This window comes from Quercus robur, chromosome 5 (assembly GCF_932294415.1).
Source record: "Quercus robur chromosome 5, dhQueRobu3.1, whole genome shotgun sequence".
NCBI lineage: Eukaryota > Viridiplantae > Streptophyta > Magnoliopsida > Fagales > Fagaceae > Quercus > Quercus robur.
Window position 1 is genome coordinate 56,929,516 of NC_065538.1, and position 144,179 is coordinate 57,073,694.

Consider the following 144,179-nt stretch of genomic DNA (forward strand, 5'->3'; position numbering starts at 1 on the left):
TTTGCTTTTAAGTAGTTGGTTTCCCCATAGGCTTGAGTCCGAGGACCATGCAAGGCCTTGGTTCTGTCCAAAACTTGCAGTTTTGCTTTTAAGTAGTTGGTTTCCCCATAGGCTTGAGTCCGAGGACCATGCAAGGCCTTGATTCTGTCCAAAACTTGTAGTTTTGCTTTTAAGTAGTTGGTTTCCCCATAGGCTTGAGTCCGAGGACCATGCAAGGCCTTGGTTCTGTCCAAAACTTGCAGTTTTGCTTTTAAGTAGTTGGTTTCCCCATAGGCTTGAGTCCGAGGACCATGCAAGGCCTTGGTTCTGTCCAAAACTTGTAGTTTTGCTTTTATGTAGTTGGTTTCCGCATAGGCTTGAGTCCGAGGACCATGCAAGGCCTTGATTCTGTCCAAAACTTGCAGTTTTGCTTTTAAGTAGTTGGTTTCCCCATAGGCTTGAGTTCGAAGACCATGCAAGGCCTTGGTTCTGTCCAAAACTTGTAGTTTTGCTTTTAAGTAGTTGGTTTCCCCATAGGCTTGAGTCCGAGGACCGTGCAAGACCTTGGTTCTGTCCAAAACTTGTAGTTTTGCTTTTAAGTAGTTGGTTTCCCCATAGGCTTGAGTCCGAGGACCATGCAAGGCCTTGGTTCTGTCCAAAACTTGCAGTTTTGCTTTTAAGTAGTTGGTTTCTCCATAGGCTTGAGTCCGAGGACCATGCAAGGCCTTGGTTCTGTCCAAAAATTGGAGTTTTGCTTTTAAGTAGTTGGTTTCCCCATAGGCTTGAGTCCGAGGACCATGCAAGGCCTTGGTTCTGTCCAAAACTTGCAGTTTTGCTTTTAAGTAGTTGGTTTCCCCATAGGCTTGAGTCCGAGGACCATGCAAGGCCTTGATTCTGTCCAAAACTTGTAGTTTTGCTTTTAAGTAGTTGGTTTCCCCATAGGCTTGAGTCCGAGGACCATGCAAGGCCTTGGTTCTGTCCAAAACTTGTAGTTTTGCTTTTAAGTAGTTGGTTTCCCCATAGGCTTAAGTCCGAGGACTATGCAAGGCCTTGGTTCTGTCCAAAACCTGTAATAGAAGAGGTACAGGATGCATTACTTCTTGTAGTAGACAGTCCACTTGATGATTGAGTTTTGGATTCAGGAGCTTCATTTCATACCACTCCACACCGATAAATCATACAGAATTATGTTGCAGGTGATTTTGGTAAGGTATATTTGGCTGATGGTTCAGCCTTGGATGTTGTGGGTATGGGAGATGTTCGGATATTGTTGCCCAATGGGTCTGTTTGGTTACTGGAGAAGGTTCGACATATTCCTGACCTAAGGAGGAATCTGATTTCTGTTGGACAACTTGATGATGAAGGGCATGCAATACTATTTGTTGGTGGTACTTGGAGGTTACAAAGGGAGCTAAGGTATTGGCTCGTGGAAAGAAAATTGGTACTTTGTACATGACCTCAAGTCCAAGAGACACAATTGCAGTTGCTGATGCAAGTACTGATACAAGCCTATGGCACCGCAGACTTGGTCACATGAGTGAGAAAGGGATGAAGATGCTGCTGTCAAAAGGAAAACTATCAGAATTGAAGTCCATTGATTTTGACATGTGTGAAAGTTGCATCTTAGGAAAGCAGAAAAAGGTTAGCTTCTTGAAAACTGGCAGGACACCGAAAGCTGAAAAATTGGAGTTGGTACACACTGATCTGTGGGGGCCTTCTCCGGTTGCATCCCTTGGAGGTTCAAGGTACTACATCACTTTCATTGATGACTCAAGCAGAAAAGTATGGGTTTATTTTCTGAAAAATAAATCCGATGTATTTGAAACCTTTAAGAAGTGGAAGGCCATGGTTGAGACAGAAACAGGTTTGAAAGTAAAATGTTTGAGGTCAGATAATGGAGGAGAGTACATAGATGGAGGGTTCAGTGAGTATTGTGCTGCACAGGGAATTAGGATGGAGAAGACCATTCCTGGGACACCACAGCAGAATGGTGTGGCTGAGCGCATAAACAGAACTCTCAATGAGCGTGCTAGGAGTATGAGGTTGCATGCTGGACTACCAAAATCTTTTTGGGCTGATGCTGTTAGCACTGCAGCTTACCTGATAAACCGAGGACCTTCAGTTCCTATGGAGTTCAGACTTCCTGAGGAGGTTTGGAGTGGTAAAGAGGTAAAGTTTTCACACTTAAAAGTTTTTGGTTGTATTTCTTATGTTCATATTGATTCTTATGCTCGTAGTAAACTTGATGTAAAGTCTAAAATATGTTTTTTCATTGGCTATGGTGATGAGAAATTTGGCTATAGGTTTTGGGATGAACAAAACAGGAAAATCATTAGAAGTAGAAATGTGATATTTAATGAACAGGTTATGTATAAGGACAGGTCAACTGTAGTGTCAGATATTACAAAGATAGATCAGAAGAAATCTGAGTTTGTCAATTTAGATGAATTGACTGAAGGTACTGTCCAGAAAAGGGGTGAAGAAGATAAAGAGAATGTAAATTCACAGGTAGATCTGAGTACACCTGTAGCTAAAGTCCGCAGATCTTCCAGGGACATTAGACCTCCACAGCGTTATTCACCCACTCTAAATTATCTCCTGTTGACTGATGGTGGTGAGCCAGAGTGTTATGATGAAGCCTTGCAAGATGAGAATTCAAGCAAGTGGGAGTTAGCCATGTAATCTAATGGTAGATTTGTCAAAATTTGCATCCAATTAAAAAATACTTAAAGTTACACCAGGTGTAACTTGAACTCAACCCATATATATTTATTTAAAATGTATAGTAAAACTTTTTCAGTGACTATTTATAATAATGTATCAATCAAAAAAAAAAAAATTTAATGAATAAAATGGTATCATTATATCAACTATATATTACCATGAACTGTCTCTTAATAAAAAATCAACTAACTTTTTCAAAAACAAGCTATACATATGGTCTATTTTACGCTAGACTAGTCGACCCTTTTTCTTTTTAAGGTGGTGTGACCAGATCAAAAACTAATATATTTCAACCAAATGATAGGACTAAGTTGTGAATTATTTAGTATTATGGTCACCACTCTTCAGCCAGTTAATTCTTCATATTTGTTGTCACCTTTTTTTTCTTCTTCTTAATACGGCCATTAGATCAGTTATCTCTTTTCTCAAAGTTGTTTCATTTTAACAAGTCTAGTTTTTTGTAATGAGAGATTGGATATTGACCTAACATCATCTAAAATTGTGCATTATCTTTATTTGTTTTGAAGGAAAAAACACTTTTTTGATACAAGATAGAAATTATACTCAAGTCTAATCTAAGTGTATATGTGTGTGAGGCTTCTTTCTGGAGATTTAAGTTCTGACCCTTACCTCCCACACTCCACAAGCACTTATACTTGTGGAGTAACCATTACACCAAAAGTATGCGGTAGGAAAAAACACTTATCTTTATACCTTCGTACTAAAAGTGAAAAACATAAAAGGAAAATTTTGTTACACACATACGTGCATTTATACACAGTCAAAATATATAGAACTGAAAACGTGATTTTAAATCACGTTTTCAATTATATTTTTGACAGTGTATAAATGCACACAATATTTGCAACAGACATTGCTCGAACTCCAATTAAGAGATTAATATATTATATTGGAAGTTAGGGGGTAGTTCTACAGTACTCCCCCCAAAAAAAAATTTTAGGAGTTCCCTTAGTTTTTTATTATTTTATTTTATTTTTAAATTGGGGTGTTTTACTTTTATTTAGATGAAAAAGGAATAAAAAAATGCTAAATTTTAGGGAATAAAATGATGAACGTGAAGGGAAAAATAGACATCGTTTAGGGGAGGGTATTCAAGAGCTTACACTTAACCAATTTGGGACACTAGGATCATAACATATTCTATGTTCTAGAAGTTAATTGTTCATATCTTATTTAAAAAATGCATACATGAAATAAATTTACTACATCACAATAACAAAAATTAAGTTATGAAGTAAAATATTTTTTTTTTCTAAAATAAAATAACAAAGCAAAAAAATTTGCATTTTCTACAAAAAGAATATTCTTACAATGCTTTTTTTAAAAGTTAACAAAATATAATAATGGCCATATTAAGCTTATGCAGGAATTATAAAATGTTTTTAATTAATTGCATATTTTAAAATGTAACAATGCATATGCATGAAGTTATAAGCTAATTATTATAATGTTTAATAACATGTGATTTTTCTGTTTAGGCCTAATTAGATTAATGGTAGTTTATAGCTGTCATAAAAGGAATCCTTCTCCTTTATATAGGTGCATAAACTTTATATCATCTTCAAGATTTATGGTTTTTTATTTATTTATTTTTGGATAATTTGATAATTACAAAAGAAGAGGGAGGAGATGTTTTAGAAAGAACATAAAATATCAATAAGTTAAGTTACAAAATTTTTGGCAATTTATGAATATTTTTTATATAAATGAGTAAACTTTATATCATCCCCAAAGCTTATAAATATTTTTTTATATACATGTACTCGTACAAAATGAGCTCAAAATTATTTCCAAAGGATGGCCAAAACTATAAGTCATTCACTATTGTTTGCTCCATAGAATTCATCGGCCATAATATCTTGTCTAATGTTAATACGTGCCTAATTTATGAGATCTTTTTAGTACAAAAATTAAGTTTTTGAAATTCTCGATTCTGTATTACTCTGTTAATTAAGCTTTATACAACTTTATATGAAAGAATTATATCTAATTAAAACTCATCATGCAAGTTCCTTGTCAAAAAGAAAAAAAAAAGGAAAAAAGAGAGAGAAAAGAATGCAAAACTAAGAAGTTTAAAAGCTATGAATGAAGTGTTAGAGCATCTCCAGCAGCTTCTCCAAACTTTTGTACTGTTTGGAGAATGAACAGTAACATTTAACTTTTACATACCCACTTTTTCAAATACACTTCCAACAGATTCTTTATCTCTTTCTCTATCTCATTTAAATATTATTTTTTCATTCATTGTTTATTATTTTTATAATCATCATTTATTCTTTTTGTAACAACTATATTTTTCAATAAAAAGTGTTATATTCACAACATTTTTCATAATACTTTTACAAGAATCACATCAAAATCTTATGTGGAAAGTTATTACTAGTTCTAATTTGAACCCACAACTAAAATTATATTTTTACTCATCAAAATCTTATGTGGAAAGTTATTATTAGTTCTAATTTGAACCCACAACTAAAATTATATTTTTACTCACCAATATTAACTAATAACAATATACTACTTAAAATTTATTGTGAAAATATTGTAATAGCTAAATTGTATTTTTCCTTTGTTTCTTTCAACCGGCCATACGTTTCCTTCATGTACACCCTTATCTCCACCCTCTCCTTTTTTTTTTTCTCTACTTTCTAGTTTCCACTTCATTCCAGAACATCCCTCCCTCTTTCTTTCTCCAGCTCTCTTTCTCTACTTTTTTTTTTCTTTTTCTACTTGATTCCAAACGGAGAAAGAGAAAGAACAGATGGGTTAGATGGCTCCGCTCTCTGTGCCATCGCGCTTTCCGCTCCGTCACCGCCGCTCGTCTTCCTCCCAACGCAGCCCAAATGGTAGATAGCTTGTGTCTTTTTTTTTTTTTTTATAGCTTTTACTGTTATGGTTTGATTAATTTTAAGATTATGTTTTTGAGTTGTATTTTGATTATGCTTGAGTTTTGAGAGATGTTTGAGAGAAAGAATTGTTATGATTTTTTTTTTTTTCATATTTGCTTGTTCTTATTCAATTTTATTTTAAGAATTGGAATTTTTTTTGTGTTTGGATTATGTGAGAAACGGAGAGAATGAGAGAAAAAAAAAATCCGGAAGAGAGAGAAAGAATTGATATAATAGTAGCTGGATAATTTTTTAAGCAGAAAAATTGGTTTGAAGTTGCTACAGTGTTCTCTAAATTAAGAGAATCACTGTAGCAACTTCAAAAATAAATTTGGAGAATTTGGACGTTTGGAGAATCGACTGGAGCATGAATAGTAGCTTTTGGTGCTCCAAAAATAGCTATACAAAGACTGTTGGAGATGCTCTTAATTTACTCCTTTCTCATAAAGTATAATATAATTTTTAAGGCCAAACTATACCATTATTTCTTGAAATTTTCCTGCTAAGTGCCATTAGTCTTTCAAATTTCAAGTGTGTACTATTGATCTCTCAAGTTTAAAACATCATTCTCAAAAAAAGTTTAAAACATGGGCACAATTAATTCTTCTATTAAATGCCATTAATTTCAGTACCTAAGTGGCTAACAGAGCAATGATATAGTAAATTTTGAGTGACATGACCCATTAGAACTTAGAAACAAACAAGCCATTTTGTGATCCACTAAAAAAAAAAACAAGTATTCCCAAATTAAATGTGAAATTGCTAGCCCTAATCTAAAGAGAGAGAAATCCCTTAACAGTAGTATCACTAGTAGCCGATCACGTCATCTTTGGAGCTCGAAGAAGTATTCTCATCCACAATATTCGTTGGTGCATTGGGATCAATAGACATCATTTAGGTCTCAACACATATCAACACAGAACTCTTCCCCAAGTGTTGTCAATCATCATTCCAAAATAACAACAAAGCAGTAATCTCTACTATGACAACAAATCCATATCTACAATCTTACTCTCCATGATTGCCAAGCATCACATAGGAATATAGGCTCTTCTAAATCCATTATGACTGCAAAATCTTCGCAAACTTTATCATATTCAATTTCCTTAATATAATTCCCAATATTATTTGACAAATGTTCCTAACAAGCAATCTAAAAAAGTGTTAAAGATATTATATAGTATTTGTTTTGAGATTATAGGAAATAAAAATATCTACTATGATTCTTTCTTTCTTTTTCGCAAAATTTTAAATATCTAAATTTAATGGTTTACCTCAATACTCTCTTTCTCTCTGTCCAAATTATAGCTAACAATTTCACATTTGATTTGGGAAAACGGGTCACAAAATGGGCTAGTTGTTTCTAACAAGTCAAGGGTTTTTAATTTTAATAATAAAAAGCTGATGTGATGTTACTTAAAATTTACCATATATTCATCCGTTAGCTATGTAGGCACTGAGATTAACGCCATTAACAAAAGGATTAATTGTGTTTATATTTTAAATTTTAGGGATCAATAGCACTCACTTAAAACTTTAGGGACTACTACCGCTTAATAGGCAGACTTTATGGACCAATGATATAGTCTCACCTAATTTTTACTAACACTTTATAAGCAAAAACATATATATACATCTGCACATGCATGTATATATGTATATATAAATGTGTGTGTATATATATAGACATATTTCGATATTAAAATCTGGCTCCCCAAATAAATTTTTTTTTTTACTCTACCCGTGTAAAGCACTAAAGCCTCATTTCTATTTTGAAAACCATACCATATTAATTGTAAGGCAACAAAATTTGAGGATATAATCTATATCTTAATAATAATATTATAAGTATTCTTCCATTTGTACTGAACTAATTAACCATACTTTTATCACTTTAATTCCTAAAGTCCAAAATCCAGAGAGGGTGTTTGATTTTAGGCCTATTAGCCTGTGTAATGTGATTTACGAGATTGTTAGCAAGGTTATTGCTAATTTGATTTGTAATATAATGCATTCATTAAATTGGAGTAATATTCGACTGAAGATAAATTCATTGTTCATCCATATATATGACAGTCTATGTAATCCAATACCCTCATCTTGGAGTAAGTTCAAGTAGAGTTAAACTTCGTAAACTTACACCATATAATTGAGAACATTTTACTATCTCAGTCTAATCCTAGATTCTGCAACATGCAAGGTTAAATTTGAGCCCAAATATCATAAAAATGCACACAGCAAGATATATAGTTGTTGATTGAATCTTTGCAACAAGGTACAAATAGCAGGTTCAATCTATGAGATGAAAGGATATTGAAGTGGGAGATTCCACTTTGTAACTATAGTTCATTATCACATCTATATCTATGATTCTATATAATCTATATCTATATTTATATAACAACTAATAGCCGAAACGTTTGACTTGTTGTTGACCTCGCCTCATTGCACCACGTAGTTACATAAATTGTAGCCACATTTACATTTTAAGACATCGAACACTTGTGCCTTTTTAATATGTCTATTCACAATTACACCTGTTTTGAACCGATGTCAGTGTGCCTATAAACAGGCATTCCTCATTTGTTTTTAAAAAATTAGTTTTTTTATTCATTCATAAGAGTTTTCAAAGATTATAGTGCTTCTTCTACATGTTGTTCATCATTTTATCTTGATAAGTTTTATATCAACATTGTGCCGTCACCAAATGTTTAAATTTTCCACATTAACATTTTTTATTTATATTTTTTAATTTGAATTAATTATTTCGATTTTAATACCCTGCCATCCCTACCTAAAATGACTTATTCTCTTAATTATTCCACAAGCAGAAAAAAAGAAAAAGTGAGAGAGAGAGAGAGAGAGAGAAGAGGACGAATACGTCGTTGTTTGGAGAAATGGTGTACGTGGAGCACATAAAGGACATCAATGGCTTCCCTAAGGTCATTCTCTGCAAGGTTCGTGGTTGCTCCGCCGACGTACATTACGATCTTTGCTATTTTCTCTTTAAATCTTTTGCTCTGATTGTTTATTGCTGTTAAATCTATCAATGTGTTATGACTCTTCGTTTATTCAATGATCTTCGATGAACTTTCGCCTAAATTATTGTGAACTGAAATTTGCTTGATTAATGCTGTAAGGTTGAATTTATTCAACCATCTAATTGGCTTTATTCCGTGCCAAATTTGCTTGTAATTCAGCATTTAGTAACCCTGTATTTAGGTGGGATTGTTGTAAGGGTAGTGAGTGAGATAGTGTGAAGATTGCTCAAGAGTGTGCAAGAAAACAGAGTGTTGCGGCTGGGACTCGCGACTGGACTCGCGGCTTCAACCCGCCAGAAGATGCACACGTGCCAAGCATGCTGGAAGATGAACAGTCATGCTAGCTGGAGCACTACAGGACAAAACAGGACAACTGGCCATACGGTTAACTCGCGACTCAGTCAAGCCGCGAGGTCAAGCCGCGAGCCACCCCTGTTTTGGAAAAACCTGACGTTTCGCATTCCACTCCTCTTCAGTATAAATACCCTTTTAACCCACGATTGAAAGAGAGCTTCCAGAGAGAATTTTGAGAGAGAAACCCTAAAGAAAAACAAGATTGTTTCACCCACAATCTCTACCTTAGAGTCTCATCAAATTCCCTCACTCTCTTCCTCTCCATTGTCAAATCCTTGAGAGGCCTTTATACCAAACCTGGTTCTCACCATTATCATCTCTATGAGACAGTCGTTTGGAGTTCTGGGAAGCAGTTAGGAAGGAGCCAATATTCATTGGTTGATGCTACGGTGAAGTAGCGGAATCCGGGAAGCTAGAAAAGAAAAAGGTTCGGCGCAACCTCGTTGGAGCAAGAAGCTTGGAGGGCTTAGGTGCACTGGGTAGATTAGGCTTGGAGGGTCTATTGCTGTCCTTGTATCCCAACTGTATTTTCTAGTGGATTGATTACCGCTTGGAGGGCGGCGGAGAGGTTTTTCGCCGAGGTCTTCGGTTTCCTCTTCGATAACATATCTGGTGTTATCGCTGTATTTGCATCTTCCTTCCTCTTTATCTCTGCCTTTACATTATCTGCTGTGGTTTATTTTGTTGTGGCTTAGATAGTTGTTTAATCAATTCCATATTATAGCATATGTTAAGTTTCCGCACACTAGTTGTTTAACATATTGCTGTGTTGATTAAATTGGTTTGTGGGGGTCTAAACGTTCAAAAGTGTTTTTGTACACGTTTTTGAACTTTCAATTGGTATCAGAGCGGGTACACATCTGTTTGGTTTCATTACCATTGTGTGATCCTTGACTCCCTTTCTTTTTGAGATGGATAGGTCTCAATCCCTTAATGCACCTCCATATTTTGATGGAAGTAACTATGCATTTTGGAAGGTTCGTATGAGAGCCTTTTTATGCTCTATTGATGAATCCGTGTGGGATGCTGTTGAGATGGGTTGGACCAAACCTGAAGCAGCCAAATCCACATGGGATAAGGCAGCACTTACTGCATCTAATGCTAACAGTAAAGCACTAAATGCTATTTTCTGTGGTGTGTCTCCAGATGAATTTCACAGGATTTCTCACATTACTATTGCCAAAGATGCATGGGAGATTCTGGAAACAACTTATGAAGGCACGAAGAAGGTGAAAGATACCAAGTTACAAATGCTGACCGCTCGGTTTGAGGAGCTCAAGATGAGTGAGGATGAGTATTTCGACTCTTTCTATGGGAAGTTAAATGAAGTGGTTGTCAGTAAGTTTAACTTGGGAGAGAAGATGGAGGACTCAAAGATTGTCAGGAAGATCCTCCGATCATTACCGGAAAGCTTCCGTGCCAAAGTGACAGCCATTGAAGAGAGCAAGGATCTTGACGACATCAAGGTTCAGGAGCTGGTTGGTTCTCTACAAACCTATGAGATGACTCTGCCAAATCAACGAAAGAGTAAATCCCTTGCTCTAAAGACCACTAATGAGAAGGTGGAAGATCAAGGCACATCGGGAGAAGATATGGTGGACAAGGATGTAGCCTATCTTGTTAAAAATTTCAAGAAGTTTTTGAAATTCAAAAACAATGGAAAATTTGATGATAAGAGAAAATTCCAAAATTCTGGAAGGGAGAAGAGGGATTTCCAAAGGAAAGATGGAAAAGAATCCCAATCCACACAAGGTGTTACTTGTTTTGAATGCAACGGGCATGGACACTTCAAGAGGGAATGTCCTAACTATTTGAAATCAAAAGGCAAGGTGTATGCCACGACCTTGAGTGATTCAGACTCGTCCGACTCAGAATCTGAAGATAGCTGTGATGGAGAAGGGAACTACTCAGCTTTCATGACTATTGCTCATGTTGAGTCTTCGGATGAATTGAATTTGCTTGTTCAAGACCTTGGAGAACATAGTGAGGATGACTCACTAGGAATTGTTGAAGAATCAGAAGCTGAAGAAGAAGAAAGCACAGCTACTCTTCAAGAAAATTACAACTCACTTTTGGAGAAATCTGGCGAATACACAAGGGTAGCCAAGGCTACTGTGAGAAAGATGAAGAAGGCTGAGGAGGACTACAAAAGTCTCCTAATCCGGTATAGGGAGGCCAAATGCGAGATTGAAACTTTGAATGGTGAGCTCTCCGAAGCTTACACTAAAGTGAGATTTCTTGAAAGTGAGGTTGTTCAAGCAAATGCAAAAATAGAGAGGGTCACCACCAAGAAGCTAGACGATGTTATATCTTCTCAAAAGAGCTTCTCAGACAAATCCGGACTGGGTTATAGCGGAGAAAGTAGTTCAACTGGAAATGTCACCAAAGAAGTGAAGTTTGTCAAAGCCAAAGATCCAGTTGTAGCTGACTCTACTGGTGTGAAGCTCAAGGTGGAGGAGAAGAAGAATGTGGTGGACCAACGGATGCTGAATCATCATAATCAGTATGTGGGCAGGTCTGAGTCTCGTGCCAAGTCACGTCCTCAACCACAAAGAGGTCCTAGAGGAATGTATGTGTGCCATTACTGTGGACTTCAAGAGCACACTCGACCAAATTGCCAAAAGCTGAGAGCAAAGAACAGTGCTACTCCTCAAAGGTCAGGAGGACCAAGAGTTGATAGGAGAACGTGGGCAGGGGATCAACCTAGAGAGCAAAACGGAGATCCCGGAATGATGGACGTGATGAAAATGATTGGTGCATTCACCAACTGCTTGGAAAGCTTCTCACGAAGGTTTGAAAGCCCTAACTCCCGTACCCAATCCTCTAAGGAAATCACCCCAAACGCAAGTGTCGTGTGGGTGAAAAGGGGTACTCATGCATAAGCATTACAACATGTCCATGCATTAATACTTCCTATGCTTTGTGACTATGTTTGTTTGGTATGCTTGTTGGTTTTGATTTCGTTTGTTTATTTGTCTTCTTGTGAATATCTCTTAATTGTGTTTTATCAATCCTTTTGTTTCTTGAGTCAAAAATCCAAAAATTACATAAAAATTTGAAAATCAAAAGGCTTGATTGACTTTGTTGAGTTTTGTCTTAAAACTCGTTTTGCCGTGTACCTTTGTGCTAATGGCTTTGTGCATTGTCGAGCATTGCTTGTCTTCATGCACTCATATCACTGTGGGAAAAATCTTGAAATCTATGTGATTGTTGTAAATAGATCTTCAAACTTGTCATGAATGATTAGTGAATGGTTATGTTGATCTTGAAACATGCATAGTCTTGTGTCTATATCTCTTCCCATTTTTTATTTTTTGTTTTGCTAAAAAGAGCTCACTAAATGTAAATCTCCAAATGAAAAGAGATATTGAGCTGCAAAAGCCTGTCGCACATTCTAGTATTTGACTAGGAAAAAGGGTAAGCGACCTTATATCAAAAGTGAAAATTCTTTCAAAAAGGCCAAAGGCCTGTTCTTCAAAGAAAAATGTTGTCTATACCTCTCACAATGAGAGATGATTGCCTCAAAAGATCAAAGGTTATGGCTGAAAGTGGAGTCAAATGAAAGGCTCCAAGTTATGTTATCAAGTTGTGTGGGAAGTCATATATTCATATTTCTATAATTGAGATTGGTCACATGATCTAGTGCTAATTGTGTATGCCTTGGTTGAATTGATCATTGAAGCTTCACAGTAGACAAAGGACTATTTCATTGTTGATATCCACACACAACACACAAGTTTATGTTTGATAAATGCCATATTCATTTGTGTGATTGTACTTGATAAAATGTGTTTTCACATGCTCAATCTTTGTTATTTCAAGCACAAAAAGATTTTTGAGTGTTTTAGGTGTTTTTGGAAAGTATTTTGCTGGAAAAATCTGAAAATTTCAAAAATACAGTTTTGCCCTGTTTTGGCGGCTCAGTCGCGGGTATGTCAAGTCGCGAGCTTCAGTCGCATCTTCGCTGGTCAGTTTTGGCGACTTGTTCGTGAGTGGAAGGTCCAGTCGCGAGATTCACTCAGAGATTTTCGCGGCTCAGCTCGCGACTCACGCGCGGGTAGACCTTCCAGTCGCGAAAAACACTTAGAAAAATTTTTCAAAATTTTCCTCTTGTGTGCTTTGGCGGCTTGAGCTGGCGACTGTGTGGCGACTTGAACCAGTCGCGAAAATCGCGTGTTTTGCAGAAACAGGAGCAGTTTTTAAACCTCTTTCAGTTTTCCCTCGAACTTTTGTAACTGTTCATCTTCTCTTAAAACTGCTGTTTTCTCCCAAAACTCTTCGTGAATCCATTTTTCAAAACCTTTTGGTGCTTCATCTCTTCTCCAAATCATCAAGAAAAGGTATGGGCTTTTGCTTTCTCAATCTCAGTTTCTTTTTCCTGCATATTTCTGTTACTGTTTGGACTGGTATTGTGTTCTTTTTCTTATCTCTATGTGTAATGGGTATGGAGTATCCTGTTTTTGATATTGTTCTCACCCGTTTTCATGCTGAGCAGTCAATGTGTTTTTTTCATTGTTCTGAATTTTTACTGATTATTGAATCTGAGAATCTTTTCTGAAATGGGTTTGGTGTCCATGTGACTTACTCATTACTCTTACCTGAATATTGATGTGTGGTTGTTTGGTTTCTTCATGATTGCAATATTTTCCCCATACTCATGTCTCTGTTGGAGTGTTTTATGTTATATGTTCAACATGTTTCAAATGCTGTTTCCTATTGCATATCATGGTCATGTTAACCTGTCTCATTGACAGTTGTGATGTATTTCTTCGTCTTGGTGCACTTTTACCAAATTTGATGCACGGATTAGTTTGTGTTTCTGTGTATTGTTGGAAGGTTTGGTTGGGTCTATATTTTTTTTGGTTTGGGTTTCTACATTGAAATATTGGTTTTACTGAATCTTGTTGACAATTTTTTGTGGGGTATTGTTGCTTGGTTCTTTTCTGTTGGTCTGTTCTCTTGCAGATGCCTCGTCGATCTTCCAGGGGTAAAGACATTGTTGCTGACGAATCAGCATCCCCAGTTGCTAAAAGGACTCGTCTATCATCTCAAGCATCTCAAGATCCCAATGAGGATAGATTCAGAGTTCCCCTGAACTCACACGCCTACTCAAATGTGTTTGACAAGTCAACAACTATAGTGGAGCGGGTAGTAGAGTTCAACACCTTAGGGACTACATTCATCCCTCGAATCTTTGAGAAACGAGACTGGGCAAACCTGTTCGGAAACTTTGATGATCCAATGGATGAACTGGTCAAAGAATGCTTCTCCAATGCATCTGATCTTGGACCTGTCCTCGTTTTCTGGGTCAGAGGAACAGAGTTTAGTGTTACCCCAGACTCCATCGCAGATCTTCTTCGCATCACCAGACCTCAGAATGTGAATTTAACTCCCTATGATGAACGAAATCCAGAGGTTGGGGAAATTCTACAAATCCTAGGACACGATCATGAGGTGTCTAGTGCAGGAACTTCCATCAGCACCGCAAAGTTTGCACCTGAGTTGACCACATTGAAATTGATCATGTTCACCAATCTCTACCCACTGTCCAACACTACATTCATCAATCTTGGGAGAGCTATATTTCTGTGTGATCTCATTACCGGAGCTCCCATTGATATCTGTGCTCACATCTACTACAACTTGAGGAAGACCGCATGTCGATCTACAGCTCGAGGAATCATTCCATTTTGCAGTCTCGTCATGAAACTCATCCTAAGTGCTGGCATTACTCCTCCTGCAGATGGTAAAATGTTGACTCGTCAACGTCCCATTTCTTTGTTCACTCTTCAAGCGAGCAGAAGTCACTCCTCCAAATCACCAAGACATGCTCACATCTCTCCGGGTCCTTCATTTGCCCCTGACTCAGAGACACCTGCACATACCACATCTGCATCTCGTGATGTTCCTGAAGCTTCACCGGCTGGTATTCCGCAAGCACAAACTGCTTCTCCTACTGACAGAGTTGGCAGTGTTCTTGAGCATATTCAGAAACGGGTTGATGAGCTTGTGGCACTTCTCTACTCCACAAACAACCATGTCCAAATGCGACTCGAGACTATGGAGAATCAGCTAGATGAGATTCAACGAAAGTTGGATGAGAGTCTTTAGCTATTCGTGACAAAAAGGGGGAGAGCATTCAGTAAGGGGGAGAAAAGTTCAAAGGGAAGTGTGCATAGTGATAGGGGGAGTACACACACACACATACGGGGGAGTACACACACACACACATACTTTTGTTTTGTTTTTCGTCCTATCTTCTAAACTTATGGTTCTTAAGTTCTTTTGGTTTTGATACACTATGTTTTGGTGTATAACTGTTTCTAACTCTTTTCATATACTCTTGGTTTATTCTTTAAATATATTTGGATGATGTTATTCAGGTATTTGTTGGTTTGTACCCATATGCTTTTGTAAGCTTTGAGGGTTTATGTTTTATGCATAGTTTGTAGGCCTTGTGGTTTGTACCATGCTTAAGTGCAGCCTTTATGCTATGTTGAAATCAGTATTTTAAATCTAAATGTTCTGCATTGTGGTTTATGTACTGTCACTCTTGTGCCCTTGTAGGATTGTTCCTAGATGCATATGCCTTGTGTGTTATGCATTGGTTGAGTGTTGTACATACAAGTGTCTTGCCTTGTGCTTGTTAACTTGTATGTCCTTGTGTTCATTCCTAGTGTGAATGAACACTGTGATCACTACTTTGTGGTGTTCACTTGGTTGATCAAGCCATGGTTTGTTCATTAACTCCATCTTATGCTTGATCTTATATTGCCTGTTTCATATGCATTTATCATTTTCTGCTTACAATGATCATGGTGTATTGTTGTGTTTCAGGAGTTTATGTTCATATGATTCAAGTGCTTCACAGCTTCTAGAATTAGGTGTGAGTGAGTTTTGATCAACTGTTCCCAACTCACATGTTAAGTCTAGAGTCTGTTTTAGGGTTTTGTCACGGAATAGCCAAAGGGGGAGATTGTAAGGTTGAATTTATTCAACCATCTAATTGGCTTTATTCCGTGCCAAATTTGCTTGTAATTCAGCATTTAGTAACCCTGTATTTAGGTGGGATTGTTGTAAGGGTAGTGAGTGAGATAGTGTGAAGATTGCTCAAGAGTGTGCAAGAAAACAGAGTGTCGCGGCTGGGACTCGCGACTGGACTCGCGGCTTCAACCCGCCAGAAGATGCACACGTGCCAAGCATGCTGGAAGATGAACAGTCATGCTAGCTGGAGCACTACAGGACAAAACAGGACAACTGGCCATACGGTTAACTCGCGACTGGAACTCGCGACTCAGTCAAGCCGCGAGGTCAAGCCGCGAGCCACCCCTGTTTTGGAAAAACCTGACGTTTCGCATTCCACTCCTCTTCAGTATAAATACCCTTTTAACCCACGATTGAAAGAGAGCTTCCAGAGAGAATTTTGAGAGAGAAACCCTAAAGAAAAACCAGATTGTTTCACCCACAATCTCTACCTTAGAGTCTCATCAAATTCCCTCACTCTCTTCCTCTCCATTGTCAAATCCTTGAGAGGCCTTTATACCAAACCTGGTTCTCACCATTATCATCTCTGTGAGACAGTCGTTTGGAGTTCTGGAAAGCAGTTAGGAAGGAGCCAATATTCATTGGTTGATGCTACGGTGAAGTAGCGGAATCCGGGAAGCTAGAAAAGAAAAAGGTTCGGCGCAACTTCGTTGGAGCAAGAAGCTTGGAGGGCTTAGGTGCACTGGGTAGATTAGGCTTGGAGGGTCTATTGCTGTCCTTGTATCCCAACTGTATTTTCTAGTGGATTGATTACCGCTTGGAGGGCGGCGGAGAGGTTTTTCGCCGAGGTCTTCGGTTTCCTCTTCGATAACATATCTGGTGTTATCGCTGTGTTTGCATCTTCCTTCCTCTTTATCTCTGCCTTTACATTATCTGCTGTGGTTTATTTTGTTGTGGCTTAGATAGTTGTTTAATCAATTCCATATTATAGCATATGTTAAGTTTCCGCACACTAGTTGTTTAACATATTGCTGTGTTGATTAAATTGGTTTGTGGGGGTCTAAACGTTCAAAAGTGTTTTTGTACACGTTTTTGAACTTTCAAATGCAATGGTCCACAATTCACATGGATGACAAAACTTGGGTAATCTTGAAGCGAAGTTTGATATGAAGAGATTTTTTTTTTTTTTGATGGTTTGCTTTCTGTGTTTTGCAAGAAAACGAATAGATTGGGAAGTAATTGATGTTATCTTGGTTCTTGGATTATATTTTGACTAATTGAAACCAAAATCCTAAACCTTTATCTTTTAGAACTTTGTTTTGTGTGTAATGCTGCCAAATCTTTCTTTGTTTTGTATGTATAACGTTAATTTACATAGATGAGAAAACTTGGCTAATCTTGAAACGAAGTTTGATATGAAAAAGTTTTTTTTTTTTTTTTTGGACGGTTTGCTCTCTATGTTCTACAAGAAAACGAAGAGATTAGGATGTAATTGATGTTATCTTGGTTCTTGGATTATATTTTGACTAATTGAAACCAAAATCCTAAACCTTTATTTTTAAGAACTTTGTTTTGTGTGTGTAATGCTGCCAAATCTTTCTTTGTTTTGTATGTGTAATGTTTTTATGTACATATATAGTTTCCTTGCCACCGTCAAATTCAAAGAATCTGCAACTGAAGCCAACCTTCTCTGAAGAGCAAAATCCGAACCGCAGGTAAGAATTCTGATTCGCTTTCAATTGAAAACCTACCTACCCTGTTATTATTGACTTTTGGTGTTTTGGGTTGCTATGGCTGAATGGTTGGCCTTTAGTTCGCCGGCCTTAAAAAGTGTTTTCCAAAAAAAATTTAGTTGTGTTTACTTTAGGGGCTATGGTTTCTTCTGCTTTATATCTTATTGTGGTAGAAGTCGAACACTTTAGTGGGTTTTCAAACTTGGGCTTCTTCCTCTAGAGGTGGAAGATTCTTTTTTTAATTTTTGGTTATTGGTTTTGGATTTACATTACTTTGCTATTATTATTATTTTCATACATGATGCGTAGAATTGGATCATGGGTGAATTATAATTGAATTTATAGATTGATGGGTTTAGATAATTCAAATTATTGGACGCATTGAATTTTTATTTTCCCATCTGTGTTGTGATTTGTGATTTAAAAATATTGTATAGTTTATATCATCAGTTGCCCTTTTTAGTTGGTAGATTTTGGATCAAGCTGAATTGCATGGTGTCCTTTCTTCAAAACTCTAAACCTTTACATAAGACTCATTGAGACAAGAGATTTTTGAAGATAGGCCAACCCTATCATAGCATCACCCGATGTGCTCGACAATTGTCTGAGTGAAGTCAAAATAAAAAATGAAAAACTTGGTAAATTTTTTATGTTTATTTTATGAAAATCCTCTATTTTCATTTGGATTATTTATTGTTTTTTTTTTTCATGCCAATACGACATGAAATTTGTTTTGTTTACTACAAGGATTTTCGTAATTATTAGAATATGATGAGTCTTATACCTTGATGTTTTTTTGTTGATTCTTCCCACTGTAGCGGTAATATTGTTCAATATCCCAACCAAAGCACCTAGGTTGTCCACCTATTTCAGACCTTTGTACAGCCCCTTTCAATTTTCAGTTCAAGTCATTGATATCTACACTACTTGCAAGGTCTCTGTCTTTTTCCATGTATATGTGTATGTGTGTAAAGTTTGTCTTTTTTCTCTATTTATATGTGTAAAGTTTGACTCTTTTATGGCTTTTCGATGGGTGATATTTTCATTTTGGTTGGGATTGCTTAGGTGTTTCAAGTTTGAGTGAGTTTTGTAAAGGATGTGCAAAAGCAAGAGGCATGGTGCACAAACTTAGATAAATCTTTGGGTTTGGAACTCTACACTGGTTGTCATTCTGTTCGATATATATATATAAAATAAAATTTTGATATTGTTAATTGTCATAGATGTTTCTTTACCTCCAAAACAAAGACCTACGGCCAAACCCGCTCCTCAAACCTTTGGGTTCTCCACCTTTGAGAAACAAAATGCAGACCCCTTCTCCTTCCTCTACTATTCCCCATCTCCTTCCTCCAAAACAAAGACCCACGGCCAAACCCGCTCCCCAAACCACCATTCTCCACCTTTATGACATGAAATCAATTTTTTTTTAATGATTGGGAAGAGCACCAATCTGTCTATAACCAAAAGAAAAGGAGAATTAAATCGTGTAGATGAGTCCTTGAGTTTATTTCAACCCAAAATCAAATTAAATGGTTTCTGATCTTTGTTTTTTCTTTACTTTATAAATAAATATTATATTTGTATAATTAAAAGTGCTATATTTGAATAGGCACAACAATTGTTTCAAAGTGATGCACAAATGATTACACTAGAAGCACTTGAAAGCATAAAGGCTGCCCTTGCAAGCAGTGAGATTGAGCACAAAGCAGACACCAAGAAGAAAGCAGTTCCTCACAAAGTTGCTGGGCAAGCTTGGGAGGACCCGAAACTAGTGGATTGGCCGAAAAGTATGAATTATTTCGTCCTTCTCTTATTCACTGTGTTGGTACTTAATTTATATGATATTAAGGCCAAATTTGTTGATCTATAATTGGAGCAGGCAAATCTTCATAATTTTCTAACCAAATTGTTTTCACAATTTTTTTATAAAACTTAATTCCTTCAGCATACCAGGTCTTACTCATGTTATCCTTTTATAACATTTGATCTGATTGTCTTATGATGATACTATGATAGTAACTGGGAATTTAATAGTAAATTGTTTTGTCTTGATGCTAAGCAAAAAAATGAAGTTACTATGTTTGATTTTTATTTTATATAAATTGATAGAGTTTATGTGTGATTGAACCTAGATCAGTTGAAGGTTTTTTCACTAATTCAGTTTGCTGTGTATGTTCTATACTCAATTTTCTTTACTGAATTTAATGTGGAAAAAAAATGTTTCCTTACATGGTCTTGACATTGATTTTTTTTTTTTTTTTTTTTTTTGAGAAACCAACCTGGAAGTCCAGGAAGGGGCTTTATTAGACAAACAAAATTAAACAACATCAGAAGCAACCAGGGGGGCAAGGTCTGTAGATATGTCTTCCAGCCAGACCTTAAAAACATTCCCCTCCTTTGCTTTCTTTGCCAAAGCATCGGCAACCTTATTACAAGAACGATTAACGAAACAAAAATCACTTTGATATTCAATTTATTTTCCATTTTTAAATTATTCAATCAAGCTCACAAATTACAATTCAGACCCTGATATTAAATTCAATTACAAATGAGCATGAATTCGCTTTGGTTGTCAACTATGAAGACTTATCAAGAAAAAGAAAAAGTTCAACTATTTATTTAGAATTCTTTTTTATCATTGGTTGTGTAATACTCCATTTTTAGCTTTACATAACTAGCATTGCATATCATGCGTCACAGTAGCTGTTTCTAAACATTCTGTATCAATTTCATATAAGTACCAACTTAGGGGTGTCTCAGTTACATATATTGAATGGAAAAGTTGTTGGCATCTCTACAACACAGTTAATTCAACTTAGAAGGATCTCTCTCATCAACTAGAAGACAAGTTTGAAAAGTTGTGGAAAGAAAGAAAAGGAGTGGTTCCACCAGCTGTTAGGAATAGGAACAGTCTGACAATATGAAATGAGTACATACGATAAAGTTCAACTAAATTGACTGATGAACTTGGATATAGTGTCAAAAAAGCTACTGAAACTTTGAATTGTCATAATATTCCAAGTTTCGTTGTGTTTCTTTAATGTTTTATTAGAATACAAAAGGATATTAATCAAAAACTAGCATTGAAGTGTTGTCATAGTGTCTGGGTTTTTATTCCCATCAAATTACATTTCAAGGTTTGTTGTGGCTTGAGCCACATTTTTTAAGAAATTCAAACACTTTAGTGATTATCCTTAGTATGTTTAATTCTTTGGTTCATTTATTGATTCTTTCCCTTGATGTGCTATATCATAATAGGTTGTTGGTTGTTGCGTCTTCATCAGGATCACAAGGTAAAGATAGAGATTACCCTCATCAATAGATCATATAACTATTAATTTGTAATATATGTTTTTGCTATATAGTTTTATTTATACATATACTATATCCTCCTCCTCTCAGGTTCTCACATAATAATGAGCTGGATCCCTATACATAGAGCCCACCCTTATGTGAAATGAGATAGATATACTACAATGGCAGTTGGATATGACCAGACCAGAATGACTTCAATTGACCATTGATTGGATTGAATTATAACATGTGGAAAACCTTACAGGAAAAAGGAAACACCTGGTGCAACCAGGGTCATACAATAAAGCCTACCATTGGGCTTGCAAAGGTCATAGTTGCCTGATAAAAGGATAACTGATTAGAGTCCATGCATATAAGACCTGATAGGATTGGTTTTTAACACCCATCAAGAAAAAATCTTGGTACTGTCTGGGGTCATGCAATAAGAAAAAGTTTGGGCCTACAAAGGTCATAACTGCTAGCAAATAAGAAGCTTGGTTGGTCAGAGTTTTGAACTGCCACTTGCACACGGTCATAACTGTTGCCAAAGTTTGGGCCTGCAAAGGTCATAACTGAGAAATGTTCTTGGCCAAATCAACAGCTGAGTAAGGCTATTGGCTTGACGGCTTAAGCTCCTTTATGCATATGTGGTGCTGTGTGAGGTAGTGTCTTTGTCCTAGAATCAATTTATTAAAAATGTATTGTATAAAGTTCAACAAAATTAAGCAGACATAGTAAATAAAACTTGGGGACAATGGCTACTCCCTTATTGTTATTGTTCTTTGTAATAATAGCATTTCCTATTAACAAATCTCATGTCACAGCTGGAATACAATTGTGCTGAGGTTATCAACTCAGTAACTTGCATCAAAGTGGCCTATCTAGGATGTTACTTAATACCTAGAAGAGAAAAAGGTGGACTACCTAGGAAGTCTAGAGGTTGTTTATGAGGTGTGTTTGTCAGTTCCACAGTTCCTTTTTGCCATAGATGAGTAGAGGAAAAGGGTGGCAATCTTCAGCCTGAATATCGCTTATCCCTTCTTCTTGACAATCAATTTTATTGGATTGCTTTGCAAACTAATAAAGTTGTATATTGTTGTACCTTTGCACAAGCATAAGTATCATTTGGTTAGCATATATATAAGTTATGTTATTTTTCATAACTTCTATCAACTTCTCTGGAGTCTGGACTACCTTTTAGTTTATGCAATAGTTCATGGTTTTCCCTTTTAGTTTTGGTTGTAGAAAATATGTTTTATACTATTGGTTTAAAGCAGTGGACAAGTATCATTTTGTCATATGCATCGAAGTAATTTACCACATATTTTGTCCAACATTTAATTATTGGGCATTACCAGTGGTGAAGAGGTTACACTTTTATCATGAGTATAGAAATACAAGGATGAACAAAGATGAACACTACAACTAAAACATGCACAAAGATGAACTCATTTCTCATGGCATCTTATACACGAGGCTCACTCAATTCTTCTTTTCATTCACCAATTACTTATACTTGGGCAATCTTATAGGTCATTTGACTGATGTCATATTCAATGTCAGCTTCAATACCTCAAGCTGAATTAACCGCACGACCAATAGAAATAGGGAAATATATTGTTTTTTCTCCTTTTTTAGATTAAAGTTCGTTTTGCTTTTAACTGACCAAAGGTCGTTGTTGACACATTAGGTGGTTATGTTCAAACCAAGAAATTAAAACAAGATGAACAATTATATTTGAAACTGTACAGCCTTAGTTGAGTCTATAATTTAATTGTACTTTTTTTTTAATGAATCTCCTGCATTGCAGGAGAATATAACTTATCATCAACAAGTGGAACAAGAGTTTATATTGATTTAGAAATTCCTGAGAGTGCTAATTTCAAAGTTCAGAAAAACTCGTGCAAATATCATGAACCAAGTGGCATCAAGATGAAATACTAAATAGACAAATATTAACAATTAGATATTTAACTTGTATATGTTATAATACATTCCTTAACCTGTTCTATTGCCAGGCTTACATCAGTGATACTTCAAATGAATGTAGCAGCAACTTATCAAGTGAACAAGGTGGTGATTCTACAAAATTTCAAAAAGTTGATGTTCAATGCAATGTGCAACTCACACCAACGTCAGTACTCAAGGAAAACAAAAGGACATATTCAGTGACTACTATGAAGCAACAAAGAAAGAAGATACAAAAGACACTTTAAATTTGTCTTTCAATTTATTTGAAATATTGATTAAGTAGTTCTTTAAATTTGTATTTTATACATTTTATGGATAGTTGAGGATGTTAAAAGATTTAATTCTTCATTTTATTTTAAACTTAAGTTTGATTTCTATTGTTCATTATGTAATTTAATGTTTCATATCAAGGTTCATATTTCATATTTAGGATAGGAAACTATAAGATTCAAATCCTAATGTACAATCAAAGAGAAAGAGAATAGAATAGTTTACATCTTTATACACAATAGTTTTCCCATGCATCGCACGGGTTAACGACTAGTCTATATATTATTAAAAGCTGAAGTGTAGCATTTATTGTTGCTACGCTTCCGTTAAGTCACATTAGCAGCCATGTCATTTCCCTTCTTTTTTCTAAATATTTCCCATAATTTAAAAATACTTTTTCTAAATATTTCTCATAATTTTAAAATACTATTAAAAAGAAATGATTTCCAACTCTGCACCATAAAGCCCAATCTTACGTTAATGTTGTTAATGTTGTCTTTAATGCTAACCCCTTTGTCTTCCCTCCTCCTTTTGCTCTTCTTGTCTTTCACACTTTCTAAACTTCAGAATTTCTCCTTTCTAACGCCAAACTCTCTCTCTCTCTCTCTTCCCTCCTCAATCTCTTCATCTCCTCTGAATCACTTCTTCGTACCTTTTCAATTGCCACTTTGCTAAAAAAATCACTTCTTCATACCTATTCATCTCCTAGGTACGCATTATCTCTTCCTTTCGTAATTAACATTTTGCTATTCTTTCAACTAATTGAGCATTAAGTCAGACCTTCTTCAAATATGTCTCTTGATTAATGGTGATTCTTCCTATTCCCGATCAAGAGGTTTTTCGAAACGTTCAATTGTTGCTTATTGGAAATAGAACACCCACTGCTTTATCTCTCTCTCTCTGTCTCTCTCTCTCTCTCTCTCTATATATATATATATATATATATATATATATATCTGCAATCTCTTTGCCTCCATAGATAAAGAGCCTATTAGCCTAACCTATACCAATGCAGAATCCAAACCTTCCCACTAAAAGCTGAAACGTAGCATTTAATGTTGCTACGTTCCCGTTAAGCCACATCAGCAGCCATGTCATTTTCCTTATTTTTTCTAAATTTTTCCCATAATTTAGAAATACTTTTTCTAAATATCTATATATATATATAATAGCAGAAACTGAGAGAAAGTTGATTCCTACAATTAAGGAAGTATTGACAAATAGGAAAATAGACCCCTTAAAATGCTGTCACATACACAGCTTTTAAGTAAAACAATCGCACGTTACAACGTTTGCCCTTTCAAAACTCTGTTATGCTTGCAATTAAAAAAAAATATATATATATATATAAAAATTAATAATCGGTTAAAATTCAGACACGTATACAGATTATTCTTAGAAATACCGTATGGTGCACCGTTTTGGGAGAGTCTGATAAAAACCCAACCCGCTTTAAAAAAAAAAAAAAAAAAAAAAAAAAAACCCAAAACAGACTTACGCTGCAGAAAGAAAAGGAGAACCGAGAAAGAACGATAGAGAAAGAACTTCGGTCTGTCATAGATGGTGGAGAGAGAAAAATCTGAGAAGAAAGTCATGCTTTGCCACCATCAGACAACCGTACCCTCCACCAGTATGGTCTCTGTTTTTTTTGTACCGAAGGTCAGCGTACTCCCTTCCTCTCCAAAAAACTGTTTTTGTAGTTTGAAAGATTGAAACTCCTCACCATTGCTTTTTCTATTCGAATTAGAATATTAAATCTTCAATATTTCTATGTTTTTGAATTCAAAAACGGCAGTTCCCCTTACTTAATTTTCTAGGGTTCTTTTTTTACCATTGATTCTCTTTCTGGGTATGAAATTTTACTTTTAATTGAGTTTTTTTGTTGGATAGGTTTAGATTTGATTCATTTTTGTTTTGGGTTTTAGGGTTTTCTATCAAAATGTTTGTAGATATTTGCTATTGTTTTGAGAAAAAAGAGAATCGTTTCCCGGTTCCTTTCAAAAATTCTTCCTTCTTTTTCTGACTTTTTGATTAACAATGCCTCTAACGAGTCCCTATTCTTTCTCTGACTTTTTTTTCTTACCAAATTTAAAGTTAAATTAGTTTTGCTATATGTTTTCCACTTATACAATCGCAGTTAGATTTTGGTTCCAAGAATTAGGGTTAAGGAAATCAGAATTATGATATGTGACTATTTTTTGTTAAATATTTTCGGTAATGGGTTTGTTTGAATTCTTCTCTTTTGGATTTAAATCATTCAATTTCTTTCTCTGCAGAAATGAAGTGGAATCTTTCTACAATCTAGAGTATGTAATTTAATAAAAGCAAATTGTTCGATTAAGGTTTGTTGGAACCGCAAGCACAGAGAGACATGCTGTTAAGCCGTAACCGGTAAAGTTTTTGTTTTTGTTTTTGGTTTTGTTTTCATTTAGTAAATCTGGGAATTGAATATGATTTAGGTTTGAATTTCTTGGTTGGATTGGTTTAGATTTTGTTATTTGTGTTAGGCTTCCATTAACAATGCTTTCTATAGAATAATACTATAATACCAATTTTAATATAATATGGTTTTAGATATCCAGTAAGTTAGCGCTTATGTGTGTTTTATGAGGGGAAATGCTATATCGTAGAAGACTTAAATTTATAGCTCTATTTTTCCCTCCCTTTTGCTAATTACCCATATCAAGTCAATGAATCACTTTGTATAAACTGTTATGTTCTAGGTGTTCACTACTCTTATATTAGATGCTTTAATGCTGCCTATATTGATTCTCAGGATAAAACTTCAAATGGAAGATTAAGACCTAGGGTAAAAGTGTTTGTGAACATGTGCAGAGAGAGAAGCCTATAATTGCCAGGTAAGAACAATGGCTGAAGAGTTACAAAAAGGAAAACCTTTATTGATCATGCAAATATAGATATTAGCTTACTGGCAAACCTTGAACCATCTGAAAACCAAAACTACAAATTGTTTTTTATTTTCATTTTACTTTCTGCCTCCAATTTGTGTTCTGTGTTTTCTTTATTTCATGTATTTATTTCTTTTTTGGCTTTCACTTTTCAGGAAACAGAGGTCTCTTCTAATGAAACCTTGCAGCAAGCTGTTCTCCCAGGTCCATCACAGATTCTGATGCATACCTCTCATTTCTTTCAAGACTTTGTTTGCTCAAGTAATCCAATTTATTGCTCTCCTAACTCATTATTATTCTCAACTTTATTCCCATCATCTATTAGAGTTTCAATTTTCACTTGGTTTGGAATTTGTTCTTCTCAGATTGAAGTTGCCGATTTATGCCCAATATGTTTAGAATGAGAATTTAATCTAAAGTTAATTCATATGCACTTGAATATTGTCGAGGCAAATTTGGTTAGATATGGGCTCAAATTGCAAATTTGGAAGTACTAATACATATGTGTTTAGGAATTTTTTTTGTTATATTTGAATTTTACAATGATTCATTAAGTGTTGTTTCTTTTACATGTACACAAGTTGTTTGATAAAATTTTTAAGTGATGTTTTGTTGGCCTTTTTTATTCTCTTCCCCAGTGATGCTATTAACCCAAAGCACTGACTCCTTCAAGGTCACTCTTTTCCTCCCTTTCCAACAAAATTGCATCATTTAATTGAGAATCGTTTTAACTTTTATTTAGTTTTACTAATTCTATATAGATTAAAAAAGAGTTGTAGCTGTACTTTCCTTTATTTTAATTTTTGTTTGTTAGCCCACCAAGGAGGTTAAATTTAACTTTAATATTGTTATTTTGTTGTGAAAGTTTAATACGTAGAACAAGCTTCTTCTTCTTCTTCTTCTTTTTTGTGTGTGCATGTTATCCCATTTATAAAATCCACTAAAAATTGAAACTATCTATGTTTGGTATGGTTTTTGGAGCCTAGATAAGCCTGCTGTGAGGTAATAACTTTTTAAAATAAAAAAACATAAAACAGTGAGAAATGCTTCTGTCATTGATGATGGAATTCATATAGCAACTGATATCTATTGGTAAGCTATCTCGGTAAGTGAAAAAGATATTACAATACATAGTCTTCTGTCACATAATTTACAGAAACTACGATTGCAGGTTACAAGATGAGAAAGCATGGTTTTTTTATTTTATTTTTATTTTTATATTGTAAGAGCCTATTGCATTATCAATAAAGAATTTGTTGTGCCAAGGATATTTAAAAAAGAATTTCGGACCCATTAGATTGAGAAGTCTTTTTTACTCATAAGCCTAACTTAGTTACTTCTTGAAGTATTTTTCTGCAATGCTTGATTTTTATTTATGCAGTAAGTTTTGGATGTTCTAAAAGATGTTTTCAAAATAAAAAAGTCTTGAAGATGTTAGCATTATTTGAAGAGTGAATTGCACTAGAAATAGGATCAACAGAGGTATCCAGTTTGTGCTGAAAATTTAGAACTGGGTATTGTTTAGAGTAGTTCATCTAATGAGGAGAAAGAATACTCTATTTAGGTAGTATTTCTGCACTAACAAATGCACTTAAGAAATGAGAACCATGAGAATGAAAAAGAAAACTTGATACTTCACAACTACTAAGTTTGGTTTAGGATATCAAATTTTAAGGCCTACTGTTATTGGCATCATAAAGCACAAAACAGCTTACTATGTTCTGTTTTCCTTGAATTCTTGGTACTATTTAGTTAGGAAAGATGATTGTTAAATTGTATTAATGTTATAGGTTATAGCATCTTATAACACTGATCTTGAATGCCATTTGATATTCTATTATGAATTAAACTATCAAAAAGGGTAAGGATAAGTGTAGTAGTCAATTAAAAAAAAAAAAAAAAAAAAAAACAAAGATATATCATCTATCTTAACATTTATTTAGAGATTGTTTGAGTAATGTGTAATGAGCATTGACTTTACTGTGCATTTGTTGAGTTTGCAGCATCTTTACCTGTTTGATAAAATGTGTTTGGAATTGCAATTTTTTACTGTCATTTTTTTCTCCCAAATGTAAGACTAATTGGAGTGCAAATTTGTTGGGTCTAAATTTGCTGAATTATTTGTTGGTTCTTAATTTCACTAATTTTTGCATATAGGCTCAGGCTGCTGTTCTTCCTGTTAAATAAGCAATGTTGTACTCAAAAAAAAAAAAAAAAAAAAAAGCAATGTTGTACTCAAAGTTGTTGGTTTGTAAGTGAATGGTTTGATTCAAGTGCTAATTTTAAGGTAGATCAAGATGTTTTTTCATATCTAGGTGTGAGTAGACTCAGGTTTGAATTGGTTTTTGTTCTGGATTCAATTGACCTAAAACACTATTATGATTCCATTAATCATTTTCAATCTTCTTCCAATAGCCAAATAGATAGTTAGAGTTCTCTTTGATCTTTTTTTTTCTGCTATGTTTTGTAATCAAGTTGGCTTATTTGTGTGTTTGTGAGGTTTTCAAATTCAGTCGAACTCAATGATTACATTGTCTTGCTTTTAAGGGTTTTGAGTTCTATTAGTGATTATTCTTTAAGTGTTGAAAATGCATGATTTATGTTTTAGGAAAAAATTTAGTAATTCCCACACATGAAGTGCTGTTTTTACCTAAAGTTAATATGTCTAGAAGTTCACATTACAACTATAATTACAAAAGACAAAAGACAATACTTTATGAGCTTATGATTGTCAAATGCTATAATTACGATCTTCATTTTTATTATTGTTACTGGATTACCATATTTTGAACCCTTGCTTTTGGTACATCTAAATATGGTAGAGATCATTTTCAATTCATAAGACTCAATCTGGTTTGTGACTTATCATGTTTTAATTAGAAAAGAAGTTTTGGCTTCACATCTGCCACTTATCTTTTAAATTTTGTAGCACATTTCTAGGAGTTGTATGAATAACCACAGTAAGGAAGTCTCTATTGCATGAGGTAAATGCTCTTTCCGATGACTACCTTATTAGTTGCAAATTACAACAATTATTATATTGTTAAGTTAAAACCAGATTTTCTTCAGCTGAAATAGTTAAATTATGTAAAGATTATAATATATGCCAGTTATAAATGGCCATTATAGTTTGCTGCTGCATTCATTAATTTTGTTAATGCTTAAATGATCAGAGATTATAATATATTACAAATTATTGAAGGCAGCTTTAACTTTCACTCATATATGTTTGAGGTTTGTTACCCATCTACAACACTCCCTTATTGTATTTTTGGAATTAATCCTTCCTCAAGTCAATTGTTGGATTAATTACTTATCATAATATGTGCATCATATGTACCCACCTTAAAGTTATTATTTGAAAAAGAATGATTTGAAAAGACTAAGATTTAATACATAATTAGCAATCATACCCAAGCTTTGCAGGGTGTAAAAGCATCTACACACGCTTGTGGAATACTGATAATTACTCAAATTCTTTATATGTGTGTGTAAAATAACATTACATTGTTTTAATACTACCTCGGTTTGGCCTTTATGATTATATTGTTGTTCTTAAAACTTTGTTGTTTAGCATTTGATATCAATATTGTACTTGCAACACGTTTTTTTTTTGGGTTTGGTTTATTTAAAAGTTATGTAACTAAAATCTTTCTTAAATATTCAGTGATTTGTCATTAACAATACAATGTCCAAATAAATTGAAAGCTAATATCAAGAATCAGGTTAGTGGGGAAAGGATAATTATTACTTTGTTTCTACTTGCTGGTCCTTTTAGTTTTCAAAATCTGTGGTGAATGTGAGAGCATGTTTATTTCAGGTGGGGATTTTATCTGGTGTAGCAGTTGCTGCTCCGATAAAGGTGGTAAAAGAATGCTCAATGATAGAAAACTCATTGTTGTAAGTCTTATTCCCTTCTTCAAATTAACATGGAATCTCTGTTGCATGTTTTTGTATTATGATAGTTAGCTTAAGTTATTTTAATCAAGCTTCACTTCAAAATCAATTTAAATATAAGATGACTTCTTTTTATATTCCTACTGATGGTAACATAGATTTTCAAAAGGTTTTTGATCTACTCTTGGAAATTTCTGAAACTGAAAAGTTAAACCCAGATAGGATTGTGAAGACAGTGTTCATGTTTAGCAATATGGGGATTCCAGTAGAAAGGGGATAAGATATTTGTGAAGATCGTGTTTTGGATTGCTAAATGTGGTTTCATCTCTGGAGGATTTAGTTAAGTTAGTTCCAAAGCCAGAGGAGTTGATGGAGTTAGAAATTTTTGGAGAAGATTACCATGATCTAATTGTATTTGATTGATGACTGTAGTCTTCATTATTAGAAAATAGACATCAAAGATTTATTGCTTTCAGCAACATGCTTATTGTGATATTATTTGTGAACTTGCTTAGGAGTTAGGAGTGAAGCTATATGTTTTTTATTTTGAATCTAAAGAAATTGTTGAGTCTAATTTTGAAACTCTTCCACCTTTCTTCTGAATTGGCAGCTATAGGCTCCTCTAGCTTATGATTACTTATGTGCAAAAAGGTTTTGAAGTGCTGTGGAAGGAACATTTTCTTCGATTATTGCTTTTTGTTGTAGAAACATTTATGATATTACCTTTTGATATGGTCTTCTAGGGTAATATGAAGGAAAATGTTTGATGATTCAAAAAAATTTCTTATCATAAATTGTGTAATTTATAAATTTGTATCCTAAGTTAGACCATATTTGCACATAAATTATAGATTACCTAAGTTAGACCATATTTGCTTTAATATGGTCTAACTTTGCTAATTGTAGATTACTTCTGATATTTAAATACCATGAAATTTCAATAAGTTGAGGAGACATTATAATGTAAGATAGTACACTTCCAAAGTTTCTTACAAAAAAAGAAAAACACTATTGATATAGATAGTTTCCAGTCAATAGTTTTGAAAGTGTATCTCGAAATGTGAAGTTGTATTTCTATTGTACAATTATATTATATTTTTCCTTTGACACTTGATTTGCTGTCATCTCTACCTATTTGATGAAATCTGAATTAGTTTTGAGAAATTTGGTTGAATTGATTTTTATTTAGGTATTTGGGTTGAGGGCTTTATATTTTATCCATTTACTGTGCTGTCCACACGGTTTAAAACAAAAACATGCATGCAAATTGTTTGATAAAATTCTAATGTTATTCTTAAATTCATTTTGTATTGTTCATAGTTTTAAGTTTAATAAATGATGTGTATAATTCTCCCTATAGTACTTACAATACCTAACTACCTAAAGAGTTCACCATCTACATTGGCCATGGTCAATAATATTTCAAATCATTTCCTTCTTTCTCCTCTGGGTTTGTATCAGTTTGTTTTATATTTTCCTTTTGTTTTTATGTAATTAGTAATGTACTTCATATATTATAATTGTTTTCTTAATTTTATAATCACTATGAAATTAGAGGGTGGGAGATGATATAGGTCAAAGATTAATGAAAACTTTGGTCAATGATGGTGTTACCCTTAGAAAGAGCATGTAATTCAGTAATTTATCACTATGTTTAGCTATTTAATTACATCAAATTTCAGCTCAATTGAGTATTTTATGTGTCTTGATATTACTCAAACAAATGATATTTTAAGGATTACAAGAAATTTTATCATTAGCAGAACCTATATTATATTTTAGTTACTAAAAAAGAAAAACATATTTAGTGGCTTTCTTAGTAGATTTTTATTGATATCTGAAACACCAATGACTTAAATTATAGTGCTAATATCCTATGAACCATTACATCTTTGTTGGGCTAATATTACATCTTTGTGGCATTCTAACTAATATTATGGTTTTTTATTTTCAGCCAAATCAACTTATAGATAAATATTGACAAATGGCAGGTGGTAGTTATTCAGTTGTCACAAATCACAAGAAATGTTGGTTGGGGTTAAAAATGTGTCTTGGTTTCAACCTATATGTATTAATTCAAAGGATAACAAACACTATCAAGTCTATGAGATTCTATATGTATTATTTTTGTGATCTTTTAAATTTATGAAATTCTATGTCTGGTATTTTCTGTTTTTATTAGTACCATAGGTTAAAAATGTGACAAAATGAATGTGTAGAACCTTTGAACATTTGGATTTCTATATTGAAACCATGTAGCTTTAATAAGCATTTGGAATTTACAAAAGATGTGAAATGAGTAATTTTTTTTTTCCTTTGTAGATAGTATAATACATTTGATTAATCATTTTTTTTTAATTTTTTTTTAATTTGGAAGGTTAAAGGTAAAAATTATTTGTATTTTTTATTGTGCAATTCTTCTGCTTTTGACAAGATATGTTGAGTCTCTCTCTACTTCTATGAAAAAAAATTGCAGTGGTGTTGGTGGTGAATATGAGTTTAGCATGGCATAAAAAATTAAAATGTGACGCTCTTGATGTATGCTAATACCACCAAAGTTTGGGTTGTGATGACTAAGAGTGAAGCTGTTGGAAAATATTGGACCAGTTCTAGGAACAATGAATGCTAGCTAACCTAAGAATTTTTAATCCTATGTAATAGAGATACCAAGGGAAGATATTAAGTTTCAAATAAATGTTGTTAGGACAACTTTTAATGCAAGAGGGAAATCTTTATTGATCATGCCAATCTTTGTGTTCGTAACCAAATCTTAGCATGCGTACTTTAGAATATATAGTAATAATAATTTTTTGTAAATGTAATTATAGAATTTTTTGGGCTAATTATTGCATTTTAAAATAATAAATAAACAAATTGATAACTAACGTATCTTTTATACTTTGCAACAAATTTTTTCTTTATAGATTGATTTTATTAGCCAAATTTCTCTTCTACTTATTTTATACTTCAATAACTATATTCTCTCAAACCCACAACCTTTAAAAAAACCTTGAACCAATTAGTTATAACTTATGAGATTTCAATTAACATTTTTTTATAGATCATGTGTTGATGCTAGGTTATGTATGTCTTTTAGAATAACACCTACACATTAGCATCATTATCTGAACAACTAATCATTCACCTCCTTCCATATTTTACCATCACATTAAGTATAATATATTAAGTTGTTTTTTTTCTGACTCATAAAATGATTCCGCGCATTGCGCGGGTTAAATGCTAGTTTCTCATAATCTTAAAATACTATTAAAAAGAAATGATTTCCAACTCTGCACCATAAAGCCCAATCTTACGTTAATGTTGTTAATGTTGTCTTTAATGCTAACCCCTCTGTCTCCCCTCCTCCTTTTGCTCTTCTTGTCTTTCACACTTTCTAAACTTCAGAATTTCACCTTTCTAACGCCAAACTCTCTCTCTCTCTCTTCCCTCCTCGGTCTCTTCATCTCCTCTGAATCACTTCTTCGTACCTTTTCAATTGCCACTTTGCTAAAAAAATCACTTCTTCATACTTGTTCATCTCCTAGGTATGCATTATCTCTTCCTTTTGTAATTAACATTTTGCTATTCTTTCAACTAATTAAGCATTAATTCAGACCTTCTTCAAATTTGTCTCTTGATTAATGGTGATTCTTCCTATTCCCCATCAAGAGGTTTTTCAACACGTTTATTTTATTCGTTGCTTATTGGAAATAGAACACCCACTGCTTTATTTCTCTCTCTCTCTCTCTCTCTCTCTCTATATATATATATATATATCTGCAATCTCTTTGCCTCCATAGATAAAGAGCCTATCAGCCTAACCTATACCAATGCAGAATCCAAACCTTCCCACTAATAAGCGCCCATGAAATAATCATATTTAAAGCCATGGATATTTGTTGTGGGGTTCTCAGCAAACAAACAAACCAAAAAAAAAAAAAAAAAAAAGCTTTTAGAATCAAAGCCCTTCAACCTCCAAACCAAAACATTGTCAACGTTAAAGAAGTGCTTGAACAATCTGTAATTCGGTTCTCACAGGTTCAGATCAGATATATATATTATTTTGTGTACTTACAGCCATTGTTGAAACTTCAATCGCCATGAGATCTATCAAACCATGAGATTGTCTCTATCTCTCGCTCTCGCTGGATTTTCTCCATTTCTACAGGTCTTCTTTGCTTGACTATCATGGTGAAGGTTTTAGCTGCTGCAGAAGATGGACCGGTTGTGCTTGACCCGTTCAACCACTTTTTTCTTTTGTAAATTGCCTTGGGCTGTGTTTTTACTTAATTGGTTTTTTAATGGGCGGGCAAACCAATGTTAGCCCCTCTTCAGTTTTTGTATATATATATATTTTTTTTAATTTCTTAAGTGATTAATGGGGTTGGGCATAATAAAATAATATTGGGTAATTAAATGGGCTAGACATGATGTAAGATAATTTAAATAAAGACTTGCATAAAAAGTAGTAGAATATTAACCTCTAACAAAAAGTTTAAGTATATTAATTTCATATATATATATATATATATATTTGTATCCATTGATTGAGATACTCAATAATTTTTTATGTTTGCTTTTGATTTAATATTACTTATTTTTCTTATGAAAGTTATGATATATATATATAAATATAAATATATATATATATATATATATATTTATATTTATATTTATTTGAATTATTTTAGTTCTTTTTTATATTTTTACTAATTTAATATATTTATTTATTTTTTAAATAATTATTAAATTAATTATGATGTCATTATGGTTCGACCTCAGTTTGACTTTAAAAACCTTAAATCTCTCCCTCTTTCGGTTCTTTGAACGGTCCAGATTTCAAAACTATGTCTGTAAATGACAATGTTATAAATAATCTCTACCCACTTGGTGTCACAAATTCTATTTGATCTCTCAAGAAATTGTCTTGCTTGAATATATGTCATTGGTATGACAAATCGAAGAGCAAATTATGGAGAGAGATCACAACTTTTCTTTTCTTTGTTTCTCATTAAAAAGTATATGGGAAAATGGTTTCTTTTTCCCAAATTTGTTTGGCTATGGTTGGTCATGATTATTGAGAGTTGGAGCTGTTTGGTTGTTGACGATAAATGCATGAATGTTTTTAGAAAATGGGTCGTAAATGTTTTTAGGGTTGGACAAGTTAGTTGTCAGTTGGAGCTTGTGTGTGTATGTTTTTAAAGAAAAAAAAAAAAATTTCACACTTTGTTATTGAAACAGTTGTTACGTTGTAGGTATTGCATATATTCACCAATTGTAGGAGATAAGGTCCCAAATTCTATAGATTTAATTTTTAACTTATCCCAATGAAAAATTATGTATTTCTTTTAATAATTAAAGTACTATACAAAGAACAAACAGAGGGCTTATGATATTGTATGTATTTAAATTATAGGTGGGCAATTTTATCCAAACAAAAAAACATGTCTCAATTATGGCTTTGTGCAAAAAAAAAAAAAAAAGTGTAGCAAATATGCTATTGCAATCCTGCTTTGTTTTTGAGTAGATGTTTGTTTATTTTATTTTGGCCATACAAGAAATGCACATTGCATTGAAGTGTGCATTGTCATTTGTTGTTGGACTAATATGTTTTTCGTATAAGGTTTTGTAATTCTATTTTAAAGATCAATGAACACTAGCCTTTTTAGATATTGAATATAGACTTCCAAAGATATGCTTGCTATTTTTCTACTTGAAATTTCCAATGTTGTATGAAATTAGAACTTCTCTTTAAGTAGGTGAATGAAGAGCCAGTCATGGAGAGACAAATGTGGCCTTGAGTAAGAGAAGATTGTTGAACCATTCAAAAGGAATTGATAAGGATAAATATTTAATACTCACAAATAAGGATAAATACAATACTAATACTCTTTTTTTTTCCCAATGACAACTTATTCTTATCCCACGTATACCAAAATAACTTTATTTGCTTACCAGCCCAAAACTAGACATGGCACTGGCCTTTTTTCAAAGCCATCTATTATGCAGGTTTGGGCATTATATTTAGAGATAGTCGTGGTTCTCCTGTTATAGTCCATAATTAATTCATTGCAAAGGAAACCCATTGTGGATGGCAGCCATGCTATATTGAGTGTTACACTCCTGTCATGAACTGTGGATCGGAGATTTGATTGCGGAGTTTGCCAACTCAGTTGCTATCATCAATTGGGTTGTAGGAACCATGCTTGAAGGAGATTTCGGATGTGTTAGAACAAATTCATGCATTTTGTGAAATAGGTAGGACATATATCCTATAGGACAGTTTCTAGATTGTGTAATAAGTAAGCGTAAGTGTTGGAGTTCTCTCTTTTGGAATTTTCCCGTGCATCGCATGGGTTAGCGACTACTAATAACTAATAGCCGAAATGTTTGACTTTTTGTTGACCATTTCTTATTGCGCCACGTGGTTACATAAATTTATGCCACACATATACATTTAAAAACCGAATAGTTGTGTCTTTTCGTTTTGTTTATTAAGTTTTCTTTAAAAGAAAAACACCTCTTAAAAACTACAATTACAGACACAATGTTCTAGCCCTTTGGTAGTTACAAATTTTGCACTTTTTATTTCCTTCTTAACCTCTCTAAACGTTCTTCTCTCTTCCCCCACTGTAATGTCCCACACAACGTTCTACCTACCATTTCTTTGATCCTCCGTCCGTTGCTGTTGCCACCATGGATCACCACCACTAAATTGATTTCTCTTTGCCTCTTTGTCATTGTCCAACCCAGCCCATCATATTCTATGTTGAAAATTATTTTAGGGTAATTAAAACATGTTTTTGTCGCTCCTTAATATCTATGTATTGATCTCTCTCTATTCGCTGCATTCGTTCATGGAATTTTGTTGGTTTGTGGCTGTTGGTTGCTTTGGATTTAAGTTTTTTTTTTTTTTTCTTTGCAGATTTCCATGTCTTCTTCTTCTTCCTTTGTTGTCAAAGCTATTAGATTTTCTTTTTCCCTTTTTTTTGTATGCAATTTTTATTGGATTTTTGGTTTCTTGGGATTCTTCTATTTGGTTTCAATTATGGGTTTGTTTTAGTTTGATATATGGTGTTTTTCTCATCTTCATTTCACATTGGTTTGAATTTTCTTTTTCCCTCTTTTTGGTTATGCAATTTTTATTGGATTTTTGGTTTCTTGGGATTCTTCTATTTGATTTTAGTTTTAGGTATGTTTTGGTTTGATATATAGTGTCATTGTCGTCTTCATTTACATTGGCTTTCCCTTTTTATAAATTATTATAGTCTCTGGGTTTTCTTATATGATAGCCTGTGGAATGTTATGTTGAGGCTTCCATTATTTTGGATTCCGTTTGCATTTTATTTATTTATTTGAAGGTTAGGGTTGGTTAGTATAGTTGCTTGAGATTGTTGAGCATGTGTTTGATAGAATGCTCAGGTGTTTGTTCTTTGTTAGTGTTGGTAGTAATGGTTGTAATAAATGCATTTTTTGTTCATGTTTTCAATTTTTAGGCACAAAGGAGCTTGCACAGGCCTTGAGAGAGAAAAAAGAATCCTTGGTTATATTGAGGCTGGTGTTGCTGCAACATGGTACACTCTTTTCTTTTTAAAATTCTCTCTTTTATAGAGTCTTTTGGAGTTTTGCAATGATTTATGACTATTGTACTACTATTTTAAAGTAGAGTAAAAGATCATTCTCATTGATTGTAAAAGCATATTCCAGGAGGTAAACATTAACGGTAAATTTATAATCTTTTAAATATGATTTAGGGTTAAGGGATAGCAATAAGCATAAGCCTACCCTGTGCCTTTTTTATTTTTTCTATACTAATCAGCCTAACCTTAACTCTGTTTTATATGTTTTAGGTATAAACATTTAATAATTAAAGATACTGATGACGATCTTTATTTCTTTGTAATTTGTTGTTGGGAGGAGGTCAAATTTATTTTTGTTAGTTCTGGGGAGGAGTTGGTGTCAGGTTGGTGTGTGTATATATTGGAGTTTTTGTTTAATTTTTTTGGGCATACACTACTACACGGATACAACTTATTCTTTAATCTAACAATGGTTGTTGGTGACCATCTCCTTCAAAATCTCTCTTTCAATTCATGGTTGGTGGTGTCTAGAATTTGTATTGCAACTCAAGACTGTTGGTAAGTTGATGTTAAGTTTAGTGGTTAGATGGTTATACTGGTGTGATGATTTTGAGTGTTGTGTGAAACTTTGTGGAGCTTAGAAACCTATATTTATGTCAAATTTCTATGCACTGTTTGATTTCTATGTTGGCATTAAGAATTCTTAGTTTATGCTCTATTTACATAATATTAGACCTTTTTTTTTATATTTTTTTTTTTTATATTTGTATTTAGATTTAATTGAAGTTTCTGGGTCATCTCAAGCTTGGTTTTATATTTAGTTTAATTGTTTCATATTGTGGTTTATATTAGTGGAGAGAAAATCCATCTAGGATTTTAGAGTTTTTTTTTTTTTTTTTTTTGGAGAGTCCAATAATAGTGCCCTGTTCCATTGTTAATAACTTAGTTATGTGTTGTGTAAGGAGTTTTGCACCCAAAAAAAAAAAAAAAAAAAAAGGTGATGGCTGGAATGAATAATACAAGCTAAGGTTTCTACTGTACTTGATGCTCATCTTTTAGGATAGTAATGATATTTCATGTCCTTTTATTAGACTTACATCCTTGGCATGCCCTTGATGAGTTTGTGAGATTGCTTGAATGTCTTTTCAAAAATAAAAGGAGCTATTTATGCTACTCAATAATGCTATAACTTAACAACCAAAAATACTCTTTTATTTTACCTTGGTTATTTTGGAAATATCTTAGGTCTCATTCTTTTAATGTGTTGTGGCTTAATTGAGAAGAGCTAGGAGAAGTTTGTTGATTCTATGTTGAAGAAAGCTAAGGTGATAATTCTTTAATGATTTTCTTTTCCATAATTTCTCTTATTTCTTTTTGGTTTGATTGTGTTTTGTTGTATTAAATCATTTACAATTTATATATTTATGATCACATCACATGTTACATGTATCATATATTTTTAGATCTAATTCCTTTGCTCTAAAAGATTGAAAATGTATCTAAATTTTGTAGAGGCTTAAAAAGTAAAAACTCATCGCTCATAGACTTCTGTATTTGGGACCCTCATAGACTTTTGTATTTGACTACATATTACTTTTTGTTTTATAGATGAAAGCATACATGCAAAAATCTTCTAGCAACCAAGAAGAAAAATTTATGTGAGAGAAGAAATGGTGGTGGCAGAGTTGCCGTCTTGTCCAAAAATCATGTATTATTGGTATTATATTATAAATGATCCTAATTTTGTACGCTGCTTCCTTTCTTTTGTTTTATTAGCTGATAATCAGGGAGTTGCAACTCAAGGTATTTCTTCCTAATTTGTTGCTGACTAAGTAGTTCAAATTTCAAACCCCTCCCTTAAAAACCTCTATGCACCCAAAATGTGGGGAGGTACCATCCCGCCTACAAAGGCAACGTTTTTAACAGAGATGTTGAAGGTTCAGCATGATGAAATGGTGCCTTTGGGATGAGGTGAGACATTACATTGAAGAAGATTAGAAGTTGACAGTTTACATGAAGCGATAAGGCATTTGAAATTGGAGCTAGATGCCAAAACCTGCTGGTAGGAAATGTGTATATATAAAAAGCTTTATTCATATGAAAACCATTGTATTAAATTTAGTGGGTCGAATTCTGATTTAGATGAATGGATAGTTCAGAACACTGTGTAAGTGTGTATGTCTATCTGTCTATATATATATATATTATTTTTTTTTCTTTTGCTCCCCTTAGATGTTGTTACACTGTATATATATTGGTTGCTGCATCATTATACCATAGAAGGCTTGCCGATTGAAGACTCAGTACTTTCTTTATCACAGAACAAAAAAATAAAAATGCAAGTTCTTTATGATATAAATGTGAGATATCTCCTTCTCAAAGTTTGACTAATTGTCTTAGGTGAAACATTATCATGTAGTGTCATAGCTGTCATTTAAAGAATTAAATTCAGTGCAAAATAATACAAAGAACAATTTGACATATTCAAGGGAATAAGAAGTCAAAATTTGTTTTAGACATCATTTTCAATTCCTTTCTTGTATGATCATGGGTTTGCGGCTTTTTAAATCAGATTTCTTTATTGAAAGCCTGTGCCATTACCCCAATTCATTAAAAATTACTACCATGTTTTGGTTGATTTTTATTATTTTTTAGGGGAGTTTATTACTGAAATCCAACTTCATAAACATTTGAGTTGAAAGACAATTTTTGTGTTCCAATCTATTAAAACTGTTATTTTTAAGTTGCAATACTGATGGGACAATATAGTACTTTCTAGCTAAAATATAATGAAATGGAGATTTAAAATAATCTCTTAAACTACCCTGATAAAACATGCAATAACTCATATTTAATAGTAAACTAAAACAAAAGTGATAAGTTTAAAGGAAAAACTAACTTAAATACTTAATATTAATACTTCCTTTATTTAAAGGCCATAGTTAACTTACGCTGACACTTCCTTACAGGTCTTGGTACCACCCAGCATTGTCCATTTCCCACCAACCTTGGAAGAAGAATCTACAAACTTAAGATCCGAGCAAACAAATCTTCCCAGATATACCTTCTCCATATAACTGATCTTCAATACGGTGTAAAACCTCAGCTCAGCCTCAACACTCACTTCACCGCCAGCCAAATCACTTGCAAGAAGATTATCACTGAGCTCAAACTTAGCCTTCACTTGTGTCTCTTCATTGCTTTTTAGAACAAAAGATGGAAGTCCTTTATCAGAGAGATACTTGTGATCATGATGCAGGTACATGGTTGCCAATATTAGTGAGAAATTTGCCCGAGGCCCTACATTTCTAAAGGAGAAGACCATGTTGAATTCTGTGGTGATTTGTGGGTAGGAAATACTGGAAACTGATAGGAAAGAGGTTGAGTCCACTTGGACCCCGTATAGGGACTTTACATCAGAATTGGCCGGATCCGTTGCAATGAAAGCACAGATGATTCCAAGAACGAAAAACAGGAGCATCAACCCGCAGGTCATGTCAAAATCCTCTTCAGGCTTAGTCGCAGCTGTGGAAGTGGTGGGAGGTTGCTCCATTGGAACTGAAAGTAGTGATTTAGAGGAGCTGGTATATAATGTAGCCTAGCCGGCATATAATTTTGGGATTTATAGGGGATGACGGTGATAGGGTGGTAGCTGAGGCTCCTAAATGCGGGTAAATTTCACTAACTACCCCAAACCTCAGGGGTAATTTGTGAAATTTACCCTTAGCATGGCACATGGGGTGATTATTTCTGAGAGGGAAGTAATGCAATGGTTAAAAAGAAAAAAAGAAAAAAAAGAAAAAGGAAGGACTGGGTTTGGTGACAGGGGACCATTAACATTTTGAGAGGAAACTTCCAAAGAATTATTAGGCTCATTAGTCATTTGCATAAATATAGTAAAATTTTCTATATAAAAAAAAAAGAGTCATTAAACCTTCAAAGAGATGTGTCACTCCTTCCCATCCGCTTCCAGAAAGATTTATTCTCACAAATATTATATTGAACGTATAATCTGCTAGTCACAGCAGCCCTAATCTATATTATATAATAATATATATAAAACTAAAGACTTTTCAATTTATATCAATTTATAATCTATAATAATATATATAAAACCAATGAAGTTTCATTTCGTATTTAATAAGACGTTTAATTTTTGATTGACATTATTGAAAAACACTTGATTGCATTATATACAAAACCAAAATAGCAGAAGACTAAGGATTTACTTCTAAAATACAAGATAAATCATGAACTATGAATCTTAGATACGTGGTTTGAAACACATACTTTGCTGAAGTGAAAATCAGAAAAACAAAGTTGAGATAGAATCTTGAGAAAACCAAAGATCTTCACCCCAATTTCACAGCAGCCCTAAAGAGTGGGCTCTTCTTGTCAGAAATCTTGAAGAAGAACACTTCTCCTTCTTAGTTTTTGCAAATAGTCAGTTTTTCTCTCTATATTCTGTGTGTATTTTCCAAGAGAAAAGGCTTGTCTTTTTTGGAAAAGGACAAATAATTATTTTATTTAAAATAATATCTATTTGCATTTTTTCTTTTCTGACAAAATAACTAATTAATAAATTAATTAGTTTGATATAATAAAGTTTTAGCTCGAATAGGCTTTGGGTCTATTGTAAGCTCTTAATAGGCCCAAAGTTACAATTGGAATTTGGAAATATAATTCCACTCTAGAATTTATTAATAAAATTATATCCCACAACTCTAAACTTACTAACAACATTTGGAAAAAATTAGTTTGGAGAAAAATTAGGAGGTGGGAAAAAATCACAAGGACACAATAATTTATTTTTAAAGTTCATATGAAATACCAATATTCTCTCTTTTATTATATTTAAATTTGACACTATGTGACCCCATGTATATATGCATACAGACACTTCCAAACATAATCATTTAAGGCTATACAATATAGCTCTCATTGACCAAAAAAAAAAAAAAAAAAAAAATTCAGCAAGGAGCTTTAATGTGTTAAAATTTCTAATGAACTCATATCAATCTCAAAAGTAGAGAAAAACTTATGAATATAAATATTATCAAAATCTCAAGGGTTTCAAGTCAGTCAAAGAGTTTTGAATTTGAATCCATTTTGTTTTTCACCTTTTCTTTATATGCATTTAAAAAAAAAAAAAAAAAAAATCTCATCAAGATTTTCTTGTATTTGCATTTTTTTTTTTCTCTTTTATCTACCCTATCTCTCCATTATGCATTTTTTCTTCTACCACCTTATCTGTCCAATTAGCATTTAATCAACCATGAGCGGTGGCTTCACACTACTGATATGGGAAGCCCTTTTTTTATAAATAACGCATCATAGTATATTAGCACTATATCAAAGGTAGCCATTTCCATTATCTTTCAAAAAATTGAAAAAATACAAAATTTTTCCAAGGCTCATATCAATACTTGATTTAGAAACTCAAGGTTCTTAAATTCTTAATAAATATTTGTTTCACGACCTTAACCTACAAGTAAGTTTAATATTGAGTAAATAAGTGTGCATATACTAAAGTAGAATACAATGTGTACTTGACTTTTATGTATCGACACAAGAATTCGTATATTATCAAAAAAAAAAAAAAAATCGTATTTATCTCAATATAGTCCAGCATTTTGTTATGATACATACACAATTTCCAAGTAATTTCTAAAATTTTCAATATTTTTAGATTTTTGAATAATCAACGAAATTTTTAAAAAATGCAAATAAAAAATGCCCTAAAAAAATAGAAAGAATTAAACTAGGACAATAAAACAACACCCACTTCAGAAATTTTTTTCTCATCGACACAACACTTGTTTTTGGCATTATAAAAGTGAAGAACAATGAAAAGCATAACATCTTTGGGGGATATTAAATTTATTTTTTGAAATTTTCTTTCACAAGTCAACAAGTTATTTTTTATTTTTTTCCTTTTTCAAAGGTTCACCAAGCAATTTTCTGGACTGTGACTTAGGTTATGTTTGACATAAACTTAAAAAGTCATTTTTTTTTAATACTATTTATCTTATTTTTGCTACTATTTACGGGTTTTATTACACTTTTTGATACATTATACTATTTTAACTACCTTTTAGCATTATAGTACTTTCAACAAAAAAGTTTCAATTTTAGCTAAAGAAATTGTTCTCAAACGTTAGGTTGACTATATTTCCTAGGTGTGAATATGACCAACAACGTCACAGTGGTGACAAATAGGGGGCAAATTCAACTTTTTCTTGTAACCTAGGAGGAGGTTTAGACATTGCTTTAATTTAAAATACTACTACTTATCCCATCCAAAAAAAAAAAAAAAAAATACTACTACATATTTACTCTTTCACACTAACTTATTAGTATAACTGTTAGTTGTGTATTGCGAAATGTCAATGTTTATGTTGGCAAAATCCTATAATTATGAAGGGAAAAATGATTTGGAAACACAAGCTGAAGGGCGGTATGGAAAACTTTGACATCTTAGACATATCTACAATTGAGATGCCTACTAACACTGAATGCTACACTTCACGTTCATCTATATATTTGTCAAAATGAGAAGTGGCAATCTCAATGCAATAGGATGTAGTAGGATGTGCATAAATATATTTTTTCTCATTTGGTTTTCTCATCTTTTGATTTTTCTTTTTGAATTACGTATTAAAAAAATCCCAATCAAGTATGTTGGCTTGTGTGTAAAGAACATGATCAAAAATCTAAAAATCTTAAGGTGAGTTTGTTTTGGCTTCAAACCATTTCAAGAAATCATTTTACACCTTACCGTATATTTGGTTGTACATGTAAAATTAAATATTCTAGAAAAGCATTTCATTTGACCGTAAAATAAACTCAGAAATTGTTTTACGTTTCACACTCAGATGCGCAGAGAGAGAGAGAGAGAGAGAGAGAGAGAGAGAGAGAGAGAGAGAGAGAGAGAGAGAGAGAGAGAGAGAGAGAGAGAGAGAGAGAGAGAGAGAGAGAGTAGAAAAAAGAAAAGGAAGTTAGTAAAATTTACCCTTAGCCTGACACATGCGTGATTAGTTCTGAGAGGGAAGTAATGTGATTACTTCTGAGAGGGAAGTAATGCAATGGCAAAAAAGGGAAGGATTGGGTTTGGTGACAGGGGACCATTAACATTTGAGAGGGAAACTTCCAAAGAATTATTAGGCTCATTAGTCATTTGCATAAATATAGTAAAATTTTCTATATAAAAAAAAGAGTCATTAAGGTCTGGACAAAGATCATCCCAAAGTCCTCTCCTCTCAGGGCTGAAGCTGAAGCCATTCTCTGGGCTTTGCAACTTGCTAAGGGGGAACATTAGCAAAATCAGCTTGCCGCAGGACCCTTCCTTACACCTTTTATTTATTTAAATATACTATTCTATCCTGCTTCGGTCAAATTTCATGGCTCTGTTTGGAGTCTCTCTGTTTTTATTGCTACTCATTGCTCTGTTTCCAAGCCTCTGTTTTGCTGATGACCCAAGTGTTTTCTATGACCTTCGTCTCTCTTACATCACTGCATCACCTCTCGGCGTTCCTCAACAGGTTCACTTCTCAGCTTTCTCTCTTTATTTTATAAAGATTCTTTTTCCATGTGGGTGTGCTTTGTTTTATTTGTAGATTGTAAAAATGGGAGTCTAGTTTGATTGTTTTTTTTTTAATATAAAAAATTGAGTTTTGTTGTGGTTTGAATCTTTTGGAAGTGACATTAGAGATGATGCTTCTATACGGTTTATGCTATGTATATTGGAGAATGAAGTTTAAGTTGATTGAAGTAGAGTTGGAAGTTCATGTTTCAAAGGTTTTATATGACCCGATTTTTGTTGAATTAGAAAGAGTAATGTTGAAGTTGATCAAAATTTGAGTGACTTTACCTATTTTATTAAATTATGGTTTGCAGGTTATTGCGGTTAATGGAAAGTTTCCAGGTCCCCTAATCAATTCTACTACTAATGACAATGTTAATGTCAATGTACATAATGATTTGGATGAAAATCTCCTGATGACCTGGTTTGTTCCAGCACAATATAATATTATTTTAGTTTTTTTTAAACATTAATTTTGGCTTGGAGTGGCCTTTGACATATTTGGGATTAATGTTTGTGGCAGGTCTGGGATTCAGATGCGGCGTGACTCTTGGCAGGATGGTGTTCTTGGCACAAATTGTCCAATTCATCCAAAAAGGAATTGGACTTACCAGTTTCAATTGAAGGATCAAATTGGAAGCTTTTTCTACTTCCCATCTCTCAATTTTCAGAGAGCATCTGGTGGCTTTGGTCCTATCATTATTAATAATCGGGTTATAATCGCAATTCCTTTTGCACAGCCAGATGGGGATATCACCATTACAATAGGTGACTGGTATATCCAGAACCATACGGTCAGTATTTGTTTCTATGTTGGTGTTTGCTTGTGGACATTGTAGTGGGATTGTAGATTTAACTTTTTTCAAATTTTAGGCACTGCGATCAGCTCTTGATGCTGGAAAAGGCCTTGCGATGCCTGATGGAGTTCTCATCAATGGAAAGGGGCCTTACAGATACAATACCACCCTCGTACTTGATGGCATTGAGTATGAAACCATTCAAGTTGATCCAGGTAATGTTTTTTCAGCATTGGTAGGGAAAATGTGTTAAAACATTTCCTTTCTTTTTATTCTTGCTTTTGTTTTCACAAAAATTTTGTTTTCCACGGCATATCGGTCTTTACTCTTTATTCTCTTGGGTAGCTATCGTGTATCTGGTCATCAGTTAATGCCTGAGTTCCTCTTTTTATTTAATGTTTTCAGTTTAGTGATTTTGTTGGAACTTGGAAGTCATTTTTCTCAATCAACTTCTTGACATCTTGTTTTGTTTAATTTTTATGCCTACTAAATTTAAATCTTTAAGTTTCATTGGTTTCCAATGGCCCATAGTAAGCCCAATCTTGTGCTACTTATAAAATTACTGGTATCAGTTTGAGATTGTAGAGTTTTGTAGAACACGCATAGACGTGCATATGGAGAATGGCCATACAACATCATATTATTTTAGTTCTTCATTTTTGATTTTATGATATGGATTTCTTTGTTGTTTATGTTTCCTTGCAAATGGTTTTAGCAGTTTGAGATATTAATTGGCTATAGCATTATGTTTTGCAGGCAAAACATATCGAATTCGTGTGCACAATGTTGGAATTTCAACTAGTTTGAACTTTAGAATTCAAAACCATTTTCTGCTTCTAGCAGAAACAGAAGGATACTATACAACGCAACAAAATTTTACTTCCTTAGATATTCATGTTGGGCAATCTTATTCGTTTTTGGTTACCATGGACCAGAATGCAAGTTCTGATTACTACATCGTGGCAAGTGCTAGATTTGTGAATGAATCTCTTTGGCAAAGAGTGACCGGTGTTGCTGTTTTACGCTATTCCAATTCCAAAGGACCAGCAACTGGTCCTCTCCCTGACCCACCAAATGATTTTTATGACAAGTCATGGTCAATGAACCAAGCATTAAGCATCAGGTTTGTTTTCATAACACCTTGTTCGTTTAGGAGTATCATGTCTTGGATAGCTTGGTTTCTCATGAGTCAGGACACATCACAAGCAGTAATCAAGCCTAATATTAGTGTAATTCATGCCCAAAAATTACAGAATCTTCTTCTTTGAGTAGCTGCCTCTGCAGATGGTGCAGTTAGGTGTAATTCATGCTTTAAGTCGATGCAGATAAATGATGGGGCAGCAACTTTAGTTGCACTCCCCTTCTTTTCTTTTTGATTTATGTTTCAGTGAAATTCTTGTAATAGAAGTTTAATTGTTAATATGCTTATATTTAAAGATTCCATTCTATATTGTTTAGGCAAAATGTATCTGCAAGTGGAGCTCGCTCTAATCCTCAAGGTTCCTTTCACTATGGTCAAATTAATGTGACTCAGACCTATGTGATAAAGACTGTGCCACCAGAAATAATTAATGGGACGCTTCGAACCACACTTAACGGGATCTCATTTGTCAATCCTGACACACCAATCACGCTTGCTGACAATTATAATGTGATGGGAGCTTATAAGCTTAATTTTCCTGATCAGCCTCTTAACAGAACACCCCGGCTGGACAGATCTGTTATTAATGCTACATATAAGGGATTCATAGAAATCATATTTCAGAACAACGACACCATGATGCAGAGTTTTCATGTAGATGGCTATTCATTTTTTATGGTTGGGTAAGAATCTTTCCTTTGTTTATACAATGTCTCATTTGCCTTAAGGTATAAGCATTGTAAGAAATTGATTGATTGAGTGCAGGATGGGTACTGATGTGTGGACAGTAGACAGTAGAAGTAGATATAACAAGTGGGATGCAATTTCTCGCTCCACTACACAGGTTTGTTCTTCATGTAATACAAGGGAATCATAGAGCTAATGTGAATAAATTTCTTCAACCGCTAGATTCATAATTTTTAAAATTTCTATAAGAAATTAACGTTCTTAGAAGTGAGAAATGCTAGTGTACTTATATTGTTAATGATGGTTTCTGTGTGGCCCAGTTGTGTGTCTTGTGTTGAACTCTCAGTTTTTTTGTTGTGTAGGTTTTCCCTGGGGGATGGACAGCGGTCCTTATTTCTCTGGACAACGTTGGAGTGTGGAACATTAGAACCGAAAATCTTGATAGATGGTATCTAGGCCAAGAAACTTATATGAAAATTATCAATCCGCAGGAAAATGGTGCCACGGAGATGGGTCTACCTGACAATGTTTTATATTGTGGTGCCCTCCAAAACTTAGCAAAGTATGTCTAGAAACTTAGAAACTCGTTCTCTCTTTCTAGTGCACTCACATTCATACACACTAACTTCTTTAATTCTTCTTTTGTTGGCACTTTTAGTGATCAAAACAATTCTGCAGGATCAGTTTTAAGAGGAAACTCAAAACTGCTTTTCATTTTGCTGGTGGCGTTCTTTGCTTTGATTAACATTTCAAGCTAAACTTTGCTGCTGATTGGTGAGAAATATGATACCAAACTGTGACGGCTTTGTCCTGACTCTGTTGCAGGTGTGATGTTAGTGTTGGAGATGTTTGTGAGACATATTCATAGTTTAAGTTTGCAAACCTTTGTCAGTACAAAATTTTCTGGTTCAAAGGACAACCATTTCCTTCTTTTTTTTTTGAAAAAACATATCGGGTTTACACCTATTTCTTGTAATTTAGGCAACTGGTTATCCATCATTTCTTCTAGTCTTTCAAGTTACAATAATTATGATTAATTCATTCTGATATGTCCTCTGTTAAATGATTGTGCTGCATGTGCTCTATCTATTTGATCTTATTGAGAAAAGGGTCTACTGAATTCATAATATACCACACAAATGCAATGCTATTTGATTTATTATGGACATCTTTTGTCATCATTTGGGTAATAATTCCATTCAATATGGGCGGTATGTGCTTCAAATGACAGGGATAAATAAATTATAATAATGTTTCTAGTTTTTTCTCACATGCTTTTCCAGCGTAATTGTTTTGGGGCTACTATATAGTGGACTGCAAACAGGGGACATTTCACCATAGGTTCTATTGAACTATGGATATGTCATTATTTTAGAATTTGAATTGTGCCATACCCCATGCCCCATCACCCTCCAACTCCTCCCTTCCACTTCAATTTTGTATTGAAGCCTTATAAGTTAATTTTCCAAAAAGATTTCTCACTCGCATGACATATCTGCTGTGTCCACTATCCCATATTTGGCTGTCTTAAAATAGCAATCTATTTCGTTTGAAAAAGTGTATATGCTATATTTTATTATTTTCCTAAATTTTAAAAAATTTGTGGATTTTACCTTATTTATTGAGTCATGTAATTTAATCTATGCGAATAATTTTATTAATTGAGTTGAAGGACATTCCTCTACATAGGTTTGGACGAAAACATTGTCTATCAAGAATTTGCTCTCATTTTTAAAATTGTTGAGTGTCCAAATTAATAGGACAATTTTGGTAACTTATTTTTAGGGATGCACAAAGAACAAAATTGATCCTACACTGACCATTGAATTTTATAGTTCCAATGATACCTCCGTCTGTCCCCAAAGAAAAAAGTATAAATTTTGATCCGACAACAGATATGGGGCATAGTCCCCTTAAACAAGGAGTCAAAAAACCCACAACAAAGTCATTCTAGTTCAGTGGCTCAGCTAAGCTAAGGAGACTGTCCTGCAAAATCTTTCAATTAAGTGGTTAATCATCATGGTATTCTAAAGTCTATCACATCAAATCGAGACACATAATTTCTTAGTCATTTTTGGAAGTTTATATATCTATATATGGGATGAATATTCTATAGTCATGTCCAGGTGGAAGACGCTAACTCAAGTCGCCTCTTTACTCCTTTTTTCATTAAGCAAAAAATAAATAAAGGGAATGAATAAAAATATTTTTGGTATTTGGTAGGAATGCCTTAAGGAACAAGAAATGAAGGAATTTGTTCCTTAATCAATTTACAAGAATTCTATATCAATGCAAGGCACAGTAAAAGTCTCTTTCCATTTCATTTTGCTCCTAATTTCTCCTATCTTAGATTTCAATATGTCTAGAGGCATATCAGAATTGACAACAAATTTCACACATATTTGAGGTGGCAAGTTATTAATGGTGAATGATAAAAAAATGTCAATGGTAAGCCTATATAAAAATCAATAATTAACTACGAACTCAACAAGTGTGAAATTTGTTGTCAAAACTATTGTGTCTGTAGCATTGCTCCTCAGATTTTGATTCTCTCTCTCAAATTTCAGAGTGAGCCTATTAATCCATTTATGTAAAAAAGTGATAATGACCCTTGTACATGTGACAAGGATTTCGATTAGGTGCAATATGTGACAATGTCTAATCTACTTATCTCAAGGTTCAAAACTCTTTTTTTAGCACCATAATTTCTCTACTAATTTAATGCTCCTCGTCTATTTTTCTCTCTCATATATATTACATGCTCCACATACCTTCTCAAAGCTTGTTAGAACAAGATATATTTGGTTTGCAGTAGATTTCTGCATCATCCACATTATTTGATTGTACATTAAAATATTAGATTTCTGAAAGCAACAATAATTTCACCATCTAGTTTTTTCACATTACTGAGCTATGGCTCCATAGTACTTTCTTTAATTTGGTTATGTATTGATGGAATAAGGATTCTAATTGCCTTCTGATAGGCTGATTCCTCAAAGAGTGTAATTCCCAGCTTTCCACAGTCCAAGTATAGGCAATTACAAAATAGCTTAAGCATTAATAACATAGTTTGGAATTACAAATTTTTTTCAACAAGATCTAGTAAATAGACAAAACTTACCAAAAGATCTGGGCATTAAGATACCTAGTCCTTCTAGTAATCAAAATCCCAATAAGAAAATAGGTACCATGTTTAGTTTCACGTCAAAATCACCTACCACAAGTTTAGGCAAGTTGTCCAAGTCTGAAGGTTTTTTTACTTGTCATGCAAACTCAGTTACGCGAAATATTGAAACTTTCAGCACAACTTCCATCCTGTTGATCAACTCAAAGACACATACATCCCCTTCCTTTATACCATCGTCTCTAGCAAATGGTTTCCATCCCTTGCCGATTGTCTTGGGTGAAGTTGTACCATTCTTGAAACAAAACTGGCAAGGCCACCATTTTCCACTAGAAGCCTGAAGCTTGACATTTTTTTTCCCACGAGCATACTTTTTTGCAAATTCAGGACAGACATACTGCACAAGATAGTAGAATTGCAAATAAGCATATTTCAAAGTGACTTTTAAAACACTTCAAGAGCTAATCATATATATACAATAAAGGCTCACCATAACATTGCGTTTTAAACTATATGCCGGAATGACACGGATGAAAGAAGGATTTTTTGGCTTGAACATTCTGGCTGCTTGCAATGCCCTTTTTCCTCCTCCAGATAACACAGATCCTCTTGTTGAAGACATGGGAAGGTTTTCTATAATGATCAATTCAGTATCTACTTCCTCTCTTACAGACAACTCTTGTGGAGTAGACATTTCACTTTCATTCAAATTGCCCTGCCTTTTTTTATCCCCATTAGATGGATACTTAATCTCAGTAGTAGTCATATCAAACACAAGAATGTGGAATTTTGAGTTCCCTTTGTATTAAGACTAGGAAGTACCCATAATTGATAGAATGATACTCGACAAAATCCCTCCAGCTGCCACGAAACCAAATATTGTTGTTAGCCTTCTCCAACCTCACTTGCCAAGTGCAGCCATTAGGAACAGCAAGTGTAGCAACGCTAGAAAGTTTATCCCCATGTTCCCTTACAAACTTTTTCAGGGAGCCTCTGTGGGCACAAAATCTAGTTACATTTTCTTAATTCCAATATAAAATTAAATCAAGAAAATTGTGCTTCCAAGGTTTACATTAATGGCTTCCGATCATCACAATTGCAATAGTGATCTTTGCAGCAAAGCTACACCAAACCATAACTTGAATGAAACATTTTAGAGGTTGATCAGGCTTTCAGGCTTTTACCATATTTCTAAGTTTTATCAAATGTCCTTGTTTATAGTCTGATCAAATACTCAAAATTGCTTGATGAAATCAGTTACAGAACAATCTAATCAATAAAAATTCGACAAACACAAAGTTCAACAATGATGTAGTTATAAGGAAAACATGTGATCTAGAGAAACTCTTTAACTATCTCATGGTTCATCATTTTCTCCAACATTTTAATCATTGACCACCACTCTGGCTTCTTTTGAGAGTTCAGAAACTTTGGTTAGCTATATATTTGAAATTTTGCATAAGAAAATCGGTTGGTCTACCATAAAATAAACTCAGAACTATGCTTCCAAGTTCCAAGTCATTATCAAGAAACTTGGCTTTAATTTGACTCACTTTAAATGAACAAAACTCCTAACCATCATAACATTCAAACTAGACAAACAATATATTGGAAATAGCCACATATCTAATTGGATACATCTCACTTTCTAAGGTGTTTCCTATGTTACAAAGCAGAGGTCAGTGACCAACAAGAACCAGGGTACCCGTTTGGTGCATACAAAAGCACAAAAATCATATATATAGCTAAAATACAAAACTCACCCTCTAAGTTTCAGATTTTATCATTTCAGTACTCGAAGTTTGCCCTTTATCATTTTAGTCTTCTAAATTTCAATTATACTCAATTCAATCCTCAGTTTAATATCCATCAAATTGTACCGTTAACTTATACAAAACACGCCGTTTTACACTTTAATTATTTTAAATTTGTTTTCTGAATTTTAGAAAAAAAAGTTAATTTAAAAAAAAGTTAATTTTTTTTTTAAAACCTAAACCCAAAACGGTGTCTCCCTTCCCACCCGTGAAGAACACCCCCGAAGAACAAAATCTGAAACCCAAGTCCAGCTATATATATATATATATATATATATTGTCCCTCATTATGATTAACCAAAATAACTAAAAAAATAATTAATAATCAAAATATAACAAGATTTAAGCTAAGGTAGAAGAGAATCAAAGAAATATCTTTCTCTTCTGGAAGACTTGGTTGGCGCGTGGACCATTGTACATCCTCGGCGCGTGATCTAATGGTGGCAAATGAGGCAAACGATCATCAGAATCAGCTGAAGATGGAGCTGTGGAGAAGAAGGAACCGCAGAGAGGAAGGGTATTCTGGTAATTACAAAACTTTGCTTTTGCTTTAGCTTTGGCTTCTCCAAGTGATTTCTTCAATATTTGCCTCTGCAACGCCATAGCTTCGCCAATCAATAACCCACAGAGATTGTTCAAGGTTATTCTTCTTTTGAATACTTGGGTTTCAGATTTTGCTCTTCAGAGGTGTTCTTCAGGGGTGAAGAAGGAGTCGCCGTTCTGGGTTTAGTCTGTATTTGTGTTTTTTTTAAATTAACGTTTTTTCTATAATTCAGAAATTTAAAAATATACATTAATAAAAGTGTGTGGGAGTGCAATACAAACTTAGAAAACTGAAATGATAAAAAATAAAATTTATAAGGTAAGTTTTGTATTTTAACCAAAAATAAAAAAGAAAAAACAAGTGATTTCAGATAAACTTGTTGGATATTTTTAAAATCCAAAAAATTGGACTGCTCAATTGTCCAAACTCCAAATAATTATAACTTACTTGATATAAGTTCAGTAAAATTTGTATTCAAATTGAAGTTCAGGATGGTTACTTTCCAATAAAATAAACCTTACTCAAAAAAATTGTTAGTGGATAAAATGTCATGATCAAAACAGTGAGTAAAAATTATTTTTCAATATCGATTTCAAAGTGGTTTGAATACTTTTAAATTGTGATTACTTCCGAATTATTGTAAAATCTTTAAATTCCCTTGGTTGACATATGTCAAGCTCATCATTGTGGCTGAAAATCAAAATTTATTTATAATTACAAAATGCGGTGTTTACACCAAGGCAATACAAGAGCCCTTCGTGCCCTTAGGGCAAATGATTTGAAAGCATCTGCCACTCTAAATGAGAATTTTGTTTCAACTAAAAAAAAAGAAGAAAAAACGACATTTTCTCTCTCCCCTGTAGGTGTCTTACTTTTCTCTTCAATAAGAGTCTTTTTCTCTCTCAACTAGCTAAGAGCTTCCTCTCTCCCTTAAAAATCTGTCTAAGGGCTTTTCTGGGTCTGCACCAGTTTCTAAATTGGCTATAGCCCTTTCTTTTTGCGTGGTGACTGCATGGATCAAGGAGTGGTGAATGGTTTGGAAAAGTTAAAGCTTACAAAGGAAGAAGAAGAGGATATTGTTATTGCAAACATTAGCAACTCTGAAATCCTTGAAGAATGCTCATTGAGCTTATTTGGGCGTTTACTTTCAGATCATTATCAAAATATAAGAGCTCTAAAGAATACTCTAAAGGCAGCATGAAAGATGGGCTCTAATTTAAGGATTGTGGAGGTAGGGAATAATCTTTTACAATTTAAATTTAGTTCAAGATGTCAGTTAGAGTGGGTTGAGAAAAGCGGGCCTTGAAATTTTGACAACAATCTTCTCCTTTTATGCCGGTGGAAGAAAGGCTTAACATAAAAAAATATCAGTTTCTCCAGCTCCCCTTTTTGGGTGCAGATTTAGGGCTTACCATTTGAGAATATGACTGAAGTAATTGGGAAGGAAATTGGCAGTAAGATTGGAAGGGTGCTAGAAGTTGACAAGCGGGCTATGCAAGCGGATCTAGCTAAATTTTTAAGAATAAGGGTAGAGGTTCCAATTGATAAACCTTTCCATAGGGGGGGATATGTTAAGAATGAAGAAGGTGGAAGACATTGGGTTGATTTTAGGTATGAGAGACTACCTAATTTTTGTTACATTTGTGGCTTTCTTGGGCATGATGAAAAGCATTGTCAAGCTAGTCCAATGGAGCAACGATTAGGGAGGCAATATGGTGAATGGTTGAAGGCTGGTGGAGTTATAAAAAATGGAGGTAATAAGGATAAGTTGAAGATACAGTTTGAGGCTAAAAAAGGGGGCTCACAATCTAGGGTGGTGGACGGTGGGGCTGGTGAAGAGACCGGAGCTAAAAGGAGGAGCTCGCTTGCTGTAATGGAGGCCGATGGAGCTGATGAAGGGAGTGGTTCAGCTGATATGATGGATGCAGTCCCCTTGGGCATGGTGGAAGGTTCTGTCACGTCAACTCATAGGGAAATGGGAAGGCAGATCAGATGGGATGATATTGCTCCAGAAGCTTCGAGTAAGGGGCTGGATAGGACATCATGTGAGGAGCAAAAGGGTGCTAGAACCGAAATAGTTGGGAATGAATTGCATGGGAATAAGGTAAGTCAGGAAGTAACTGAGAAGAGGAATGGGCCGGCTTTTAAAGAGGATGAAATATTAAGCCCAATTGGGTCTAAAGGAAAAGGAGGCTTAAGTGAGGACAAGGAAAGTAGGCCGGTTATAAGAGAGGCTGAAGTTTTAAGCCTTTTAGGGCTGAAAGGAAAAGAAAGCTCAAGTGAGGCTCGAGGTAGTCAGCCACAAAGCCCAGGTTGGTTATGTAAAAAAGTAGTTAGAGGCAAAATTAAGAGCATGGCAAGGGAAAAAGGAAAGACCCAAAATATTGAGAAGTCTAAGCAAGCCTGAGAGGTAAGTAAAAAAAGAAAATTTAATGATGATATGTTGTTTGTATGGGATGATAGAGCTCAAAAACATTTTTGTGAGGAGAAACATGGAGATGGGGTAAATTTTTTTACTGAAACGATGGTGACTGCTGAGTAGCACCGCCTGGACCAATGATTACTCTAGGATGGAACTACCGGGAGCTTGGGAACCCCCAGTCAGTTCGAGTGTTGCGCGAACTTGTGCAACGTTGGAAGCCCAAAATTGTCTTCTTGATGGAGACAAAAATGAAGAAATATCAGATGGAAAAAGAGAAATTTAAAATTGGTTTGTTGAATGGTCTAATTATTCCTAGTGTGGGGAGGAGTGGGGGTTTAGCTATGTTATGGAGTAGGGACATAAAAGTGGAAATTCAAGGCTATTCAGGGAGTTACATTGATGCTTTTGTGACTGACCTGGAATTTGGTTTTCAGTGGCGCATCACGGGTTTTTACAAAAATCCTAAAACTCATCAGAGAAAGGAGTCGTGGGATCTTTTGAAAAGCCTTAGCCAAAAGTATCAACTGCCCTGGCTATGCTTTGGTAATTTTAATGAAATTGTGTCGGTAGAAGAGAAATTGGGTGGGGTGCAAAGGTCTCAAAAACAAATGGATGAGTTTAGAGAAGCAATACACCATTGTAGGTTCAAGGATCTAGGTTACTGTGGTCCTGAATTTACCTAGTGTAATATGCAGGAGGGTGAGAGTAGATTGTATTTAAGATTGGATTGTGCTTTGGCTACTCTTGAGTGGGTTGATTATTACAAAGATATAAAAGTGCATCATTTGTTGGAATTCACATCTAACCATTGTGCATTACTTATTTCTGGTAATACTGTTGTTCAGAAGCATCCTAATCGACGTAGATTTCAATTTGAAGCGATGTGGGTAAGAAGGGAGGAATGCAAAAATATCATCCAAGAAGTCTGGGATGGCAGTCAAGAATTAAATTCTCCTATTGGGATAGCTGCTAGATTAAGTCATTGTGCTGAAAACCTCTTTAAATGGAACAAAATGGTGTTTGGGCAAATTCCTAAGCAAATTCAAAAGAAGAGGGAGACTCTCAGTACTCTAGTCTGTAGAGATAAAGATGGCAGCTTAGGAAGTGAGATTAATGTGATAAGAAAGGAGATTAATGAGTTATTGGATAGTGAAGAAATTATGTGGCATTAGAGATCGAAGGTGCAATGGTTAGGCCTTGGGGATCGAAATACGAAATACTTCCACACTAGGGCTTCAGATAGGAGAAGGAGAAATACTATCAATAGTATTATGGATGAAAATGGGAATTGGCATGACTCTATTAATGGTATTGCAAAGGTGGCTATGTCATATTTTAAGAATCTGTATTCTACTTCTTATCCAACTCGCATCTCAGAAGTCCTAGATACTATCCCAACTAAAGTCACTGAAGATATGAATCAACGCCTTATTTAAGAGTTCACAAGGGAGGAAATGGAGGTAGCTCTAAAATAGATGCACCCAACAAAAGCCCCAGGTCCAGATGGTATGTCTGCTACTTTCTTTCAAAAATATTGGGGTATTGTTGGTAATGATGTCATGTGCATGGTATTAAATGTGCTTAATTCTAATATGTCTATGGTAGAGATAAATAGAACAAACATCACTCTGGTGCCAAAAATAAAAAACCCCACAAAAATGACAGACTTTAGACCTATTAGTCTTTGTAATGTTGTTTATAAACTCATATCAAAAGTGTTAGCCAATCATCTTAAAATTATCCTTCCTAAAATTATATTAGAAAATTAGAGTGTGTTTCTCTCTAGGAGACTTATTACTGATAATGTGCTTATAGCTTTTGAATTTATGCACTATTTAGAACATAAGAAGGATGGTAGGGAGGGTGTTATGTCAATAAAGTTGGATATGAGTAAAGCATATGATAAGGTAGAGTGGCGTTTTATTAAACAAGTGATGGAGAAAATGGGCTTCCATGAAAAATGGATCGAGTTGATCATGCATTGCATCACCTTTGTATCTTATTCATCCTTGTTAATGGTGTTGCTTATGATAGTATTACTCCTACAAGGGGTCTCCGTCAAGGAGACCTAATTTCACCTTATATATTTCTGTTGTGCATAGATGGTTTTTCCTCCCTTATTAATAATGCTACCATGAATCAAAGAATTAGTGGAGTATCAATATGTAGAGGTTGTCCCAAGATCACTCATCTGTTTTTTGCAGATGACAGCCTATTATTTTGTAAGGCAAATAGTCAAGAATGCCAAACTCTTATTGATGTTCTCCAGCTATATGAAGCTGCATCGGGTCAGAAAATCAATGCGAATAAATCTTCAGTCTTTTTCAGCAACAATACCCCAGATGATAGAAGATGTGAAGTGTTGAATATGTTGGGTCCAATACAGGATACCCGACAAAAAAAATACCTTGGCCTACCCTCAATCATTGGCAAGTCAAAAGTCGAAATATTTGAAGAAATCAAAGAGAGGGTGGAGAAAAAATTATCGGGGTGGAAGGAGAAAATGCTTTCAGTGGGTGGCCGAGAGATCCTTATTAAAGCTGTTGCTCAAGCAATACCAACTTACACTATGAGCTGCTTCCAGATCCCAAAAAGTATTTGTGATGAGATTGAAGGAATGATGAGAAAGTTTTGGTGGGGCCAAAGGCGTCGAGAATCTAAGATTGCTTGGGTTAGTTGGAAGATGATGTGTAAGTCCAAGCTAAATGGAGGAATGGAGTTCAGAAATTTACAAGCTTTTAACCTTGCTATGCTAGCTAAGCAAGGTTGGAGGTTGATTTCGAATCCTAATTCTCTAGTGGCCCAAATCTATAAAGTGAAATATTATCTGCATGGTGATGTGTTTAACACAAAACTTGGTTCCAGCCCTTCTTATACTTGGAGGGGCATCTTCAATGGGTTGGAAGTAGTTAAAAGAGGTAGTCGGTGGCGAGTTAGCAATGGCGAAAGGATTTATATTTGGGAGGATAAGTTGCTTCCTACTCCAACAACATACAAAGTAATCTCCTCCCCAAAGCATTTTAATGATTATCCTAGGGTCTTGACACTGATTGATAGAGACACGAGGAGGTGGAAAAGTGATGTAGTAAGATCTTTGTTCTTGCCTTTTGAAGCAAGGACTATCCTAAATATTCCCCTCAGCCATAGCCTTCCAGAAGACCAAATCATATGAGTGGGTAATAAAAAGGGAGAATTCAGTGTAAAAAGTGCTTATTATATTGCGGTTAGGGTGCTAGAAACAATGGAGGAAGGTGAAAGCTCCTTGGGTGATGCTAGGAGCCCTCTTTGGAAGAAATTTTGGCACTTGAACATTCCTCCCAAGGTACGTATTTTTGCTTGGAAAATGTGTATGAATGCTCTTCCTACTTTTGTGAACTTGCAAAGAAGGGGTATTAATATTTGTGATATTTGTCCGGCTTGTGGGAAAGAGCTTGAATCAAATTTCCATGTTTTTGTTAAATGTGAAGTGGCTAGGAGAGTATGGAGTTGTTGAGTAAATAATCTCGTTAATTTGCTGGATGTAAATATGGATATTATAGATATTGCTATGAAACTTATTGAATCGGGTACTTCCTGTGACTTGGAGGTTTCCTTTGGGGTTGCATGGGCAATATGGTATAATAGGAATAAAATTGTGCATGAGGCCTCAAGTCAATATCCTCACCAGATTTGGTGTTTTGCTGAAAAATATATTTGTGAATTCAAAAGCGCCCCAATAATTTGCTCTCAAGGCTTGGCTAAGACATATGGGAAGTGGACAGTGCCTCCACTAGGTTCTGTTAAGATCAATGTAGATGGTGCCACATCTAAAAATGAAAGAAACTCAAGTGTGGGAGTAGTTATAAGGGATGTAGATGGTAATGTTCTTGCTGCTTGCTGTAAATATCTACAGGGTCAATATTCAGTGGAGGAAGTTAAAGCTCTGGTTATGGAGTGTGGTCTTCTTCTTGCCAAAGAGCAAAAGCTATCTCATATTATTTTGGAATCTGATGCATTAATAGTTATTTCTAATGTCACAGAAGCTGAAACAAGTGGCTGGCTTGGCCATGTGTATCAAGGGATTCGTGGTTTGTTGTCTTCGTTTAGTAGTTGGAATATCAAGCATGAGAAAAGGGAATACAACAAGGCAGCTCATATGCTTGCGCAATATGCTAGGCAGAAGGAAGAATCTTATGTTTGGAAGGGAGTTTGTCCTCCCATGGTGGCTCAGGTTATTCAGGAAGAGGGTGTGTAGTTTGATTCTGTATTGAGCTTGCCTTTTGGCTTTGTTGTACTCTCTTTTCTATTTGGTATTGAAATTCCAGTTATGTTGCCTTTCAAAAAAAAAAAAAAAAAAAAGAATTTTGTTTCAAGAAATCTAAGTTTGAAAGCTTCCTTACAAGCCCATATGCGGGCTTTCAAAAAAGATGAGAATCCTTTCATTTGGTGGGACGGCTGCTACAGGGACTCCGTGAAAAGAAATTTTAAGTTCGCAAAAAAGTCAAGTGGACTTTTAACTTTCATTTTTTTAATCGCGGGAGCGTCGGCTGCGAGAACTTTGCAAGGAAGCATTGATCTATGGTTATGTATAAATATAAGGTTTAATAAGAAGTATAACAACAATTTTCAAGTTCTCTATTTGCCTTTTGTCTTTTATGCTCAAAATAGAAAATTATCAGGATTGTCATATGATATTATACATATAATTTACACTTATTTTTTATTAAAGTGATTTCAATTATATAAAAACTTCTTATTGAACCTTATATTTATACATAACCATAGATCAATGCTTCCTTGCCGCGATTAAAAAAAATGAAAGTTATAGTCCACTTGACTTTTTTGCGAACTTAAATTTTTTTTCACGGAGTCCCATAGTAGCCGTCTTCCCAAATGAAAGGATTCTTAAACTTTTCGAGAGCCTGTACATGGGCTTGACAAGTTAAAACAAGTATATATAACGACAATTTTCAAATTCTTTATTTTTTACCTCCTCCCTCTAAAAAATGAAACAAATTCCAACCAACCAATAATTTATTGCTTAATGGTTGCCAACATTATTAAACCATTGTCAAGCCTTAAGAATATCAAGTTTCTTTACAAAAATAAGGAAAATAATATTTTTTTTTATATATATAAGTCAATAGTTATAACAATAGAGATTCATAAACAGTTTATAACTAGTTGTTATTTATTAGAATGTAAATTCTATCAGGATTTATCATAAAAGCTATAACTATACTCTTTAATTATCTATTTCAAATGTGTTTAAAATGATTAAACACAGTCTCATACTAATCCAACAAACATTAATTATGGTTATGTATCTACATAAGAGTTAATAAGAAATTATTATTATAGAATTACTCTCTTTAATATGTAAATTCAAATTATATATATAACATTAAATGACAATGGTGATAATTTACTATTTTGAGCATTAAAAAATGCATTGTATTAATTTATCTATATATGAAAATGAATAAAAAATGAGATAAAGTGATCATAAATACAAACCATGACACTTGGACAATCGATAGTAAAACTATGGGTAAAATTTGCACACGTGGCAATTGAATAGGTCTATTACTTGGCTATTTTGAACATTAAAAAAAAAAAAATCCACTATATCTTTTTATCTTTGGATCAAGTTCGCTGGTTGCTGGACTAGAATTTACCATCATTTAGGGAAGCCTGATTGTCAGACAAGGGGTTGTATTCCATCAATATCCCTTCAGATTAGCATCTCTTTCAAATATTGTATCAATCTTTCATGAGATGCATTTGCCTTTCAAAGGAATGAAATTTTTTTTGTTGTTGTTCTTGTACGTAGGAAATAGATTGTTTTATATTTTTATATGAAACAAAATATGAAGTGTGAACAACTTGTAAAACCAATGACTTCATATACATATTTTTAGATGAGATGACTAATAAATTTTTTTTCTATTGTGAACATCTAGAAACTAAATCTGAAGTGTGTACAACACATATTCATAATTTAAGAAAGTAAAAAATAGTAATTTTTTTAAGTAAATTACCAAATACCATTTTCTAAGTTTTTAGAACACAATTGTTGAGTACATTAGATTGATATTCAAGATTTTATTTTTCAATTTCCTAACGAGAAATTAAAATAGTATAAAGAAAATTTTAAAATCCTCTCTAATTTTCCTCACTCTCTCTACCTATAAAAAATGAAACCAAGTCCAGCCAACCACATTCTCAAAAAAAAAAAAAAAAAAAAAAGTCCAGCCAACCAACTATTTATTTTTCTATGGTTATGTACATAAGGCTTAATAACATTTTTATTCTTCATCTTCGGGTACTATCGAGGCAATCTGCAAGTATTTGAGCACTTCGGAGGCTTTGGAGGAAATAACTTCACTAAGGTTCCTTGAGCCCTCGGTTTGCCAGTATGCTCAATGTAGACTTTGTCGTCCAAATATTGGAAATTCCTCCTCAAGTGCAACCATCAATTTCAGAAGAAAATCCGGTCCTAAGGCAATACATGCCCCCTTCACCCTGATGCATCTACCACTCTAAATGAGATTTTCGTTTTAAGAAATCTAAGTTTGAAAGCTTCCTTACTAGCCCGTATACGATGTTTCAAAAAAGATGAGAATCCTTTGGTGGGACGACTGCTACAAGGACTCCGTGAAGAATTGTTTTAGTTCACAAAAAAGCCAAGTTGACAGTAACTATCGAGGGAGCTTCAGCTTAGAGAACTTTGTGAGGAAGCATTGTTCTATGGTTATGCATAGACATAAGGCTTAGTTAGAATTCTTTATAGAATTGAAATCACTTTAATATAATAAGTGTTAATTATAAGTATATTATCATATGACAATGTCGATAATTTTCTATTTTGAGGATATAAAAAAAAAAAAAAAAAAACGAAAGATTCATTATATTAATTTCACTCTAGATTAAGACGAATTAAAAATAAGATAAAGTGATAAACAAACCATGATGCTCAAAAAATTAAAAGTAAAAATATTAGTAAAACTTGTACACATGGCAATTGGATGGACGTCTACTTCGCTATTTTGAACATCAAACATAAAAAAGGAAAAAAAAAAAAATTCCATTTTATCAATTTATCTCTAAATTGAGATGAATAAAAAATAAAGTGATAAACACAAACTTATTAGTAAAATCCATACAAGTGGCAATTGGATGGGGTATCTACTTGGCATTCCCATAACTATTATGACTTAACTTTTATCCTATAATAACTATTCTCAAAAAAACCTTTTATCCTATAACTAGTATTATTCTCATGCAATGCATAGCTTATTAAAATTATCAATATGAATAGAAGATTATATTAATAATTAATGAGTCACTTAAAACTTTAATAGTTGTACCTAAAGTAAATTAACTATTATAGTAATTAAAAGTCACGTGTAAAAAATATATTTATTAATTTACAAACAAACACACAATTCTATTAACACTTCATATGAATCGGCAAATAAAAATAGGAAAAGGGAACAACGTGAATAGATCCTATTCACAAACACCAAAAAAAAATCATTTTTTTTTTAGGAAATAGTTATACTTAGAGTGCGTTTGGGAAGCGCGTTTTGCTTCCCAGACGCACGTTTACGTTTCAGAAATTTTTTTTTTTTTTTTTTTTTTTGGGTCAAGCCGTAACTTTTTGACTTTTTTGTTGTGAACAGTGCTTTTATGCACTGTTCATAGGTCCCACAAAATACATTTTTCAGCAACTTTTTCATTAAAAGTGGGTCCCACGATACTATTCACATATTTAAAAATTATTTTGCTACAGTGTTTTTCAGTTTTCAGTTTCAGTTTTCAGTTTTCAGCTGTATCCAAACGGACCCTTATTAGAACATACAAATACGAAAGTAGTATTCATATTACTTTTTTTTTTTTATAATATATTACATAACCAAAGCACTACTACAAAAAGGTCTAATTTTTGTAGTAGTAGCCTAGGGTTATAAGGATTGAAACTCTAACACACACAACTAATGTGAAATAAACATTTCATTTAGATGCATAATTCTAGTTAAAGACCCATGTTTGGTTATAAAGTTATATAATATATAGTTTATTTGAGAACCAATAATTTAATGAATGATTATTACATAACGTTAGAATTTTCATCTAACATATTAACGGTGTTATTATGACATTTGTAGTTGGTACTAATAAAGTGTGTGCATCTAAATTATGTATCTAATGGAGCTACAATATAATGAGTATTGTAAAACAACAATAATAATGAAAAAATATATTGAAAATAGTTTTTTTTTTTAAATATTATATTAAAAGTAGTTAAAACCTTTTGAGGATGATGAATACCTCTTTATAATCTATGTTTTTAGTGTACTCGTATTCCTCTTTATCGTAGTTCTTTATCAACAATTTGAGACCATCAAGACTTATTACTCAAGACAAAGAACCAATAATTAACTGCAACTGAAAAATGGACTTGGGAAGTAGAGGTCAACGTTGAATATCATAGTTTTTTTTTTTTTTTTTCCCATTTATTTGTTTTCTATTTTTTCATTCAAGTTTTAGCAAACAATGTTATTGAATTGTTTAAGATTCAAAACAATCCAAAAAAGAATTGAAACCAAACTTAATTAAGTTGAAACCCTAATTCAATAATTAAAACAATTTGACATTAAAAATGAAAATAAAAGCTTAGTTAAGTAGTAAAGAGAGACTCATATGAGAATTGAGCTATTTTATGAGTGAGGAGGAGAGAGACAAATGAGTTTCACTTCACAAAGGAAAATAAAAATTGTTATGTTATTCTATTAAAAAGATCGTGTATTAAGAAATAAAATAAAAAACTATTGAGAAGTCTAAATGTAAAAAAAAAAAAAAAAAAAAAAAAAAAAAAAAAAGAAGAAGAAGAAGAAGAAGAAGAAGAAGAAAGCTTTAGTAGACATATTGTGGAATATGTACATTAATCTCTTTTCCATCCTCGTTAACCTAAACTGGTGCAAGCGCAGCTTTTCATGCTTCGTCTAATTCAATATGCTTTGCAAGCCCCACCACCGTTTTAAAAAAAAAAAAAAAAAAAAAAAAAAAAAAAAAAAAAAAAAAAACATATAAACATATTTCACAATGAATGCATGTGTACATATTGATAATTTGGTCAATCTATTAGACCATTAGTTCTCGTGGAATTGTGAAATTCATGTTGTGGTGGGCCTTTTGTGTTGTTGGGTTTTGACCTCTTCTGTTGTACCACGGCCCGTGATTTTGAGGTAGGAGAGTTGGGATTAGCCTAAGTGAAACACACCTTAGGCCAATTTGCGCACAAGTTGGGTCATTTCAGCATAAACGTGTCTTGGCAAAAGTCCTGAGTGTACGGTGTGCTTGTGGCAGAAACAACTATTACAGCAGGAAATGCAATGCGGCAGAATAGCTATAACATTTAACAAATAATACTTACGCATGTGGACACAAGGGGGGTAAAAAGTGTCGGAGTTGCCACCTAGTTATATGGTCTAAGAACCATGAATATAGCGTCATTTCGAGGAAGAACTTTTGATCTTACTACCAGAGTATAGGCTCGGAGTTTAGGTGCATTCTTGGAAAGGTGTTATGCACTCAAGATTGCCCAACCCTAAGGTTGGCTTCCCATCGTTGTGTCTTATATCTTAACCTAATTAAAAGCACGTTCGATACTTGTATCTGTACTTACACACACACTAGCATACATCTATGCATACAATCATGACATCATTCATCTTAAAACAACATACTTATCAACCTAAAGCAAGAGAGCCAAACACAAAAGAAACCCTAGCATACAAAATCCTTTCATGTATCGAACAAGGCAACCACCCAAGCATGGCAACATACATATCATCTTAGTAAGGAAAACATATCATAAACCCTAATAACACATCTAAGCATGTTCCATCATATCATCAAAGAGAAACTCTAACACAAATGCATGGACATTGCTAATGCATGACTTACCTTTTACTTACCCTTCAGCAGCACAACACCTATGGCATCAATGTATGAACATGTGAATGAATGGTATTAAAACTAAGAAACCCTAATCTAAACCCTAATTTAAACATGTGATAACAAAAAAAAAAAAACATGTTAAAAGGTGAACAGGAAAATATGGGGCTTAAAACATATGAAAAAGATGTTACACAAAACAAACATGTGAATGCAGAAACAAAACAAACAAAAAATCAGGGTTTTTGATTAACGGCATCAGGCATGCTGGAATAGGTCTGCGTACACATGAGTTCAGTTTATGTGTGCAAGCTAGATCATGTGTATGCTGATTTTTACCCAGAAAACCCAAAACAAAGAAACAGGGCAGAAGCCAAACAAGAGAGAAAATGTAAATCTAGCAACCTAACATGCTAAAAAAAAAAAAAAAGAGACATAAAGAAAGCCTAAAACTAACCTAAACAAACATATATAAACATAACCGAAAAAAAGAAACAGATTAAAGAAAAAATTAAAGACAGAAATGGAAAAAGAAAAGTTCAAAAGAATACTTCAAAAAAAGAAGCTTTCAAGCTTGATTTTGACCGTTCCTCCTAGTCAATCTATTCACAAATTAATAGAAACGTGATTAGCAATGTTAAACTAAAAGGATTAGGGCTAAAAAAGGTCTCAATCAAATAAAAAAATGACTTGAGGGTGTTTTGTAAAACTCCCTTTTAATTCACTATTTTCTAGTGAATTTTAGGTTTTTCCAGTGGGATTTTTGTGTGCTTTGAAATTGTACCATGTAAGGCTTTTTATAGTTGAGAAAATGGGATTTGGAATGGCTCCCAAACGATGTGAGATTCATTCCAAACCTCAGCAATTATTGCAGAAAACTTACCTTTCTTATGCTTCTAAACCCTAGTTGTGTACGCAAGAATATGCTTGCATACGCATGCTTTGGCTCGCGTACGCAGGTCGTGACCCACGCATGTAGGCTGAGGGCTACTTTGGTCATTTTATTTCCAAAAATAAATTTTTGCTTATTTAAAAGGTTATATTTTCCATTTTAACATTCCTTAAGTCAATTTAATATTTGATTTGACTCTAAGCGTGCCTTGAACCTTAGAGTTTGGGCATAATTGAGGAACGAGGGCCCGAGTTATAAGGGGTAAAAAATGTGGTATCTATAATACCTAAATAAAAGGACAAAGGAATCTAACAAGGTTATGGCAGAATAATACAACCACAAGTAACAAAGTTACAACAAGCAATTCAGTAATAAAGTAACAAACTAGTCATTCATCAATCAAAAGGTAAAACTCGTCTGCCAAAGATATGGACTTAGCTATTCAGCAAACACAAGTCCAAAAAGGGAGCCAATCTCCAATGTGAGTAATCTTAGAGAAGGCTTTTGCCATAGAGATTACACACTTTGGAAAAAGTACCTAGATGACTTAAACTCTAATTCTTAACTTCTCAGAGAGTGGATTTGTCAAGAGGGAGAGAAATGGATAGCCTATTGATGCATGCCTCTATTCCTATCACTAATGCTTTTCTTTGATTTTTCCTTTTCTTTTCTCTCATTTTTCTTCCTTGCTCTACCTCTATTTCTTTTCATGGTGATGATACCTCTTTTCTGGATGCCCCTCTACTGTTTACAACTACCACCTTTTATATTGTTTGCCATGATGAGATTTTCCATTTTTACCTCTCAACCGCTTTTGGCTTCTATGAGTGTCCTTCCAAGACTGCCATTGGCCTACCGATTGCCCAGCCACTACCATTGCACTGAATGTGTTGGCTGCACCACTTCTCATTCCCAGACAAAATGGCTTGTCTTGTTTCTTACTTTCCTCCGTTCTTACTACTCTCATTTGGATAAAGATTGAGCATCTCCCTCACCTACCTCTATGGCATGTATCAAGTGGTCCCATCTTATTCTTACTTCTTTTGGGTGAGATGCCATCCCAACAGGACATTTCTCCCAAAGAAGTTTGAGCAGGAACCCTAAAATAGACTCTCTCTTTCTCCCCACTGCCAGACCACACCCTCTAATACCCTTGACCCGTGGCCCACCTCCCATGTATTGGCTGGGTGCAAGTAGGTGATGCCTGGGCCCTTTATGTATGCTTTACTTCCGTCTGAATCCATTTCTTTCTGGCCTTTACGTCATTTCTGCTGCCTTCGTGTTTATCTTATTCTACTGTACGTTATGGTAGGTGTTTAACTCTTGCAGCGTGAAGGACATATAGGGCTTTTAGGCTCATGTCCCTTGCCTTTCACTCCTTCCCCAAGCCAGACATTGCTTAGGTGAAGGCTCTCTCCTACTTGCCTGGCCCATGTTCCCTTATTTCTTGTGTCCGTGGGCCTCTTGGCTAGGGATCCTGTCATGCTACTTCATTGTTCCTACTATATCATTACCTCTATTTTATTTCTCATTACCCATGGGCTTACGAGCTGATGCTCCTACCATGTCAATCCACTTTCCATATCTTCACCTCTTTGGGGCTTTATTGGCCAACATTCTTGCTGTGCCACCCCATTTCATTCCTCAAGCTTCCTCGGCCTATTTACTTCCTTTTTACCTCTTTTACTCCCATGAGCTTTTTTCTAAATCTTTTGGGCTTCCTTGGCCCAATTACCACATTTTTACCTCTTATTACTTTTTGGGCTTATTGGCCTTTAAGCCAACCTAATGAATTTACTAATTCATTTCCTGGCTTCCCCGACCCATTTACTTTTTCTTTATCTCTTATTATTCTTGTGGGCCTACTGGGCTTGCTTTACTATTTTCTCTTCTCACTTTTTTCATATTGTTGGGCTTCTTCTGCTATTGGGTCATTTGTCAAAAGTGGGCATCAACACATGTCTAGCTATATTTGTTTTTTTCTAAACATGTATAACCCTATTTAATCATTAATTCTCAAACTATAACATATTTAGGGGAACAATTTGGTGGCCCAGTCCTTGTTATTCAAGTCTTGGTCCAAAAAGTCCAACACAATGAATTCTTGTAGAGTGTGGGTTTAAGAACTAGGTTTAAGTAAGTTAAACGAATTGCTGCATGGGTTGAGGGAATATATGAACAAGAACCAAAAGGTTTAAGTAAGTTAAACGAATTGCTGCATGGGTTGAGGGAATATATGAACAAGAACCAAAGTCATTATGCTTCAAAATCTTCAAGAATAATAAGGGTCAAACCTAATTTCTGGATACAAAGTAATGCAGCAGAACCTCTTTACCTGCAATAGTCTTTTTTTTTTTTTTTTTTTTTTTTATGCCCTCTCTTACGAGGACTTATACACATTATATAGGCCCTTTCTTATCATCTGGGCTTTACACTTATCGATCATCTAAACCCTTACTTGAGCACCTGTCCTATCAGACACCCATCTCAGTTATTTGTGAGTTGCGGTAGCCAAGGTTCACTGTTCAGGGGTCTTCTCCACATTAATATGGCTAGGAAAGTAGCTGCAGTGCATTCAATGTGGCGGTGACAGCTTTTGCTTAGATATTTCGTGTTTCCTTCCTATTTACGTATCTAGGAAAGGGGTTTCAGTGGCTGGGATGTACATTTGCTCCGGATTTTCAGTATCCGAGGAGAAATTCCTCCTCGGACATGTCGCCTTCGTTTCCAGTGACGTTTGAATATGGATTGCTTGAGTCACATTGACTCCTCGGATGGGCTGGACTCCTCGGATGGGCTGGGGTCCTCGGATGGGTCCAAGGCCCAACCTGTTATTTTGGGCCGATCCCCACAATAGCCCCTCAAAACTCCCATTTTTGATCTCCTTCTGAGGAGAAAACCGGGGTTTTGACCTTACAAGGGATGAGCTTAATTAGTTCCTAATTCACATGTGTGGGGGCAGTTACTTTTGACGCGCTACAATTTACGAGGTGCGGCTATTTACTCCAGGCAGCTTTATGTCTCCCTTATCTAACGGCAAGGCGCAAATCTAACGGCTGACATTCTTCCCCGAGTTCTTGAGCGAGAGCGATCCCCTTTTTCCCCCTTACTATATAAAGCCCTAAGGAAACTTGTTTTTCCTTTTTTTACTAGCATATAAGAAGTCCAGAGAACTCCAGTGCCCAGAGATTCACGAACACTTCTGACCTTTAAATTTCTATAGCTACTTCTGCGAAACATCCTTCCTTGAAGAGATTTCCAAGCGTTTCAGTGATTGTTGTAAGGACACCCATAAGTTCTACTCTCTTCTTGCTTCAAATTTCTCCTCGGCTCTCAATTTTTATTTCAATTTTCTTTCTCAGCCCTCCGGTTTGATTTAGATGGGTAAATTCAAGTATCTAGTAGATACTTCGGCCGCCATGGAGGCTTTTAGGGCAAAATATCGTATCCCACATGGGGTGGTTTTGGAGTATTGTCCCCCAAAAGAAGTCTTAACAGATAGAGGAGTGGGTCAAGTCGTCATTCCCACGATTGCTTTTATAGAAGGAAGAATGGCACTTCCCATGCGTAGGATTACCCGGGACTACTTGTTTAACCATAGATTGACACCGCATCAGTGCACTCCAAATATGTTCAGAATCTTAGGCAGCATAGATGTCCTGAACGAGTGGATGGGTCTAGGCCTTACATGGCACGATGTAGTTCACCTGTACAAGTGCCACTACCTCAAGAAGGCGGGGTATTATCTTAAATCTCGGTCCGAGGTCGTGAGGCTAATCTCCTACCACTCCAAATCCAATAAGGGTATAAAGGATGACTTCCTCGTTGTCTCAAGAGAGTGGAGAGATGGTCTTCATTGTCCAACTCAGGCAGGAGATCCAAGTGCAGCGCCTCTAGGGCCAATCCTTTAGGGAGGGAGTCTAACCCTTTAGCTTCATTCTCTATTACTTAAAAATTAAACAAAATTTTTATAACCTAACCACAATATCCTTCTCGGCTATTTTGCAGATAAAGAGCACGTTGCTCCTCGGGTGAGCCACGTAAATGTTCCGGCCTTGAACTACCTTTTGAGGTCAGAGATCTACGTTAACAAGGACGGGCAACTGCATGCGGCTCATTTGGTTTTGGACTACCAACCCCTATCCCGCGCCTTCCAAGACGTTGGCCAAGCCATAAGAGCTGGTAGTCCGAGATTGGCTAGGATTGACGTATCCAAGCCCAAGTTTTTAGCTCGAAACGATCTCAAGCCAATCGTTTTACCTGGCATTCAAAATCCTCTACCAATTGCGCAACTGCGTTCACCAGACAATCTTGAAGCTGCGCACAAGTTGAAGGAGAAACTGAATTATCTCGTCTTTCTCTAGAGAAGGAGATAGAAGAGTTCTACTTTGAAGAGGATATTCCCAAAGCTCCTTTGATTAAGCTTTCAGATCCCGAGGGAGAGCAGGACCGAAATTCAGTGGTCGACGTGCCACTTGTTATAGCCTACTCGGACGACTCCTCAGACGAGGAGGTAGATAATATGGCTTCCAACAAAGGAAAAAGCGTACGAGAGTTGATGGCCTCCCGAGGCAAAGGGCAATCATCAAAGGTGCCCTCCAAGTCCCAGACCCCTATTCTTCCTCCCGTTGCTCCTTAACTCCCTTCCGATCTCGGCCTAAAAGTTAATCCGGACCTGAAGAAGAAAAGGCCGGTCAAAACCCTTGAGGAAGGCGAGGTGGGTCCCCACCCAGGTAAACAGCAAAAAACAACCTAGGTGCAGAGGGATAAAAGGGCTCCATCCGTAGAAAGCTGGGAAAATGGGGACCGGGTTGAAGAGCACGTTAGTCCGCGTACTTGGAGCTCGAAACTCGAGGTAGATGGAGTTGCCATTCCATATACCGCCTCGGTCCGAGAGTACAATAGGGGCCGAGCAGGGTATATAGTTGAGGCCCTAGAGCAGCCGGTGCTCCTTCCTAGGGACATGGAGGCTTACAGGCAATTTTTGCAACCTGAGCTCTTCCTATCCCTGAAGAGGGACCTTGCAATGGTAAAGCGATTCATCTTATCTTTGATTAAATTATTAGACCCCACCACATTTTAACATATTGTTTTGTTGTTTTCTGGGCAGAATACTCAGTAAGTGTTCGTGGCCGAGGAGTACTACCGCAACAACCGCAAGTTGGCTGACGTTGAGGCTCTCTCTCGTGCCGAGGTTAAGAAGACTTTAGGGTCTCTTAAGCAGGAGAATCATGAACTTTCTGAGAAGTTCAAAAAGGCTAAGAAGGGTCGCAGAAGCACTGAAGCCAGATTGAAGAATGCTGAAACTCAAGCAAAAGACCAGCGCCAAAAAACTGTTCGTGACCGAGACCAACCTCGCCACTGAAAAGCAAACAGTGTTGGATCTTACGGCCGCGTTACAAAAAGCCAAGGAGAAGGCCCGGCTGGCCAAGGAAGAGGCTCAACTAGTTAGGGAAGCAGCCGGGGCTGAAAAGAAGGCTTCTTATCAGCTTGGGGTGGAGGAGACTGAAGCCAGGCTTTCCGAGGAGCTACCAAAGGTATGCAGGGAATACTGCAGCATTTCATGGGCTCACGCTCTTAATGCTGCAGGGATCCCCATAGACTCGGTCTTGAGGTTGCCTGAGAAGGTCTTTTTCCCTCCTGAGATCCGAGAGACCCCTGACGATGCTACTGAAGCTTCTGAGCAGGCTACAGTTGTCCCTGATGCCATCCCCCTAGTTGACATTGTTGGGGGCTCTAGTCAAGTAGCCGTCCAGGCCGAGGATGCGGAAATGGAGAAGAACAAGGGCAAGGGCAAGGGCAAGAGCAAGGGCAAAAGAACCTCCTCTAAGGCCAAGGATCCTACTAAGGAGTCGGTCACCGAGGATCTTGGGGCAAATTCCCAAGCTAAGGACGTTCCCCCTCCTCAGCGAGAGAAAAAAGAGAATCCTCCTGCCAAGGCTTAGCTCCTAGGGTTTTTATTGCTGTATTTTTTTTCTTTTTTACGGGAGTTATCTTACATTTTATTCTTTTGCAAAGACTTCCCTTTGTATTATTCTCGGCCTATTAATATAGAATGATCTTTCTCTCATTTTTCTTTTATCTTTATGACTGATGTTGATAGAATTCCATTATTTTGTTAAAAATTAATGCTATTGTTCCTCTAGTTAATGTTTGCAATAATCCTACCGATATAAACAAATAAGAAGGGGTGGTGTCATGCGACGAATTTAGAACAATAGATGCTATTGTACGAGACTATAAACGTACCTTAAAATTGCACAAGAGTCCTGAGTTGTTAATTTCCCCTAAGTCTGTGGTCCGAGGAGCCATGCAGGACTTAAGTTCTGTTTAAAACTTGGATAGATGCCTTAAGTTGTTAATTTCCCCCAAGTCTGTGGTCCGAGGAACCATACAGGACTTAGGTTCTATTTAACACTCGAATAGATGTCCTAAGTTATTAATTTCCCCTAAGTCTGTGGTCCGAGGAGCCATGCAGGACTTAGATTCTGTTTAAAACTTGGATAGATGCCTTAAGTTGTTAATTTCCCCCAAGTCTGTGGTCCGAGGAGCCATGCAGGACTTAAGTTCTATTTAACACTCGAAATAGATGTCCTAAGTTATTAATTTCCCCTGAGTCTGTGGTTCGAGGGGCCATGCAGGACTTAGTTCTGTTTAAAACTTGGATAGATGCCTTAAGTTGTTAATTTCCTCCAAGTTTGTGATCCGAGGATCCATGCAAGACTTAGGTTCTGTTTAACACTCGAATAGATGTCCTAATTTATTAATTTCCCCCAAGTCTGTGGTCCGAGGAGTCATGCAGGACTTAGGTTCTGTTTAAAACTTAGATAGATGCCTTAAGTTGTTAATTTCTCCCAAGTCTGTGGTCCGAGGAGCCATGCAGGACTTAGGTTCTGTTTAACACTTGGATAGATAGAAGTGAGACAATGAACACGCAACAATCACGAGACAAAACAAAGGCACATCTGTTTTCATTAATAATAATATCTTCTTAGATTGTTTACATTCCATGGGCGAGGTACAATTTTCTCGTCTAGGTCCTCCAGATAATATGCACCTATTCCTGCCACAGAGGTGATGCGGTATGGTCCTTCCCAGTTGGGTCCTAGCTTGCTCCAAGAAGGGTTCTTGGTGCTGCCAAAAATGTTTCTCATCACAAGGTCGCCTGGCCCTAGGGGTCGCAGCCTTACATTAATTTCGTATCCCTGTTTTAACTTTTGGTGGTAGTAGGCCATTTGGATCATGGCTTTTTCCCTTTTCTCCTTGGCTAGGTCTAGACTTGTGCCCAGTAACTCGTCATTACTTCTTAGGGCAAAGGTGCTGGATTTTAATGTGGGGAAGCTGGCCTTGAGTGGGAGCACAGTTTCGACCCCATAAGTCATTGAAAAAGGAGTTTCTCCCGTTGACCGTCGCGGCGTCATTCGATAGGTCCATAAAACGTGTGGCAGCTCTTCCACCCATCTCCCCTTTGCATCATCCAACCTCTTTTTTAGCCCGCTCACTATGGCATTGTTTATGGCCTCGGCTTACCCGTTCCTTGGGGGTAAGCAGGAGTGGAATATCGGTTTGTGATCCCAAAGTCGCAGCAGTATTCCCTGAAATTTTTACTATCAAATTGAAGACCGTTGTCCGAGATGAGGGTGTCAGGGGTTCTGAAGCGCGTAATGATGTTTTTCCAAATGAATTTCTTGGCATCCACGTCCCTAATGTTGGCCAAAGGTTCAGCCTCTACCCATTTGGTGAAATAATCGGTGCCGACTATTATGTACCGCTTATTCCCTGCTGCTTTTGGAGGCCAACAATATCAAGACCCCACTGAGCAAACGGCCAAGGACTGGAGAGGGGGTTAAGGACTCCCCCTAGTTGGTGGATATTTGGGGCGAATCTCTGGCATAGATCACACTTCTTTGCATATTCTTAGGCCTCTCTTTGCATGTTCAACCACTAGTATCCTTGGGTGAGTGGCCTGTGCGCTAGGGATCTTCCTCCTGTGTGACTCCCATAAATTCCCTCATGCAACTCCTCAAGCAAAGACACGGATTCCTCTGGGTGTATGCATAGTAGGTACGGCCCAGAATTGGAACGCCTATATAGCTTGTGGTCCTCTGACAACCAAAACCGAGGAGCACTCCTCCGTATCTTTTCGGCCTCCAGTTTTCCTTCCGGTAATGTATCGTCTTTGAGGAAGTTCATTATAGGATCCATCCAGCTAGGATTCCTTTTAATCTGATGGATCCGAATTGTGTCTCTTTCGACCGAACTTGTCTTGCATAAATCCTCAACAAGGATCATTCGTGGCAGATCCTGCGTAGAAGACGTGGCAAGAGTGGCCAGCGAATCCGCATGTGTGTTCCCACTTCTAGAAACATGCGTCAGGTTAAAGGATTCAAAGTCTGATTGCAGGCGTTTGACTCGATCGAGATACTCTTGCATTCTGGTATCTCTAGCTTCTAACTCACCCATTACTTGGCCTATGACCAGTCTGGAGTCCGAGAATGCTTTTATTGCCTTTCCGCCCATTTTTTGAACCATCATCATTCCTTGAAGCAAGGCCTCATACTCAGCTTCGTTGTTCGTAACCGAGAACCCGAATCTTAGCGATTTTTCAATGGTAATACCTTCTGGCGATATCAGAACTAGCCCGATCCCAGATCCTTTCTGGTTGGCCGCACCGTCCACATAGACTTTCCAATGCGAGGTTTCTCGAGTTGAGATTATGCCAACCAATTTTCCATCCATGTTTTCCCTCTGTGTTATTGTTTCTACAGAGGGTTCAGCGAATTCTGCGAGTAGATCCGCGAGGACTTGACCCTTGACAGAGGACCTAAGCATGTATTTAATATCAAAAGCCCCCAAAAGTGCACTCCACATGGCGATTCTTCCCATGTAATTGGCGCTTCGGAGCACCGACCGAAGGGGAAGTTGGGTTAGAACAATGACCGTGTGTGCCTGAAAGTAATGGGGAAGTTTTCGCGTAACATGCACTATTGCCAGAATTGCTTTCTCCAATGGTAAGTAGCGCACTTCAGCCTCATGTAATGATTTACTTACGTAATATACTGGTCGTTGTATTCCATTATCATCCCGTATCAGTATCAGGCTTACAGCATGAGGGGCTACTGCTATGTACGCAAACAGGACCTCATCGGCCTCAGGGCTAGACACGATGGGTGGTCGCGACAGGTATTCTTTAAGTTGCTGGAAGGCTAGGACACAATCCTCCAACCACTCAAACCCTTTCCACTTATTTATTAAGAGGTAGAAGGGTCGACATCGGTCTGCAGATCGTGATATGAACCGGTTCAATGCTGCGATCATGCCAGTGAGTTTCTGCACTTCTTTCGGGTTCCGAGAAGCCTGTAGGCTATTAATCGCTTTGATTTGATCTGGACTTACCTCTATTCCTCTGTGGGTTACCATATAGCCTAGGAATTTCCCAAACTCGACCCTAAATGAACACTTAGAAGCATTGAGCCGCAACTTATGCTCCCTTAAGATGCCAAAGATGATTTTCAGGTCTTTCACGTGCTCGGACACCACCTTACTTTTTACCACCATATCATCTATGTAGACTTCAATAACCTTGCCTAGCTGCGGTTCGAACATTCTGGTCATCATCCTTTGATAGGTTGACCCTGTGTTCTTTAATCCGAAAGGCATCACCTTATAGTGATAGTTTCCGATGGGTGTCATGAACGCTGTTTTCTCCTGATCCTCTAATGCCAATGGTATCTGATGATAGCCCCGAAAGGCATCCAGGAAGCTCATTCGAGGGTGGCCTACAGTGGCATCTACCAGTCGGTCTATTCGAGGCAACGAGAACGGGTCTTTCGGGCATGCCTTGTTTAAGTCCGTGAAGTCCACACAGACTCACCACTTCCCCGTCTTCTTTCTTACCACCATCGTATTTGCCAGCCATTTAGGGTGAAAGACTTCTTTGATAGCCCCTGCCTTTTTCAGCTTCATCACTTCGTCTTTAACGGCACTGGCATGCCCTTTCGAAGGGTGCCGGGGTGGCTGCTTCTTTGGAATAGAAGATGGGTTAACGTTTAAGTAGTGACAAATGAGACTAGGGTCAACCCTCGGGGCATCGTAAGCGTCCCATGCAAATACATCAACATTTTTCCTCAAAAACCCGACCAGTTCCTCTTTTTCTTGAGGAGGTAACTCTAAACCAACCTGGAAAAATCTTTCTAGGTTATTGTCAACGGTAAACCTTTCCAAACTTTCACACCTTATCTCCTCGGCTAGTTCGTTGACTTGCGTTGCCGAGGTGGTTAATTGTTATAAGTTCTCAGAAGCTGAGAACTCGGCTTTGGACTGGCGTGAGATGGCGGCCACCATACATTGCCTAGCCATGGCCTGATCTCCATGAATCTCTTCCACTTGGCCTCCAGACGGGTATTTTACCTTTTGGTGAAGTGTAAAGGATACGGCTTCCAGGGCATGGATCTATGGCCTGGCTACTATCGTTGTATAGGGTGAGTAGGCATCGACCACAATAAAGTCCACCTCCACCACCTCTGATCCGGTCTGTATGGGTAATTTGATTTGCCCTTTAGGTACAACAGTCTTCCCTTCAAAGCTGATAAGGGGGAAGTCATAAGCCGTCAAATCCTCCGGCCTTAAGTTCAGCCCTTTGTATAGATTAGGGTACATTACTTCTACTGCACTGCCTAGGTTTACTAGTACCCTCTTCACATCGAAACCTGCAATTCTCAATATAACCACTAAAGCATCGTCGTGAGGCTGGATAGTTCCCCTCTTATCTTCGTCCGAGAATCCCAATATTAAAGAGCTTCCATTTTTAGACCTTTTAAACTCTCTTTCCCTGTTCTCAGTGGAGAGCTGAGCCACAGACAGCACCCTAGAAGGAAATGAGCCGATTCTTCTTGGAGCGGCAAGGATGACGTGTGTCGTCCCTGTGGGAGGTCTTAATGATACATCTTTTCGAGGTTCTTGCAAAAAGCCTAAGTGAGCTGCTTATAGGAGCCTATGGAATTTGTTTTCAAGTTGTTGAACCATCTCATCGCCACTAGCCCCGAGCTGGACGGGAAAACTTTGCACATCAGAGCCTCATTCTGGGAGTAGATGACCATTCTTTGGTTAAACTGGCTCACGTGCTCCACCGGGTCCGCTCAGCCGTTGTAGATGGCAAACATTGGTTGATTGAAACGTCGGGGTAATTTAGCCCCTTCAATCTTGTGCATGAAGGGTGACCTGGAGATCTGATCCAATGCCTTATTCATGGCATCATTACCCAATCCCTTGCTAGATGGGCTCTCATACCTCTGTGCAGGGCGCAATTCCTTCTCGTAAGAAAAATTTTCACTTGGGGGAGTTCTCGACCTCCGTCTTTAGCTAACGTCCTCCTCCTCGTTAGAGGATGCATCTAAACTAGAGGGAGATCGCTTTTGCCGTGCACGGCGCAACTTTCTTTTCAGGTCATCTATCTCGCATTGCATGGCATGATGGTTGTTTCGCCTTTGGGATACACGACTACCCACTTGGGTATGACTTTGGCTGGTCTGGGTAGTATGTACGCTTCCCTCATGATTCCTTCCATTGCCTGGATTTGTCCCCGGGTTAGGAGGATTATTTTGTCGTTGAGACCCAATAGGTTCCGTCAGTTGAGGATCAACTTGGTAGGGATTCTCCTGGTGTGGACCTAATCCTGCCATGCTTAACCATCGTACTTATTAACACTTAAGTTCTTCCCATAGACGGCGCCAATTGTAGGGGAACAATTTGGTGGCCCAGTCCTTGTTGTTCAAGTCTTGGTCCAAAAAGTCGGACACAATGAATTCTTGTAGAGTGTGGGTTTAAGAACTAGGTTTAAGTAAGTTAAACAGATTACTGCATGGGTTGAGGGAATATATGAACAAGAACCAAAGTCATTATGCTTCAAAATCTTCAAGAATAATAAGGGTCAAACCTAATTTCTGGATACAAAGTTATGCAGCAGGACCTCTTTACCTACAATAGTCTTTTTTCTCTTCTTTTTTTTTTTTATGCCCTCTCTTACGGGGACTTATACACATTATATAGGCCCTTTCTTATCATCTGGGCTTTACACTTATTGATCATCTAAACCCTTACTTGAGCATCTGTCCCATCAGACACCCCTCTCAGTTCTTTGTGAGTTGCGGTAGCCAAAGTAGTACTATTCAGGGGTTTTCTCCACATTAATGCGGCCAGGAGAGTAGTTGTAGTGCATTCAATGTGGCGGTGGCAGTTTTTGCTTAGATATTTCATGTTTCTTTCCTGTTCACATATCTAGGAGAGAGGTTTCAGTGGCTGGGATGTACATTTGCTTCGGATTTTCAGAATCCGAGGAGAAATTCCTCCTCGAACATGTCGTCTTTGTTTCCAGTGACGTTTGAATATGGATTGCTTGAGTCACATTGACTCCTCGGATGGGCTGGGGTCCTCGGACGGGTCCAAGGCCCAACCTGTTATTTTGGGCCGATCCCCACAACTTGTATTAATCTTCTGTCAACACAAAAATCTTACAATCGAAGCATTTACTGAATCATAAATTCATTACTCCTTAGAATTATATAACTAATTTGCCAAAGATGAATATGTTAATGGATGTTCTATTAGCTGAGCAGCAAATCTTCTTACAAAGCACATGTCATTAATTTGATGATTAAGTTAGCTGCCATAAGCAGGACCGGTTTGCAAACATAATATGGGTGCATTAGTTAAAGGTTTAAATGTCAAAAAAAGTTAATTTCTTTCCAAGTATTACATTACAATTTATATTGATGACATTTTTGCATATGGACGATTGTATGTTCTATTGTTTTTAATATGAGTTGTTTTAATGAAATAGGATGATTTCTTACCTCGGACAACCACTGCCCTGGAAGACGTATTCAAATCACTTATCTGGTAAAAAAAAAAAAGTATGTCATAGTCACGTTCTTTCATTTGGTAGTTCCTAGCATGCATGATTCTAGTTTTACTAAACATATGCAGAACCAATAGTGTGGGAGGAACTTGGGGAAAAGATGACTTCTATTAGTCTTGAAATGTATTGATTACACTATATACACAAATTTTCATGACTTCTGTCAGTCTTGGAATGTATTGCTTATAGCATTTACCCTTTTTTTTTTCTTTTTTGTTTTGCGAGCAGGCGCCCGCCCAAGGGGGTATGAAGCACGGGTGCATTTTCACGGGTGCGGGTGTGGGACTTGGTAATTTTTGAAAAAGTAGGGTGTAGGTGCAGCAATTAAAAATTTTCTAAAAATATTTTTATTTATATTTTTAATATATTGCTAAGCATACTTTTTCACATTATATAAACATATACCAAATTTAAGAGCAATAGTAGATAATAACTAAAACGTGATGTTCATAAATTAAATACAATCCACAAGTTTGAAACTAAAACATTCCATGATGTTCGGAAATTAGAATACAACTCACAAGTTTGAAACTAAAACAAAATAAAAGATAATCAACAAGACAATCAAATATAACCCACATCATCATCATCAAGATCAATAGCTTCACTTCAAACTTCACTTTCACTAGTAGTAACTCGTGCTAGCATTCCCAATAACCATGGCCTCCAACTCTGGCTCATCAAGTGTAAGGGTAGCATTCTCAAGAATTCTAGCTCCTCCATGTATGTCGCTTTCATTCCAAGAGTCTCCTGCAATATCCCACATCTTAGTTGATGTATTTACGTACTCCTCATTGCGCCTTGACAAGAGTCGAAGATTAGAATGCACATATACAAAAAAACATGCATTGTTGAAATACACGCACACACACAACAGATACATCATCCTTTTTTTTTTTTGATAAGTAAGAAGAGAATATTATTAATAATAGAAAAGCAAGAGAAACACAAAGAAAGCATATGATCATGTGAATTGGGATGCTTTGTTTTATCTGTTGGAGAGGATGGGCTTTGGGGATAGATGGAGGAGATGGCTAAAAACTTATGTCTCTACCATTCACTTCTCAGTTCTAGTTAATGGTTCTCCTGCTGGTTTCTTTGGTAGTTCTAGAGGTCTTAGACAAGGTGATCCTTTGTCTCCCCTTCTCTTTCTTTTGATCATGGAGGTTTTAAGCCATATCCTGAAGAAAACGGAGGAAGGTGGTTTCATTCAGGGTTTTCATGTGGGTCCTATTAATTCTACTAGTATCCGTGTCTCTCACCTTTTATTTGCTGATGATACCATTCTTTTCTGTGATGCCTCTAGAGAACAGATTCTTTCTACTAGGCTGGCTTTGACTTGTTTTCAAGCTTTTACTAGTTTGAAGGTGAATGTGCGGAAAAGTGAAATTGTCCTTATTGGGGAGGTGCGTAACATTCAGATTTTGACTAATATCCTTCAGTGCAGGATGGGCAGCTTGCCTATGATTTACTTGGGTATGCCATTAGGAACTATGTACAAAACAGCCTCTATTTGGAATCCGATCCTTGAGAGGATGGAAAAGAAGCTTTTAGGCTGGAAGCGGCTTTATTTGTCTAAGAGTGGTAGACTCACCTTGCTGAAGAGTACCCTTTCAAGCCTTCCGACTTATTACCTTTCCTTTTTTACTATCCCTAAAACTGTGGTGACTAGATTGGAACGCATTCAAAGGAGCTTCTTGTGGGGTTCTTTAGTGGAGTGTTTCAAATATCCATTGGTGGCTTGGGAAAAGATTTGTTTACCGCGTGAGTTGGGTGGTTTAGGAATTCAGAAGTTGGCGCCTTTTAATCAGGCCCTTTTAGGTAAATGGCTTTGGAGGTATGGCCATGAATCCTCGCATTTGTGGCGAAGGGTCATTGCCATGAAATATAGGGAGGGAAAAGGGGGTTGGTGCACTAGAGCTTGTAGTAGGGCTCATGGTTGTGGGTTATGGAGGAGTATTAGTGAAGGATGGGACACTTTCGCTAAGCATTTCTCTTTTGTGGTAGGGAATGGTTCTCGATTCTTTTTTGGCATGATAAGTGGACTGGGGATATTCCTCTTAAAATTCTTTATCCTTAGTTATTTTTGTGTTCAGCTCATAAGGAGGCTTGTATTTTTGATGTGTTATGCCCTCCGGTGGGTGATAATGATAGAGTGTGGAGTCTAAGATTTCATAGGGAATTCAATGATTGGGAGTTGGCGGCTTCCTGCTCCCTTCTTCTTTTCATCCAAACCCGAACTCCTAAGGGTGGAGGGTGTGACAGGCTTTGTTGGGATCATAATGGCAGTGGGAAGTTTGATACTCGGTCTTTTTATCATAAGATTCGAAATGCAGCTCCTTCCTCTTTCCCTTGGAAAGGAATTTGGAAAGTTAAGATTCCTAAAAGGGTGGCTTTTTTTACGTGGACAACAACCCATGGTTAGATTCTAACTTTGGATAATCTCATGCTTCGTGGTTGCCTTTTGGCGAATCACTATTGTTTGTGCTATTGTAATGTGGAATCTGTGGATCACCCGTTACTTTTTTGTCTAATAGCTCATTCTTTATGGATGTATATGCTTCGGTTGTTTGGGATCGATTGGGTCATGCCAGGTTCAGTTGTGGACTTATTATTTAGTTGGTATCATTGGCTTGGGAAGCATAGCTCTAACATTTGGGATTTGGTTCCTGGCTGCTTAATGTGGACTATTTGGACTAAACGGAATCAGCGGCCACAAGGATGAGTTAAATTAACCAGCTGTGGACCAGATGAGGAGAAAACTGTGGTTCAGTTATTAGAGTTTTGCTAGTGGACCATCTTTGATTGGTCTCGATGTTGGGGTTTCTCGGATTGTTCTACCCTTTTGGATTTTCTTTCATCTATTAGAATAGATTAGGAGCTGCTTCTGTCTTTTTGTTCCTTTTTCTTCCTTGCTACCAATATTATACTTGAGTTCATGGAGGTCAACAGTTCCAAGATGAATCCAACAGCATGTGATAGTTGTAGATAATAGACTGAACTTCACTAGAAAAGCATGGGATAGGAAAGACGCTGATAACTCATGCAGCATTATAAACTGCTGTTGCATTTTAAGAGAACTTCAGGAGTTGCAGAGAAAAGCAAAATAATGAATTCAAAACATAAAAAGATCATTGATGTTGAGAGCTCCAAACACACGACTTCAAACTCAAGTTGAAGGAATCAAGAAAGGTTGACCAACCCTTAAAAAGCTTTCCGTTCCAGTATTCATCAAAGTTCAATGCACCAGAACCAATCTCCTCAAACCACAAGGATGAGTTTTGAATGGTCCTATTTCAAACTCTTAAAGTATGAATATATAAATAAAAGAAGAAGAAAGAAGTCTCTACTCTCCTATGTTTTAAGCACCTTTAGACAAGTTGAGCAATCTCACTAACAGTGTTTTCTACTCTGTTTTGTTCTTTAATTGGGTTGGGAAATTAAAGAACAAAACTTTAACCACAAATTGCTATTGATATTTCTTGTCATTCCTCTTCCTTTTAAGAACCCTTTTAATTGAAAGATGCATCTGTATATTAATTTAAAAAATTGGCTATTGCATCCATGAAATTCATGAACTCAAGACTTCATAAGCTCTATAAGCTTGTATACTTCAGGATCCAAAATACTTCAATGTGCACAATAGTATAGAGAAAAATTAAATCTTTAAGAAACAAAAATTCAGCATTAATTTGTGTAAATATTGTAATAAGGAGAACAATTTCAATTCAATGAATCAAATTGATCCAATGCTAAAGACAATAGAGTGATAGACCAGCTGTGACCAAGTACTGTGTAATTAACATTTCAAGGAAGCCATAAGTAACTCAAATTAACCTGTAGAAGCAATTTCCTTAAGTTTTGGATCAGCTTTTCCAATTTGCTGAAATTTATGTATCAATCTTATATTCACTTCCTTTATCTTCATTTTTGCCCGTTCCTCCTGGAAGCATATGTGATATGTCTATCTCAGTCAGCATTCTCTCTTCTCATTCTCATTCCAAGCAACCTCTAACATCTCATAAAAGGCATTTTCAGTTCTATTTCTTCCTGCCTTGCCACTCATTTACCTCAACCTGTTGAACTAACGACACTCATTTTAACTTAGGATTTTTGAGAATGTTAAGAGATTCCCAAGCATTCTCATCTACTTAATGTCAAAGCATTGGATTCCTACTCAATCACACTTTTATAAGAATAGGATCCCCTTTTAAAAAGTTAGGCATCCACATTCCCATGTGTAAAAGATGTAACATTTTGTATAAGCTAACAATTTTTCCCTCTTGTTGCTGCCCATTAACCAATAGAAATGGAACTCTTTTTAATTAAGAAGTGTCTTTTATGGCCAGTTTCAGCTTTCAAGTAATTTGTCCTAATATTATAATTTCAAGAACTAATTTTTTTTAACAATATTGTGTACTTTTTTTACCTTTGCTGCTAATATTGCTAGGATAGGCAAAGATAAAAAATCTGATGTTGATGCTGAAGTTTCTAGAACTGAGTGTCAAAAACTCCTCTTAGGATAAAACAAAAATATGAATTTGTCCCCACTTGTCATTATTGTCATATTGTTGCTGATTTTTTATGATCTGCGAAACTTGATGCATTGAGGAGGCAGAAGGTTTCTCAATAGATTGAGAGGTATTTAGGTACATGCTGAAAATTTGCTAAAAATACACTTTTCTTGAGCTTTTTTTGAGCAACTAAATTATATAAAAAGATTAGATTCTTTTTCAATACATATATCATTTACAAAATAGAACTTAATAAAATCCTACGTAAAATTCATTATGACATAAAAAAGATTAACGATAATACCAATTAATATGGAAATGTTAGGATAATGTGAATACAAAAAATTAGTTAGTAATTTTGAATTCAAAAGCTAAGTCTGGTGGAAAAATAATGGATCTAAAACGAAAGAGTAAAGCGACTCTAGAGAATTAGAATGGGCTTTTAGTGTGGCTAGAAGCCTAAAAGTGCTGAACCATGTGGCCCGGGTACTGCCACATAGAATGGTTTGGGTTGGATTTTCTGTTGAACGGACTCCTGAGCTTAGTTTTAAAGGCCCAATACATGGCTGAAATTTTTCTAACCTTCTGCTAAAAAAAAAAAAAAAAGAAGGAAAATATCTTTTTCTTGGTATGATGTCATGGGCTATCATGGGCTAGAGTTCTCATTTGATAGTGTACTACCACTATCAACACAAATTACACAATTGCAATTTACATCCGAGTCCAACAATGCTACGAGCCTAGGACCACAACTCTCCACTATTTTTTTTTTTAATTACTAATAACTCATTAAGTGGTAATTTATGGTAAAAGTTGTGATTCTAGTATTTTTCAATAACATCGCATAAATTGTAACGTGATTTTTCTTTTTCAATTGTTTTTGGTTGTTATTATTGCCATGGTCTTATAGCTTGCTAGTTTCTTTTATGTTATATTTGGCGATGATTATTTCATGATAGTTATTAGTTATTATATGTTGTCTTAATTTCGTTCTATTTTTTTTTTAGTAGTCAAATTAAATTATAAAACATTATAATTTTCGGTTAAAAAGAAATATTTCTATCATGTAAATTTTTATCTAAATAAGCATACATATATATATATATATATATATATATATTTGATGTGTTATATATTATCTTATATCCTATAAAACCCAAAACAATAAGCCAATAGAATGCAGGGGAAATGGGCATTTGTCCCTACTTTATAAACCATGCAAAAAAATGCTCATGTTTTGAAATTATTTAGTAAAATACCCCTATTTTTAAAACTCAATTTTAACAAATTCAAGTTACAGGTGGAACTCGACATTAGGAGTTCCACTTAATATATATATATATATATACATAACTTGATTTTGAGAATATCGAGTTTTACCCATACCTCGATTTCGTTAAAATCATGTTCAAAAATAAGAATACTTTACTGCATAATTTGTAAATTAGGGACAAATGCCAATTTTTCCCTTGAATGCGATACCTCAGACATTCCATTCCAATAGGAATTCGAGGATGACCACTGATACGTTATAAAACAATTGTTTTTTGTATTGTCGGAAATTTTGAAGTAAAATATATATAACTATGTAATTATTTTCCTATCCAAAAAAAAAAAAAAAACTAAGTAATTATTTTTAAGCTAAAATGCAAATTCATCCTCTATGTTTTTTCAAAATTCATTCCAGTCCTTTAATTTTGTTTTTTATTCATTTCAGTTCTCAAAGTTTCAACTTTTTTCAGTTAAGGCATTTCTGTCAACTTTTGTTAAAAATTAAAAAAAAAAAATCTGAAAAATATTTTTCAATCAATAATTGAATTTTTTTAATTTAAAAAATTTGAAGAAAAATTTAAAAAATTAGAAAATTAATCACAATATATAACAAAAGTTGATGAAAAAACCTTAATTGAATAATGGCGGAAATCACATTTTAGTCTCTACATTTTCAGGCGATTTCCATTTTAGTCCCTATATTTTATTTTTATCACTTTTAGTCCCTATCTTGAAAAATGCTTCTTGCTTTGGTCCCTGCCTTTACATCAGAAACGGAGAAAGTAGACATGGCAAACGACAGGAATAAATAATACTAAATTAATGTCCACGTGGCCTCTGATCTTACTTAGTTACATCCCCGCCCTTAGTAGTCACGTGGCCCTCACATGACAGTCCCTAACCTAAATAAAACCCTAAATCACATAACCACAGACTTGCAGAATCCCTAATCTCTTACCCGTTGCTCATCACATGACCATAGACTTGCACAAAAAAACCATAAATCGACAAGCACAATCACAAATAGCTTGTGCACAATCGGCAAGCACAAGCACAAAAAAACCATAGACTTGCAAAGGTTGTATTTCTCTCCAACTCTCTCTCTCTCTCTCTCTCTCTCTCTCTCTCTCTCTCTCGATGACATCGAGCTTGAATCCATGAAAGCAGTTGATTTGAAGATGTTTTTGGGCTATGTGGTGAGTGAGGAGCAGTTGATTTGAAGATTTTTTGGGCTGTGTGGTGAGCGAGAAGCTAGTCGATTTGAAGGGATTAGGCTTAAGTGGAGATTTGTCTGTGATGAAACAGAGAAGAACAACCCCAATGGTCAAAGATCAAAAAAGCGATACTTTGAGCTATCTTTCCACAAGAAACACAAAGACAAGATCGTGAGCTCTTATATATAGTTTGTTCTTAAGAGAACCAAGGCCACCAAAGATAAAGAGAGGGTTAGGGACATCTGTATGGTGACTAGTGAGCGAGGAGCTGAGGAAATTTGGGGGTTAGGGATTTCAATTTGGCGAGAAGCTGATTTTATTTGGGTTAGGGACTATCACGTGAGGGCCACATGACTACTAAGGGCGGGGATGTAACTAATTAAGGGCAGAGGATATGTGGACATTAATTTAGTATTATTTATTCCTGCCATTTGCCACGTTTACTTTCTCCGTTTCTGATGTAACGGCAGGGACCAAACAGGAAGCGTTTTTCAGGATAAAGACTAGAAGTGGTAAAAATAAAATGTAGGGACTAAAATGGGAATCGCCTGAAAATGTAGAGACTAAAATGTGATTTTCGCTTAAATAATTTTTGAAACTTAGAGGACTGAAATAAAATTAGTAGAATGAATTTTGATGAAACATAGAGGATAAATTTTGCATTAATTTTAGCCTTATTTTTATATGGTTTATTAGGTTTTATACCACCATTATGACTCATAACTATAACTTTTGGTTCCCAAGGTGACAACATGATGAGAATTATTGAGTGCCCTTGTGAAGGGTATGTGTGAAAATAGGCGCATCAAGAGGAATTAAAGCTGTGCAGTATACCCAAAGTCTAAAAAGTGATTGAGCTCCAAGTTTTACTTCAATTGGTGAGTTTGGCTTATCTCCAGTACTTTTTTAACTGGAATCTTCTTTTGTTTTAATGAGAAACTGCCACATTACCCACTAAATAAATGAAGGATGAAGATTAAAACCTACTATCACTTGCTATTGTGTATTTAAAACAAAAAGACGCCTTCAGTTAAAAAAGCACTAGAAGTAAGCCAAAATCTTGGCTAAGAAGTAATCACCCCCATGTGTCTAAATTAATTACATTTTCCACGACTTTCTATACATCTCTTGGTAGGGAATCAGGCAATCAGGCTAAGCATATAATTATGATTTATGACCCTCACCCACCAAAATCTCCCTCATCCCCTCTGAATCACTTCATAGCCCCTATCCAATGCTATCCTATATTCCTAGCTACTTTCAGTTCCAATGGAGAAGACTAACCCTGTCAGCCATGAAGTTCTAGTGGAACTAGGTCCTGCAACCATGACAACTAATGTTACTACCTCCACCAATATTGGTACCATTGCCACCAATACTGCTGCCACCACTTCCACAGATGCCACTGTCACCAGGAGGACTAAGCCTATAGATGGTTTTGACATGACCTGCGTGTGGATCCTTCTGATTTTCCTTGCATGTTGCATAATCTAGGATTAGACCGAGATATTATAATGTTCTCAATTATATGGTGTAATTTTACGATATAACATGTACTTTATTTGCTTTTGAAATGGAGGAAGACCATTTAATAAAATGGTGCAATGGTAGTAAAGAACATGATTTTAATGTTTTTGGGGTTCAACAAAACATATTTGATTTCTAATATGATGCATTCATTAAACTGGAGCAATATTTGACTGAAGATAAATTCATTTTTCATCCATATGACAGTCTATGTAATCCAATACTCTCATCTTGAAGTAAGTTTCAAGTAGAGTTAAACTTTGTAAAATTACACCATATAATTGAGAACATTATAATATCTCGATCTAATCCTAGATTATGCAACATGCAAGGAAAATCAGAAGGATCCACATGCAGGTAATGTCAAAACCATCTTTAGGCTTAGTCCTCCTGGTGACAGTGGCAACTGTGGAAGTGGTGGTAGCAGTATTGGTGGCAATGGTACCAATATTGGTGGAGGTAGTAACATTAATTGTCATGGTTGCAGGACCTAGTTCCACTAGAACTTCATGGCTAAGAGGGTTGGTCTTCTCCATTGGAACTAAAAGTAGCTAGGAATATAGGATAGCATTGGATAGGGGCTATGAAGTGATTTAGAGGGGATGAGGGAGATTTTGGTGGGTGAGGGTCATAAATCATAATTATATGCTTAGCCTGAATACTTGACTTCCCACCAGAAGATGTATAGAAAGTCGTGAAAAATGTAATTAATTTCGACACATGGGGATGATTACTTCTTAGCCAAGATTTTGGCTTACTTCCAATGCTTTTTTTTAACTAAAAGTGTCTTTTTGTTTTAAATACACAATAACAAGTGGTAGTAGGTTTTAATATCCATCTTTTATTTAGTTAATGGGTAAATTATTTATTACAACAATATATATATATATATATATATATCATTGCACCAAAGTTATTATTAAAATATTTTGGAGTTTATTGCAACAAAAATTTTTGTTGCATAAACCTATTACCTCAAATTTTATTGCAACATCTTGTATCAGTTATTGCAATGACTTTAATGTTATTGCAATGGTTTTTTTCGTTGCAATAAACATTTTTTCTTGTAGTGACTCCTATGCCATCCAATCCAAAGGTCACCGCTTCCTTCCCTTTAGTGATTTACTGTACCTAGATCCTACTCATTAGCATAACCTTGGTGGTTGGTTTGCAATACCTTACAATTACTTGTCTCTCTTACTATGTGAATTTTGTAGGTATGCCATTTCATGCATCTACTAGCTTGTTAAACGCATTCTGTGTTATATATGTTCAGGGCACTACTCACTTTGGGATGCAAAATTTGGCCTCAAACACACTTGATCTATATGCCTTTTCCGATCTTGTTTGGGTTGGTTGTTCCACAAGCCATCAATCTACCACTGGATTTCGCACATTTTCTTTTCCTTTTTTTTCAAGCAACTACATCTCTTGGAGTGCAAAAGAAAAGGCCGATTGTGGCCTAGTCCAATACTGAAGTTGAGTATCAATGCATGGCTTCAACTGAAACAGAGCTTACTTGTTATCTTTCCTTCTTGGTGATCTTGGCATTCCATGATCTCTTTTTTTGATGAAAAAAATGGGTAGGGGGGCAACCAATGTAGCAATCTTACTTGGGAGTGATCATAGTAGCACCCTACTTGTAGGGTCCAAGGCTCTACTGGGGTGTAGGGAACCATGATGAACCATAACTTTCCAGCCCCATGAGGGACACCAGTAAACCTTAAGCTGTTGAAAGAGGTAACCTAAGTAAGTCCATATTCGGATTCGAACCTTGAATCTCACACTCAGTGCATTTTGTGCATCATCCAATACCACTAGACCTCTCTCTTGTGATTTTAGTTGATTGACAATCAATAGGATTCAAATCAACTACCACAGCCAACTACCCTTTATCTTTGTAGGTCAAAATCATTTATACATTTTTTTTCTCCTCCACATGTTTATTTGTAGGCAAAAATACAAAACTGACCCTCTAACTTTCACATTTTTTCATTTTAGTCTTCTAACTTTCAATTGTTGTCAATGCAGGATTCCGTTAGAACTCAATTATGTTCTGTCGTAAAACTGCTGAAACGACGTTGTTTTGCATTTTTTTTTTTAAAAAAATCAGAATTAAAAGAAAATAAGAAAAATCTAAAAAAAAAAATTTTAATTAAAAGAAAACATTAAAACAAAGAGTGAAGAACACCCAAATCCCTAACCGTGTAAATTTAGGGATAATGGGTCATTTTGAGAGAGAGAGAAAGAAAGGGTGAGCCAGTTTGAGAGAGAGAGAGAGAGAGAGACTGAATTGAGGACTGAAATCACCAGCTACCTTATCAATAGTGCCTCGCCGTCTTATCATTAGTACCTGTAGGGAATTTAACCAAAATCCCAACCTGTGAGAAACAAAAAATAGAGAAAACACACATAAAAAAAAAAAAAAAAAAAAAATCACACGCACAAGATAGTATTTACGTGATTCGGCAATTTGCTTACGTCCACGGAGTTGCAGAGATTTCACTATTATCAAGGAAGAATATAGAGTACAACTTGCGACTACAATATTTTCTCTATATATAAAACACGGTAATGACACCACACTAAAAAACCCTAATTACAAAAGGCAGTTCTACAATGGGCTAAACGGGCCAAAAAAAAATTTCCTGGGGGCCCAAGCCTCCGCTTCATGGACTAAGCCTTAGTAAATCTCCCACTAAAAACTGCACAACATTATTCAGGTCGGATTGGCTCGTCAAACCGAATCAAATAAAACTAAGTTCCACAAAGCCCAACAATACCACCACCACCACCACCGCTCGCTGCTCTACTCGTTGTGTAAATTTTGGGAAAACGGAAAGTGAGAGAGAGACTAAATCGGTTTAAGAAAGAGACTGAGTATGGGAGAGAGACTGTAATGAAGGTGATGGGGTTCTAATAAAGACCGATTTGTAGAGATATTGAGATTTAGACCAATTTAGAGGCAACAGGTATACGATCATTGTTCTTATCAGTTTTTGTTTTGTTTTCATAGTTGAAAGTTCAGGTATTAAAACTTACATTCATAGTTTTGTTTAGTCATTAAGCTCTTACTAAATGCGTCACCAAAAATATACCTGCATAGTAGAAGCTGGGAAAGAAGCGGAGGACAGGCGAGGAGGTGGGAGGTAAGGCAAGGCAGAGCAACAAGCAGTGGTGGTGGTTTACACGGCGAGCAAAGCATTAGTCCTTAACTCAGACGGCAAGGTATGGCGAGGGACGATGAGGGACTAAGACGGCGAGGGACTTAGTCCTCAACTCTCTCTCAAACTGACCTATTATCCCCAAATTTACACGGTTAGGGATTTGGGTGTTCTTCACTCTTTGTTTTGATTTCAGGGGAAGGGGAATGACTTAAAATTTTTTTTTTCTCTCTCCAGATTTTCTTATTTTCTTTTAATTCCGAATTTTTTATTTAAAAAAATGCAAAAACGGTGTCGTTTCAGTAGTTTAATGGCAGGACATAACTGGGTTCTAATAGAATCCTGCATTGACAATAATTGAAAGTTAGAGAACTGAAATGATAAAACTAAAAATTAGAAGACTGAAATGAAAAAAGGTAAAAATTAGAAGGTCAATTTTGCATTTTTGACCATATTTGTACTAAATAGTTTCTATTTAGTGCTTAGTCATTTGTTGGTTCAATTTTTATCTGAATAAAGCAGAGTGCTCTCTAATATGTATTTGTCAATCTACTAGTGCATTAGCATTTAATATTGTTTTTTTGAATTCTATAGTTGAAGTGTGATTTGGATGTATTCGGCACGAGTTGTCTACCTGACTTTAAGATTATGTTTTAAAATTAAATAGTTACCCTTCACACTAATAGGTAGTTTAAATTTAAATATAATCTAAAATTTAGAATTTTAAAAATAATTATTTTTTATTTATTTGATCCATTATATAAAATTCTTTTTGATAAATACAGCAAAATTTCAACTTATACTTATAGCGTCTATTGTATGATAATTACTCTCTAATCAGTTTTAAGAATAAGTTGAGTTTGAATTCCAAATATTTTATCAATTAGAGCTAACATGAATTCACTTAACTATTTAAAATAATATAATTATTGAGAAAATATTTATCCAAGAAGTGGAAATCAAATGAAAATTATTATAAATGTGGTAAAGATAATATAAGATAAAAAAGCATACATATATACAAGATCAGCATAACACGCCCAAACAAAGCAAGCACTTATGCCTCACAAGGCCTCATAAAGGCACACATCAAACCTACCATTGCCATTTAACTTCAACCTCCAACAACGAATCAACCATCTCCAATTTCCAATTGTTGAAATCTCTAATGACTTTTGGATCTTGGCACCCAACTCCCACTTCTATTACTGCATTGAATCAAGTGGATAGCCCAATATACATCACAAAAATGCTTGAAAAACAATGAGAATGATTGATTCTTATTAAATTGATCACCAAAAAAAAAAAAACTTTCGATATTTATCGCGGTACAAATACATACCTCAAGCTGTCAAGCAGCTGACAAGTGGTATTAGGGATTAGACACGTTTGGAAGTTCTTAAATTTGCTGCCAATGTTAATTAAATATCGCAAGGCCCGAACTGCTTCATTGTGCATGTCAAGGCAAAAAGCAATCCAGGCGTTGAAAGCAATTTGAGGCTCAAAATGAAATCTTAAAGTTTGGACAGAATTGTTAATTATGGCATCAGAGACTCAGTGTCATTGTAGACTTGGTAGTACCCGGAAGGGCAGCTGTTTCTGAAAGGCCAACTTATCCTGGGAAAATAAACCAAACCCTGTTGTTTAGAACAATAGCTATTCACATGGTGAAAAAAAAAAAAAAAGCATACACAAATACAATATGTAAGAGGGAGAGAGAGAGAGAGAGAGAGAGAGAGACCATTTCAGCCCAATCCAGTTTACTTTTTGCTATTCGGTCATGTTTGAAATATATTAGCTCATTAGCATTAAGTTCAAGTTTAATTCTATTTTGTGTACAAGTCAAGTCCCCTACTTGTACTTGAAGTTTATTAGTATAGGGTTTAATCTACTATATATACATATGTTATAATTTATTGTAACATAAGATTTGTATTACACTAGGTTAAACCATGTAATTCTCGTATATTATTATGTTCTATATTTTATACTTTCGCGTCCATATTCATACTAATATATTTAATATGATGTATCAATTCTAATATTTAACAGGTCCAATTCAATCTGTAGAGTCCAGTAATAAAAAAATCTATCCTGCAGAGAAAAGTGGTTTACTTGATTTTCAAGAAATATGCCCAACTCCATACGTAAAGAACAAATCTATTTATCAAGTATAATGGTGATCCTCATGACACTTGCCTTTACACTTGCAACACGATGGTTTAGGCGGAGTCTTGTTAAGCTGCCCAAGCCCTTTGATAAGCTCACTGGTTTCAATGCCTTCTGATATTGACACCACCTATTTGTCACTGTCTATGTCTTGCACATCCTTCATGGTCAATTCGTCTATCTTGTGCACAAGTGTTACCTTAAGATGCTTGGGCTGAGGCCCTTATAACAAATGACATGTTTCACATTTTGCTAGTTACTACATTTCTTGATGAACACAATATACATTCTTGGCTTACTACTGAAGATAATTTGAAGTGAGTTGGCCTCAACCCACTCCACTTGAACTATAGTCCATCCTTATATCTTACAAAAAGCCCATTCGCATGTAAAGCCTCCATTACCTATAAAATATAGATAATTCATAATTAGTCACAAAATAACATGAAACTAAGACTAACTATGAGAATTTGGGGAATACTTTAATAAATATATTTCATGCATATAACATATCTGTCATAATGATTTCAAACGTGGGTTACGTTTAAAGAAAGTGAAAATCACTTCTATTTTGACAATCACACATTAAATCGATATTTGAACTGATTATGCATTATGTGGAAATAACTCTTTTTATTTTTATTTTTAATACTAGTTTTTTTATTTTTTTTAAAAAGTACCCTAAAAAAAAGAAAAGAAAAGATGGGAGATAATAGAAAGGAAGGGAAAGCGTAGAAGAGTCGAAAACACGAAGGGTATAATCGTCAAAGAGGGCCCACTCTAATCCAGGCACGCACGCGTGCTAGATCCGACGGTGAATACATAATCCCGCATTAAACGGAAACCATTTCCAAGGCCCAACAACTCTAATCCAACGGCTCCCGTTCTCCGCGTTTGACTCCACCCTGTCTCGTAACATAACTCCTAAGTCCTAATCCAACAAAAACCAAAAACCCAAACCAAAAAGCACACATCCCCAAACTTAATAATTAATCGCACCCAAACACCACCCATTCCCCCGTTCCCATTCCCATACCCACTCTCTCTCTCTCTCTCTCTCTCTCTCTCTCTACCTCTAGACCTTAATTCAATTCATACCGCAAATCTAGGAAAATTTCTCAACAGGTTCGGAAATTTTGATTTTCTTTTTCCTTTTTTTTGATTCGTTGTTTGAGTTTATTTGAGCTGTTTTTTTTTTTTTTTTTTTTTTTTTTTGTGATTTTTAGTGTATTTTGTTTTGTTCTGTGTCTAGGGTTTGTTTTGTGATTCTGATCTAGAATCCGAGGAGAACTTGAATTTTGGTTTTCTGTTGACAAATCGTGCTTTATTCTCTGTTTGGTTGCTGAGATAATGAAATGAAATTATTGAATCTTATGTATTTTCTTGCATTTTTCCCCAGCGATTAAAGTCAAACTGAAAGATTTGCTTTTTTCTTTTTTTCTTTTTTTTTTTTTTAATTTTTAAATTTCGACCTTCAGTTCAGTTGGACTATTAATTTTTTCTGTATTGGGTTTTTGTGATTTGCAGTAGAAGCTTGAGTTCAAAATTTTCTTGAAGAATTGGGGATTGAAGAAGCAAAATCAAGATGCCGTGGACGTCCTCTTTTGTGTATTACAAGATGAACTGTGTTCGCTTGGTTGTGTTCTTTCGTGTTATACTGTAATTCCATTTCGTTTTGGTGAGATTCACACTCTCTCTTTTGTGTTTTTATGTGGTAATTGTTGTTCATTTCGTTGAATTGATTTGTTATTATTATCTGAACCAGGTAATGGAAGAAAAGTTTAATTTTATGCAATTCTGTTTGGTGTGTAAATAAGCTGTGGAGAATTGAACACTGAATTTTTTAATGTGGGTTTCATGTCATTTTGTTATCACATAATTATATGATTCTTTTCATTTGTTTTGCCTAAAATGAGAACCCGTGTAAGCGAGGTTTGGACACAGATGAATGGATGTTTGTAAATTTTCCCAATCTGAATTACGAAAAGATTTGTCATTTTGTAAATATCCTGTTGTTTAACACTTGGCTATATGTGTTTGTTTCATGTTTCTCTCATTGATCTTAAGTGGGTTTTTTTTTCTTGATTCTCTGTAGGTGTTTTGTGAAGGTTTTTTTGGTAGCTTGTACTTTTGTCTTAATTTAAAACTGGTGGGAGGAGTGAGAATGTACATTGGAGTAACCTTAAAAAGATATCGAGCAGTGAAAGAAGTTGGGAAGATTAAAATGAGTGTTGGGATCATCACATACTATCAACTGATACAAGTTTGCCAGGTAAAAGTGGTTTCCTATTTTCTTATTGTGAAATTGATTGAGCATGATTCTTTATAGCTTATACTGATTGACAGTGCCTTGTCTCCTTCTGCAATGCATAATCCTTATATGAAGCTTCTGGGGTGCTTGTGATATAGGATTGGTGTATCTTAATTTGGTTACGGTTGTGTTCTGTGGAAAAGTATTTCCAAGCTTTGTTTAATTTCCTCTTGATATTTTCATTTTTAACCTCCATCGGAGCCATGTTCTGGCTTATGCGTTGGATAATAAATGGCATTCATTAGAGAGCTAGTTACATGTGAATTGCTAGTGTCCTGTCATGATAATATGTTAAATATCTTCATCAAATTTTTATATGTTGTTGTGGTGAATATAGATTGGAGTTTATTGATATAATTATTTCAGCTGTCCAGTAGATTTATTTTTAGGGGATTATGTATGAATATTCCAGCATGCATGTGCACTAGTTCTTTAGTTCTCTCTCTCTCTCTCTCTCTATATATATATATTGAAAATTTAAGTGATGCAAACTTCAATTGCATTTAGATAAGAATGAGGAAATTAAGAGACCTGATTGTACAAGAATAACAGCACGCCTCCCTCTTTTACCTAATGCTACAAACTTACTGTGATAAATTAACCTGTGATTCTTCCTGGGAATGGTTTGGGGCCTTTCTGTTTGAAACCAAAGGTGGAAGATTGAAATCCTGTAAAAGTTTAAGAACTTTATTTACTTTCAAAATTCAAATTAAATCAAATTGTGAAAATTGGTCATCTTGCAATTTTTATACCTTTTAACTCCATGGAAGAATTTGAGCAGTCTAGAAGAAATTTGCACTTGTGATTGTCCATTTATTTGTTTCATATAATTATTAAAAAGTTCAGCTTTAACTTATGAAGGGTTTTTTTTTTTTTTTTTTTTTTAATAGGTATCTCTTACACTTCTCCATTTATGGACTTTATGAGAACATCTTCCAAACACTGTGCTTCCTTTGTCTGATTGTATGTTTAATAGTTCATTACCCTTTTGACTTTTTATTATCTGTTACAGGCTGAGTACTTCCGTCAGTTGCTTAAACCTGTTACGTAGTCTACTATTTCCGAGTTTTGGGACATTGGGATTTGGGACTGACTGCCTTTGGTTGCATTCATACATAAGAAGGCAATGATAGAGATGAGCATTTAATGGTGGTAGCTCCGTAAGTGTTTATTTGGAAAAACAGCTTTCTTGTACCAGAATGTCGATTCCTTAATTTAATCATCACCTTAGGAACCTTTGTCCAATTGATAATAAAATAATTGCCAGTGCAAAAGTGTGAACTCCATTGTTTCGTGGACTTTTAATTAAATAGAAAATAGGACTCCAGATGCAGAGTGACCAACATTTTTTCCGCAAAAAGGCAGTGCTCCCTCTAGCAAATCAAGTGGGGAATGGTTACATGCATATTCCAGTTGCATCTGCCTTTGATGCAGTTCTATCTCCAACTGCTAAGCACTTGACACCCTTCCATGGTGTCGAATTTCAACCTTCTGAGGTCTGTCCGAAGAATTTTATCATCTTTGATCAAACTGATCAGCGAAGCCAAGTTATGTTCCACCCTGCAATTGCCCACAAATTTAGTGCTCCTGGTGTAAACATCGGTGCTACGTATGTTGAAGACAATTTTGAGGTAAAAGAGGTTGATCATACAGAAAGAGAAATATCCTCTCCACTGAAAGAAGATTCAGATGATATTGATGCATTGTTGAGTTTGGAAGAGGATGAGCAAGAAGAATATGATGATGATGTGGTTAGCACAGCACGGACTGATGAAGATTATCAAACCGCGTCTCCTGATTCTTTCTCGAACTATGGCTCAAAACCAAAGAAGAATAGATTGTCTTCTTCTAATCAGATGTCCTCAGGCAGCAGTGACAGCTGCAATAGTGAAAGGAAACAGAAGAAAATGAAGAAGATGGTGAGGGCACTGAGAGGAATAGTACCTGGTGGCAATCAAATGAATACTGTCGCTGTACTAGATGAAGCTGTTAGGTACCTCAAGTCTCTCAAGGTTGAAGTACAGAAGCTCGGAGTCGGGGATCTAAAGAATTTGTCTTAAGACTGCCATGGTAAGGATGACTGAACTCCATTTCTAAATTAAGCTTCATGTATTATGTGGTTCTCTCCTGCCTCCTTCTCCTGCCTGTCTCACTTGCAGCAAGATGGTATTAAGGTAATAAAAATCACAGGTATTCAATACTCATGGTTGTGTAAGAAAATCCTTTATACTTGTATTTTTGGAGTGCTCCACAAGCTGTGACTTTCATAGTTAAACTTGTTAGTTTCAATCATGACCTCTGTGTTTATAGTATTTGATGGAGGGAAGAGTTGGACTTGGATCAGTGGTTTGATGTGTAAGCTGCTCACTATTTCTCTAGCAGCCAGTTGTTCTATCTGGCATGTTGCCACTAATTAAAAGTGACGTTATGGTTATGAATGTTTAAAATTTCAGTGATGTTTTCCCTGCCTCTGCTCTTCTTTTGATACTTTGGTTTTTGTTTTTTAGCACTCCATCTTAAGCATCTTTCTGGCTGCATATCATTTTGCAGATAAAAAACGAAAAAGATGTTAAGTTCCCTTAGGATTAGGAATGTAAATTCTCTTGCTCATAACTTTGCCTACCGGGCTTCTTTTTGTAAGTGGGATGCTCCCTCACCATCTCCACTCTTCCCTCTTAGTCTTGGGTTTGTTTTTGTTCCAGAATATAGAGATGGGTCGGTGCCCTGCTCCTCTATTAATTTTATGTGTAATATATGAAATTAAATAAGTTGACTTTTGGAGGTCTTTTCTTTTCTGGACCCGGGTATATGTGATGCTTGGATATCATATATAAAAATCCTATCAACAGTCCACGCACAATCATTATGCTAATCACATTGTCAACCAAATTCCAGTACCTTATCTTTTAAAAATGCTCAATAGATTCAATTTTGTAATCATCAAAGGGGAGGGTTACAGGACAATCCCAGCTAACTCACAACCCTTTTGGACTTGCATGTCGTATGCATAATGTACTTGTTGAACTTTGCACACTTTTTTTTGTCAGTAATTGGAATGAGTAACGAAACAAAAAGAAATACACTAACTGATCTCAGAAGTAATAGAAAAGTTTTCAACATATCTTGCTTTAAAAAATTCTCAATGAAGTCAACCAAAATTTTTCCTTGGATTTATTAAATAAAAATATGATTAGATATATAAATATATTTATCCATTTTACCCTGTATTAAATTGGACAAGAAAAAAAAGGTATTCCGCAAGTGTACAAATAACTTGAACATGTATGGTAATTTTTTTTTTTTTTTTTTGAGAGGAGCCTTGAACATATGTAGCTAACAAAATGTACCATTGCATAAATAAATATGATAATGATCAACTTCAAGTATGTTATCAATTTCATAGGTAGCGTTGAACTTGCTAAATGAAGAAACCTTGAGAGGTCTATAGGTTGAGGTTCAAACATATGACATTCTCATTTCCCTCAATATCTTGCACACCTCTTAACATACTTCTCTCTTGAATCTTGACTTCTCTATGATTCTTGTTGGAACTCTAATTGGTTAACCCTGCTGGACGTGCTCGCCCTATGTTGTTCATTAGTCTCTGACTTCAGAAACAAAGCTTCAAGTCTTTTTCAAGTTAGGGAACTCCATTGTAGTCATGCTCCTTTGTTTGCTAAAAGAAAATTGGAACAAGTAATCATAAAAGTATTTTAAATTGATAAGTTAATATTCCATGCTTATTTGACTTTATAAAATAAATGTATGCTATAGTTTTTTAGAGAACTCTAGCACAAATTCTTTTAATCTTAACTTTTATCTTATAATAAATGGTCCAAATAATAACATGTCATCAATTCACTAATAAAATCTCTAATTTCTATAAATAAATAATTAAAAAAATCTTATTAAAAAGACGTATTGACATGCGATTTGAGTTATTAATTTCATTGTAAAAAATGATTCTTATTAAGAAAAACATAGGCAAAAACACCATTTTGGTCCATTCATTTTTGGGTTACGGTCAATTTAGTCCCTACATTTTAGTAATACTCAATTTGATCCTTGTTGTTTTCAATTTGCAATCAATTTGGTCCCTATTGTTAATTCATTGACGGAAAAATGCCTACGTTGCAAATGATATGCATTGTTGGCACAATTAAAGTTGACATGCATTGTTGGCACAATTAAAGTTGACGTGGCTTATAAAATAAAATTAAAAAAATGACAAATCAGCATTTTAATTATTAAAAAAATCCAAATCAGCAAAAAATTAAAAAATTAAAATTAAAACATCCAAAAATCTTTTCTAAGCAACCAAACATGTAAAAACTAAAAACATAGGAAAAAAATCACGTGGAAGATTCAAGATAAAGTACATCTCGAACTTGGGCAGGAAATCGAATAAGAGAGGCATGGTGGAGATTGGATGCAGTCGGTGACTGGGATTTTCTTTCGAGGTCCTTGGAGTGGATCTATGCCTAATCAATCTATTATGTCAACAGCACAAAACCAAAATCTGGGTTGTACTTGAAGAGGGGGAGAGAGTCCACAATGGATGGTGACAACATGGCAATGGTTCGCAAAAGGCATAACCATGTCCGATGGATGGCAATGACATGGTAATGGCTTTCTTCAACCCTTGAATTAGTAAGCATGTTTGGGCAAACCTGTATAACCCCTTGATGGTTTTATCGGCAAATGGAGGAGGGAGATAATGGTCGATTTGGTTTAGCATTCCTGCTTACGATTGTGCGGTGGAGAACATTGCTAAGGGTGGGTTGTTGAAGTGGGTAGTATAGTTCCAATCTGCAAAATTTCCTTTTGTTTTCTATTTGATTCTCTAGAAAAACGAAGAGGAAAATGTAGTGGGAAAAACAAAACTTCATTTGCTACTTCTTATTGGCTTTATATTATTGTTTTTTGTTCTTATTTTCGTTATGCTTGAGTTTTACTGCACTGAAACTCTTGTATTTGTTGAAATGTCTCTGTGATATTTATTATATATTCTTTTTCAGTTTGGTTGCTAAGAAAATGAAAGTGTATTCAGAAAATAATTGAGACTTCTCTATGATGGTTTTAGTTTGTTGATATTACTTTTGGTTGTTGGTAAAGCAAAGGATTCGAAAAGGATGTGTGTTGCTGTGATTATGAATAGGTGAACAATTATGTATGGAGGAAAATTCTGAAAATGTTCAATGTGTTTGTGAATTTGTGTATACGAGTGTAAACTGTAAAGGGATCATCATGTGAGAATGAACATTGTTGGGTTTGATAGAATTTTTTGGGGTGTGATTTTGGTGAGAGGGAAATAAAAGAAAAAAAAATCAATTTTGATGTGTTTGTTTGTCAAGAAACTACAAGAATGACAGAGAAAAGAAAATAAAATAAAAATTAAGTTTTTTTTTTCTTTAAGAATTTTTTTTTTTTTTTAATTCTGACACTGGCATGGCATTTTTTTTATAGGGGCATTTAAAAAAAATTCAATTAAAATTTTTTATTATTTTATAAGCCACATCAGCTTTAATTGTGCCAATTGTGCATATCATTTGCCACGTAGGAATTTTCCGTCAATGAGTCAACAGTAGGGACTAAATTGACTGCAAATTTAAGATAACAAAGACCAAATTAACTAGTACTAAAATGTAGGAACCAAATTGACTGTAATCCCAAAATATAAAGATCAAAATAGTGTTTTTGCCAAAAACATATTGACATGCCAAATATTGAGTTATTAATTTCATTTTTAAAAATGATTCTTATTAAAAAAAAATATTGACGTGCCAAATATTGAGTTATTAATTTTATTTTAATTTTAAAAACGAAAAAAAAAAAAAAAAAAAAAACCAGAACTAAACTAAAATTTGCTAACTTCCCTATTAACCAGAGCTTTCCCATTCGTGTTACACATTTCTCATTTATCTTTTAGGAGATTTATTTATAATAGTTTTCTTATAACTTTTTTTTTAATGTAAAATTTCTAGTTTAATGAGAAAATTAAAAAAAAAAAAAAAAACTTTTTAAGGTTAATAAAATTTTATTTATAAACTAGTATTATGCCCGTGCGATGCACGGCTTAATTAAAATTCAAATGTAAACAATTTTTTTAATTAATTTCCTTAAAATTAAATAATAAAATAAACAATAAAAATAAATGAATATTTCACTTTTAAGTTATATAATGAATGCATATTGTGTGAGACTAAAATATTTTAAAAGCATATATATATATATATGTCTAAAATAATTGAATGGAAGATGGTAGATAACTACGTAACTAATATAAAATGAGATACATAATAGAAACATATAAGGATTTTTCATAATATATTGAGATTTAAGGCTTAAGTAATATTTAAATGGAAAAACCTTGAATTTAATAATTAAAAGCTATTAAAAAAATGATTGAAAGCATATTTAAGTGGGAACCTCAATTCAGTAATTAAGAATAATCTAAATAACTAAACATTTAAAAATATAAAGTAGAGAGACATACATGAAAATATAATTTTTGTCCTTAAAAGCATGGGAGAAGACACTGAAACTTGAGTGATTTTCACCCAACCAAAAAAATAAATAAAATAAATAAATTCATTAGCATTGAGATATGATGAGAATTGAGAAGTGATACCTTTCAATAGTAACATCCATTTTGGCCTTTAGTTGTGAACAATAATCTCTATTATTTGATCTCAACCTCTCTCTCTATTATTAACAAACCAAAATAAGTAGCACAACAAAAAAAAAAAAAAAAAAAAAAACCCTGCTTAGCATGATATTTCCTATCTAGTTCACCTAATTAAGATTTTTCAAATAAGGCTTAAACTACAAAGAGAATGGTAGACAGTAGTTTTCCAATTAACAATATGAGCAATACGAATAAATAAAAATAAATAAAGAAGAAGCAAAAAGACCAACAAAATAAAAATTATTGAGGCATAAATAGAATAAAATAAGTGAAGGGGAAAAATGTCTTACTTTTTCTTTGGAGATCATTGAGTAATTCTTTACTTGCAATGGACAATTTATCAAGGTGTGGTGTTTATGTTGAAGCAATTTGTCCAATATGCAGTGCTTCAAATGAAACTGTACTAAACGAAAACAAAAGTGTGCTATTGTTGATTGTAATTCATATATGATATACAAAATAATAAAAATTCATGTCTAACTCTATTTAATGATTGATGCTCAAACAATAACCAAATAAATAGGATAAAACTTTAGGAAATTAGGTTAAACAAAAGACAAAAAAAATACACAAAACCTATTCAATTTGATGGAAAAAAAAAATTAAACAAATACATTAAAAAAAATTAGTGTAAACAAATACATATGTGTAAGGTTGTAGGGAGAAGAAGAGAATAATAGAGGAAAAAAACTGTATGGTAGGCATTTATTATGAATTATCTTATATATATACACTCCACATTGAAGAAGTTGATATGAACAAAAGGTCTAATGTCAATCTCATTTATAGAGGTGTATGGAGTTGAAATTAGATGGACTTTAACGTGTACTTTAAGAAAGGATTAGATGAAGAATTTTGATTATAATGATATTAAGATTTTTATCAACTTATAAATTATCGGAAAAGAAAAATTATATATTTTTTTAAAAAAAATCTAAAAACTTTTTTGCAGTTTTTACATGTAGTAAGGGTTTTTTTTTTTTTTTTTTTTTTTTTTTTTTTTTTTTTTTTGAAGATTTTACATGTAGTAATATAATTTAAATAAAAAAAGAAGAAGGATTAGATGGACCTTTTTTTTACGTGTACTACATTGATTTTTTTTTTATTAAGATTCTTATCAACTTATATATTATAATAAGAAAAGGATCAAATGAAGAATTTGGATTGTAATCAAATTATGATTTTTATCAATTTAGAAATGATAGGAGAAGAAAAATAATATATATTTAAAAAGCATCAAGATGAAAGAATCTCTTTTTTATTTAAATTCTATCCTTAGGTAATTCTATTCTATTAATTTTAGGGTTTGTTAATAACATTTTAGATAGACACAACTGTTATAGTTGTAAGTCAAATACTGCTTTCTTTCATTACTTGATTTGTTATATTTATCCAAAAAATATGTATATATATCTATTCTTAAAATTTAAAAATTTATTAAAATTTATGCAATTTGGTGAAGCCACGTGGCGCAATCACGTTGTCTAAGCTCAACTTTTATTATATATAATATGATATGATATTATAAAATCGAAGAAATTTGATTATTTGTTAATTTCTTCGTATCATGCATTTGGAGCCTTGCAAATTTCCACATCACCAATATGCGTGTGAAATTTCCTTTTAGAGACTTGAACTCTGATCATTGCCCCTACACCTTTATACTTGTGGAATGACCATCGTACCAAAAGTGCACAGTAATAAGATTTTATTTTAATCACCGCACACCCTTAATGCGATGGTCACTCAATAAGTGTAAATGCTTGTGGGGTGTGGGGAGGCAAGGGCCGGAATTCAAATTTCTAGGAGGAAATTTCACACATATATATACTTAAATTAAGATAAAGTAGAATTCTATCTTGTATTCAAAAAAAAAAAAAAAATTATTTTAAAAGCTAACCATTTGACCTTTTTTTTTTTTTCAGATTCATTTAAGTGAATGTTTGATTTTTGAACAAGTTATTTAGGTTTTATTTATTTATTTTTAGGTTGAGTTTAAAAAATTGCACAGGATAGAAGGTAAAAGTACTTGTAATCCAATCCCAAACGGTTACTCTTCTCTCCTCACGCACGCTGCCCCCTCAGACCTCACCCTTTTCTGTTTCGTTCGCTCATGGCTTAAACGCTGTCCACTATCTCATCTCAGCCAAACCCTTTCACCTCTTCTCTCTTTCTCTGTCTGTTCATAGTCTCTGCCGCCTCAAGTCTTGGCCTCTAAAGCCTGGTACGTTTTTAATCTGTGTTTTTTGTAAATAGCTGCTGATAATGAATGTTTGCATTAATGGAACCGAGAAAATTTAGGTGGTTAGAAAAATCTGCATTCAACATTCGACAAAAAGGGTATATACCTTTTGGGGTTTTAGAATGTTTTTGACATTGGGTTTTCTCCAACATGCATGTTTGATTAGTGATACTATGAACTATAGTTTTGGTTTGCAGCTGTGGATTACTATGTTATTTTTTTCTCTCAAAACTTAAAAAAGGGAAATATCAATTCTTGGGGGTGTGCCTCTCTTTGTTTTTCATGAGTATGATACTATGATCTCCCTCATTGTTGTGCCATTAGCTGAGGTCATTTCTTTTCTTGGTATTATTTATATGTTCTTTTAAAGTGTACTCCACATGCTTGACGAAATGTCTGAGTTGAATTTTATGGATGAAATTTTATATTGGTTGGATAAAGATCTTGGATTGGGTTCAGGTTCTATATGCAGATAGCCATTTGAATGATGGGAATATGAGGTGTTTCTCCTCTTGAAAGCCCATTTAATAGGTGAGGAGGAAGTTTGCCTAGGATGGACTTTTGTAACAGTAGATGATTAACAGGTTGTGGCATGTAATGATAGTATTGGGCTACTGGGGAAACACCTCTTTTGGAACTTAAAAAGCTTTAAGCAATGGGTTTTATTTATGTTATTTTTAGCCCCAGCAAGTAGTGGTTTTTATATCATCTTCCCTATAAATAGGATTAAGCTTCAACTTGGGTTGTGGTTTATATGATAGTGTAGACATAATAGCATGTTCCTCTTCCATTTATCCCATGTTCACTTTGTTTTTGCCTTTGCCGTTTTTAAACTTAAAATTTTCTATCTTAAATGGGGTACACATTTTCTTCTCTGGAATCAAACTTGTAGTATTGGGTAGGAAATGAAAATTTTGAGAATCAGGTCCAACAGATGCAAGACCCAAAATAAGGTTTGCTCTAAACTTTCTCATGCAATTTTTAAATTAGATATGACCTCTTATTTGAAGATATGAGAGTTGAAACTTTTTTCCTATAAACTATTTTCCTGAGTGCCACCACATTCATTTGTCATTCATCAATTATCATAATCTTAGTTTGCATGTTGCAGTAAGAGGACATAATGTCTTCTAGATTTACTCTGCTGGGCCTATATTCATTAACTAATTTGAAGAAGTATTTCGTCCATTTCTGTATCATTACCACTTTATCCTTGCACATAATGATGATGATTTGAATCTTTTTCACTAATCTCATATAAAAAGAATTGTTCAAAGTGCCTACAAGTAAGAACCTTTGGAGTCACTTATCAAAAAACAAAGTAAGAACTTTTGGAGTCACAATTGGTTAGGTAGATGTTGAGGCTTAATTTTAAGAAGTCACTATATTGAGAGTAGTTATATACTTATATGTTTATACTATGTAGTAAATCTTTTGTCTTCTAAAATTGTTAGTACTTATCAAAGCAAGTGTAAGAGCACTTTTAGAGTAATAGATTTAACTATATATGAATTGCATTCATGTAGCCCAATTTTTTTGTTATCATTTTCAAGTTCATGGTACCTTCGAGTAAACTAAATAGTTTTAATATTTATTTAACTGTCCTATGCATTGCACGAGTTAGCGACTAGTGTATATATATAGACCTGAGATTTATCACTAGTTTATTCCTATCTGTGATATTGTTTTTTTGGTTTTTGGGCTCATAAAATATAATGGACCATAATAAGCAAGTGGGTTTGATTTTCATATCAAACTTGAGTTGGACTTGGGTATGTGAACATCAAATTCTTCTGTCCAAACTACAGGTATTCTGAAGAGAGAGAGAGGCCACTAGGAGCAGAGGCTGAGAGGTAGTGTTGGTAGCCGGAGACCGGAGTGATTAGACTCATCCATAGCTGTTGGCGTAATCACATTTTGAAATTGGAACTCAGGATTTTGAAGTTGAGAATAGCTTATAGCTTGAGACACAGAGATCTCAGACATGGTGGGGCTTATTGGGAGACTTTGGAATTTACAATATAAGAGTATAGTGAAAGAAGCATCAGGAAAAACCCTTGCAGTGGCAAAGTTCTTCTGCGTCCTTCACGTCACCAACACTTACCTCTGCACCTTTGCCCTCGTAAAACATTTTCCCTTAAACTTTACAAAACAACATGTGTTAGAAAGAAATGATAATAATTGAGTGGTTGCAGGCCTATGGTCCCAGCATGATCCCGACCTTCAATCTAACCGGCGATATGTTCTTGGCGGAGCGGCTCTCCATCAAATTTGGCAAAGTGAGCCCTGGGGATATTGTCCTCTTACGTTCTCCTGAATCTCCTCGAAAAGTCATGGTGAAGCGCTTGTTGGGATTGGAGTCTCATTCTGTCACCTATGTTGTTGACCCCATGAACAGTGATAGATGTGACACTATTATGGTATCTATTATCATTCATCAATTTAACTTTTATTTTTTGGAATTGGCTTTTTGTTGCTAAGGCTTATAGTTATAGATTGTGCTTTGTAATAGCTATTATTAGTGCTGTCATAGGTTCCAAAGGGACATGTTTGGGTAGAGGGAGACAACATCTATAATTCCAGAGATTCAAGACAATTTGGTCCTGTTCCTTACAGTCTCCTTGAAGGCAAAGTATTCTGTAAGGTGACTACATTTCTTTCTTTAGCCCATTTAATGTTGAAGTTTGATGCTTTTAATTGTACTGTCCTTGTCCCAGCCAAAAAACAAAAGGAGGGTATAATTTAAGTTATTTTTATGTTAAGAAATTCTGTTCTTTTGGCAATGGAATGTATGGTAACCGCCTTTATTTTTCTTTCAATTTAAATTTTGGGGCATATTGAAATTGATGCTCAATTAAGTTTCTGTGAGTGCATTTGGTTTTGTTGTCAAAGATAATGTGATTGGATGTATATTTTTTTGCATTGGTTTTTGATGAATTTACTAGGCTTAAATCATATGAGAGACCTAAGAATATATTTCATTCTGAAATTCTAGTTGATAGAACTAGCATATATGTTAATTAAATGGAAACTATGAAGATATAACTTAGCATTGAAGAATGTTTGGATAGGTGGGCTTAAAGACAGAAAATAGAAGTCAAAGTAGAAGTGAAGAACTTCTAAAAATTAGTAACCAATTAATACTTGTATTGTGTGTGAAAGGGAATTTGAGGGAGAGCCGGAATTTGGGGAATGGAATTTTATAATTCCTTTGTTTTGCTTGATAAATGAATAAGGTGCAAATTAATGTGGCGGGGGGGTTGGGGGGGGGGGGGGGGGGTGGGAGGGGGAGAATAAAAATGGGGTTTGTGAGTGACAAATTCGTTTAAATCCAATCAAAATAGGTGTAATTTGATAGATTCACTAGACGTGGGATTTTCTTTTGAGCGCACATAGTCTAGATTGCCTTCAAGCATGACCAACCCAACCATCTTATCTGTGGTGATCCTAACCATCTTATCTCTGTTTATCCCTTGTTCTGAATGGGTAAAATTTATAAAAATATTGTTGTATGATTCTTTGTTCTTGATGTTCATTTTATCATTTTCAATCGATAGCAATCCTTGTACAATTTCAATTTTCAATTGTTATCTATGGATTGCTAAGCTATCAAGAAAAGTTCAGAGTAGCTAGATAAAGACTAAAGATGGATGAGAGGCAATGCAAGACATATGTAGGAAAAACATACATGCAGTCTTGTCATGAATTCCATGTAGCTTTAGAAGTTCACCAACTCAAGACAAGATGGAGGAAAGGCTTCTAGGATGAGGAAGCATCAACTGAAAGAAAGATTTATGTAGTCAATTCAACATAGTTGAGATTCCACATAAAATGCACTTGTCCACACTCTACACAGTATCCATATGAAGTGCATGGTAAATCATTGCATTCGGTACAAGAGAATTTGATATGATCTATGTGTGAATAACACCGATAAGATCTTATGGCTCTTTTTATGCTCATGGTTTAACAATTATAATGCTAATGTTCTAATTGTCTGGTTCACCTTAAAGAAAATCAGTGAAATTGTCAAAGTCTTGGTTTCTAAAGTCCTAAGCCTAGGAGGATGATTGCATAAAGTTGACAGCCAGTTGCAAAAGCCATTGGTTATAACCTTTAATTGAAGTCCTGAAAGTCTGGACAGCTAATAAAACATTTGTTATTATTATTCTTATTATCACCAACATTTGAGTGGGTGATAGAAACTGTTATGAAGATGTATCAAGATCAGGTTCATGTCATGACCTCTAGGACTTTAATGTCACTGTTTGGTGTTTGATATTTGACCCTACATAATTATCATACTGAAAATATCACTGTCATGTGTTAAATTTTATCATTGCTAAGTTATAGATATGTGCGCATTTGTATGTAGATATGGCCTCCTAAAGAGTTTGGATCACTGATGAAGAGCGGAATGAAGGATCCAGATTTATAAGGTACTTTTCTTGAGAATTTATACTCTTAATGTTCCATTTGGGTGTACATTTCCCTAACCTTGATTTGTCATTGCTCATGTGCTAATTTATGAGACCTTTTTGTAAAGAAAAAGGGCACACGTACCCATTTTATATGCTTTATCATAGTACACTTATTCCCTCTTTTTATAGGTGTTTGAGTGGTCTTGCGCCCTTGGCACAAGTAATATAAATTCTATTTTGGATTTATTGATTTACTCTCTCTTCATTTTTAAGGGTCGTGTAATTCTCTAGGGGAACTTTGTGTACACACTCATACATGATGTTTGTCTGCTAATATAATGGAATATTATTACTTATAAAAAGAAAAGCACTTAATTGCTATATATCCTAATTCAAATGGTACTGAATTTGCCTTTGCCATATAATCATTAACTCCTTGTTTCACAAAGTGGCCAAATTTTCTTTTTGTGAATAGCACATTGTGTCAGTTTGGGTTTTAATATATTCATTGTGTCTGGAATTATTAGATATATAAACTTCTGATAAAAAACAAACACACATATTTAAAACTTACTGAGTACTGTAAATAGACTCTGACATTCTGACTTTTGAGGACAATGATTCTCATCACAATGTCTAAAGATAATGGCTGCATCATCTTCCCAGTGGTCATACTGAAAAGCCTTGCCCCGTTTAAACTTTTTATTGCTCATGTCATTAGGAAATATAAAAATGTGAAAACGGAAATGAAATTATTAGTTGGCTCTGGGCTTTTGGTCATAACTCCCTGCTTTGTAAATTCAAAGAAGAGCTTATGTGGTTTCTCACTCTTATTTGTTGCTCTTTCATTGCTCTTATCTTGTTCAGGCTTTGTGGTGGATGCTATTTAGCTTTCCGATACTAATAACAAGTTACCTTTGGTGTCTTTTCCTGGACGTATGTCCTAATTTGCTAAAACTAACAAAGTAAGAACTTCTACAGTTCAATCAACTATCTCTCTGTGTTATAGAGCTTTTCTTCCTCCTATGATATTCAATATCTTTCAGGCTTAAATATTTGATTCAACCCTCAATTTTGCAATATTTTGTGTACATTACCTAATGATTCATTTGCTTTTTTTTTTTTTTTTTTTTCCTATGAATTGCAACCTTGTGAATTCTTTATTTTTTTGGGTGGGGCTCTTTTGGTGGCTAAGATGTGTGGATGGAAACCGAAAAGTGATTGGAAAAAAAAAAGGTTTTGGGGAGGTCTATCTAGAAATGGTGAGAAGTAGTTTCATTATGGCTTAGTTTGTGTCAAAATTTCATGTCAAGGAAATCTATACACAGAGAGAGAGAGAGAGATGTACAATTAACCATTATATAAACATTGTGATCTCCTTGAAGTCCAGGAGGTTTTCGAAGTTAGTTTTCCTAACAATATTTTTAATTGTTTGGAATAAGTTTAATTGATTGTGGTCATAATTGATTAAAATTTAATACACTGACTATATCCTTTGAGAACCTTTTCATTTGCAGGCGTCATATCTCTAAAGTTCATAATGGCTTTACAATTTCAGACAGGAGCATTATCAGCTGTGGGTTTGGATTTTCTACATTTTTTACTTTGCCTAGCTAAGAGCCTTATCAAGGACTGAATCCCTCTACCTCACTTGTTAACAATTGAATTATAAAAAATAAAAAAAATAAAAAACATTGTTTACATTGTCTCTGTTTGCTGGAATGCTAGTGCTAAAGCCTATGAAGTAAATTAGATTTGTTATTATTGAACTCAATTGAAAGATTATTGCTTTCTATGAATTGAACTAATTCACGGCTTTGATCCTCTTTTTGTTGCCCCCATGTTGTCAAACGGAAGGGATATGGGAATGTAAAAAAGGTAAAATATTTTCATTTGTCTTTATGAAAATGACATGCATTTGTTAATTTAAGACTTGGGATCAATTTTCTAGTTATTCACATATTGTCATTAAAAGGCTACAATGAGAGTACTCTCGTTATATCTATGGACTGTTTCAACTTATGTACACCAAATACTTATGTAGCAGGAATATGGCGACAATTGAATCAAGATACACTAACTGATCTCAGAAGTAAAAGAAAAGTTTTCAACATATCTTGCTTCATCACCTCACAAAATAAATATAATGGTCTCATTCAATTTGCATGGAATGCAGATGAGAATTAGGAGAGACGACAGATGGATAAAGTAACTTCAAGTATGTTACCAATTTCATATGAGAGACAGATGGAAGTCAGTCATCTGCATTCATATATATATATATATATATATATATATATATTTTGTTACTAGTATCAAATTTATCAAGAAATTCTTCTTGAGATTTAGCTCTTTTTTCTTTTTCAAAGTTTTTTTATTTAAATTCATATATTTCTATTAAACATTTATATTTAGAAATACTTATGAATAAAAGAAACAATATCTACAGTATAAAAATTAAATATGACTAGGATAAAATAAAATTTAATGTAAAAAACAACAGAACTTGATTTATCAAACACACTATTGAAAGTTTGCAACTTCACTTAATAGCAAAATAACTTAATAACTTCAACTTTCACAAGCAAAGACAATTTTAACCCTCTATTTTTTTTTATACATAAATAGTTGGGGATGATAGGGATTTGAATTTTGGATATTTCTATTATAATGTACTAACTAGTTAAATTATAAGACTTACGAGAACAAAGTTTATATGTTTAGAAAGAGAGAAGGTTTCTATCCACTAAAAGCCTATACATTTTTTATTCTCAAAAAGAAAAAAAAAAAAATGCCTATACATTTTTCGAAAATGGGATGCATAGGAATTCATTATAGCAGCAAAACTAACACCACATTGATCAAAAATAGTAGTCTTGAATGCCATTGGAGAGTGAGAGCATCTCCAATAGTTACTGTATCTTTATTTTTTGGTGAAAAATGACTATTGTTCACGCTCCAACGGGTTCCCTATACACAAAACTTTTCTAAATTTTTTTTGAAGTTACTACAGTGCTTCTCTTAATTTAGAGAACACTGTAGCAACTTCAAATCAATTTTTCTGCTTAAAAAATTATACCAGCTACTATTATATCAATTCTTTCTCTCTCCTCTGGATTTCTTTTTTTTCTCTCATTCTCTTCGTTTCTCACATAATCCAAATACAAAACACAAAACAAAATCCAATTCTTAAAATAAAGTTGAATCAGAACAAGCAAATATGGGAAAAAAAAAAAAAAAAAAAGACGAAGCAAAGAAAAGAACAAGCCAATCTGACCTAGCCTAGTGGTGGGGAGGAGGACAAGCGGCGATGGGGCGGCAGATGTGCTAGTGCTGCATGGTGAATGCTGATCTCCATCGGCTTTGTCCTTTCGGCGACCTTGATCTCCACCGGCGGTGGGGCAGCGGACGAGCAGCAATCTCTCTCTCTCTCTTTCTCTCTCTCTCTCATGTGAAGCAAATGTGAGATTGCTGGAATGTTCTTGAGGTGAAAAAGAAAATGAAAGAAGGGGGGCTGGACATTTGTGTGGAGGAGAAAAACAAGAAAAAGAAAAAAAGAAATGAAATGTGTATGGATGAAAATGAAATGAAAGGAAGAAAAATAATATAAAAAATAAAAAATCTTAATTGAAAAATACTACCACAATATTTTCACAATAAATTTTAAGTAACAGATTGTTATTAGTGAATATTGGCGAGTAAAAAAATAATTTTAGTGATGAGTTCAAATTAGAACTAGTAACAACTTTCCACATAAATTTTGTTATGAAAGTATTGCGTAAAATGTTGTGAACATAACACTTCTCATTGAAAAATATAGTTGTTAAAAAAAGAATAAATGATAATTAAAAAAAGAATAAATAATGAATGAAGAAATAACATTTAAATGAGACAGAGAATGAGATAGAGAATCTATTGGAAAGTGTATTTGAAAAAGTAGGTAGGTAAAAACTAAATATCACTGTTAATACTCCAAACAGTACAAACTGCTGAAGATGTCCTGACATTGAAGGCATTTAAGCCAATTAACCATCAAAATCCATGTGGTGAATATGATTGGGCACATTTTCCAAGACACCAAGTTTATTTAATTCTCAAAAATAAATCCTAATGTTGTTGAAATCAAAGTAGTCAATATCGTACCGGTACATATATTAGTAACGAAACGTCAATATTTCGTACTGGTTTAAATGCCAGCAGTACCGGCCATACTGGCCAATTTGGGGAAATACCGGCCGGTACCGAGTGTACTGGCCGATATAGAATTTTTTTTTTCTTTTTTTTAGTTTCGTAATTTTTGAATTTTTGTAAGGGCAGAATAGTAACTTACTTGCGTTAACTTATTAGTATTATTTGTTTTCTAAGTATGCAATGAACAATTAAGCTTTCTATTTTTTATATAGTGTTTTTTTTTTCTTTTAATTGATGCTAAAGTATAAAACCATGAATAATTTATTTTGAATTGGGGCTATGTTTTATGGTAAACTTTTATATATTATTATAATATACATACACACACACATAAATACGTACATATATATATATATATATATATATTTATAAATATAAAAAATAACAATAAACCTAAAACGGTACACTGGTATTGACTGGTATCGAAATATATCGTTTTACTGGTCAAACTGGTATAGCCTTCGATATATATATATATATATATATATATATATGATAATTTTTTAAGGAAGTGACCCATGACTTTGCTACGAAATTATTATATATAACTATATAAATTATAGTTATTCTTGTAACTTAACTGATTGACACTTTCAAGTATTTTAAAGATATTTAAATTTCAAATATTTTATCATCATTCATTGTAACTATCAAATAGTGACAAAAAAAAAAAAAAAAAAAAAGTAAGAAAGAAGAAGACTATATAGTTTATAGGACCCATGGTTCATAAATTAATTGTTAAGAAAAGACTTAGGCTAGAATGTGTTACTAGGCCAGTGCATGTACGCAAGCCCTGACATGACAACCCAACCCAACATTGTCTAAAGCCCTCAACCTAAAATGCCCATTAGTAAACAGAAAAGGAAATCAATTCAGACTGCTTCATAAATATTTAGCAGCCAGTATAGTCTTAACTCTCAGGACAAAGTTTAATAACATACAATCCAGCAAGATTTGAATAATAATAAGAAGAAGAAGATAAAACTTAGATACAGTACATTTGGTGATATTTCTTAGGTTCTTCTCTTAAAATTTAGCTATGTGGCTACTTAATTAAAAAATACACTTTCATCTCATGAGAAAAAATTCTTATAGCAAAATCTTAAGAAAGGAATCTAAAGAACAATACTTAAGTACTGTACTTAAGTCTTACTCACAATAATAAATAAATAAAATAAAGTACACTCCTAGTCGTAGGAGGATTTTTTTTTTTTTTGAAACAAGTCGTAGGAGGATTTAAAAACATCTCTTAATATTTTGCTTTATTTATTTATTTTATCTCTTGCATAATTACATAATCATGTGCTTGTTTGGTGCCTCTTCTCGTCAATTCGTTTCTTTGTAAAAGTACTTGACACAATTGCAGGATTTGTTTCCTCAAATAACTGCAATTGTCAACAAGAGAAGAGGGAATATAATTTATCATCTGAGTTGGAAAAAATTCAAACACTTCTATATCTACTGATTCCGTTCATGCATTTGTTATATTTGACTATATTTCAGCCAAAATAGAAAAGACTATTATATGAAAAACTATCTCCCGGCGGTTTTTATATCCGGTTTTCGAAGTGTTCTTAAGCATTAATATCCACTAGGCTACACATTGAAATGGACAATTAATATATTTAAATGTAATTAAGAACTAAATTTATTATAAATTATTCTTAATATCATCGTGGTCAACCTCAAAAACCTTGAATCTCCTTTTTTTTTTTTTTTTTTTTGAATAGTCTAAGTTTCAAATCTATGGTTTTGAGTATTCAAAATTTACTTGGAGCAAACATTTTACTGATGGCCATTCAGTATGGGAATGATTGGATAGAGGATTGGTGAATAGTGAGTTCCTCATAAGATTCCCAGGCTCAAGGGTGTCCCATCTTAGATGTATGTCATCAGATCATATTCCACTCTTTATCAATTTTTCGGGATTGGAAGCCCCACCCAGGAAGAAAGTGTTTCGGTTTGAGGAGATGTTGGTTATCTGACACACGATGTGGAGAAATTGTGGAGGTGGTTTGGAGGAATGGGGAAGAAGGTGATATCATGAAAAAATTGAAAAATGTAGTAAGGATTTGGAATGGTGGGAAAAAAATGTATTTGGTAATGTTAGGCGAGAATGGGAGGAAAAAAAGAAGATGCTTGCTAGGATTGAGGCTGAGACAATGAGGAGGGGAGATAATTCTTGGCTTAGAGAGTTGAAGGCTGAAATTCATGTTCTCATGGACAAGGAAACACGGATGTGGAGCCAAAGATCAAGGGTGTTATTGTTGAAACATGGTGATAGCAATTCCAAATTTTTACACAACAAAGCAACTCAAAGATTCAGGAAGAATTCCATTCTTGGAATTGAAGATAAAAGGGGTAATTGGCAAGAGCAACTAGAAGCTATTGGAGACACCATTGTGGAGTATTTTGTAGAATTATTCACTACAAGGAATTCGGTCATTGAAGAAGGTTCTCTATCCTTTAATCCAAGATTGGTCATAGATGAGATTAATGAACAGCTAATGGGGGAGTTCATGGAGTGGGAAATTCAGGAAGCACTAGACCAAATGGTGCCCCTAAAAGCACCAGGTTCTAATGGGATGCCACCCCTATTCTATCAACACTTTTGGGGGATCATGAACAAAGAGGTGACTTCCACAATACTAGCTTGGCTGAATTCAGGTAAACTACCTTACCCAATAAATCATACTTTTGTCACTTTAATTCCAAAAGTGAAGAATCTTGTTTCAGTTTCTCAATATTGTCCTATCAATTTATGTAATGTATTGTACAAGATATTCTCCAATGTCCTTGCAAACAGATTAAAAAAATTCATGCCAGATCTTATAACTGAGCATCAATCTGCTTTTGCAAAGAATAGGCTTATTTCAAACAATGTTTTAGTAGCTTTTGAAACCTTGTATTGTATGAAAAATCATAATTTAGGACAAATTGGTTTTAGGCTTTAAAACTAGACATGAGTAAGGCGTATGACAGGATGGAATGGAATTATCTTCAGAAACTGATGGAAAAAATGGGATTTTGCTCAAGGTGGATCTGTTTGATCATGGAGTGTGTTCGTACAGTCTCATACTCAATTCTGGTGAATGGTGATCCAAAGGGGTTAATTAATCCAACAGGAGGCATAAGACAAGGGGACCCACTCTCCTTATTCCTCTTCCTATTATGCACGGAAGGATTACATGGCTTAATCAAAAAAGCTGCAAGAGCAAAGGAAATCAACGGGTTCTCAATATGCAAAAGAGGCCCCAAACTAACCCACTTATTTTTTGCAGATGACAGCTTACTTTTTTGTAAGGCAAATTCTTAAGAATGTGGAAATGTGCTCAAAATTTTGGCGGAATATGAAGAGGTGTCGGGGCAAAAAATAAAAAAAGAAAAAACATCTCTTTTCTTTAGCAAGTCCACAAAAGATGATGTTAAAGAGGAGATCAAAAATTTGTTAGGGGTGAATAAAATAAGGTCTTATGAGAGATATTTGGGGCTGCCCTCATTGGTGGGATTGGGTAAAAAATCAAGCTTCAGTTATATTAAGGAGAGGATGTGGAGGAAATTACAGGGGTGGGAGGGGAAGCTCCTTTCTCAAGCCGGTAGAGAAGTCCTTATCAAAGCAATTGCTTAAGCCATTCCTACTTATGCCATGGGTTGTTTCAAATTACCCTTGAGCCTTTGCCATGAAATTGAAGCAATGGTAAAAAAATTCTTTTGGGGGCAATGAGGTGACAAAAGGAAAATACATTGGGTTAAATGGTTTGAGTTGACAAAACCAAAATTAGAAGGAGGATTGGGATTTCAAGATCTTGCTCTCTTCAACAACTCTCTCCTTGCCAAGCAAGCATGGCTGCTCTTACATAATGAAGATACTCTCTTTTACAGAATTTTTAAGGCGATATTTTTTCCCATTGTTCGTTCATGGAAGCAAAAGAATCGTTAACCGATTCCTATGCTTGGAAAAGCATTTTGAAGGGGAGAGAGGTGATCCAAATGGGAGCTAGATTTAGGGTGGGTAATGGAAAAAACATCAAAATATGGCAGCATCATTGGCTGCCCATAAAGCATCCTCCATTAGTTTCATCCCCAATCATAGAGTCTATGAAAGATGCCACGGTGGACTGCCTCATTGACAACAACACAGGTAAATGGGATGCTGAAATGCTTAAGGGTGCACTCATTCTAGCTGAAGCAGAACTTGCTCAAAGGATGCCATTACATCAATGCCAAACTGAGGATGCTTTGTATTGGCCATTCACTGCTGATGAGCAATACAATTGCAAGTTTGGGTATAAATTTCTCAAGGATTTGGAGGAAAATTTAGAGGATGGCACTCACTCGAAGGTGGACAAGAATTTTTGGAAAAGCATTTGGTCCCTAGAAGTTCCAAACAAATATAAGAACTTGCTGTGGCGTGCTTGTAAAAACTCTCTTCCAACAAAGAAAAATCTGGTCTGGAGAACGATTTTACAAAATCCCAGCTGTGACTGTTGCTCCTTACAAGTAGAGCATACTTTGCATGCTTTGTGGGGTTGCACGAGCTTGAATGAAGTGTGGAACAGTGACAAATGGAATTTCCGTTCAAGGATTCATTTTCAGATTTTAAAGAGTTGTGCAGTTGGATTTATGAAAATGGGAAGCCCATGGACCTTTTTGCTATTCAGGTGTGGAGCATTTGGAACCAAAGAAACAAGCTTAGGCTGAATCACACTCGTTGCCTTACCAAAGATTTGCAAAAGATGACAGAGGAGAGCTGGAATGAGATCTGTAAAAGCAACCTCAGGCTTAGCCGAATCAACTCAAGCTCAACGCCTCAGACAACATGGACAGCACCTACACCAGACAATTATAAGATCAACTATGATGGAGCACTTTCAAATGCAGACAACAAATCTGGGATTGGTGTTGTTGTACGGGATTGTAATGGGGAGGTTATTGCTTCACTTGTATAGCAGCTGGACTAGGCTTACTAGCCCATGGAAGTTGAGGCAATGGCAGCGTGTAGGGCTGTGGAATTTGGCAGTGAGTTAGGACTTCATAGAGCCATTGTTGAGGGTGACTTGGAAGTGGTTGTAAAGGCCCTAAGATGCAAGGAATATGGGTTGGCTCCTTACGCCCATTTTAAATTATGACGTCTGCTCCTAATATAGCTCTTGAAAATTTGATATCATATTTCTATAACATTTCTTCAATACTAAAAACACACAATTGGCTATTTGGTATAAGTATTTTTTTTTTTAAAATAATGTGCTAGTTTTTCTGACATAATTGGTAAACTATTTCCCGGCATTTGGGGGCAATCCACAATTGGGCTTGGTGGCTCTGCGCCGTGTGAAATAGGTCCATTGACATATAATAGCATGTCTTGTCCCCAAAGAAAACAAGAGAGTAAAGACAAAAGTTGAAAAATCTGAAAGTACACGTTCAAATAATGATGATGATAATTGATTCCAGTCAATTTTAAATATAATTATATGGGCATGCAATGCCTGGTTTTCATTACTTGCCTAGCTTGAATTCCTTGTAGAAATGTTATAAATAAATCTAAGTCTTGGTTTTAGATAAAAATTCTAGGCAAACTATGGTCCGTGGAATAGGGGTCATTTTCCGGGGACTGCAACAAAACTAGTGGAAATTGCTAGTTTTCAATGGACAAAAGGTTGCCAATAGCTATTAGATATTACCACATCCAAATTGTGTTCATAATCGAGATTACCTGATATGATAACTTAGCCCGTTTGTTTCAACATAAAACATTTTCGGGTTTGGGGCAATTAAAAAATTCTGGTCCAATCAAATACATTTTCACAAAAAATTAAATATTATATATCATCTATATATATATATATATATATATAACTGAAACATCTAAAACTCTTACAATTTTCAACGTCAGTATTATTAAAATATATATATTTCTACCCCCCCCCAAAAAAAAAAAAAAACTAAAACCCACAACACTCTTGAAAAAACCTGACTACAACACTCATACGCATAAAACCCCTAATTGAAAAACCCTACCATAGCTAGAAAATTAATGCTTCAATTGCTCTCTTCTCTCTCCATCCAGTCTCTATCTCCAAAACTTCCACCTTTGCCAGCCTTCTTTGTTTACCAATGGCAGTGGGTTTTCACTCTTTCTATTTGCTATGAGAGAAATTGAGGGTTTGTTTGGTACATGCACTTAAACAACCGTTTTCAGTTTTTAAACAATATTAAACGTATTTTTATATACTTTTTGTTGATGATCATTTTCGGAAGCCCAATAGAAAGAAGCAGCCCAAAAACATGAGTAGGAAAGAGTTAGTAAGTGAATAGAAAAACCATTAAGCCAAGCGGTAGGAATAATGGATTGCAGGCCCATGAAATAAACAAATGGGCCTTGAGGAAGTAGACGGGCCTAAAGGAGCTCGAAAAGAGAGAAGAAGCAAACCCATGGGCAATATGTGATGTAGAAAAGTGAGAATGGGCCACAACAGTCCTGAAGTAATGAAAATAAGGAAAGTAAGAGGTTGATGGAAAGTCAATGAGCCCTAAGGATGAAGGATAAGGTAATTGGGTCAGGGAATCCCAAAGGAATTAGTAAAAGCCCATGGGAATGCAGAGCTAGGAAAAGGGCCCAAGGAAAGTAAATGGGCCAAGGATGCCCAACGTAACCAAAAAGCCCAAATGACTATATTGAGTCATTGAAGGAAGAATAAGCAACAAGCCCAAAGAGGCCCAGCAAGCTTGGGTCAAATAACGCCACAACAGGAATGACAGAGAAGTACGGCAGGACACGCAAAGACTGTAGAAAAGAGTAAGAGAGTGGGCTGAACGAGGAAAAACCCATGGCCAAGCAAAAGCCCAGCCCTAAAAGGAGCAGGCTTTAAAGAATGAGAAGCCAGAAAATGGCTCATGCCATAAGAAGCCAAGGATGGGTAGCAGGATGTACAGACAAGCCTCTAGACTACGGTGGACGCGTGAGTAGTAGGTAGATTTCTGATATACATGGAAGTGAAGCACGCGCAAGGCCCAGACATCACCAGCCTATACCCAGCCAATACAAGAGGTGGTAAGGTCATGGGTTAAAGGTAAGAGGACATGGTCTGGCGGTGGGGAGAGGGAAAAATCTATTTTGGGGTTCCTGCTCAGGTTTTTTTGGAAGAAATGTTCTGTTGGGATGACATACCATCCAAAGGAAGCAAGGATGAGCTAGGACCACTAGGTGCATGCCATGAGGGATAGGAAGAGAAAGAGAGCACTCATACTGTAGCACGGTAGGTAAACAAACAAAATAGCCTTCTTTGTCGGGTGACACGGCCAGCATAGGTAAGTGGTGGTGGCTGAGCGACTGGCAAACCAGTAAGTGGTCGGCAAGGATACCTAGACCAGACAAAGGTTGTTAAAAGCTAAAATAGTAAAATCTGATCACGACGGGCACTATAAAAAAGGGCCTTGCTGTGCACAGCAGAGGGGATCACGATCAGGATCACAATCACAAACACTATAATAGCAACCTCTAAGAAAGAATCGCAACAAAAATAAGTAAACACTGAGAAAGAAAAGGAAGAGAAAAAGAAAGAAAGGAAAACTAGGAAGGATGGAGAATAGGGAGTATAGAATGGCAGGCATGCACCAATAGGTTGATCTCCTCTCTCCATCTAAAGCCCTGCTCTCTATCAAAAAAAGGCAAAGGATCCTCATTAAACATAAACCATTCAGGCCCATTCCCTAAAAGCAATTAATTTCTTTCCCCTAGGAGATTAGTCGCATTGAGGAAGTGGTTTACCTTTTTGGTTTCAGCTCTGCAACATTACTTGGCATGGCAGACTGATTTTTCCTTCTTTGATTTAATAGCCCCATTATTATTATTTTCCATTTATTTCTCTACTTTTGGCCTACAAGGTGCCTGTTGTCGCTCCCTTTTATTCATTTTGTCTACTATTTCTTGTGTTATCTTTATTATATTTGTTTGCCATAACTTACCCGCAGCAGCTCTGTCTGCCATGGGCCTGTGATCAAAGCCTGGCAAACGGGGCATAGTTTGTGCACAAGTTGGACCAAAGTCAGTTACAGTTGGACCGGTCTTAACTCCCTTACTCAGAACACTTGAGCCTAATATAGCAGGAGGCAGCTCAGCCCAACATTGTAAAAAAGGCCCACAACACTTTTTCACCAACACATATTTCCAAAAACTAAACCTCCAGAGTAGGCACCTACTAAACAGGTTGGGTAAGTTTTCGCTTTTTCTATTTTCCAAGTTTTGCAGAGAGCGTAATGTTCATCTTTAGGGTTTAGGCCAGACTTCTTTCTTTGCTATTTAACTTGACTTATGGTCATCGTTTTCTATATCTCACAAATGCCAACTTTTTCTTTGACGTGATTGGAATTTATTAAAATGAATGCCTTGATGAAAGAAATTTAGTTGTTGTATATCATTTTGTGTGCCTTACATATTATCAACATTGTTTGGAACTTCAAGAAAATTGGGAAGATGTTAGAAATATTGCCTTCCTATATCAGTTCTGCGTTTATGTACTGTAATATTTTCACTCATTTTTTACGAATTATATTTCATAATCTTCACTTGATTATATATGGTCATCAGTGTAGAAAGTTCTTATTTAGCAATTTATTAGAGGACCATCCTCACAATGATTATTTGTCTCATTCCATATTTTCTACAATGATATGTCCATGTAGTGACTTTTTTTTTTTAGAGTCGTCCATGTAGTGACTTAGGTTGTGTTTATTTTGGCTGAAAAGGATTTTAGAAAATCATTTTACACCAGCCTATGTGTTTGGTAAGCACAGAAAATTGAGTCAAATGGAAATCAATTTTCGCGTTGATTATAAAACAGCCTTCCCCAGCTGGAAATGAATTTCAGTTTCCATTTTACCTTCAAATGATTTCCACCCTAGGAAAATAGAAGAGAGAGAGAGAGAAATAGCAAGAAGAGATCGCACCAGAAGCTAAACATTGATTGCACCACCGGCCCCAATCTTAAATCGCACCGGTCTCGTCACACCCTTGCACTGGCAAGATTGCGTCGCCTAAAGCACCGTCGAGATTGCAACCCAAAGCTCACCGCCGTTCTTTTTCTCGACCCAAAGTTCATCGGCACCACCGAGATCGCAACCCAAAGCTCACCGCTGTTCTCATTCTCAACCCAAAGCTCATCGGCACCACCGAGATCGTGACCCAAAGCTCATCGCCGTTCTCGTTCTCAACCCAAAGCTCATCGGTGCCGCTGAGTTCGCGAACCAAAGCTCACCGCCGTTCTCATTCTTGACCTAAAGCTCATCGGCGTTGCCGAGATTGCGAAACAAAGCTCACCGCCGTTCTTGTTCTCGACCCAAAGCTCATCGGTGCCGCCGAGATTACGAACCAAAGCTCATCACCGTTCTCGTTCTCGACCTAAAGCTCATCGGCGCTGCTGTTCTCATTCTCGTTCTTGCCATCGTTCTCGTTCTCGACCGCTTGAAGCATTGCTGTTCTCTTTCCCTCAATTTGTCACTCTTTCTTCCTCTTGCTCAATGTTATTATTTTGATTTTTGGTTGGGTTAAGTGTATATTTTGAAATTTTCTGTAATAAAATTTGTTTGGATGCTGAGAAAATGGTTGAGAAAATGTGAAAAATTTGTAGGAAAATAGCATTTTTAGAATGTTACCAAACACCGAAAATCGTTTTCCGGACTATTTTTCATTGCACAACCAAACACCCGGATTTCATTTTCCTTACAGGAATTCACTTTCCCTTGCATTCATTTTACACTCGAAATTCAATTTACATTGAACCAAACGCAGCCTTACTGAGATTCAATCCTACCCTATTATTAATTTACTTTATTTGTACTTTTAATGCATATTATAAGGTTCTAAGTATTGATTGGTTAGCTTAACATGTAAAATTTAAAAGTGAAAGATGTTAAGAAATTGCGACTTGAAAGCATTTGATGTTTAACATTTCTATGTTTGAATGGTTATTGATATTCAATTCAATAGCCTCAGGTTGAGACTTGATAGTTAGATGATAATGCCATGTCAAATAATGAATGTTCCATTGCACGTATTAGGTTCTATTTTGAGCTTGAAAGACACATATTAATAGTTATGCTATGCACAATTCGTTTAATGTCTTTCTATTGTGGGAATGAGCTATTAGTTCACCTACCTATCAATAATAATAATAATAATAATAGTTTACCTTCTAAAGATTGCTCCCTATATATCACTCCATTTTCTTGGAGGTAGTCACACTCAAAAGCTATTGATTGGAATGTAGGCTATTTAAAAGAGAATTTATGATTTTGCTTATATGATAAAAAGCTTTCAATTCTGCTTTTGAATATATATATATATATATATATATATTTTTTTTTTTTTTTTGCATGCAACTATTTAGAGATGCATTGATTTTGTTTCTGATTTGTTCACTTCACTGAAATAATATCATCTCATGCTTATGTTGTTTGATGATGTGCAATTTTATAACTTTTTGAAGTCCAATAAAGTCAAATAAGTAGGAGCTTTGTGCATGACTATGACCTTTTAATGAGCAAGAAGCTATAGTTGTAAGATTATAAGATGTTATTAACTTAATTATAAGATGAAAGGCAAGTTAATTCTTAGATTTTGTGTAAAATGTAATTTTTACTTGAAATCAGTTTTCACATGCAGCTTTAAAGGAAATAGATGAGGTCAATATTGTCATAGCATTAAGCAACAGTGATAGCTAATTGTGGTTGCTATTGTTTTTTTGTGTAAATTAAATGTCTAGAACAAAGATAAAAGTGGCAATAGTGTTTATTGAAATTCTTGACACAATGAATGTTTTTAGATACATGATCTGCAAAATACATTAAAGCGAACATTGGATTTGTGTAATGAGGTTGATTTTTAGTTAATATGAAGGTGTATGTTTTTATTGTTGTAAAATTGAATTTTAATTCTGGCTTTGAGCCAAGTAAACATACAACAGTTGCAATTCTTTGCGATTAGTTTTCATATTGTCTTTAATGTTTTTTTTTCCTTATTTTTCTTTTATCCTTTTCTTAATGGGGGGAAATAAACCTCTTATCGATTCTTTTAGCTTTTTTTTTTTTTTTTTTTTTTTTTATTGTGGGGTAGATTAATTATCTTTTTATTTAACTATCTCATGCATTGCACGAGTTAGCGACTAGTAATAAAAGTGAGGGGCAAGTGACTGCACAAAATTGCAACAAATTTTAAGATAAAAATAACATATTATTTATTATTATCAACTTTTTGTCTCTTGTTTTATTTGGATAAAGTTATGTTAATAATTCCTTCTTTGGGGTGTGTGTGTGTGTGTGTTTTTTTTTAATTAAAAATTAATTTCTACCTTAAAAAAAAAAAGGAAAATTCTATCCTTTAAAAAAAAAAAAAAAATTTAATGTTACGTTCAAATCAAGATTTTATTTTCTATTCTATTCATATGATCCTTTTTTTTTTTTTTTTTTTTTTTTTTGGTATAGAATGGCAACATGTACATGAAATCGTAATTTTAATAGAATTTAAATATATAACAATATATATATATATATATATATCTTATATTTCCTTACCATCATCATTCATGTGTTCTTTCTTTCTTTTTTTCTTTTTCATTTTTTTTTAAATGTTGTGTTGATGTTTTTGTCGTTCTATTCACATTGCCTCTCTTCTTTTTCCATTTTTTCATGGGATGGCAACAAACATGTCGATTAGAAATCCTAATTTCAATAGGATCTAAATTCTATATCTAATGAAACTCTATTAATATATATAAATATATATATATATATATATATATATTTATATCTTTTGGAGAGAAGCTTACCCCAATAGATGAATTCCCAAATCCCATGATAACGCAATTATGCATTCTTTATTTGTTTTTATTTTTTTAATCAATTAGTTCAAACAATTCGAAAAAAGCTCTTTCTTTGTTTTTTGTATTTTGTTTTTATCAAATTAATTAGGCTTTGAGTATTGGTTTCCTTTTGTTTAAGCTAATTTTCTTAACTTTAATCTAATTTATATGTTATAGTTTGAGAATCAATGATTAAATAGGGTTATACATGTTTATAAAATATATATATATATATATTTATAGCTAGACATGTGTTAATGCCCATTTTTGACAAAGGACCCAATAGCAGAAGAAGCCCAACAATTCGAAAAAAGCTCTTTCTTTGTTTTTTGTATTTTGTTTTTATCAAATTAATTAGGCTTTGAGTATTGGTTTCCTTTTGTTTAAGCTAATTTTCTTAACTTTAATCTAATTTATATGTTATAGTTTGAGAATCAATGATTAAATAGGGTTATACATGTTTATAAAAAAAAAAATATATATATATATATATATATATTTATAGCTAGACATGTGTTAATGCCCATTTTTGACAAAGGACCCAATAGCAGAAGAAGCCCAACAATATGAAAAAAAGTGAGAAGAGAAAATAGTAAAGCAAGCCCAACAGGCCCACAAGAATAATAAGAGGTAAAAAGGAAGTAAATGGGTCGGGGAAGCCAGGAAATGAATTAGTAAATTCATTGGGTTGGCTTAAAGGCCAATAAGCCCAAAAAGTAATAAGAGGTAAAGATGTGGTAATTGGGCCAAGGAAGCCCAAAGGATTTAGAAAAAAGCTCATGGGAGTAAAAGAGGTAAAAAGGAAGTAAATGGCTGAGGAAGCTTGAGGAATGAAATGGGGTGGCACAGCAGGAATGTTGGCCAATAAAGCCCCAAAGAGGTGAAGATATGGAAAGTGGATTGACATGGTAGGAGCATCAGCTCGTAAGCCCACGGGTAACGAGAAATAAAATAGAGGTAATGATATAGCAGGAACAATGAAGTAGCGTGACAGAATCCCTAGCCAAGAGGCCCACGGACACAAGAAATAAGGGAACATGGGCTAGGCAAGTAGGAGGGGGCCTTCACCCAAGCAATGCCTGGCTCGGGGAAGGAGTGAAAGGCAAGGGACATGAGCCTAAAAGCCCTATATGTCCTTCACGCTGCAAGAGTTAAACACCCACCACAATGTACAGTATAATCCGACAAACACGAAGGCAGCAGAAGTGATGTGAAGGCCAGAAAGAAATGGATTCAGACAGAAGTAAAGCATACATAAAGGGCCTAGGCATCACCTACTTGCACCCAGCCAATACATGGGAGGTAGGCCACGGGTCAAGTGTATCAGAGGGTGTGGTCTGGCAGTGGGGAGAAAGAGGGAGTTTATTTTAGGGTTCTTGTTGAAACTTCTTTAGGAGAAATGTCTTGCTAGGATGACATCTCACCCAAAAGAAGTAAGAATAAGATGGGACCACTTGATGCATGCCATAGAGGTAGGTGAGGGAGAGGCTCAATCTTTATCCAAATGAGAGTAGTAATAACGGAGGAAAGTAAGAAACAAGACAAGCCATTTTGTCTGGGAATGAGGAGTGGTGCAGCCAACACATTCAATGCAATGGTAGTGGTTGGGCAACCGGTAGGCCAGTGGGCAATCGTGGAAGGACACTCATAGGAGCCAAAAGCGGTTGAGAGGTAAAAATGGAAAATCTCATCATGGCAGACAATATAAAGGGTGGTAGTTGTAAACGGTAGAAGGGCATCTAGAAAAGAGGTATCATCACCATGAAAAGAAATAGAGGTAGAACAAGGAAGAAAAATGAGAGAAAAGAAAAGGGAAACACAAAAATCAAAGAAAAGCATCAGTGATAGGAATAGAGGCATGCATCAATAGGCTACCCATTTCTCTCCCTCTTGACAGACCCACTATCTGAGAAGTTAAGAATTAGAGTTTAAGTCATCTAGGTACTTTTTCCGAAATGTGTAATCTCTATGGCAGAAGCCTTCTCTAAGATTACTCACATTGGAGATCGGCTCCCTTTTTGGACTTGTGTTTGCTGAATAGCTAAGTCCATATCTTTGGCAAACGAGTTTTATGTTTTGATTGATGAATGACTAGTTTGTTACTTTATTACTGAACTGCTTGCTGTAACTTTGTTACTTGTGGTTGTATTATTCTGCCATAACCTTGTTAGATTCCTTTGTCCTTTTATTTAGGCATTGTAGACACCACATTTTGTACCCTTTACGACTCGGGCCCTCGTTCCCCAATTATGCCCAAACTCTAAGGCTCAAGGCCCGTTTAGAGTCAAATCAAATATTAAATTGACTTAAGGAATGTTAAAATGGAAAATATAATCTTTTAAATAAGCAAAAATTTATTTTTGGAAATAAAATGACCAAAGTAGCCCTCAGTCTGCGTGCGTGGGTCACGACCTGCGTACGCGAGCCAAAGCATGCGTATGTAGGCATATTCTTGCGTACACAGCTAGGGTTTAGAAGCATAAGAAAGGTAAGTTTTCTGCAATAATGGTTGAGGTTTGGAATGAATCTCACATCGTCTGAGAGCCATTCCAAACCCCATTTTCTCAACTATAAAAAGCCTTACATGGTACAATTTCAAAACACACAAAAATCCCCCTAGAAAAACCTAAAATTCACTAGAAAATAGGGAATTAAAAGGGAGTTTTTCACAAAACATCCTCAAGTTATTTTTTATTTGATTGAGACCTTTTCTAGCCCTAATCCTTTTAGTTTAACGTTGCTAAATCACGTTTCTATTAATTTGTGAATAGATTGACTAGGAGGAATGGTCAAAATCAAGCTTGAAAGCTTCTTTTTTTGAAGTTTTCTTTTGAAGTTTTCTTTTTCCATTTCTGTCTTTAATTTTTTCTTTAATTTGTTTCTTTTTTTTTTTAGTTTATGTGTATATATGTTTGTTTAGATTAGTTTTAGGCTTTCTTTATGTCTTATTTTTTTTTTTTTTAGCATGTTAGGTTGCTAGATTTACATTTTCTGTCTTGTTTGGCTTCTGCCCTGTTTCTCTGTTTTGGATTTTCTAGGTAAAAATCAGTGTACACATGATCTAGCCTGCACATATAGGCTGAACTCATGCGTACGCAGACCTGTTCTAGCATGCATAATGCCATTACTCAAAAACACTAATTTTTTGTTTGTTTTGTTTCTGCATTCACATGTTTGTTCTGTGTAACATCTTTTTCATATGTTTTAAGCCCCATATTTGCCTGTTCACCTTTTAACATGTTTGTTTGTTATCACATGTTTAAATTAGGGTTTAGATTAGGGTTTCTTAGTTTTAATACCATTCATTCACATGTTCATACATTGATGCCATAGGTGTTGTGTTGCTGAAGGGTAAGTAAAGGGTAAGTCATGCATTAACAATGTCCATGCATTTGTGTTAGAGTTTCACTTTGATGATATGATGGAACATGCTTAGATGTGTTATTAGGGTTTATGATATGTTTTCCTTACTATGATGATATGTATGTTGCCATGCTTGGGTGGTTGCCTTGTTCGATACATGAAAGGATTTTGTATGCTAGGGTTTCTTTTGTGTTTGGCTCTCTTGCTTTAGGTTGATAAGTATGTTGTTTTAGGATGAATGATGTCATGATTGTATGCTTAGATGTATGCTAGTGTGTGTGTAAGTATAGATACAAGTATCGAACGTGCTTTTAATTAGGTTAAGATATAAGACATAACGATGGGAGGCCAACCTTAGGGTTGGGCAATCCTGAGTGCATAACACATTCCCAAGAACGTACCTAAACTCCGAACCCATACTTTGGTAGTAAGATCAAAAGTTCTTCCTCAAAATGACGCTATATTCATGGTTCCTAGACCATATAACTAGGTGGCAACTCCGACACTTTTTACCCCCCTTGTGTCCACATGCATAAGTATTATTTGTTAAATGTTATAGCTACTCTGCCGCATTGCATTTCCTGTTATAATATCTGTAATAGTTGTTCCTGCCATAGGCACACCGTACACTCAAGACTCTTGCCAAGACGTGTTTATACTGAAATGACCCAACTTGTGCGCAAACTGGCTTAAGGTGTGTTTCACTTAGGCTAATCCTAACTCTCCTACCTCAAAATCACGAATTGTGGTACAACAGGAGATGTCAAAACCCAACAACACAAAAGACCCACGACAACATGAATTTCACAATTCCACGAGAACTAATGGTCTAATAGATTGACCAAATTATCAAGATGTACACATGCATTCATTGTGAAATATGTTTAAATGTATTTATTTATTTTTTTTTTTAAACGGTGGTGGGGCTTGCAAGCATATTGAATTAGAAGAAGCATGAAAAGCTGGGCTTGCACCAGTTTAGGTTAACGAGGATGGAAAAGAGATTAATCTACATATTCCACAATGAGAAAACATTGGGTTAGGCTATGGCGTAAAACCAATGTTTTACGCCACCCAATAGAATATTGCCACGTCACTTTTATTTATTTATTTTGGTACTTAAGCCCTTGATCAAAATAAAACAGAACGACCTAAGAAAAAAAAAGGAGCCCACCGCCACACAGCTGCTTCCTTTGACTGCAAGAGTGAGTAAAATGATGAAAATGCCCTCAAAGACAACACTGAATCATAAGCAGAACCAAACTGGAAACTGAAACCTCCATCACACTTGTGCCAGCCTAGCAGAGACATCTTATCTGCAAACTCATACTGCAATCAATCAAACAATTAAAATCCCAAACACACCAAGTTGAGTTTGGTACCAAGTTCTAATCAACTCCATTAATCTCAACTTAATCCCCACACCTTCATTACTCTCTCTCTCTCTCTCTCTCTTGTATTTATCATTTTCTGTACCTTGAATTTCACTATCGCCTTTGGTGAAGGACCGAACAAGGCTCTTGACTATGTGCTCCGAGCTTCAAAGTCATTCGAGCGGTGCTCCGATGGAGCTGAAGGCGAGCCGAGTCTGGACTTGGCGATGACCCTTTACATTTTGGCGGCAATCTTGAGGAGGCTATTCCGGATCCTTCGAGAGGCGCCGATTACGCGCTCGTGACGTTTTCCAGTCACATGCAACTCGGCGACACGTTTTCGATTCTTGGACAGGTGGATCGCTCAATCGCTTCTATGAAGAAGAGCTCAATCCCAAAAGTCTTCCCTTTTTTTTTTTTTTTAGGTCGTTCTGTTTTGTTTTGAATAGGGGCTCAAGTACCCCCCAAAAAGAAGTGACGTGGCAAGATTCTATTGGGTGGCGTAAAACCAGTGTTTTACGCCAACGCCTGACCCAATGTTTTCTCTTCCACAATATGTCTGCTAAAGCTCTCTTTTTTCTTTTTCTTTTTACATTTAGACTTATCAACAGTTTTTTATTTTATTTCTTAATACACGATCTTTTTAATAGAATAACATAACAATTTTTTTTTTCGTGAAGTGAAACTCACTTGTCTCTCTCCTCCTCACTCATAAAATAGCTCAATTCTCATATGAGTCTCTCTTTACTACTTAACTAAGCTTTTATTTTCATTTTTAATGTCAAATTGTTTTAATTATTGAATTAGGTTTTCAACTTAAGTTTGGTTTCAATTCTTTTTTGGATTGTTTTGAATCTTAAACAATTCAATAACATTGTTTGCTAAAACTTGAATGAAAAAATAGAAAACAAATAAATGGAAAAAAAAAAAGAAAAAAAGAAAAAAAAAAAAGAACTATGATATTCAATGTTGCCCTCTACTTCCCAAGTCCATTTTTCAGTTGCAGTTAATTATTGGTTCTTTGTCTTGAGTAATAAGTCTTGATGGTCTCAAATTGTTGATAAAGAACTATGCTAAAGAGGAATACGAGTACACTAAAAACATAGATTATATAGAGGTATTCATCATCCTCAAAAGGTTTTAACTACTTTTAATATAATATGTTTTTAAAAAAAACTATTTTCAATATATTTTTTCATTATTATTGTTGTTTTACAATACTCATTATATTGTAGCTCCATTAGATACATAATTTAGATGCACACACTTTATTAGTACCAACTACAAATGTCATAATAACACCGTTAATATGTTAGATGAAAATTCTAAAGTTATGTAATAATCATTCATTTAATTATTGGTTCTCAAATAAACTATATATTATATAACTTTACAACCAAACATGGGTCTTTAACTAGAATTATGCATCTAAATGAAATGTTTATTTCACATTAGTTGTGTGTGTTAGAGTTTCAATCCTTATAACCCCAGGTTACTACTACAAAGATTAGACTTTTTTGTAGTAGTGCTCTGGTTATGTAATATATATTTTTTAAAAAAAGTAATATGAATACTACTTTCGTATTCGTGTGTTCTAATAAGTATAACTGTTTCCTAAAAAAATGATTTTTTTTTTTTTTTTGGTGTTTGTGAATAGGATCTATTCACGTTGTTCCTTTTTCCTATTTTTATTTGCCGATTCATATGAAGTGTTCATAGAATTGTGTGTCTGTTTGTAAATTAATAAATATATTTTTTACACTCGACTTTTAATTACTATAATAGTTAATTTACTTTAGGTATAACTATTAAAGTTTTAAGTGACTCATTAATTATTAATATAATCTTCTATTCATATTGATAATTTTAATAAGCTACTTCTCAAAAAAAAAAATAATTTTAATAAGCTATGCATTGCATGACAATAATACTAGTGATAGGATAAAGGGTCATTCTACCGTACCCCCTTTAGAAAATGGGGGGTACGGTACCCACCTTAATCTTAACCGTTGATTTAACATTGTTTAAATCCTGACCATTGGTATAATTTTAAGGGATACTGGTGACTGGCTAAACAGGTTATATATATAAACCAAAAAAATCAAAGCAAAAGAACGCAGAATCATTCACGCATCAACAACGCCTCTGTTTTCCTCTCTACTCTGTCTCGTCTGACGTCTCAACGCTAAAGCCTCTCCAGCTCTGTCTCGTTTTCCTCTATCTCGTCTCATAACAGTATCACGTTTGCCTCTCTAGCTCAACAAACCCATACCCACAATAGAAGAACCAGACAACGGCGCATCGTCGAATCTCAATCCAACTCGGTGGCGCCACCCTCTAGCTTCTTCTATTCCAATCCAACCTCAAATCCACATCCAATCCAACTCAGCGGCGCTTCTTCCGTCTCTCTGCCCTTTTGTTCGAAGTTTCCAAAAATCTCAGTACGTCTCATCCTTATTCTTTAATTTTCCATATGGGTTTTTTAATTGTTGCCGTTTGTCCTCTGTATGGCTAAATTGTTATTAATTTTGTTTTGTTTTTGTTTACCTTTTGGTTTCGCAGGGTTGCTAGGAACAAAACCAATCTATTATTCCTTTTGGTTCATAGCAGGTGAGAGAATAAGTTATTGTATATACTTGAATTAGTAAAACTTCTAATTGTATGTTTAATACTGATTTCAATTTGGTTTATTTTTCTTTGTTTTGTCTGGCTGGGTTTGTTAGTATTGCCGTTTATACTTTTTGGGTTATTTATCATAGGTTTTTCTGGCTAGGTTGAACAATTTGGGTTTTTTTCTCTGGCTTGGCAGGAGTTGGATAATTTCTCTAGGTAAACCCCTTACAATCAAAATTAAATTGCTTACTGAAAAGAAGAAAAAAAAAAAAATATGTGTGTGTGTGTGTGTGTGTGTATGTATATATATATATATATATATATATATATATATTGATAACCTTTGGGCCAAATTATCAGTTGAAGCAGTGAAGTGCCTCGCTTTGACCCTGGTCATTAGAGTGTGAGGGGGGTTTTTGTTGTGGTATAAACATAAGTGTGTAGGCGTATTGAAAAGAAGAATATATGTATTCTTGGTCATTAGAGTGTGAAGGGGTTTATCTTCTGGTATAAACAAAGGTGAGTAAAAGAGAGGAGAGCACTGCCTATGCATTAGACCCAAAAGTTACTTTCAATGTTCATTGTTAGTGTTTTTAAGTTTGTTGGGCTTCCCATTCAACCGAGCTCTATGTTCGGAGGATGGGAGAGTAAGGGAAAAAGTGACCAGAATAAACTATAAAGTTAAACAGTAACTAAACAAATGAAACAAACTAGTCAGAAAACTCAAAATACCTAACTGCTGCATTCCAAGTTTACAAAGTACAACAGTGGTTTTTTGTGACAATGATTTGCTTGCCATTATTTTAATGAAAACCAAAACCTCTATAATAGCTATTCACAAAAATTAAAACCATTAGAAAAGGAAATCAAGGAAGACCATTGTCCATTTCAGGGGGTATAATGGACAATGGTTTGCATGTCTTAAATATATCTTGCTACCTTGAGAGTATCATGGCAATGGAGGACTTATGTGTGACTAATATCTTTTCTACATTGTCATAATGTGATCAATTTAGTTATCCTGTAACTTTGAATTAAAGCTTTATGGAATCAATGGCTTACTAGGCCCAAATTCTTGACATCTTTTAGGAACTTATTGAAAAACTTCACAAAGGTGAACTGTCAAAAGATGATTATCCATGTCTGAATGACCCGAGTCAAACTTTTGATGACATCCTTTTGGTTTGTCTAGATCTCTTATTGAATTTTGACCTTTAAACTGCATTCTCTGATTTTGTATGCGAAAGAACCTCTCTCAAAGCTTGTGGTAAAATTTCTGTATAAAATGTTGTGCTTGTATCTCATTCTTCTTATTCTTATCATCTTTGTATGATATATCAAGCTTTCTGCTTGTTATGCTCAATCTTCTATAATTATTCTAGATGCTGCTGTAGTCATTTCCATATTTAAAATCAATATCCCAAATTTCAATATATCTCCTATTCAGAATTTGATCAGCTGAAATTTTCTAAAACTTGTACCAGAATTGTTAGGATCTAAAAGTTGATTCTATCAAGTCTTCCTTGGAATTGAACGTGCTCAATTACCTTTGTTTTCCAGTAGACAACAAGTTCATGCTCTGTAGCATACTATTTTGTTTCTTCACATGTCAAGGATTTACAATTATCATTGTCTAAAATCTGAGACTGGCCACTGGTAAACTTGCTCTGTCATGTTGTGTGTACTATCTTTGGTTAGAGTATTGCTAGTGTGTGTGTCATTGATTTATTGAAAAAAAAGAAAGTGTGCATGGCATTGACATATGGAACAAATGAGAGTACTTTATTGACTATTTCACCTGTGTCATCACCTTTAAAAGCAGATAAATGAATTTTCAAGTAGTACTGTCTTGTTAGGCTAATCTTTAAGAATCATATATTATGTGCATATGAAGTAAAATCACATCTCTTGAACCATATGGTATAAAAAATATTACTCCTATCACAAACTTAGTACACTGGCCTTTGCTTGGTTTAACTGGTGACTGCAAGGATCATATCCTCTTCATAATTTTTTCTTTAAAGGTTTGACAGTTTGCTAAATTTGGTATTTGAAACAATTATACACTAACAGAAATTCTTACAATGATAAGTTCCAAAGAAGGCAGGTAGAATCCTCTTATGGATAATAATAGTGACCCATTTCTCAAGCTCACAATTATATATAAAGCTCTCGTCCACAGGTCAATCAGTTGAAATTCACAATGTGTCTACAAGACCCAATTTTCCTCAAAATTCTACTTCTTTTGCATGGGGACATCCTGATGTGATTCAGAAGCTCAGTGCATGGTACCAGCCAATTAGGAATGGCTAAAGGCAATTCCATGTAGACACAAAATGCTGATCTTAAGAATTGCAGTGACAGAATGAATGCTTGAATCCAACACACTAAGAGTTCTTGGCAGAACAATGACACGGGGTGACAACCTGTAGTGTCTCCACCCCTATAGCAAAGGTCATATTGGTCTGCTAGAGTTGATCACACTCAATCCAAGTATTCAAAAAATGGGTAGTTGAATGATGCAATCATCCCAAACCCCCCACAATGTTGGTGTTGAGAGTAATGGGTGTTGATGAATTGATGATGAGTGATGACTCAAAGATTGTTTGTGATAGTGATGACCTCTCAGTCATGACTCTGATTTAAATTCAAGTGAAATGAGCTTATGAGACACTCAAGAAGAGCAAGTGGTTCATGGCATACTTTGAGGAAATGGATAAACTGTCTACCAGGAGATTAATTCACCATCAATGCAGTGGCACTGCCCAGCATCCCCGCCGGGGGGGGGTTGTTTCCTGGAGCCATTGATTGGTTCATATGGCAAACTTTGTCCAATTCTTAAAGATATTAGTTTGGTTTAGCAAAATTTGCTCTGGCGGGCATTGTGTAAAAGAGTTCTTTAAAGCTTTTTAGTAATATTTGACACCCATTTGGCATTTTGCTGAAGGTATTTTTCTCCCCTCTTAAAGCTGAAAAGTGAAAAACAATTTTCAGTATGTAAAGTGGAGAATTCCAAGCTTTTAGTTTTCTATATGCACTATTTTATCCTTTAATGAAAACAAGACTAAATTATGTTTTTGACCTTTAAAGTTTGGATTTGTTTGCATCTCCCTGGCCTAGCCTCTTGCTTTTTGGCTTTGAGGAAGATATATTCTCAAAGAAAGTGAAGTGAAAAGGGTATTGACATTTACATTATTATTATTATTATTATGCATAATCCATAAAAAGTGGGTTTTGAGGTAAGTTACTTTTTGGCAAAAATATACTATTGGTTTTAAAGTTTGTTTGCTAAGCCCTTTTAATCCCTGAAATTTAAAAAATGAGCACGTTTGGTCCTTCCATTAGTTTTATTGCCTATGTGTTTAACAGAATATTGACATAACATTTTTTTTAAGTGATGTGACAACCTTTTTATTGTTAAAAAATTACACATTACATTGTACACATCTCAAATGGGTCAATCCAAATAGTTTGGGTCTTTTAAAAGCAAAAATGGAATTTGGGGGAGAATAAATGCCCCTTGTGCGATGCTGCAGAAGAAAACTATATTCATTTATTTACCAAGTGCTTCATTGCAAGGTCAATATAATTTGCATGACAACGGATCATATATATTGATGAGATGGGAATCCAAAACAATATTGATTTGAGTAAATTTGCATCATTTTACTCTTTATGCAACTAAGATTATGGATGTGATATGGGAACTGCGAAACCAAGTCCAACATAATGGCAGCAACTTAAATTTAAATGAGGCGCCTTACAAAGTAACCAAAAGAGTTGCATTTCACTATTTCCAAATTCATACATAACATTTCTAATTATGTCAAAAAGGATAAATTCGAGGGGGAGGGGGAAGTACATGGAATTGTGGAACAATTTTTTTTTTTTTCTCACTAAAAGAGATCTAATGCCTCCCCCTAAAAATAGAGGCTCAATGAATAGATCCGCAACTCTGCCTACAATCTAAATGGTGCTTCTAGATCATCACTCTTGACTTCTACAACTGCCATCAGAAGTTAAGAACTTAGTGGGAAGTTAAAGCAATGAATAAGAATTTTGCTTCTACTTCAGAATAGTAGAACGTGTTCCAAATCATAAGCTTTTGGATATAGATTCACTCTGAAAATTTCTAAGTGTTTGGCGGTCGTCCAGGTGACTCCATGCTGGACGACCTTCTTGCACTTGGATGACCTTTCTGGTCTTGGACGATACTATAGACAAATTGGAGATAGTCTAATTTTTGGTTCACCATCATACATAAATAATAAAAATATAAACATCAGGAAAATGACCTTAACTATGTTATTTTATAGGGAGGTATGCCCCTGAATGTGATGGAAGCTAACAAGGGAGATACGTCGGAAGTTAATTGGTATATTCAAATATTTGTGGAAGAAACCAAGATAATTCTAGCTGATTTTTTTTTTTGTGAACAAGAGTAATTATTGTGGTTGGGCTAATTTCATGGGATGCTTTTTTTTTTTTTTTTTTTTTTTTTTTGGTTTTCGATTTTAGATCTAATTTTTTTAATAACTTTAAAAAATTACTATTGTGATAAGTGGTTATTAGTAAGTAAAAAAGTGACCTCAGTGATAGCCTAAATGTAAAATTATGGTCAGATGTGATATTGGTAATGCTTACTGTGACAATTAAACTATCAATTGTAAGGAAAAAAATAGGGTACCATTGGATGTGACAAAAGTATGGTCAGGAGTAATGTGGGTATTGCCCAATGTAATAATGGAACGGTCCAATTTGAGAATAAAAAAATAAGGTACCACTGAATGTGACAAAAATAGAGTTAGATGCGATGTTGGTACTACTTAATGTGACAATGGAACTATTAAATGTGAGAAAAAAGTAAGGGAACCACCAAATGTGAAAAAAGAACTATCACATGTGATGTTGGAATTGCACAATGTGAGGATGGAACCGTCAAATGTAAGAAAAAAAAGTAAGGGAACCACCAAATGTGAGAAAAGAACTGTTACATGTGATATTGGAACTGCATAATGTGAGGATGGAACCGTCAAATATGAGAAAAAAATTGTCACATGTAACAAAAGAACTATCGCATGTAACAAAAATAAAACATATGCGATGTTGGTACTGCTTAATATAACACTGGAACAATCAAATTTGAGAAAAAAAAATAAAGGAACCACTATATGTGACAAAAGATCTTTCAAATGTGATGTTAGAACTGCACAATGTGAAGATGGAACCGTTAAATGTGAGAAAAAAGTAAGGGAACCATCCAACATGAGAAAAGAACTGTCACATGTGATGTTGGAACTGCACAATGTGAGGATGGAACCGTCAAATGTGAGAAAAAAAGTAAGGGAACCACCAAATGTGAAAAAAGAACTGTCACATTTGATATTGGAACTGCATAATGTGAGGATGAAACCGTCAAATGTGAGAAAAAAGTAAGGGAACTGATGATACCGAAAACAATACCACCAATGAGTCACACGTTCCTCGTACGATTACTAATGGCACCTGCACAATGAAAAAAGAATAACCTAGCGGGGAGTACCGGTGTGGTACCGGCCAAGTACCCTCCGAAGGTCAAATTAGAATTATTCTCACTGCTCTAGAGTGCTAGAGAGGGTAAAATTACGCGTACCTCGGTTTGTGAGGGTGCTTGGGTTTTTATAGTAGAGAGGGCTGACCCTCTTTTCCTTGGAGTAGAAGTCTTTTCCTTGTAGGAGTCTCCTTGGGCGTATTTTACGGGATTCTTTCCATATAGGAGTCTTTAGGTTCCATGAAACGTGGGGAGCAAGTTATTTACTTATACGTGCAAGATGGAAACTTCATAGACTGACACCGTCAGTTTATGTTATCCCGTCAGTATACGCTCACTCCGTAAGCTTCGGGAAGTTCGGCCCTGTGGAGTTCTTCTGCCTTAAATCACCGTCAGCCTAGAAGGTATGCTGACGGCAAGACCATCTCGTCATCCTTGTTAAGTCGGCATCTTCACTTACCAGGTCTGCACCGTCGCCTTTGTCAGGTACGTGCCGTCACCCTTGTCAGGCACGTGCCGTCACCCTTGCCAGTGTTTTTATCCTCATCAGGAACCACCAAATATGAGAAAAGAATTGTCACATGTGATGTTGAAACTGCACAATGTGAGGATGGAACCGTCAAATGTGAGAAAAAAGTAAGGGAACCACCCAACGTGAGAAAAGAACTGTCACATATGATATTGGAACTACACAATGTGAGGATAGATTGAGTTATTCATTGATGTTTTTGTTAGTATTTTATTTGTTTCTTGTTTCAAACTGCTTATTGATTTATATTTATGAGTTATTCATTTATATATGTCTTTATTTGTGTGTTGTTTGAAATCAAGAAGTTATTTTGTTTACTTTTATTTTTTCCACACATGCGGTTATGCATTTTGTTTAGTGTTTCAGGAAATATACAAGTTGATTCAATTGAGCTGCTGTCTACACTTGCAACTGATGGATAGTAGTTAGGATTGAATTTTTGTTTATGAGCATTATTTTGTAAAGGGCTTTTTCATGTTGTAAACTTTGAGCTTATATGTTGTGTTTTGTCACGGATTGCCAAAGAGGGAGTTTGTTAGGTTCTAAAGTTTAGGACTTTATGTATTTAGAACTCTAATTTGTATTGTTGGCAAACCATGATAAAAACAATGTGTTTAGAAGTGTTTAAAGCTAGCTCAAAGTTGTATGTTAATGTAAAGTTGGAATTGAGTGTAAAGCAGAAAGCAGTGTGGCTCTCGGCCTAGCTCGATCAATCGAAGCTTAGGCTCGACCGATCGAACGTCGGGTAGATTGCTTTTCTGCAGATTCATCCAACTCAGCCCTATGTGTTTAAAACGTTTTTAGGGTTTCTTATTTGTCCTAAGTATAAAAGGCAAACCTTAGCCACGTTTTAGTATTGCTCATATTGCGGTTTGTGTAAATCTCTTGTGAGATCTAGAGGAGCTTTCCTTTACACAAACTTAGGGTTTACAAGGAAGAGATATTCTCTAAACCTTGATGATCAAAACAGTTGCTGCCATTAAAGCTTAAAGAATACACAAGCGGGGGTGCTTGTAGTTGGTGGGAATCCAAAGAAAGAAGGAGTCCGTGGATTCAGAGTTTGCACGTGGTCGTGTCAGTAAGTTCTACTGGTTGGTAGCATTAGGAAGTCGAGCGGGGGTGCTTGTAAGTCCTTTTGTATGAACTTCGATTCTTTCTGATAATGGATTCAAGTTTACCTTGAGGATAGCTAGGTCAAATCCTCCCCAGGTTTTTACCGGTTTGGTTTCCTGGGTGATCATATCATTGTCTTATTTATTTTCCGCTGCTATGCATGATATGATATATTTGTGTTAACCTAGACTTGTTAATTTGTCTAAGTAACAACTTGGCTAATTATCTAGGGTTAATTCATTTGCTTAAGGGGTCTAAAAACTATCATAATGTACTCAACAATTGTGTTCTAAAAACTTAGAAAATGGTATTTGGTAATTTACTTTAAAAATTACTATTTTTACTTTCTTAAATTATGAATCTGTGTTGTACACACTTCAGATTTAGTTTCTAGATGTTCACAATAGAAAAAAAAAATTATTAGTCATCTCATCTAAAAATATATGAAGTCATTGGTTTTACAAGTTGTTCACACTTCATATTTTGTTTCATATAAAAATATAAAACAATCTATTTCCTACAAGAACAACAACAAAAAAATCCCGCACCTTGTAACCAACCAAAAAAAATTTCACTCCTTTGAAAGGCAAATGCATCTCATGAAAGATTGATACAATATTTGGAAGAGATGCTAATCTGAAGGGATATTGATGGAATACAACCCCTTGTCTGACAATCAGGCTTCCCTAAATGATGGTAAATTCTAGTCCAGCAACCAGCGAACTTGATCCAAAGATAAAAAGATATAGTGGATTTTTTTTATTTTTTTATGTTCATAATAGCCAAGTAATAGAGCTATTCAATTGCCACGTGTACAAATTTTACCAATAGTTTTACTATTGATTGTCCAAGTGTCATGTTTTGTATTTATCGCTTTATCTCATTTTTTTATTCATTTTCATATATAGATAAATTAATACAATGCATTTTTTTATGCTCAAAATAGTAAATTATCACCATTGTCATTTAATGTTATATATATAATTTGAATTTACATATTAAAGATATTTCAATTCTATAATAATAATAATTTCTTATTAACTCTTATGTATATACATAACTATAATTAATGTTTGTTGGATTAGTATGAGACTGTGTTTAATCATTTTAAACACATTTGAAATAGATAATTAAAGAGTATAGTTATAGCTGTTAATGATAAATCGTGATAGAATTTACATTCTAATAAATAACAACTAGTTATAAACTGTTTATGAATCTCTATTGTTATAACTATTGACTTATATATATATAAAATATTATTTTTCCTTATTTTTGTAAAGAAACTTGATATTCTTAAGGCTTGACAATGGTTTAATAATGTTGGCAACCATTAAGCAATAAATTATTGGTTGGTTGGAATTTGTTTCATTTTTTAGAGGGAGGAGGTAAAAAATAAAGAATTTGAAAATTGTCGTTATACTTGTTTTAACTTGTCAAGCCCATATACGGGCTTCCTTACAAGCCCATGTACGGGCTCTCGAAAAAGTTAAAGAATCCTTTCATTCGGGAAGACGGCTACCATGGGACTCCGTGAAAAAAAATTTAAGTTCGCAAAAAGTCAAGTGGACTATGGTTATGTATAGATATAAGGTTTAATAAGATGTTTTTATATAATTGAAATCACTTTAATAAAAAACGTTAATTAAAAAAAAAAAAAAAAAAAAAACACAAACTAAAACCAGAACGGCGACTCCTTCTTCACCCCTGAAGAACACCTCTGAAGAGCAAAATCTGAAACCCAAGTATTCAAAAGAAGAATAACCTTGAACAATCTCTGTGGGTTATTGATTGGCGAAGCTATGGCGTTGCAGAGGCAAATATTGAAGAAATCACTTGGACAAGCCAAAGCTAAAGCAAAAGCAAAGTTTTGTAATTACCAGAATACCCTTCCTCTCTGTGGTTCCTTCTTCTCCACAGCTCCATCTTCAGCTGATTCTGATGATCGTTTGCCTCATTTGCCACCATTAGATCTCGCGCCGAGGATGTACAATGGTCCACGCGCCAACCAAGTTTTCCAGAAGAGAAAGATATTTCTTTGATTCTCTTCTACCTTAGCTTAAATCTTGTTATATTTTGATTATTAATTATTTTTTTAGTTATTTTGGTTAATCATAATGAGGGACAACATATATATATATATATATATATATATATATAGCTGGACTTGGGTTTCAGATTTTGTTCTTCAGGGGTGTTCTTCACGGGTGGGAAGGGAGACACCGTTTTGGGTTTAGGTTTAAAAAAAAAAATTAATTTTTTTTAAATTCAGAAAACAAATTTAAAATAATTAAAGTGTAAAACGGGCGTGTTTTGTATAAGTTAACGGTACAATTTGATGGATATTAAACGGAGGATTGAATTGAGTATAATTGAAATTTAGAAGGCTAAAATGATAGACGACAATTTTCGAGAACTGAAATGATAAAACGTGAAACTTAGCGGGTGAGTTTTGTATTTTAACATTTATTTTTTTATTTCCCTATTGTTCTTTGTTGTTATATATGATTTTTGTGCTTCTGGATGCACCAAACGGGTACCCTGGTTCTTGTTGGTCACTGACCTCGCTTTGTAACGTAGGAAACACCTTAGAAAGTGAGATGTATCCAATAGTTTTGTTCATTTAAAGTGAGTCAAATTAAAGCCAAGTTTCTTGATAATGAATTGGAACTTGGAAGCATAGTTCTGAGTTTATTTTATGGTAGAGCAACCGATTTTCTTATGCAAAATTTCAAATATATGGCTAACCAAAGTTTCTAAACTCTCAAAAAAAGCCAGAGTGGTGGTCAATGATTAAAATGTTTGGAGAAAATGATGACAAAAGATGTCCATAATAAATCAAATAGCATTGCATTTGTGTGGTATATTATGAATTCAGTAGACCCTCTTCTCAATAAGATCAAACAGATAGAGCACATGCAGCACAATCATTTAACAGAGGACATATCAGAATGAATTAATCATAATTAGTGTAACTTGAAAGACTAGAAGAAATGATGGATAACCAGTTGCCTAAATTACAAGAAATAGGTGTAAACCCAATATGTTTTTTCAAAAAAAAAAAAAAAAGAAAAAAAGAAAGAAAAGGAAATAGTTGTCCTTTGGACCAGAAAATTTGTACTGACAAAGGTTTGCACACTTAAACTATGAATATGTCTCACAAACATCTCCAACACCAACATCACACCTGCAACAGAGGCAGGACAAAGCCTTCACAGTTTGGTATCATATTTCTCACCAATCAGCAGCAAAGTTTAGCTTGAAATGTTAATCAAAGCAAAGAACGCCACCAGCAAAATGAAAAGCAGTTTTGAGTTTCCTCTTAAAACTGATCCTTTCTAAGTTTCTAGACATACTTTGTTAAGTTTTGGAGGGCACCACAATATAAAACATTGTCAGGTAGACCCTTCTCCGTTGCACCATTTTCCTGCGGATTGATAATTTTCATATAAGTTTCTTGGCCTAGATACCATCTATCAAGATTTTCGGTTCTAATGTTCCACACTCCAACGTTGTCCAGAGAAATAAGGACCGCTGTCCATCCCCCAGGGAAAACCTACACAACAAAAAAACTGAAGAGTTCAACACAAGACATACAACTGGGCCACACACAAACCATCATTAACAATATAAGTACACTTGCATTTCTCACTTCTAAGAACCTTAATTTCTTATAGAATCTAGCGGTTGAAGAAATTTATTCACATTAGCTCCATGATTCCCTTGTATTACATGAAGAACGAACCTGTGTAGTGGAGCGAGAAATTGCATCCCACTTGTTATATCTACTTCTACTGTCTACTGTCCACTCATCAGTACCCATCCTGCACTCAATCAATCAATTTCTTACAATGCTTATACCTTAAGGCAAATGAGACATTGTATAAACAAAGGAAAGATTCTTACCCAACCATAAAAAATGAATAGCCATCTACATGAAAGCTCTGCATCATGGTGTCGTTGTTCTGAAATATGATTTCTATGAATCCCTTATATGTAGCATTAATAACAGATCTGTCCACCCGGGGTGTACTGTTAAGAGGCTGATCAGGAAAATCAAGCTTATAAGCTCCCGTCACATTATAATTGTCAGCAAGCCTGACTGGTGTGTCAGGATTGACAAATGAGATCCCGTTAAGTGTGGTTCGAAGTGTCCCATTAATTATTTCTGGTGGCACAGTCTTTATCACATAGGTCTGAGTCACATTAATTTGACCATAGTGAAAGGAACCTTGAGGATTAGAGAGAGCTCCACTTGCAGATACATTTTGCCTAAACAATATAGAATGGAATCTTTAAATATAAGCATATTAACAATTAAACTTCTATTACAATAATTTCACTGAAACATAAATCAAAAAGAAAAGAAGGGGAGTGCAACTAAAATTACTGCCCCATCATTTATCTGCATCGACTTAAAGCATGAATTACACCTAACTGCACCATCTGCAGAGGCAGCTACTCAAAGAAGATTCTGTAATTTTTGGGCATGAATTACACTAACTGCCCCATCATTTATATTAGGCTTGATTACTGCTTGTGATGTGTCCTGACTCATGAGAAACCAAGCTATCCAAGACATGA

The 144,179-nt window shown here is 34.9% G+C and overlaps 7 protein-coding genes and 2 long non-coding RNA genes across 24 annotated transcripts in view; 6 read left to right on the plus strand and 3 right to left on the minus strand.

Annotated features, from left to right (window-relative positions):
* Nucleotides 1-24,719: 24,719 nt before the first annotated feature.
* Nucleotides 24,720-39,858, plus strand: LOC126726417 (uncharacterized). Of its 7 annotated transcripts, XR_007655859.1 has the most exons (9): nt 24,720-24,918; nt 25,536-25,650; nt 26,036-26,117; nt 26,324-29,152; nt 29,836-29,893; nt 29,989-30,068; nt 37,562-37,639; nt 38,891-38,970; nt 39,254-39,858. It is a non-coding gene; the product is annotated as an uncharacterized LOC126726417 (long non-coding RNA). The 7 variants fall into 7 exon arrangements; XR_007655856.1 differs by lacking the exons at nt 37,562-37,639; nt 38,891-38,970; nt 39,254-39,858 and adding an exon at nt 32,020-32,246 and having other exon boundaries at nt 26,324-26,429; nt 26,807-29,152; XR_007655857.1 differs by lacking the exons at nt 37,562-37,639; nt 38,891-38,970; nt 39,254-39,858 and adding an exon at nt 32,020-32,246 and having other exon boundaries at nt 26,324-26,429; nt 29,098-29,152.
* A 5,066-nt stretch (nt 39,859-44,924) lies between these two features.
* On the plus strand, nt 44,925-48,823 carry LOC126726419 (monocopper oxidase-like protein SKS1). Of its 2 annotated transcripts, XM_050431685.1 has the most exons (9): nt 45,025-45,186; nt 45,542-45,651; nt 45,751-46,021; nt 46,101-46,239; nt 46,781-47,147; nt 47,483-47,848; nt 47,931-48,009; nt 48,215-48,414; nt 48,511-48,823. In XM_050431685.1, exons 1-9 carry the CDS (start codon nt 45,046-45,048, stop codon nt 48,608-48,610), a joined length of 1,773 nt encoding a protein of 590 aa, XP_050287642.1. In that variant the 5' UTR covers nt 45,025-45,045; the 3' UTR covers nt 48,611-48,823. The 2 variants fall into 2 exon arrangements, 1 of the variants encoding a protein (XP_050287642.1); XR_007655860.1 differs by lacking the exon at nt 47,931-48,009 and having other exon boundaries at nt 44,925-45,186; nt 48,511-48,817.
* Nucleotides 48,824-50,816: 1,993 nt separating this feature from the next.
* LOC126726420 (B3 domain-containing protein REM19-like) lies at nt 50,817-53,534 on the minus strand. The gene is made up of 2 exons (XM_050431686.1): nt 51,467-53,534; nt 50,817-51,373 (listed from the first exon to the last, which is right to left on the minus strand). Exons 1-2 carry the CDS (start codon nt 51,740-51,742, stop codon nt 51,116-51,118), a joined length of 534 nt encoding a protein of 177 aa, XP_050287643.1. The 5' UTR covers nt 51,743-53,534; the 3' UTR covers nt 50,817-51,115.
* Nucleotides 53,535-74,534: 21,000 nt separating this feature from the next.
* On the minus strand, nt 74,535-76,010 carry LOC126728405 (uncharacterized). Its single transcript, XM_050434231.1, has one exon. It carries the CDS (start codon nt 76,008-76,010, stop codon nt 74,535-74,537), a length of 1,476 nt encoding a protein of 491 aa, XP_050290188.1.
* An 18,312-nt stretch (nt 76,011-94,322) lies between these two features.
* Nucleotides 94,323-98,146, plus strand: LOC126726421 (transcription factor bHLH144). Of its 2 annotated transcripts, none has more exons than XM_050431687.1 (4): nt 94,323-94,491; nt 94,894-95,044; nt 95,462-95,638; nt 96,690-98,146. In XM_050431687.1, exon 4 carries the CDS (start codon nt 97,006-97,008, stop codon nt 97,735-97,737), a length of 732 nt encoding a protein of 243 aa, XP_050287644.1. In that variant the 5' UTR covers nt 94,323-94,491; nt 94,894-95,044; nt 95,462-95,638; nt 96,690-97,005; the 3' UTR covers nt 97,738-98,146. The 2 variants fall into 2 exon arrangements, with proteins under 2 accessions (XP_050287644.1, XP_050287645.1); XM_050431688.1 differs by having other exon boundaries at nt 94,326-94,491; nt 94,897-95,044.
* Nucleotides 98,147-104,410: 6,264 nt separating this feature from the next.
* LOC126726422 (uncharacterized) lies at nt 104,411-110,836 on the plus strand. 3 transcript variants are annotated; one of them, XR_007655862.1, is made up of 7 exons: nt 104,411-104,589; nt 106,416-106,729; nt 106,803-107,027; nt 107,141-107,251; nt 108,983-109,046; nt 109,896-109,993; nt 110,546-110,836. XR_007655862.1 is itself a non-coding variant. In XM_050431689.1 (6 exons), the coding sequence occupies exons 2-5, from the start codon at nt 106,592-106,594 to the stop codon at nt 109,043-109,045; spliced, it is 537 nt and encodes a 178-aa protein (XP_050287646.1). In that variant the 5' UTR covers nt 104,412-104,589; nt 106,416-106,591; the 3' UTR covers nt 109,046; nt 110,529-110,836. The 3 variants fall into 3 exon arrangements, 2 of the variants coding, with proteins under 2 accessions (XP_050287646.1, XP_050287647.1); XM_050431689.1 differs by lacking the exon at nt 109,896-109,993 and having other exon boundaries at nt 104,412-104,589; nt 110,529-110,836; XM_050431690.1 differs by lacking the exon at nt 109,896-109,993 and having other exon boundaries at nt 104,412-104,589.
* Nucleotides 110,837-117,137: 6,301 nt separating this feature from the next.
* Nucleotides 117,138-118,168, plus strand: LOC126728406 (uncharacterized). The gene is made up of 2 exons (XM_050434232.1): nt 117,138-117,636; nt 117,816-118,168. The coding sequence occupies exons 1-2, from the start codon at nt 117,138-117,140 to the stop codon at nt 118,166-118,168; spliced, it is 852 nt and encodes a 283-aa protein (XP_050290189.1).
* Nucleotides 118,169-131,905: 13,737 nt separating this feature from the next.
* On the plus strand, nt 131,906-135,512 carry LOC126726423 (uncharacterized). 5 transcript variants are annotated; one of them, XR_007655863.1, is made up of 4 exons: nt 131,906-132,251; nt 132,373-132,420; nt 132,570-132,639; nt 133,513-135,512. It is a non-coding gene; the product is annotated as an uncharacterized LOC126726423 (long non-coding RNA). The 5 variants fall into 5 exon arrangements; XR_007655866.1 differs by having other exon boundaries at nt 134,516-135,512; XR_007655865.1 differs by having other exon boundaries at nt 132,584-132,639.
* Nucleotides 135,513-142,422: 6,910 nt separating this feature from the next.
* Nucleotides 142,423-144,179, minus strand: part of LOC126726425 (monocopper oxidase-like protein SKS1) — a 3,953-nt gene continuing 2,196 nt past the window's right edge. The window contains exons 6-9 of one of the 2 annotated variants that reach the window (XM_050431692.1): nt 143,502-143,867; nt 143,341-143,419; nt 142,952-143,151; nt 142,423-142,916 (exon numbers count right to left, since the gene is read on the minus strand). In XM_050431692.1, coding sequence (XP_050287649.1) covers nt 142,850-142,916; nt 142,952-143,151; nt 143,341-143,419; nt 143,502-143,867 — 712 coding nt within the window. In that variant the 3' untranslated portion in view covers nt 142,423-142,849. Of the gene's footprint in view, nt 143,152-143,340; nt 143,420-143,501; nt 143,868-144,179 lie in introns of both variants that reach the window. The other variant, XM_050431691.1, reaches the window with a different exon arrangement.

What these genes read in the sequence shown, in the direction of transcription:
- LOC126726422 (XM_050431689.1), top strand. Translation starts at nt 106,592, where the DNA reads ATGGTGGGGCTTATTGGGAGACTTTGGAATTTACAATATAAGAGTATA. An exon ending in ACCTCTGCACCTTTGCCCTC is followed by an intron (nt 106,730 to 106,802) that starts GTAAAACATTTT and finishes GAGTGGTTGCAG; the next exon opens with GCCTATGGTCCCAGCATGAT. An exon ending in AAGGCAAAGTATTCTGTAAG is followed by an intron (nt 107,252 to 108,982) that starts GTGACTACATTT and finishes ATTTGTATGTAG; the next exon opens with ATATGGCCTCCTAAAGAGTT.
- LOC126728405 (XM_050434231.1), bottom strand. Translation starts at nt 76,010, where the DNA reads ATGGTAACCCACAGAGGAATAGAGGTAAGTCCAGATCAAATCAAAGCG.
- LOC126726420 (XM_050431686.1), bottom strand. Translation starts at nt 51,742, where the DNA reads ATGACTACTACTGAGATTAAGTATCCATCTAATGGGGATAAAAAAAGG. An exon ending in GTTTAAAACGCAATGTTATG is followed by an intron (nt 51,374 to 51,466) that starts GTGAGCCTTTAT and finishes TATCTTGTGCAG; the next exon opens with TATGTCTGTCCTGAATTTGC.
- LOC126726421 (XM_050431687.1), top strand. Translation starts at nt 97,006, where the DNA reads ATGCAGAGTGACCAACATTTTTTCCGCAAAAAGGCAGTGCTCCCTCTA.
- LOC126728406 (XM_050434232.1), top strand. Translation starts at nt 117,138, where the DNA reads ATGGAAGCAAAAGAATCGTTAACCGATTCCTATGCTTGGAAAAGCATT. An exon ending in GAACTTGCTGTGGCGTGCTT is followed by an intron (nt 117,637 to 117,815) that starts GTAAAAACTCTC and finishes ATTCATTTTCAG; the next exon opens with ATTTTAAAGAGTTGTGCAGT.
- LOC126726419 (XM_050431685.1), top strand. Translation starts at nt 45,046, where the DNA reads ATGGCTCTGTTTGGAGTCTCTCTGTTTTTATTGCTACTCATTGCTCTG. An exon ending in GGTATATCCAGAACCATACG is followed by an intron (nt 46,022 to 46,100) that starts GTCAGTATTTGT and finishes TTCAAATTTTAG; the next exon opens with GCACTGCGATCAGCTCTTGA. An exon ending in TATTCATTTTTTATGGTTGG is followed by an intron (nt 47,849 to 47,930) that starts GTAAGAATCTTT and finishes GATTGAGTGCAG; the next exon opens with GATGGGTACTGATGTGTGGA.